At 45.7% G+C, this 142,244-nt stretch overlaps 2 protein-coding genes and 3 pseudogenes across 2 annotated transcripts; 3 read left to right on the forward strand and 2 right to left on the reverse strand.

Moving 5' to 3' along the window:
* The first annotated feature begins 693 nt into the window (after positions 1 to 693).
* On the forward strand, positions 694 to 2,890 carry LOC147989969 (uncharacterized). Its single transcript, XM_087536735.1, is given in 4 exon segments — positions 694 to 1,111; positions 1,114 to 1,524; positions 1,896 to 1,902; positions 2,305 to 2,890. Coding segments are annotated over 4 exon segments (1,422 nt in total).
* A 26,271-nt stretch (positions 2,891 to 29,161) lies between these two features.
* Positions 29,162 to 45,406, reverse strand: LOC147989970 (uncharacterized). The gene is made up of 7 exons (XM_087536738.1): positions 45,323 to 45,406; positions 44,308 to 44,370; positions 44,152 to 44,214; positions 43,996 to 44,058; positions 43,502 to 43,759; positions 43,262 to 43,371; positions 29,162 to 29,363 (listed from the first exon to the last, which is right to left on the reverse strand). The coding sequence occupies exons 1-7, from the start codon at positions 45,404 to 45,406 to the stop codon at positions 29,162 to 29,164; spliced, it is 843 nt and encodes a 280-aa protein (XP_087392864.1).
* LOC147989971 (uncharacterized) lies at positions 30,276 to 34,651 on the forward strand (annotated as a pseudogene).
* Positions 45,407 to 56,836: 11,430 nt separating the features above from the next.
* LOC147989972 (uncharacterized) lies at positions 56,837 to 100,426 on the reverse strand (annotated as a pseudogene).
* On the forward strand, positions 57,953 to 60,148 carry LOC147989973 (uncharacterized; annotated as a pseudogene).
* Positions 100,427 to 142,244: the final 41,818 nt, after the last annotated feature.

The following is a 142,244-nucleotide window of genomic DNA, read 5'->3' on the forward strand; positions in this document are numbered from 1 at the left end:
AGAGGTTGGAGTGTATTTCTTCACACCTCCCTTTATGAGGACATCACAACGGTTTTTCTGGCGCCTAGCAAAGAAGATAGCAGCAACCTGTTGAGCATTTTGCAATCTTCGATGAGGTTATCAGTCATGTTTCTAGTGTGCTGCAAAAGCTCTTAGTGCCTACTACCCTTGTTCGTCCATCGAACTCGACAGCATCCTTCTTGATTGTTGGGATGTTTGCACTCAATTCCAACTGCCACACTTAGGTCTTCCTCTGTCAGCGAATCGTTTGAAAAGCATGTACAAGATCACGTGCAAGCATATTAATTAACTTGCATGGCATGGCAAAGAAAAACACATCGGTTATCAGTCCTTAATTCACAAACTATGATGTTGGTCATGGCTTTCATGGAAGACCCGGATAGGGCATACCGTTGGGACCCCCTTGTGACGCCATTGATATGGACCTCTTCTGTGATGTCACCACGATGACTATTGTGTTAAACCCGGTCATTGCATGTACGTAGTCTTCTGTATATTGTTGTAACTACTTCCTAGCTTTGAGGATCACAACCACTCTCCACGTTGGCCCTGCGTGCCGTGTATCATGGGAGAAGTTGGATGACCGCGGCTATTTGTACCTCTATAACTCTTGCCATAATCAATACGATAGAACTGTGAGCACTCTCTCCCTTTAGTTTGGTATCAGTCGCCATGGTCTTCGAGGACATCTTCGGCGAGCCCCCATCTCCGGCCATCCCCTCGTCCTCCCCCGAGACCTCTCCTTCCCTTTCCCAGAGCACCACCGCTGCCCTCTCCTCCGACCTCGCCCCAGTCCTCCTGTCTGCACCCGCTCCCCGTGTCGTACCACCGGCCAACTCCGTCCTCATCTCCTTACACAATGATCATATCTCCAACCACATAAAATTCAAACTAGATCCGGCCGAGAACAACTACATCAAGTGGCGAACTTTCTTCTACTGCGTTCTCATGCAGTATCGCGTGCAAGATCACGTGGATCGCCCGCCTCCTCCCAACCCTTGTGTGGCCTGGCTCGCGGTCGATCATCGCCTCACCCTTTGGATCTACTTCACCCTCGCCGACTCCATTCTCGAGCTCGTCATGGGCGGCACCGTATCTGAGACTACTTCCTGGCGAACGAAGGCGCCCAGTTCCTCGACCTGACGCACCAGTTCCGGAACCTGAAACAAGGAGACCTCTCCGTCTCTAACTATGCTTGCCGTCTCAAGGCCCTCGCGGACGGCCTCGCGGATACCGGTCACGCGGTCAAGGATCACGACCTCACCATGCAGCTCCTCCATGGCTTGGATGCCCGCTTCGACACCATCCGCACCATCCTCGGTGATACGGTGCCTCTGCCGCCATTCCACATCGCTCGCTCCCGCCTGTATCTTGCCGAGTACAACATCAACCTCTGTGCGGCGGAGGCCGGATCTGCTGCCCTCACCATCTCCGGCGGCCTCAACTCCAACAACGATCACGGTGACCGCGGCGATCGCGCCGACCGCAATGCTCGCGCCCCCCGTCGGGCCGTGGCTCTAGTGGCAACACTAGTAGAAAAGGGGGCAAAGGTCCAGGCCGGGTCAGCCCATTAGTCCCGGTTCAGTCACGAACCGGGACTAATGTGAGCATTTTTCCCGGTTCATGCGGCTAAGGCATTAGTCTCGGTTCACCTGAGCCCTTTAGTCCCGGTTTGTGTCTCAAACCGGGACTAAAGGTCCCATTTTCAAACTCTACCCCCCCCAGGTGGATTGCCTTTTTTGTTTCGAAAAAATCAAAAGAAAATGATAAAAACTTCAAAAAATAAAATCCTTCGAGAGGTAGTTATATTACTACATCTACTAGTTAGGAAAATTTAAAAACTTAAATTTGGACATGTTTTGCAAAAAATATAGGGAAAATGTAAAAAGGCTAAACTGTTCAGGATGGCACCGCAGAAATTATATATATCCTGATAATTCAAAAAACATGAGCACAGTTTTTTTGAATTTTGGTCAACTATGGTCAAACTATGGTCAAATTGTGGTCAAACAATGGTCAAACTACTTATTCAAGAAATATTAGTGTTACGAAATAATTATTTCAGTTTTTTGAATTTTGGTCAAACTATGGTCAAACTGTGGTCAAATTGTGGTCAAATTGTGGTCAAACTGTGGTCAAACTACTTATTCAAGAAATATTAGTGTTACTAAATAATTATTGATTTTTAGAACAATAGTTTCAAACTCAAACAGTGAAATGTGTGACTTCATGCTCAAGCTAAATTCCTGGGAGTTAATAGGATTGACATCTTATTATTGTGAGGAAAACAACAAGTGGCGATGACCGCATGCATGGACGCGGCCGCACTGGCGGTCGTGGGCGCGGCCGATCCGACTCGGGTGGTACCGGGTCTGCTCCGCCTCAGCCATCCCCTTGGACCGGGTACTTCGCTCCGTACGGCATGGCCCTCCCCGCCCCTCGCTCCGGGTGGGTTCCTCCCAAGGCTGCCGGTGTGCTCGGCCCTTGTCCCGGCATTCACTCTCAAGTGTATCCACTGATGCTGTCCGGGCCGTCGCCGCCGCCTCTGTCTACACCACCGTTCCAGACCGGTCCGCATTCCTGGGATCACGTCGCCCTATTCCAGCACGCCTACAGCCAGCAGAGTCTTCCTCACCACAGAGCTTACGGGATCCTCGACTCTGGCGCGGCCACACATGTCACCGGCAACTCTGGTAACCTCTCTACGTTTTGTTCTTTTCCAAAGCATAATTCATCTAGCATTACCGTCGGTAATGGTGATCGTCTCCCTATCATTGGCATGGGTTCTACCACCCTTCCTCCTTCTAACCTTTCCCTCGCCAATGTTCTTGTCTGCCCTCATATTGTCAAAGATCTTATCTTTGTTTGAAAGTTATCTACTGACAATAATGTTTCCGTTGAATTTAATCCTTCTGGTTTCTCTGTGAAGGAACTTCCAACCCGGAATGCTCTTCTGAAGTCCAGTAGCGCTGGTCCTCTCTACCCGTTCTATGGCAATAAGTCTGTCGATGGCGCTGCTTTCTTCACCACTCCAGGCGACTTGTGGCACCAGCACCTCAACCATCCGGGCAAACCTTCACTTGCCTCTATCTCCAAGGATTTTTTTCCAGATTGTAATAACACTGCCCGCTCTCCTTGTATGGCATGTCAATTAGGACGGCAGCCCTGTTTATCTTTTTCATCTTCCCACAATTGTACTAGTGCACCTTTTCAACTTATTCATTGTGATTTGTGGACCTCCCCGGTTGTAAGTTTCTTTGGTTATCAATACTATCTCATAATTCTCGATGATTACTCCCATTACTCTTGGTCCTTCCCCTTGCGCCACAAGTCCAACACCTCTTCTACCTTACAACGCTTCTTCACCTATATCCTCACCCAATTTCATACTCTCATCAAATGTATGCAGTGTGACAATGGCGGGGAGTTTATCAACACTTCTCTCCGCGACTTCTTCTCGACCAACGGTATCGTATATCGTCTCTCTTGCCCTCACACTTCTCCACAAAACGGCAAGGCTGAGCGCATGCTTCCCACCACCAACGACATCATACGCACCCTTCTCATTCACGCAAACTTACCACCTCCCTTTTGGGTCGAGGCCCTACACACCTGCTCAATCGCCGCCCCTCCAACAAGACCACCCCGTACACCCCATTTTTCCTCCTCATCGGCGTGCATCCTCGTTATGACCACCTCCGTGTGTTTGTTTGTTTGTGTTTCCCCTATCTCTATGCCACCAGCCCTCACAAATTAGCCCCTCGCTCTATGCGTTGTGTTTTCCTTGGCTACCCATTAGATCACAAAGGGTACCGCTTCTTCGATCTACACTCCCGTCGCGTTATCGTTTCTCGACACATTATTTTTAACGAGACTGTTTTTCCGTACACACCCCCGGTCACAGACGCAACTACCGCACCAGATCCCGCCCCTCCCACTCACCTACACACGATCCCCTCCGGAATCCACGCCCACCCACCAACATCAGACGCCAGCGGCCCCACGCGATCCGCCTCGCAATCTGCTCCGCCGCCCGCCTCTTCCCACACGTCTGCCTGCCTCCCCACCGAGCTGACCGGGCCAGCCCACCCACCTCCCACATGCCACGCGCCATCCCCGGGTTCACCCTCGCCAGATTCGCCTGACCCACCTAATCCTGCTCCCCTAGGGTCACCCACGACTGCTCCCCTCGAATCGCCCGCGCCTGCTCACCTCGGATCTGCCGCCCACCCCGCCCAGCGACCCACCAAATCTTCCTCGCCCTCCGTGCCAGCCACGCCTAGTCCTCCACATTGTCCTGTAGTCCATGTTGCTCCACCTGTTAATTCACATAAAATGACAACCCGAGCCAAGCGGGGCTTCGCTCAACCAAGCCATTTATTTTCCCTCGTGGCCACCCCTGCCATTTCTCCTCTTCCCCCCTCTTACAAAACTGCTCTCAAAGATCACCACTTGCATGATGCAATGCTTGACGAATTTAATGCTTTGCTAACGAACGATACTTGGATTTTGGTTCCTCGTCCTGCATGTGTTAATGTGGTCACCGGGAAGTGGATTTTTGGTCACAAATTTCACTCTGAACTGCAGCCTTTTGAAATGCAACTTGGGTTGGGGTCCGCGAAAGAAAAGACATTGCACTATCCATTTTAAAATTTTCTATGCATAGGAACCTAACCATGGAGAGAAAATTATTTTAGTATGATTGATGGATCAACAACATTAAGATAAATTTTGGTCTCTTTGTGGAACAAATCATTGATTATTTTTTCTGCTTTGGGTCAATTTGCAAGACACTCAAGCGATGACAACAAGAATTAAACTGTTTGGAACCTTACTGCTTCGGTAGAGTAGTCGACATCATTGGAATATTCCGCTCGACTCGACTCCGCAAAGTGTTTAGTTAATGAAGCCAGCTTTTTGGAAAATAGATTGTCGTCTAAGAGAAAGAAACATTCTTGGCTTATCTTGCAAGAAAGGGTGTGGATAGCTAATAGATTACAATTTTTCAAAAGGGCCCCAGAAATTTTAGGTTCATGAGGCAGATTTACAATGTGATAAAAGTGTTGTTTGGGCTTATTGATGTTAACACCGGTGAATGGGGTTACTTCAACTCAGCAAAAGATTGGTGATATTATGTGATCAAGATCAACGGAAACACGAGGAGGTGGGTCTATTCCCTCCTCCGTACTATCAGATTCGGCTTGTAAAGAGTTGCACCAGATACCATTTCCAAGAGCCAAACTAGTGTCAGTGTCTCTTACTTAATCTCTCATCAATTTCCACAAACTCTCTAAATTCCCACACATAGTTCGCTGTAGATACAAGATACCAAACAGAGCACTAGGAAATAAAATGACACAACATTTTCTATTACCCTAACCCCCTCGTCTAAACTCACATCCCCTTCGCCAAAGTTGCCAACACACTATGAAAAAAATACATGCCATTATGGACCACTTGGGGAGTGCAGTTTGGTCACAACTTAATGCTTTTACCTTTTCATACCAAATTATATGAAAGCTTTACTTTTCCAAATTTACTATTAATTATGCATCACATACGTTATGCGTAAACTGTTCAATGTTCCCGCATCGCACCATCCGAGGCGACATGGTAGGTGACCATTCGGGCCCACCAAACACTTTTCACTACAACTCTCTGATCCTCGCTGAGTGGCAGCCAGAGAGCTCACGAAGCTCGAGGTGGTGTCATCGAGACGCTCTTCATGTGCACCTCATTTCAATAGCGAGTGGCGCACCTACATTTGACACGATAATGTGGCAATTAACTTTGAAAGTTTGGATGGAGCACCATCTCCCTCCTCTCTGCTACTAGCTAGTAGTGTGTGTAAGTATGCACCCAACGTCGATGTTGAATTTTGGAGCTTTGGACCAGGATGGTAGTCTAGATCTAAGACGGTCTTTGTAGCAAACTAGTGGTCCACACTTGGAGATCTACTGGTCGACATTGGGTCTCATGGTTGCGAACGTATAGTTGCTTCCTTATTTTGTTGTGAAGGCATGGGGTTTGAAAGCCGGGTGACAGCCCTGGATGATGGTCACTGTAGTGTTCTGACAGTGAATCTTGCAATGTGGAGTGCTAGTTGGCTGCTAAGGCAATATAGTGGTCTTCTTGACGATTGGTCGTTGTTTGTGGGCCGCCTATGATGCCTAGATTTGGGTGTCATGTTGACCAGCAGTTCCCTTCTCTCCTTTCCAGGGTGTAGCGATAGGCCTTTAGATGGATGGGTGTCGCGGTGCCATGAAGATAGCTTTCCTTGACAGTGGTAAGTGACGATAACAACGATGTTCTTGGACATCAATGTCTTCCCCCGATGCCTCATTGAGGTTACATGCTCATCTTCCTCAATTTTTGGGTGAAAATCATTAACCCGGATTGTCGGAGCAGCTCTACAGCCTCGTTACATATGAAAGAGATTTCGTCCGAAGTTTTTGTGGTGGGGCCTACACGGACTCGATCGTACAGTACCATCATGTACAAGGCAGTGCACATGATATACGAAGCGTCCCCGAGTCGGCATAGCCAAGGACTCTTTAAGACACAACGAGACCACTGTAAAACTGACCGTGAATAGGCGGACCACTAGACGTCGAACCCCAATTTCATATCATATATCCGTCGGAAAGATATCCTAAGAGCTACCTGAATTCCCACCTATGAAACTCCCGAACCTTTCCGGTTATGCAATCAGGTGTTGAGGATACAGGGGAAGCATAATATCTCACCCAAATCTAGCAAATCCTACATCCAGCTGTATCCATCCTTCAACACATAACCAAGAAACCTTCGGAAACCATCTACCTCAACCTTCGAAAAGCATCCGTTATACGAGTTATGGCAATACTCCCGAACTCCCGCCCCAGTACTGGGTGGCGTCGAGGTTATCTCACCAACGAACTGCATAAAAGATATTTTCGATGTCGGCGTACTAAACTCAGGTATTCCAGAACTGCAACGATAAAATTATGATGACAACACCTCGGAGCTTAACTCCCCGGGACACTTCCACAAAACCCCTGACAGGAGGCACCAAGACAATGTTCTCATCATAAAACCATCGGAACGATTCCAAGATACCCGCGTGATCCTAAATTTTTTTTAGTGAAATTTGAGAAGAGAAGAGTCAAAACTCTACGTCAGGATGCCTTACCAGAGCGATGAGGAGACTGGGAAGTAAAAAGAATTCCTAAACTCTCCGATATATAATTCTAATGACTCAAAACATTTTTGTAGACATGACTCGGCCGCTAAAAACGATTAAGCAATGGGGCTCCTAAGGTCGGGGAAGGTTCTGATACCAACTTATAACGCCCTCGATGCGGCTATATCTCCCACGTGTCGAAGAACGACTTAGAGGCATAACCACATTGAAAGCAATGTCGCAAATGAGGTAATCTTCACACAACCCATGTAATACAATAGGGGAAAAAGATACATAGTTGGCTTACAATCGCCACTTCACACAATTACATGAATAAAACATTACATCATCCCAAAACAAACAAGGTCCGACTACGGAACCAAAATAAAAGAAGAACCCCAAATGCGACAAAGTCCCCGATCGACCCCAACTGGGCTCCACTACTGATCAACTAGAACAAAACAACACAAAGGACAAGATCTTCATCGAGCTCCTCCCGAGCTTGGTTGCGTCATATGCACGGACTCATCGGCACCTGCAAACTGGTTTTGGAAGTATCTGTGAGACACAGGGACTCAGCAATCTCGCACCCTCGCGATCAAGACTATTTAAACTTATGGGTAAGGTAAAGGTATGAGGTGGAGCTGCAGCAAGCGACTAGCATATATGGTGGCTAACATACGCAAATGAGAGCGAGAAGAGAAGGCAAAGCACGGTCGATAAAAGTATGATCAAGAAGTGATCCTAGAACAACCTACGTCAAGCATAACTCCAACACCGTGTTCACTTCCCGGACTCCACCGGAAAGAGACCATCACGGTTACACACGCGGTTGATGTATTTTAATTAGGATTAACTTCAGGTTTTCTACAACCGGACGTTAACAAATTCCCATCTGCCCATAACCGCGGGCACGGCTTTCGAAAGTTAAAATCCCTGCAGGGGTGTCCCAACTTAGCCCATCACAAGCTCTCACGGTCAACGAAGGAATAGACCTCCTCCCGAGACATTCCGATCAGACTCGGTATCCCGGTTCTTCAAGACATCCTCGACAATGGTAAAACAAATCCGTTATACGAGTTATGGCAATACTCCCGAACTCCCGCCCCAGTACTGGGTGGCGTCGAGGTTATCTCACCAACGAACTGCATAAAAGAGATTTTCGATGTCGGCGTACTAAACTTAGGTATTCCAGAACTTCAACGATAAAATTATGACGACAACACCTCGGAGCTCAACTCCCCAGGACACTTCCACAAAACCCCTGACAGGAGGCACCAAGACAATGTTCTCGCATTAAACCATCGGAACGATTCCAAGATACCCGCATGATCCTCAAAAAAAATTTAGTGAAATTTGAGAAGAGAAGAGTCAAAACTCTACGTCAGGATGCCTTACCAGAGCGATGAGGAGACTGGGAAGTAAAAAGAATTCCTAAGCACTCCGATATATAATTCCTAATGACTCAAAACATTTTTCTAGACACGACTCGGCCGCTAAAAACGATCAAGCAATGGGGCTCCTAAGGTCGGGGAAGGCTCTGATACCAACTTATAAGGCCCTCGATGCGGCTATATCTCCCACGTGTCGAAGCACGACTTAGAGGCATAACCGCATTGAAAGCAATGTCGCAAATGAGGTAATCTTCACACAACCCATGTAATACAATAGGGGGAAAAGATACATAGTTGGCTTACAATCGCCACTTCACACAATTACATGAATAAAACATTACATCATCCCAAAACAAACAAGGTCCAACTACGGAACCAAAATAAAATAAGAACCCCAAATGCGACAAAGTCCCCGATCGACCCCAACTGGGCTCCACTACTGATCAACTAGAACAAAACAACACAAAGGACAAGATCTTCATCGAGCTCCTCCTGAGCTTGGTTGCGTCATCTGCACGGACTCATCGGCACCTGCAAACTGGTTTTGGAAGTATCAGTGAGCCACAGGGACTCAGCAATCTCGCACCCTCGCGATCAAGACTATTTAAGCTTATGGGTAAGGTAAAGGTATGAGGTGGAGCTGCAGCAAGCGACTAGCATATATGGTGGCTAACATACGCAAATGAGAGCGAGAAGAGAAGGCAAAGCACGGTCGATAAAAAGTATGATCAAGAAGTGATCCTAGAACAACCTACGTCAAGCATAACTCCAACACCGTGTTCACTTCCCGGACTCCACCGGAAAGAGACCATCACGGTTACACACGCGGTTGATGTATTTTAATTAGGATTAACTTCAGGTTTTCTACAACCGGACGTTAACAAATTCCCATCTGCCCATAACCACGGGCACGGCTTTCGAAAGTTCAAATCCCTGCAGGGGTGTCCCAACTTAGCCCATCACAAGCTCTCACTGTCAATGAAGGAATAGACCTCCTCCCGAGACATTCCGATCAGACTCGGTATCCCGGTTCTTCAAGACATCCTCGACAATGGTAAAACAAATCCAGCAAAGCCGCCCGATGCGCCGAAATACTGATGGGAGCTGCACATATCTCGTTCTCAGGGCAACACCGGGTAGGTCAAACTACGAGTAAAACCAGCCCTCAAGTTTCCCTGAGGTGGCCCCGCAGGCTGCCCATTTCGGACCAACACTTAGACAAGCACTGGCCCGGGGGGTTAAAATAAGATGACCCTCGGGATGCGCGACTCCCAAGGGAAAAAGGCTAGGTGGCAAATGGTAAAAACAAGGTTGGGCCTTGCTGGAGAAGTTTTATTCAAAGAAAATTGTCAAGGGGTTCCTATTATAACCCAACCGCGTAAGGAACGCAAAATCCGGGAACATAACACGGATATGACGAAAACTAGGACGGCAAGAGTGGAACAAAACACCAGGCATAAGGCCGAGCCTTCCACCCTTTACCAAGTATATAGATGCATTAATTAAATAAGATATAATGCGATATCCCAACAAGTAAACATGTTCCAACAAGGAACAACATCTCCATGTTCCAACCAGGAACAAACTTCAATCTTCACCTGCAACTAACAACGCTATAAGAGGGGCTGAGCAAAGCGGTAACATAACCAAACAACGGTTTGCTAGGACAAGGTGGGTTAGAGGCTTGGTTCAACAATATAGGAGGCAAGATAAGCAAGTGATAGGTATCGCAGCATAGGCATAGCAAAAGAGCGAGCAACTAAGCAAGCAAAGATAGAAGTGATTTCGAGGGTATGGTCATCTTGCCTGAATCCCCGCAAGGAAGAAGAACGAGTCCATAAAGAAGACAAACGGACGTAGTCAAACGGGTCCTCACAACACGATGTTACCGGAACCAAACCCGACGAAGCAAACACCGGAAAGAAGCACACAACATAGTAAACAACCAACACATGAACATGATAAGATATGCGGGATGCGGTATGCGATGCATATGCATGATTTGACAAAGAATGCATGAACATGGCCTCAACTTGGAAATCCAAGTGTGCCACTGGAAAGATGAGGTGAAATCGCTTGAAATCGCTTGAAAATCCAAGTGTGCCAATCAGAGTTACGGTTTGGAAATGGCAAGCAATTCAAATACGGCACCGGTCTGCGATTTTAGCAAGTAGCCAGCTAAATGCAATGAGATGAACATGCTACAGCACTCAAACATGACAATAAAATACATGGCAGGGATGCATTCATGATGCTTAACAAAAGACTAGCACTGAGATACGGCTAAGTCATCCATTAACAGGTTCAAACAAGCATGGAAAAAATGCATATGGTAAACAGATCTCAGACTTAGTGAAATCAACACTTGTCTGGAATTTCAGATCAGATAGCACTCTTCGGAGCAACAAAACTACATGCTACAGGACCTGAACATGGCAAAATAAAGCATGGCATGGAGCAACACAAAGAGCTTAACAGAATTCCCTTAGTGACCTTGAGCCAAAAGGGATCAGAAAATACAATTGCAAGCATGTGAACATGGCAAAAACATAATCAGATCACAGACTTAGTGAAAAACTGGAACATGCTGAAACATAACTCAAGTAGGCATGTTTACGAGCTCGATGCACTCACTACGGGGCCAGTCATGATAAGCTAAGCATACATCCATCAAGAACACACAAAATGCAAGCTAGACATGGCAAGAACAATAGCATCGCATGCACGGATCAACTACAACATCATCGGCAAAATTGCAAAGAAGTTGACAATCTGCCTAGATTCACAAAGTAGCAAAAGTAGAGCTCGATTGACTCAAGCCAGGGTGCTCCATAATTGCAAATAAAGACATGGATGGATAGAGCACTACAATATTAACAAAACATCCTTACTGATCATCCTCAAAAGAGGCACGGATCACTAGGAAACAACATGAACATATGGCAATATGAGATAAACAGCTCAAGGACTTAGTGGAATTGCTAAGCCTCTGAAAACAGCATTCCAAGTGCCTCACTTGGCAAGCTTATGCTAGTAGCCACACACATCACAAAAATACATGGGTTGCACCTCTGGAAAGATGGCAAAACCCTTAACAAAACATATGTAGAGCATCAGGGCATATCATGCCCACATTAAACATGGCAAAAATGACAAAAAGCTAAACGGAGTAGCAGATATGACAATTATCTCAAGTAGCCTTATTCTAACAGCATTTCGGGCATCAAGATGAACTCAAATGAAAATGATGCAATGGAATGAAATGATGTACTCTCTGAGATGAACATTTTGATATGCTATATGCATGAATCGGAGGTACGGATGCAAAGTTACGATGCGATGAACAAGGGCACATGGATCTGGGAATTCCGAGGACTTCGTAGAAACTTATACCCTGTGCAAAAAGTCAACGGGACGAGGATATCCCGGGACGGAGTGATCCGGGTCGAGATGACGGTGTTTGGATCGGGGGACGGGTGGGTCTCATCCACCCGTCCGGATCTGACCAGAGAGGATTCCGGCGAGATGGCGCGAACTCCGGCGATGGACGGCAGAGGCGAGGCGGCGCCGGCGGGGGTGGCGACGTCTGGGCGGCGGCGGCGTGGGATCTGGGGCGAACGCCTCGGGTGCGGCGTGGTCCGGCGACCGGATCCAGGGCGGCGCGGAGGCGGAGGTCGGTGAGGCGCGGGCCGGGCGGCGACGGAGATGCGCGGCGGCGGCGGCGAAGGTCCGGTGAGCGCGCGGAACTCCGGCGATGCACGGGATCCGGCGGGCGCGCGAGTGCAGTGGCGGGCGGCTCCGGGCCCGGGCGGACCTGCCTCGGGCCCCGCGGGCCGCGGCGGCGCGCTGAGGAGAGAGAGGGAGGCAGGGCTGAGGTGGCGCGAGGGGAGTGGTCGAGCGGTGCGGTGGAGCTGAGGTGGCGGGCTCCTATTGGTGGGAGTGAGGTGGCCGGCGAGATGGACACGTCCGGCGCGGCGTGGACGCGTCCGGCGGCGCGAGAGGAGGAGTTTTTAGGGTTCATCCGCGAAAATTTCGGGGATGGCCACATATATATAGGTAGAGGGAGCTAGGAGAGTCCAAATGAAGCGCGGTTTTCGGCCACGCGATCGTGATCGAACGCTCTAGATGATGGAGAAGGGTTAGGTGGGTTTTGGGCCAAATATGAGAGGTGTTGGCTGCAACACACACGAGGCCTTTTCGGTCCCTCAGTTAACCGTTGGAGTATCAAACGAAGTCCAAATGATACGAAACTTGACAGGCGGTCTACCGGTAGTAAACCAAGGCCGCTTGGCAAGTCTCGGTCCAATCCGGAAATGTTTAATCCCCACACATGAAAGAAAGGTAGAAATGACCACCGGAGGAGAACGAAGCACCGGAATGCAAAACGAACAACGGTGAAAATGTTCGGATGCATGAGACGAACACGTATGCAAATGAAATGCACATGATGACATGATATGCAATGCATGACACGCAGCAATGGCAAGGCAACAACAGCGAATAACTGCACGATACCTGGCACATCGGTCTCGGGGCGTCACAACACTCCACCACTACAAGAGGATCTCGTCCCGAGATCTAGAATGGCACCGGAGGAACAAACGGAATAGAAAAGAGGAGAGGTAAAACTAAGTTGCTTCTTTGACAAACGAGTGAAACCAAGAACCTTGAGAGGTTAAGCCATTCCGGGAGAATAATACAATGGAGATGAACGAAGTTGAAAACACTCCGTTAGAAAAGAGGGACAAAGAACATTGCGAAAACCTTGAGGTTGAAGGGAAGATATATATAGAAAACACTCCGGTTAAGGAAGGGGATCAAGGAAGAGCAAATTCGGGAAGCACTCCGGCTGAAAAGAGAGGAATTGAATAAGAACTTGATAAGGTGATATAACTTGAAAAGAGGGCACAACACTCCGATTAAATGGATAAGCACGATCAAAACATGGCCCTGACAAAGCGAGAAGATGGGTTGAGGATAGCAACATCACAATGCCTCCGGAAAAGAATGCTAGAACGGAGTTGTTGGAAAACCAACAATGAACGGAGAAGCTTGATATAGACTTATAGAAGACATCTCAAAATTATGAGGTGACAACTCGTCACTAACGGGAACAAGATTGGATAAGAACAAAGAGAGGAGAAACTATTTCACCGGGAGGATAAAGAAGAACTTGGGTCCTTTATAAGCACCATAATTAGCAACAATCCTTAGGGAAGGCTTTAGGTGAAAAATAACCCAAGATAACTCCAAAGGAGGGATTGATGGATTTAAAATACCTCATTCCTAACAACATGTGAATCATGAAACACGAACCCGAATTATCAAGAATGACATAATACCATCTCCAACAATATGGTAGAAAGAATTGCACTCCGGATTGCACGAAGAAGAATACTTGAGCTCCTTAGAAAAGAATGTTGATGAACACTTCGAGAGGGAAATTGAATCCTTGATGAGCCATCATGTAGAACCTTCATGAGAACTCCGGTAATAAAAGAATGATCCAAAATAACTGAATGATGAAAAGAATAAGATTTAAGCCTCGCAATGGTTTAGATAGAGAACTCCGTGATAATTAATTGAAAGAGGTTGGAACTCTGGGCAAAAAGAGAAGATGCACAATTGAAATCAGGAATTTGATGAGCCTCCGGAATAGGGAATTGAGTTCAGTCCACGAAACAAGAATAAGAATTACCTTATGCTTATCCTTCACCAATTAACTTGATGATAATCAACGGATTTGACATATCACTTATTCTCGTAAAAGATCAAGAGAGATATGACATAAAATTGAGAACGTCTTCGACAAATCCACCGGTAGGATTGAAAACAATGAATGAATTGATATGATAACAAGGTAAGAAGAATCTTGAGCGACCCACCGTAAGGATTGAAAATGAACGAAGAAGAAAAATAAAGAAGCACCGGGAAGAATTAGAAAACAAATGAAGATACTTGAGGGGAATTTACATAAAAGAGAACGAAGAGATCACGAGCCGATTAAAGATCACTTGAGCGAAACACCGGTAAAATTGGAGAATGATAGCTGAAAGCTGAGAATGAATAATCCCGAAATGATGGCCTCCGGATAATCAAACTTAGCAGAATCTTGAATTGCTCCGGATAGGTGAAAAGAATTCTCACGATCAAGACAATTACGAAGGGATGGCAACAAGCTAGAATCACGAATCTTGAAGAGAAAACAGCAAGATTACAGAGAAATTCTTCTTCGGTCTTCAACATCCCAGAATGACTACGAGTACACCACCAAGAATTATTGAGGCACACCGGAATGAAGAATGGAAAAGTTGAGCCAACATTGAAAAGAATTAGAAAGATCTTGGACAAGGGCATTTGACTGATGATAAATCATTCTTACGTCAAACTTCAAAAGAATTTAGGGTAGCTCCGGGAAAAATTAGAAGAGTCAGGTAAGATCCTGGGAATAGACCTGTGGGTTAGGGCCCACTCAAAAGAAACACCGTTGAAATGATTACTTGAAAAGAAGATTGCACCAGTTTAGTTAAACGGCTTGAATGAGATAACAACCTCGAAAGAGCTTGAACGAATGTAGAGTGGGAAACACGAATCTTCGAGATATCTTGAGCACTCCGAAACAATTGAATAGCGAGAAATGACTGAATATGAGGTGTACCGGTAAGAGAAGGTATTTGAAACGAGGAAATGATATGGTCAACAAGGCTTGAATTGGTTCCACCGGAGAAGAAAAGAATGGAGAATATTGAACTAGTAGAGCATCTTCAAGAGAACCACCGGGTAAGAACATTGACGGAAAGGAATGGAGAGACTTCACAAGAATAAAAGGATACTTGATTAAGACATCTGAGTCCTTAAAGAAACAAAGGGAGGGAGGGTGGGAAAAACAAAGGCAACTTGGACATGGATGAAACAAACAACGTTGAGAAGAAACTGATACTTGATCTTGCGGATGTTGAAATGATCGGACCCACTTGAAGAGAAGCACACCGGTTAAAAAGGATTGGCAAAAACAATCTTGATGAACAAGAAGGATTGGTATTCACATCGGAGTATGAGAACACCGTTTCGGAAAGGTATGGAATCAGCACTTGACGTTGAAGCAACTCGAATACCACAACTGAAAACAAAACAAAGGATTGGATTGCAAAATAAGCCAAAACAAACATATGATAGAGATTTCGTCCGAAGTTTTCGTGGTGGGGCCTACACGGGCTCGATCGTACAGCACCATCATGTACAAGGCAGTGCACATGATATACGAAGCGTCCCCGAGTCAGCATAGCCAAGGACTCTTTAAGACACAACGAGACCACTGTAAAACCGACCGTGAATAGGCGGACCACTAGACGTCGAACCCCAATTTCATATCATATATCCGTCGGAAAGATATCCTAAGAGCTACTTGAATTCCCACCTATGAAACTCCCGAACCTTTCCGGTTATGCAATCAGGTGTTGAGGATACAGGGGAGGCATAATATCTCACCCAAATCTAGCAAATCCTACATCCAGCTGTATCCATCCTTCAACACATAACCAAGAAACCTTCGGAAACCATCTACCTCAACCTTCGAAAAGCATCCGTTATACGAGTTATGGCAATACTCCCGAACTCCCGCCCCAGTACTGGGTGGCGTCGAGGTTATCTCACCAACGAACTGCATAAAAGAGATTTTCGATGTCGGCGTACTAAACTCAGGTATTCCAGAACTGCAACGATAAAATTATGACGACAACACCTCGGAGCTCAACTCCCCGGGACACTTCCACAAAACCCCTGACAGGAGGCACCAAGACAATGTTCTCGTCATAAAACCATCGGAACGATTCCAAGATACCCGCATGATCCTAAAAAAAAATTTAGTGAAATTTGAGAAGAGAAGAGTCAAAACTCTACGTCAGGATGCCTTACCAGAGCGATGAGGAGACTGGGAAGTAAAAAGAATTCCTAAGCACTCCGATATATAATTCCTAATGACTCAAAACATTTTTCTAGACACGACTCGGCCGCTAAAAACGATCAAGCAATGGGGCTCCTAAGGTCGGGGAAGGCTCTGATACCAACTTATAAGGCCCTCGATGCGGCTATATCTCCCACGTGTCGAAGCACGACTTAGAGGCATAACCGCATTGAAAGCAATGTCGCAAATGAGGTAATCTTCACACAACCCATGTAATACAATAGGGGGAAAAGATACATAGTTGGCTTACAATCGCCACTTCACACAATTACATGAATAAAACATTACATCATCCCAAAACAAACAAGGTCCAACTACGGAACCAAAATAAAAGAAGAACCCCAAATGCGACAAAGTCCCCGATCGACCCCAACTGGGCTCCACTACTGATCAACTAGAACAAAACAACACAAAGGACAAGATCTTCATCGAGCTCCTCCTGAGCTTGGTTGCGTCATCTGCACGGACTCATCGGCACCTGCAAACTAGTTTTGGAAGTATCAGTGAGCCACAGGGACTCAGCAATCTCGCACCCTCGCGATCAAGACTATTTAAGCTTATGGGTAAGGTAAAGGTATGAGGTGGAGCTGCAGCAAGCGACTAGCATATATGGTGGCTAACATATGCAAATGAGAGCGAGAAGAGAAGGCAAAGCATGGTCGATAAAAGTATGATCAAGAAGTGATCCTAGAACAACCTACGTCAAGCATAACTCCAACACCGTGTTCACTTCCCGGACTCCACCGGAAAGAGACCATCACGGTTACACACGCGGTTGATGTATTTTAATTAGGATTAACTTCAGGTTTTCTACAACCGGACGTTAACAAATTCCCATCTGCCCATAACCGCGGGCACGGCTTTCGAAAGTTCAAATCCCTGCAGGGGTGTCCCAACTTAGCCCATCACAAGCTCTCACGGTCAACGAAGGAATAGACCTCCTCCCGAGACATTCCGATCAGACTCGGTATCCCGGTTCTTCAAGACATCCTCAACAATGGTAAAACAAATCCAGCAAAGCCGCCCGATGCGCCGAAATACTGATGGGAGCTGCACATATCTCGTTCTCAAGGCAACACCGGGTAGGTCAAACTACGAGTAAAACCAGCCCTCAAGTTTCCCTGAGGTGGCCCCGCAGGCTGCCCATTTCGGACCAACACTTAGACAAGCACTGGCCCGGGGGGTTAAAATAAGATGACCCTCGGGATGCGCGACTCCCAAGGGAAAAAGGCTAGGTGGCAAATGGTAAAACCAAGGTTGGGCCTTGCTGGAGGAGTTTTATTCAAAGCGAACTGTCAAGGGGTTCCCATTATAACCCAACCGCGTAAGGAACGCAAAATCCAGGAACATAACACCGATATGACGAAAACTAGGACGGCAAGAGTGGAACAAAACACCAGGCATAAGGCCGAGCCTTCCACCCTTTACCAAGTATATAGATGCATTAATTAAATAAGATATGCGATATCCCAACAAGTAAACATGTTCCAACAAGGAACAACATCTCCATGTTCCAACCAGGAACAAACTTCAATCTTCACCTGCAACTAACAACGCTATAAGAGGGGCTGAGCAAAGCGGTAACATAGCCAAACAATGGTTTGCTAGGACAAGGTGGGTTAGAGGCTTGGTTCAACAATATAGGAGGCAAGATAAGCAAGTGATAGGTATCGCAGCATAGGCATAGCAAAAGAGCGAGCAACTAAGCAAGCAAAGATAGAAGTGATTTCGAGGGTATGGTCATCTTGCCTGAATCCCCGCAAGGAAGAAGAACGAGTCCATGCAGAAGACAAACGGACGTAGTCAAACGGGTCCTCACAACACGATGTTACCGGAACCAAACCCGACGAAGCAAACACCGGAAAGAAGCACACAACATAGTAAACAACCAACACATGAACATGATAAGATATGCGGGATGCGGTATGTGATGCATATGCATGATTTGACAAAGAATGCATGAACCTGGCCTCAACATGGAAATCCAAGTGTTCCATAGAAAAGATGAGGTGAAATCACTTGAAAACGATATAAAGAACACCGGAATCAGAGTTACGGTTTGGAAATGGCAAGCAATTCAAATACGGCACCGGTCTGCGATTTCAGCAAGTAGCCAGCTAAATGCAATGAGATGAACATGCTACAGCACTCAAAAATCACAATAAAATACATGGCAGGGATGCATTCATGATGCTTAACAAAAGACTAGCACTGAGATACGGCTAAATCATCCATCAACAGGTTCAAACAAGCATGGCAAAAATGCATATGGTAAACAGATCTCAGACTTAGTGAAATCAACACTTGTTTGGAATTTCAGATCAGATAGCACTTTTCGGAGCAACAAAACTACATGCTACAGGACCTGAACATGGCAAAATAAAGCATGGCATGGAGCTACACAAAGATCTTAACAAAATTCCCTTAGTGACCTTGAGCCAAAAGGGATCAGAAAATACAATTGCAAGCATGTGAACATGGCAAAAACATAATCAGATCACAGACTTAGTGAAAAACTGGAACGTGCTGAAACATAACTCAAGTAAGCATGTTTACGAGCTCGATGCACTCACTACGGGGCAAGTCATGATAAGCTAAGCATACATCCATTAAGAACACACAAAATGCAATCTAGACATGGCAAAAACAATAGCATCGCATGCACGGATCAACTACAACATCATCGGCAAAATTGCAAACAAGTTGACAATCTGCCCAGATTCACAAAGTAGCAAAAGTAGAGCTCGATTGACTCAAGCTAGGGTGCTCCATAATTGCAAACAAAGACATGGATGGATAGAGCACTACAAGATTAACAAAACATCCTTACTGATCATCCTCAAAAGAGGCACGGACCAATAGGAAACAACATGAACATATGGCAATATGAGATAAACAGCTCAAGGACTTAGTGGAATTGCTAAGCCTCTGAAAACAGCATTACCAAGTGCCTCACTTGGCAAGCTTGTGCTACTCGCCACACACATCACAAAAATACATGGGTTGCACCTCTGGAAAGATGGCAAAACCCTTAACAAAACATATGTAGATCATCAGGGCATATCATGCCCACATTAAACATGGCAAAAATGACAAAAAGCTAAATGGACTAGCAGATCTGACAATTATCTCAAGTAGCCTTCTTCTAACAGCATTTCGGGCATCAATATGAACTCAAATGAAAATGATGCAATGGAATGAAATGATGTACTCTCTGAGATGAACATTTTGATATGCTATATGCATATATCGGAGCTACGGATGCAAAGTTACGATGCGATGAACAAGGGCACATGGATCTGGGAATTCCGAGGACTTCGTAGAAATTTATACCCTGTGCAAAAAGTCAACGGGACGAGGATATCCCAGGACGGAGGGATCCGGGTCGAGATGACGGCGTTTGGATCGGGGGACGGGTGGATCTCATCCACCCGCCCGGATCTGACCGGAGCGGATTCCGGCGAGATGGCGCGAACTCCGGCGATGGACGGCAGAGGCGAGGCGGCGGCGGCGGGGGTGGCGACGTCCGGGCGGCAGCGGCGCGGGATCTGGGGCGAACGCCTCGGGCGAGGCGCGGTCCGGCGACCGGAGCCAGGGCGGCGCGGAGGCGGAGGCCGGTGAGGCGCGGGCCGGGCGGCGACGGAGATGCGCGGCGGCGGCGGCGAAGGTCCGGTGAGCGCGCGGAACTCCGTCAATGCACGGGATCCGGCGGGCGCGCGAGTGCGGCGGCGGGCGGCTCCGGGCCCGGGCGGGCCTGCCTCAGGCCCCGCGGGCCGCGGCGGCGCGCTGAGGAGAGAGAGGGACGCGGGGCTGAGGTGGCGCGAGGGGAGTGGTCGAGCGGGCTCCTATTGGTGGGAGTGAGGTGGCCGGCGAGATGGACACGTCCGGCGCGGCATGGACGCGTCCGGCGGCGCGAGAGTTTTTAGGGTTCATCCGCGAAAATTTTAGGGATGGCCACATATATATAGGTAGAGGGAGCTAGGAGAGTCCAAATGAAGCGCGGTTTTCGGCCACGCGATCGTGATCGAACGCTCTAGATGATGGAGAATGGTTAGGTGGGTTTTGGGCCAAATTGGAGAGGTGTTGGCTGCAACACACACACGAGGCCTTTTCGGTCCCTCGGTTAACCGTTGGAGTATCAAACGAAGTCCAAATGATACGAAACTTGACAGGCGGTCTACCGGTAGTAAACCAAGGCCGCTTGGCAAGTCTCGGTCCAATCCGGAAATGTTTAATCCCCACACATGAAAGAAATGTAGAAATGACCACCGGAGGAGAACGAAGCGCCAAAATGCAAAACGAACAACGGGGAAAATGTTTGGATGCATGAGACGAACACGTATGCAAATGAAATGCACATGATGACATGATATGCAATGCATGACACGCAGCAATGACAAGGAAACAACAGCGAATAACTGCACGACACCTGGCACATCGGTCTCGGGCCGTCACATACACACACACGCACACCAAGTTCTTGAGAGTGATTTTTTCAAGGTTGAGCTCCATAGTACCTTCTATCTATCTCGTTCGTACCAGATTCCCTTCCCTCGAGATCTCAACCATGACCTGCGATCCATTGTGATTAGCAGCAGTACCTCTGTCACATATGTTGTCTCCCTGCATTCTCTCTCTCCCCCTCTCTTAAGAAACTTTAATATTGTCTCTTATTCCTTCCCTTTTCTCTCTCTAGTCTTCTCCTCTACCTCTCCTTCCCATTTCTCATCTATCTCTTTTTTTAGAGAAAATGCAATTTCCCGACTTTATAGATAAAGCCAAAGGAGATTCACAACACCGATTACAACCATTAAAGAAGTCTCACAAGTTGTCGAACAACCAACAACGAACAAATCCCACATGAACAATTCAAAAATGACACATAGGCCAACAACCAGGTACCAAAAGAAAACTAGCAAATGATGATCGGATGTCCACTAAGCTAGAGCCTGCACCCTTGGTGATAGCGAGTTCGATGTAGCCCTGTAGCGAGAGCTGAGTAGGTCCGTGGCGTCGATGCCGTAGCTCTTAACCAGGGGCCTCCACTACTGCATTAGTGTAATGGATTGGAAAATAACATTAGCTGGTTTCGACGGGAACACATGCTCGATGGTAAACTTATTACGAGTAGTCCAAAGAGCCCAACTGAGAGCAGCAAACCCAAACTAGAATTTGCATCTCAATGGGTCAGATAATGCACTAAAAAGCGGTAGTAATTGAGCAAAAACCGGTCGGAGCCCAGCTAACCCAGCGACGACCGAGTACAACTTCACAGGAGAATACCAAAGTCACATGAAAACATAATATGGTCAGAATCTTCTTGCCTAGAGCATAAATAACAAGTAGAATCAGCTTGAGCATTATGCTTCCTAATTTGATCAACAACACCAAGCTTCCCATGGATGTCTTGCCAAAGAAAGTTCTTAATTTTCAGTGGAACACGAGCCCTCCGGACACCCATGAACTTAGAAGAACAGGACCTAGCAACAAGACTATGGTAAAGCGATTTGACCAAAAAAATCCCGAGGGGGAATGAGGCTAGACCACTGAGTCCAGAATCTCCGAGAGTGTGAGGAAAGTGGCATCAAGCTTATGCCATTGTTCCAACTCTACAGGAGATAGGGAGCAGCTAAAGGTCAAATTCCAACCAGAATTAGTAAGATCAAAGATAGTAATATCAAGATTACCAGAAAAAGAGAAAATGACCAGGAAAGAAGAGCAAAGATGGTGGCCCGTGCCACCAATCAGGCCAAAAGTGACTGGATTTCCCATCTTTAATAATAAACTTCACATAAGATCGGCAAACATCTTTGACCTTATTGAAAGCTGCCAAAATTGAGATCCATTATCAGGTGAAGCCAGCAGATCACTAGTGGAAGGAAATATTGTGCTTTAAGAATATCAAACCAAAAGGTCCTAGCGGAAGCAAGAAGAATGCACCACCACCATTTGACAATTAAGGAATAATTCATAATTGACGTGTTAATAATGCCCAGGCCATCGTGGCTTTTAGGCTGGCAAATGATTTTCCACTTGACTAACTGATCCTTCTTTTTATTGTCAGCCGAATTCTAGCAGAATCTGCTATGATGCTTATAAAGACCAGTGTGGGTACCCTTAGGTAGCCTATAAAAACCCATAAATAACATAGGGAGAGAGGGAAGAGAAGAGTTGGTGATGAGAACTTCTCCAGCAACTATATTATATCTACCACAACACGACATAACCCTGTTGCCCACCTTAAGAACAATGGGGGCAATGTATTTTGTACACACTTTAGAAGACGAGGGGGAGCGTGAGCAGAAACCTGGCCCTTATCTCAAACATTGATCTGAAAGGCTTTACTTTTGGGGTATACCTCGGTGAAACCACGCGGACCCAATCTGGCGCACTACACCAATTCCTCGTATGAACTAGGCTAATCTAGCCAAAGAATTTTCATCCACATAAATAGGTTTTCCAATGAGCTCACCAAATACCATCAAACACGCCTTGATACGCATGATCGAAGGAACATCATTTAACAAAACACAGTTATCCACGAAGTTGCCAAAGCATTGATCATCGTCCCAACCTTTTTGACAAAAAATACAAGCTGGTTCATTGGAAGCGTAAAACTAGTGCCCTTAGATAACATGTTTAAACTTTCCTGAGACTGGGAAAGCAATCCTAAATTCTGATTGTGAAATCTACTATAACTACCGGTCCTAACCATCCGGACCCCATTCGCTTAGCTCATCCGCAATCGTTTGCAGGGTCACATAGCAGATTGGACCGAGATGATAGCAACGTAGGATGTTTGAGGCGCAACCACAACCATGTCCAAGCCACCATCCAAACCAAAAACGCACAACCTGGCATGCCTAGTCTATATTGCTTAATTGAAGGAAGTTTGGAGCGATTAGTACAACCCACTGTGAGGTGGCCTTCGACACAGTAAATCAGGCAGAAAAAGAGAAAACATACAACGGGATTCAGAGTGACCCGGCCTATGACATGCAAAGCATGTGAGAGAAGGACGACCCGAGCTATTACCAGAGCCACCCACCGGTGGAGCAGATCCAGAGATTGGTAGGGGTGGGTGAGGATTCCATCACTAGAGCCATCAGAATTGTCATTCGACCAAAAATTACTGAACTTCTTTGGCGGATTGTTAGGAGGCGTTGTGGAAGCCACCAAGGCTAATGGAGCTCCAGGATACCGTTAACTAGTGAAGAGTTCATCACAAGTTGCTCATTATTTTATGGGCGATCTGATCGGCCAGGTGTAAAGCAATCCTCCAATCAAATTTTCAATTGCCGTGTAATAATTATGGGGTTTGCTAATGGACTTATCGATGAGCTCAAGTTTCTATCAAAAAAGAACATAGTTTTAAATAGCCGGCTATAGCAAAGCTATAGCCCGCTATAGCCTTTTTAGCAAGGTGCCGCTAAAAGGCCGTTTTCATAAATAACCTGCTTTATCCCGTTATAGCTGATTTAGAGGCCCATCATTATTTTTCATGGCCCGCTATTTAAAACATTGAAGAAGAATGTAAAGGTAGGTAATTCGCCAGTGAAATCAAAACCGCCCAGCAGGTGGCATCTGCAAACTTAATGTTGATGGAGCAATGACGAATTCATCAAACAGGAGATCAGCTAGTGCAATTTGCAGAGCAGAGGTTGACTTAGCATCCACACTACCGGAATCGGCCTGTTTGCCGAGTGCATGCTCGTTCGCCGAGTGTCTTTTTTTCAGGCACTCGGCAAGCAAACCCTTTGCCTAGTTCTTGGGAAAATACACTCGGTCAGCTCATGGTTTGCCTAGTGTTACACTTGGCAAACAAAAAACACCGACAAAACAATTCGTTTTTTATGTTTTTATTATATTTATTTATTTAACTTTGTTTTTTGTATTTTCATTCTATTATTTCTTTCCTTCTCTATATTTTCATTCTTTAAATTATTTCTTATTTTATTCTCTTTTATTGTCTTTTCTTTTTTCCTTTGCATAACATTAAAAAAGTTGGGGAAATTGTATTCAAAAATATTATTTACATTAATGAGTCTACGTTTAAATATTATATCCAAGAAAAAAAGAGGAATTCCAAATATCAGGGTGCCAAGACTCGACCCAAAACATGAAACTTGTCGGTTTTTTTATTCTAAAAAATGCAAGCGAATTCTGAAAACATAAACATGGTGTCATTATATGATCCCTAGAGGTTGTGGTAAAAAAATTTAGAAGGTTCCGTAAATTTAATGATGTACGCTACTTAGAAACTGAAGCATGTTCAAGTAAGAATCGTGGTTTTGAGAAGGAACAGGTTAGGTTTGATTGTGAAGTGTCGGTTGCTTCATTGTTTGACCTTGAAACTTTTTCTACCATCAATATATACCATCACATGTTCCATGTCAAAATTCGCCTACGTACGGGTCCTGAATGGACGACGCCATCGTAAAAAGCGAGCGAGTGCGTCGGTGCTGGTTGCGGAGGTCCAGCAATGCCTGTCTGCCGGCCAGAGAGGTAGAGCAGCGGCGGAGGAGGAGAAGGGTGCGGATGCAAAGCAAGGGGGAGAAGGGGCGGATTGGAAGAAAATGGGACCGGGAGAGGGTTTTGGGTGGGCCAGGGGTGGTGTCGGAGTCCTATAGGTGGCTAATGTCCGGACTCCGGCAAAGCCACCCCCAACTTTGTTGTCGTTTGGCATGAGTAAGTGCATCCGGACCGCTCGGCGGAACGATACAGGCCCAGGTTAGATGGCATAACACGTGAGGACAACGTGGTCCAGACATATGCAGGCATTTTGAGGGTCGGTGTTGGAGATGATCTTAGAACATCTATAACCGAGCTCTCTCCATAACCGACCAAAATGTCCGGACTAACCGGCACTCGCCATATCCAGTCCAAATCTAGGGCGAATATGCCGACGCTGAGATGCGCCAGCCACGTCAGACTAGCCGGTAGCGCCAATTCACCCATATATGTCCCCCTCTATTACCTGACCAGCCCTCTCCCTCTTCTCTATTTGTCCTCGTCCGCACAGTCGCCACCGGCTCGTATGGGCGGCAGCTCCAAACTGAAGCTTGGCATAAAATGTCTTACGTGAAAGAAGACGTTAGCTGTTTGTTTGATCTGCGCGTATTGCACAGACTCCATTGACGAAGAGGTGGCAGTGGCATGTTGGGCTCCACGGGTGTTCGTGAGGTTGTCAGGGTCACGCCGACCGGCTATGCAGGAGTGGTTCTAGAGCGTTGGGGGGGGGGACATAGCTTTTGGGGTGGGTTTACTGTTGAGGACAAAGATTTTTAAGTGACTTGAGATAGATCATCTTTGATGGTTGACATGTGGGAAAGCAAGTTGCGAGTCCTAAATGTCCGTCAGCCCAAAGTCATATCCCTTGAGTGAGAGGATCCGAAAATGCTGAGTGGTGGAGTTTGTGTGTCGGACGAAAGGAAGGATTCCTCACATGCCATTGACTTATGTTCTAATAAGTTTTTGCTCACTTATTGAAATAAACTCAATTCTTTTTTTTTGCGTGAAATAAACTCAATTTTGAAATATACAGATGCGAAATGAAGAGTTAAAATCACAGAAACAATATATACATGTACACATATACAATTGTAGATCATGCGCATGGAATGGATAAAATATTCAATTATTTTGGGGAAAGTCAAAGTGAGTTTTTATGTGTGTTTAGCAAAAAAAAATTGTAATTGCTTTTACTAAAACTTGTTGTGAAGTACTAATACTGGTACATGAGTTGTTCATATACATTTGGGAAAAATAAACAAAAATTTAAATACAAGGTTGTCCACAAAATGGACTCTCTCAAATATTGTTTCATAACATTCACAACACATCTGCAACTTTATACTACATAAACAAATTTCAATGACCAGTTGAGCTCTTTTTTACTTCAAAACTCTCTACCTCTTGGTTTAACATTTGTAATAATGAATGTGAATCATAATCACCATTTTTATGTAATAATATTTATTTAGATTCTTCTCTAGCTATTTTAGAGGAAATGAAAATGAAACAATATCTTAAAGTTGTCAAAAATATAAAAAAGAATTTGGCAGCAAATCACAATATTGGTTCTATAGCTTATGATAAAACTCCTAGAATAATGAAAGTAAGATAAACATTGATTGTTCACCTAGTGTACTATCTCTCATAGCATCCCATGCATGCAAATATCCACATAAACCAATTGGCCCTTTTCCACCTCAAAATTTGACTACATCTTGACTGAAGATTTGTAATAAGGAATGTGGATTAAAATCTTCATTTTTATGTAACAATCTTTATTTCAGCATTTTTCTAGCTTTTATAGGGGGAAATTAAACAATATCTAAATATTTTTAAATATATTACAATTTGCAAGGAGTCCTAATGTTGCTTTAGTAGTTTGTGATAAAATTACGGGAATAATGCAAATAAGAAAAATACTAATTGTTCACCGAGTGGGCTATCTTCCAGAACATCTCGTGCAAATATCTATTTAACCCAATTTCGGTGCCCATTTGAGCTATTTTCGATTTCTTGAATACACCTTGATTTAATATTTGTAATAAACATTGTTGTGCAGTTTGCTTAATGTTCAATAAATTGTGCTATTGGTTCGGTTTTACTAGCTTCAGTTGAGAAGAGATAAACATTATTGTTGTGCAGTTTGCTTACAGTTCAATAAATTGTCCTCCTTCGTTGGGAGTACATGCTCTTAGTTACCAATTAGATGTCTGATCGAAATTAGAAATTTAACACCACAAATTCTGGGTACATTTTCCATTCTTTTTCACTAATGGAACTGCAAATGTGGAAATATTTAGAAAAGGGAAATCAATATTGCTCAACAAATTATACATTTTTAAAATGAATGTCTTGCTGATGGAAAGGCTCGGTGGCCTATATTTTCCACCAACCCAAATTAGTTCACATAATGTGTTTCAGTTGAAAACTTAATGATGCATCCATTTGTGATCGTTTCTTCTGGGTACTGGATTATTGGTATGATGCCTCCATGCATTCTATCAAATTCAGTAGGAATAGAGATGCTAATTAGTTGCAACTCTTCTTAGACATTGTACTGTACCCCTTCTCATAAACTTGACATGTTGATAGCCAAAAAATTATTTTATCATCAAGGCAGCTAGCAAATTAAAATTCATAAGGTTGATAATAATTGAGGAATTTAGAATACATAAGATTGGTAATAAATTGAGGAATTCACTCAAATTATATTATTTAATATGGATAAACGGGAAACTGTAATATGATATTGTAGTCATAACATTGAAAACTTAGTAAGTACGTTCTTGTGCTAGCCGGTGCAGAAGTACAGGTTGATGACTAGTTGATCTAAACAGCAGGAGGGACGCTACAACATCTCCAAGTCACGGCCCAATCTCAAACTCCACCGGCAACACGAAGAAATCACGGTCGCATCTTGGTGGTTAGCACAGAGAAGCTGAGCGCACTTAGTGTAGAAGCTTTGGAGGTTGCGCCGGCAAAGGAAAGGACGCCGTAGAAAAGCCGACCGCCGATGTCTAAACTCTAAATGCAGCGTCACGATCCGGGGAGGGAGCGCACTGTCATTGCGAAACGAGCGATCGAGAGAGAGATGCGAGCGAGAACGATGAACACGAACTGGAGAGAGAGTGGTTTTTCCTTTGCGCAAACCTCGCAGCTTTTCTGTTATCTTTCTCTTTCTCTTTTCTTAGTTACATTGAGTGAGAGAGAGTGGTTTTTCCTCTGCGCAAACCTCGCAGCTTTTCTGTTATCTTTCTCTTTCTCTTATCTTAGTTACATTGAGTGAAAACAACTACTAGCTAACCTCCCGGCCTGCTCGCTGTGATCCGGTCAAGTCGCGCCATCCCACGACTCCTCCACACGGTGATATGTGCTGACCGGGAGAGAAACAATGAGAAAGGAGTGCGTGCACTGTGCACGTCTCCACTACGTGCGTGCATGCGGCTGTCGCATCAGGCCCATGCACACCTTATTACAACAGAAAAATATAGCATCCTACGCTGCGTGACGATGAGCTTATAGCAGGCTAACACGCACTCGGAGACTCTGAAGGGGCATACGTCGCCGTCGCCACGGAAGCGATCAATGACGGTCGTGGTCGTGCTCGTGCAGTCGTTGTTACTGGGTGAAGGGCAGCGGCCCATGTGGGTAAGGAGCTCAGCTCAGCTTAAAAAAGAAAATAAAAGACTCAAGAGGTAGTACCATCCTTTCCAAAGAAAATACAAAACTGGAGCTTAACATTTGACTAGGGTCGCACAATGACTACCATAGAGTACAATAGCATTCCAGGATTCCCGCAAAATAATAATTAGCATTCCAGTTCCAGGAACGAATTTAAAGATTAACATCATTGTGTTCGTTCCAACAATATGGATTTATAATACTCAACAAGTACAAATTTGAGTCCTCGCGGTGTCATGCGTCTGAAGATCAGAACTATGTCCATAAATCTGTGATACAAATGTGTAATAAGGAGCAGAAGGCACAAGAATTAGATTTACACAAGAATAATCTATTAATCTTACAAGTGCAGATTCTATTCAAGTATGCTTCCAGAATGCTTGGCATAAAATGTTCTTGAATGGATATGAAATCAGGCTTAGGTCATCAGACATCAGTTTTCTTCTTCTTCTTTGGCACAAACTGTCGAGCCCATAGATGTTTTCCCCTGGTCATGAACTTGACTCTCATATTCCCGTCTAGAACACGGAAGAGTGTCCTCTGTGAGTAAAATGGAACGTGCGCGTACAGTGGTGGCCTACTTTCGATTGGCTCCTCTACACTTATTTCTTCAATATCTCCATAGTGCCTGTGACATGGAAGAAATTTTTGAAACAAAATTAGAAACTGCATATATAGGCAAAACTAATGAAATGAATTAAATCTACTGAATTTTCTCCTGAAATTCATTTTGTGTTCTATGATATCCTTTCATGTCTTTTATGTCAATTATATGTATTATCAAATTTATCACTTTAACTAGTAGATTTCCGATTTTGCGACATCTATTGATCGCCTTCACAGATTGAGAGGTTGGAGTGTATTTCTTCACACCTCCCTTTATGAGGACATCACAACGGTTTTTCTGGCGCCTAGCGAAGAAGATAGCAGCAACCTGTTGAGCATTTTGCAATCTTCGATGAGGTTATCAGTCATGTTTCCAGTGTGCTGCAAAAGCTCTTAGTGCCTACTACCCTTGTTCGTCCATCGATCTCAACAGCATCCTTCTTGATTGTTGGGATGTTTGCACTCAATTCCAACTGCCACACTTAGGTCTTCCTCTGTCAGCGAATCGTTTGAAAAGCGTGTACAAGATCACGTGCAAGCGTATTAATTAACTTGCATGGCATGGCAAAGAAAAACACATCAGTTATCAGTCCTTAATTCACAAACTATGATATTGGTCATGGCTTTCATGGAAGACCCGGATAGGGCATACCGTTGGGAACCCCTTGTGACGCCATTGATATGGACCTCTTCTGTGATGTCACCACGATGACTACTGTGTTAAACCCGGTCATTGCATGTACGTAGTCTTCTGTATATTGTTGTAACTACTTCCTAGCTTTGAGGATCACAACCACTCTCCACGTTGGCCCCGCGTGCCGTGTATCATGGGAGACGTTGGGTGACCGCGGCTATTTGTACCTCTGTAACTCTTGCCATAATCAATACAATAGAACTGTGAGCACTCTCTCCCTTTAGTTTGGTATCAGTCGCCATGGCCTTCGAGGACATCTTCGGCGAGCCCCCATCTCCGGCCATCCCCTCGTCCTCCCCCGGGACCTCTCCTTCCCTTTCCCAGAGCACCACCGGTGACCTCTCCTCCGACCTCGCCCCAGTCCTCCTGTCTGCACCCGCTCTCCCTATCGTACCACCGGCCAACTCCCTCCTCATCTCCTTCCACAATGATCATATCTCCAACCACATAAAATTCAAACTAGATCGGGCCGAGAACAACTACATCAAGTGGCGAACTTTCTTCTACTGCGTTCTCATGCAGTATCGCATGCAAGATCATGTGGATCGCCCCGCCTCCTCCCAACCCTGGTGCGGCCTGGCTCGCGGTCGATCATCGCCTCACCCTTTGGATCTACTTCACCCTGGCCGACTACATTCTCGAGCTCGTCATGGGTGGCGCTGTATCCGAGACTACTTCCTGGCGAACGAAGGCGCCCAGTACCTCGACCTGACGCGCCAGTTCCGGAACCTGAAACAAGGAGTCCTCTCCGTCTCTAACTATGCTTGCCGTCTCAAGGCCCTCGCGGACGGCCTCGCGGATACCGGTCACGCGGTCAAGGATCACGACCTCACCATGCAGCTTCTCCATGGCTTTGATGCCCTCTTCGACACCATCCGCACCATCCTCGGCGATACGGTGCCTCTGCCGCCGTTCCACATCGCTCGCTCCCGCCTGTATCTTGCTGAGTACAACATCAACCTCCGGGCGGCGGAGGCCGGATCTGCTGCTCTCACCATCTCCGGCGGCCTCAACTCCAACAACCACCACGGTGACCGCGGTGATCGCGCCGACCGCAACGCTCGCGCCCCCCGTCGGGCCGTGGCTCTAGTGGCAACACTAGTAGAAAACAGGGCTTTGGTCCAGGCCGGGTCAGCCCATTAGTCCCGGTTCAGTCCAGAACCGGGACCAATGGGGGCATTGGTCCCGGTTCGTGAGCCCAGGGGGGCAGCCGGGCCACGTGGGCTATTGGTCACGGTTCATCTGGACCTTTTGGTCCCGGTTGGTGGGATGAACCGGGACCAATGGGCCTCGCTCCTGGCCCATAACCATTGGTCCCGGTTCGTGCCTCAAACCGGGACTAAAGATTAGACCTTTAGTCCCGGTTTGAGGCACGAACCGGGACTAATGGGGTTGAGACCTTTAGACCCGGTTCGTGCCACGAACCGGTACTAAAGGTCCCATTTTCAAACTCTACCCCCCGTTGTGGATCGCCTTTTCAATTTTAAAAAAATAAAAAGAAAATGATGGAAATGTCAAAAAAATAAAAGAAAATATGTTTCCCATGTGATATGTGGTCTAGTTGTTGGGAAAATTTGCAAATGTGAATTTTGACTTTATTTGCAAAATCTCTCTGAAATTTGTAAAAATGGGCATAACTTTTGCATACTAACTCGGATGAAAAAGTTTTTTATATGAAAAATCATCTACTCGAAAAGTTACATCCGAATTTAACCGGGGAACCACGTTAAACATTTTCAAAATCCTCAAAAACCTAATAGAAAAAAGTTACGGGGCTTTTAAGATCTAGAGTGAAAAAATCAAAAAAAATTGAAACAGTGGGCAAACTGTGGTCAAACAATGGTCAAACTAATTATTCTAGAATATTAGTGTTACTAAATAATTATTTCTGTTATTTCAATTTTGGTCAAATCTGGTCAAACTGTGGTCAAACTGTGGTCAAACAATGGTCAAACTAATTATTCAAGAAATATTAGTGTTACTAAATAATTATTGTTTTTTAAAACAATAGTTTCAAAATAAAACTATGAAATGTGTCACTTCATGCTCAAGCAAAATTCCTGAAGGTTAATAGGATTGACATCTTAGTATTGTCAGGAAAACAACAAGTGCAGACTTGGAGCGAGGGAGAATAGAACCCGGAAGTTAAGCGTGGTCAGGCTGGGGAGTGGGAGGATGGGTGACCGTTCGGGAAGTTAGATGATTTGAAATGATGAGGGGTGATTAGAGGATAAATTGAGAAGTGATGAGGGGTGGTGATTACAGACTAGAGGTTAAAATAATTCAGAAATTTGAAAATCAAAAAACAAATTCATAAAAAAATTCAAAAAGAAAATTTCAAAAAAAAAATTTCATAAAATTTCCTTTAGTCCCGGTTGGTGTTACCAACCGGGACTAAAGGTGGAGCTCCACGTGGCCGCGCCCTTTAGTCCCGATTTTGGATTGAACCGGGACTAAAGGGATAGGCATTAGTACCGACCCTTTAGTCCCGGGACTGAACAAGGTATTGGTATACCGACGATCGAGTCTCGGGCAAGTAACATAACGATTGACAAAGGGAATTGTATACGGGGTTGTTTAATCCTCGACATCGTGGTTCAACCGATGAGATCATCGTGGAGCATGTGTGAGCCAACATGGGTATCCAGATCCCGCTGTTGGTTATTGACCGGAGAGTCATCCCGGTCATGTCTGCATGTCTCCCGAACCCGTAGGGTCTGCACACTTAAGGTTCGGTGACGCTAGGGTTGTGAAGATATGTATATGCAGTAACCCGAATGTTGTTCGGAGTCCCGGATGAGATCCCGGACGTCACGAGGAGTTCCGGAATGGTCCGGAGGTAAAGAATTATATATAGGAAGTGCTGTTTCGGCCATCGGGACAAGTTTCGGGGTTATCGGTATTGTACCGGGACCACCGGAGGGGTCCCGGGGGCCCACCGGGTGGGGCCACCTGTCCCGGGGGGCCACATGGGCTGTAGGGGGTGCGCCTTGGCCTAGATGGGCCAAGGGCACCAGCCCCAAAAGCCCATGCGCCTAGGGTTCCACTTAAGGGAAGAGTCCCAATGGTGGAAGGCACCTCTAGGTGCCTTGGGGGGGAGGGAAACCTCCCCTTGGCTGCCGCACCTAGGAGATTGGATCTCCTAGGCTGGCGCACCACCCCCCTTGCCCTCCTATATATAGTGGGGGAGAGGAGGGACTTGACAGACCAGCCCCTGGCGCCTCCCTCTCTCCCCGTTACGTCTCTCTCTCTCGTAGTATAGGCGAAGCCCTGCTACTGTGACGCCCTGCATCCACCACCATGCCGTCGTGCTGCTGGATCTTCATCAACCTCTCCTTCCCCCTTGCTGGATCAAGAAAGGAGGAGACGTCATCCGTTCCGTACGTGTGTTGAACGCGGAGGCACCGTCCGTTCGGTGCTAGGATCTCCGGAGATTTGATTCACGTCGTGTTCGACTACATCATCCCCATTCTTTGAACGCTTCCGCTCGCGATCTACAAAGGTATGTAGATGCATCCGATCACTCGTTGCTAGATGAACTCATAGATGGATCTTGGTGAAACCGTAGGAAATTTTTTGTTTTCTGCAACGTTCCCCAACAACGGCCACGTGGAGGGCCTTTAGTCCCGGTTCCAGTAGGAACCGGGACTAAAGGGGGAGGCTTTAGTACCGACCTTTTAGTCCCTGTTCCAGAACCAGGACTAAAGGCCCTTACGAACCAGGACTAAAGGCCCTTTTTCTACTAGTGCAACTGTGGCGGCGATGACCGCAGGCATGGACGCGGCCGCACTGGCGGCCGTGGGCGCGGCCGATCCAACTCGGGTGGTAGCGGGTCTGCTCCGCCTCAGCCGTCCCCTTGGACCGGGTACTTCGCTCCATACGGCATGGCTCTCCCCGCCCCTCGCTCCGGGTGGGTTCCTCCCAACAGTGCCGGTGTGCTCGGCCCTTGTCCCGGCATTCACTCTCAAGCATATCCACTGATGCTGTCCGGGCCGTCGCCGCTGCCTTTGTCTACACCACCATTCCAGACCGGCCCGCATTCCTGGGATCACGTCGCCCTATTCCAACACGCCTACAGCCAGCAGAGTCTTCCTCACCACAGAGCTGACGGGATCCTCGACTTTGGCGCGGCCACACACGTCACCGGCAACCCTGGTAACCTCTCTACGTTTCGTTCTTTTCCAAAGCATAATTCGTCTAGCATTACCGTGGGTAATGGTGATCGTCTCCCTATCATTGGCATGGGTTCTACCACCCTTCCTCCTTCTAACCTTTCCCTCGCCAATGTTCTTGTCTGCCCTCATATTGTCAAAGATCTTATCTTTGTTCGAAAGTTATCTACTGACAATAATGTTTCCGTTGAATTTAATCCTTCTGGTTTCTCTGTGAAGGAACTTCCAACCCGGAATGCTCTTCTGAAGTCCAGTAGCGCTGGTCCTCTCTACCCGTTCTATGGCAATAAGTCTGTCGATGGCGCTGCTTTCTTCACCACTCCAGGCGACTTGTGGCACCAGCACCTCAACCATCCGGGCAAACCTTCAATTGCTTCTATCTCCAAGGATTTTTTCCAGATTGTAATAACACTGCCCGCTCTCCTTGTATGGCATGTCAATTAGGATGGCAGCAGCCAGTTAAAAAAAATTAGGATGGCAGCCCTGTTTATCTTTTTCATCTTCCCACAATTGTACTAGTGCACCTTTTCAACTTATTCATTGTGATTTGTGGACCTCCCCGGTTGTAAGTTTCTCTGGTTATCAATACTATCTCATAATTCTCGCTGATTACTCCCATTACTATTGGTCCTTCCCCTTGCGCCACAAGTCCGACACCTCTTCTACCTTACAACGCTTCTTCACCTATATCCTCACCCAATTTCATACTCTCATCAAATGTATGCAGTGTGACAATGGCGAGGAGTTTATCAACACTTCTCTCCACGACTTCTTCTCGACCAACGGTATCGTATATCGTCTCTCTTGCCCTCACACTTCTCCGCAAAACGGCAAGGCTGAGCGCATGCTTCCCACCACCAACTACATCATACTCACCCTTCTCATTCTCGCAAACTTACCACCTCCCTTTTGGGTCGAGGCCCTACACACTGCCACACACCTGCTCAATCGCCGCCCCTCCAACAAGACCACCCCGTACACCCCATTTTTCCTCCTCATCGGCGTGCATCCTCGTTATAACCACCTCTGTGTGTTTGGTTGTTTGTGTTTCCCCTATCTCTATGCCACCAGCCCTCACAAATTAGCCCCTCGCTCTATGCGTTTTGTTTTCCTTGGCTACCCATTAGATCACAAAGGGTACCCCTACTTCGATCTACACTCCCGTCGCGTTATCGTTTCTCGACACATTATTTTTGACGAGACTGTTTTTCCATACACACCCCCGGTCACAGAGGCAACTACCGCACCAGATCCGCCTCGCAATCTGCTCCGCCACCCGCCTCTTCCCACACGTCCGCCTGTCTCCCCACCGAGCCGACCGGGCCGGCCCACCCACCTCCCACATGCCACGCACCATCCCCAGGTTCACCCTCGCCAGATTCGCTTGACCCACCTGATCCTGCTCCCCTAGGGTCGCCCACGAGTGCTCCCCTCGAATCGCCCGCGCCTGCTCACCTCGGATCTGCCGCCCACACGGCCCAGCGACCCACCAAATCTTCCTCTCCCTCCGTGCCAGCCACGCCTAGTCCTCCACATTGTCCTGTAGTCCATGTTGCTCCACCTGTTAATTCACATAAAATGACAACCCGAGCCAGGCGGGGCTTCGCTCAACCACGCCATTTATTTTCCCTCGTGGCCACCCCTGCCATTTCTCCTCTTCCCTCCTCTTACAAAACTGCTCTCAAAGATCACCACTGGCATGACGCAATGCTTGACGAATTTAATGCTTTGCTAACGAACGATACTTGGATTTTGGTTCCTCGTCCTACATGTGTTAATGTGGTCACCGGGAAGTGGATTTTCGGTCACAAATTTCACTCCGAACTGCAGCCTTTTTAAATGCAACTTGGCTTGGGGTCCGCAAAAGAAACGACATTGCACTATCCATTTAAAAAATTTCTATGCATAGGAACCTAACCATGGAGAGAGAATTATTTTAGTACGATTAATGGATCAACAACATTAAGATAAATTTTGGTCTCTTTGTGGAACACATCATTGATTATTTTTTCTTCTTTGGGTCATTTTGCAAGACACTCAAGCAATGACAACAAGAATTAAACTATTTGGAACCTTACTGCTTCGGTAGAGTAGTCGACATCATTGGAATATTCCACTCGACTCGACTCCGCAAAGTGTTTATTTAATGAAGCCAGCTTTTTGGAAAATAGATTGTCGTCTAAGAGAAAGAAACATTCTTGGCTTATCTTGCAAGAAAGGGTGTGGATAGCTAATAGATTACAATTTTGCAAAAGGGCCCCAGAAATTTTAGGTTCATGAGGTAGATTTACAATGCGATAAAAGTGTTGTTTGGGCTTATTGATGTTAACACCGGTGAATGGGGTTACTTCAACTCAGCAAAAGATTGGTGATATTATGTGATCAAGATCAATGGAAACACGAGGAGGTGGGTCTATTCCCTCCTCCGTACTATTAGATTCGGCTTGTAAAGAGTTGCACCGGATACCATTTCCAAGAGCCAAACTAGTGTCAGCGTCTCTTACTTAATCTCTCATCAATTTCCACAAACTCTCTAAATTCCTACACATAGTTCGTTGTAGATACAAGATAGCAAACAGAGCACTAGGAAATAAAATGACACAACATTTTCTATTACCCTAACCCCCTTGTCTAAACTCACATCCCCTTCGCCAAAGTTGCCAACACACTATGAAAAAAATACATGCCATTATGGACCACATGGGGAGTGGAGTTTGGTCACAACTTAATGCTTTTACCTTTTCATACCAAATTATATGAAAGCTCTACTTTTCCAAATTTACTATTAATTATGCATCACATACCTTATGCGTAAACTGTTCAATGTTCCCGCATCGCACCATCTGAGGCGACATGGTAGGTGACCATTCGGGCCCACCAAACACTTTTCACTACAACTCTCTGATCCTCGCTGAGTGGCAGCCAAAGAGCTCACGAAGCTCGAGGTGGTGTCATCGAGACGCTCTTCATGTGCACCTCATTTCAATAGCGAGTGGCGCACCTACATTTGACACGATAATGTGGCAATTCACTTTGAAAGTTTGGATGGAGCACCATCTCCCTCCTCTCTGCTGCTAGCTAGTAGTGTGTGTAAGTATGCACCCAACGTCGATGTTGAATTTTGGAGCTTTGGACCAGGATGGTAGTCTAGATCTAAGACGGTTTTTGTAGCAAACTAGTGGTCCGCACTTGGAGATCTACTGGTCGACATTGGGTCTCATGGTTGCGAACGTATAGTTGCTTCCTTATTTTGTTGTGAAGGCGTGGGGTTTGAAAGCCGGGTGACAGCCCTGGATGATGGTCACTGTAGTGTTCTGACCGTGAATCTTGCAATGTGGAGTGCTAGTTGGCTGCTAAGGCAATATAGTGGTCTTCTTGACGATTGGTCGTTGTTTGTGGGCCGCCTATGATGCCTAGATTTGGGTGTCATGTTGACCAGCAGTTCCCTTCTCTCATTTTCAGGGTGTAGCGATAGGCCTTTAGATGGATGGGTGTTGCAGTGCCATGAAGATAGCTTTGCTTGACAGTGGTAAGTGACGATAACAACGATGTTCTTGGACATCAATGTCTTCCCCCGATGCCTCATTGAGGTTACATGCTCATCTTCCTCAATTTTCGGGTGAAAATCATTAACCCGGATTGTCGGAGCAGCTCTACAGCCTCGTTACATTGTTGGAGGCGTCGACCTTCGAACTTTTGCTCCTAATCTATGGGTCTATGCATGGTTGGGAGGTAGTCAGTGGTAGTTGTGATCACAATGTGGACTTTGCTTTGGTGTTTAAAACAACCATTGTTTTTCTTCTCCTTTATATTTTGTCACCATTCCTCACCGTATGCTCTGGGAGAGATTCCTTACACGCCGATGGTATGACACCCATAGAGCCAAGGCGAGAGTGCAGGGGCTCCTCTTCGACGATGGGGACGAATGGTATGCAGTGTGATTTAGCCTTCTTTGAAATAGAGGTGGGCCTATATTGCTTTCCTACACACACACGCACACCAAGTTCTTGAGAGTTATTTTTTCAAGGTTGAGCTCCATAGTACCTTCTATCTATCTCGTTCGTACCAGATTCCCTTCCCTCGAGATCTCAAGCATGACCTGCGATCCATTGTGATTAGCAGCAGTACCTCTGTCACATATGTTGTCTCCCTGCATTCTCTCTCTCCCCCTCTCTTAAGAAACTTTAATATTGTCTCTTATTCCTTCCCTTTTCTCTCTCTAGTCTTCTCCTCTATCTCTCCTTCCCATTTCTCATCTATCTCTTTTTTTTAGAGAAAATGCAATTTCCCAACTTTATAGATAAAGCCAAAGGAGATTCACAACACCGATTACAACCATTAAAGAAGTCTCACAAGTTGTCGAACAACCAACAACCAACAAATCCCACATGAACAATTCAAAAACGACACATAGGCCAACAACCAGGTACCAAAAGAAAACTAGTAAATGATGATCGGATGTCCACTAAGCTAGAGCCTGCACCCTTGGTGATAGCGAGTTCGATGTATCCCTGTAGCGAGAGCTGAGTAGGTCCGTGGCGTCGATGCCGTAGCTCTTAACCAGGGGCCTCCACTACTGCATTAGTGTAATGGATTGGAAAATAACATTAGCTGGTTTCGACGGGAACACATGCTCGATGGTAAACTTATTACGAGTAGTCCAAAGAGCCCAACTGACAGCAGCAAACCCAAACTAGAATTTGCATCTCAATGGGTCAGATAATGCACTAAAAAGCGGTAGTAATTGAGAAAAAACCGGTCGGAGCTCAGCAAACCCAGCCACGACCGAGTACAACTTCACAGGAGAATGCCAAAGTCACATGAAAACATAATATGGTCAGAATCTTCTTGCCTAGAGCATAAATAACAAGTAGAATCAGCTTCAGCATTATGCTTCCTAATTTGATCAACAACACGAAGCTTCCCATGGATGTCTTGCCCAAGAAAGTTCTTAATTTTCAGTGGAACACGAGCCCTCCGGACACCCATGAACTTAGAAGAACAGGACCTAGCAGCAAGACTATGGTAAAGCGATTTGACCAAAAAAATCCCAAGGGGGAATGAGGCTAGACCACTGAGTCCAGAATCTCCGAGAGTGTGAGGAAAGTGGCATCAACCTTATGCCATTGTTCCAACTCTACAGGAGATAGGGAGCAGCTAAAGGCCAAATTCCAACCAGAATTAGTAAGATCAAAGATAGTAATATCAAGATTACCACAAAAAGAGAAAATGACCAGGAAAGAATAGCAAAGATGGTGGCCCGTGCCACCAATCAGGCCAAAAGTGACTGGATTTCCCATCTTTAATAATAAACTTCACATAAGTTCGGCAAACATCCTTGACCTTATTCAAAGCTGCCAAAATTGAGATCCATTATCAGGTGAAGCCAGCAGATCACTAGTGGAAGGAAATATTGTGCTTTAAGAATATCAAACCAAAAGGTCCTAGCAGAAGCAAGAAGAATGCACCACCACCATTTGACAATTAAGGAATAATTCATAATCGACGTGTTAATAATGCCCAGACCATCGTGGCTTTTAGGCTGGCAAATGATTTTCCACTTGACTAACTGATCCTTCTTTTTCTTGTCAGCCGAATTCCAGGAGAATCTGCTATGATGCTTATAAAGACCAGTGTCGGTACCCTTAGGTAGCCTATAAAAACCCATAAAGAACATAGGGATAGAGGGAAGAGAAGAGTTGGTGATGAGAACTTCTCCAGCAACTGTATTATATCTACCACAACACGACATAACCATGTTGCCCACCTTAAGAACAATGGGGGCAATGTATTTTGTACACACTTTAGAAGACGAGGGGGAGCGTGAGCAGAAACCTGGCCCTCATCTCAAACATTGATCTGAAAGGCTTTACTTTTGGGGTATACCTCGGTGAAACCACGCAGACCCGATCTGGCGCACTACACCAATTCCTCGTATGAACTAGGCTAATCTAGCCAAAGAATCTTCATCCACATAAATAGGTTTTCCAATGAGCTCACCAAATACCATCAAACACGCCTTGTTACGCATGATCGAAGGAACATCATTTAACAAAACATAGTAGTCCAGGAAGTTGCCAAAGCATCGATCATCGTCCCAACCTTTTTGACAAAAAATACAAGCTGGTTCATTGGAAGCGTAAAACTAGTGCCCTTAGATAACATGTTTAAACTTTCCTGAGACTGTGAAAGCAATTCTAAGTTATTATTGTGAAATCTACTATAACTACCAGTCCTAACCATCCGGACCCCATTCTCTTAGCTCATCCGCAATCGTTTGCAGGGTCACATAGCAGATTGGACCGAGATGATAGCAACGTAGGATGTTTGAGGCGCAACCACAACCATGTCCAAACCACCATCCAAACCAAAAACGCACAACCTGGCATGCCTAGTCTATATTGCTTAATTGAAGGAGGTTTGGAGCGATTAGTAAAACCCACTGTGAGGTGGCCTTCGACACAGTAAATCAGGCAGAAAAAGAGGAAACATACAACGGGATTCAGAGTGACCCGGCCTATGACATGCAAAGCATGTGAGAGAAGGACGACCCGAGCTATTACCAGAGCCACCCACCGGTGCAGCAGATCCAGAGATTGGTAGGGGCGGGTGAGGATTCCATCACTAGAGCCATCAGAATTGTCATTCGACAAAAAATTACTGAACTTCTTTGGCGGATTGTTAGGAGGCGTTGTGGAAGCCACCAAGGCGGGGTTTGGGACGGAACTGCCCTTGGAACCCATAAACACTGGAAGGAGGAGCAAGCAGAGCAGCATTCGCAGTCGACCAAGGAGCATCGGCATGGGGGAGGGGGGCACGGCGCCCGATGTTGCCGCCTCCCAGTTATCTAGGGCAGACGAATCTGAGCCCGCCCATTGAGATGGGATGGGGGAAGTAGAGGAGCGAGTTGCTGCCATCTTTTCCTCCTAATGTGCCCACTACTCCTTGTACCACTCTTATTCCCGAAACCAAACCGGCGGTGTGCCCCACGCCTCCCGCTCCTTGGTAGCACGCGCGCGCGCCTCCTGCCCATGCTGCAACTTAGCCCTCAACTCAGCCTCAGGCGCCACGGAGTCCACAAGTGGCCTCACCAAATCCATCAAGTTCCATCATGCTGTTGGTGTTGCGGTCCCCCAACTAGCCCATCTTCAGCACCTCGGTGAAGGAGCGGGTCAGAGGTGGGGGTGGAACGATTCAGATGGAGCGAGGAAGGAGGTGACCAGATCTAATCTTGCAAATCTTAGTGCAGGAAACGGAAAACCCTAGGATTAGGACGACACAACCTCGACGGGGCCACATATACCCACAACATGGGCCAACAAGATTAGGTGGGCCAACTGGCTGCTCTGGGCCACTCACGGGAGAAATGAGTCAAAGCCCAAAAGGGAGAGGGGGGAAAGAATAGCCGAAGCGGTATCCAACCCTTGGACAGGGCCACCACCCAGCACAGAGCCCACCAAGCTCATAGACGAGCCCACCATCTCACAAGCCGATGACCGGATTAGGGTTCCGTCCCATAAGTAGAAGAAGCAGAGACGGGCGCAAAAGGCGTCGCTGGCCCCCTATCCCGCATCGACATTGCCAACAAGGTGATACCCACACTAGGATCCAACGAGACGAAGCACACATGTGAAACCGGGTTAGAGCCAAGCAAACCAGGGGAAGGAGTAGGATGAAGTAACCTACGAGCGCGGCGAGATCTGGGCGTCACAACCACCCAACCTTGCCCCCCCCCGAGACGAAGAGCTACGAGCACTGAGTGGCCACCAGGTACGAACTTGCAGAGTCAGACCCCAGCGTCCCCAAGTCACGCAGTGTCGTCACACTGTCACCATGGGAGAAGGCGAGGGGGAGCTACCAGCACTCAAAACATCGTCGACATCCAGATCTAGTGCCCAGAAGTGATTGGTGAGAAACCGCATTAGAGAACAGAGAGCGAGGGAGGCGGCAGGGAAGGCGGAAGGAACCGGTGAAGAAGGGGAGGAGGACGAGCCACATGGAGATCCTGGAGCGGGGAGGCAGCGCAAACAAGAGAAGGGGAGGGGGCAGGTCACCGAAGAAGGGAAAGAGAGGGGTGTCGGGCGAGGGGGAGCAAGAGAGGGAGCCCTTATCACATACCACAACTCCACGCTTGACCTCTGTCCTCTATCTCTCACTTCTTCTTCTTCTTCTTCTTCTCTCTCCCCCATTTCTGGTCTCTCACAACCTCTATCTCTACTACTCACATGCTGAGAGGGGATGGCGCATTCTCTCTCCTTCCATTTCACCTATGTTCTTTCTCACACACACAACCTAGTCCCATTTCACCTTTGTTCTCCCTTCCTCACACACACACACACACATCGTAGTCCCATTTCATCTCCTCTCTCTCTCTCTCTCATTTTCTTGTACTTCTTCACTTTCTCTCTCTCCTCCCCATGGCTGCTCTCTCACAGCCTCTCTCTCTCTGTTGCACACACGCCATGAAGCAGGAATCTTGCATGGAGCATCTACTTGTGTTGTGTGGGGCAGCTCATCACGTGAGAACGGTGACAGAAGATGCCAAATAGGGGCTTGGTCAACGCCTGGTAATGGCGCAAGAGCGGTCAGACGTGGGCTCGCGGTGCTCCCAGCTGCAACGATCATGATGTCAAATATATGGTCATGATAGCAGGTACCTTGGAGCTTGACCTACAATTGAACTTTCCACAAGTTCCTCCTTCATCTTCACTTTGGTGAGTACTTCGACATCTCCAAGCTCCGCATTTTCTGTTTTACATTTGTTAGCTTGGTCTTATTTGCTGCCCTATAAGTTGTTTCCTCGGCACTTTGTATCTTTACTATAGCCGTTTGGAAAATTAGTAATTTAAAGTCGGACTCAACGAGCCTATTGTCTGAAAATTATTTGTATGCATCACATCAAATTCTCGGGGTGAATATATGAATGAGTGCATATGTTAGAAATTTGGTTCACTAATTTCCCGTTGACTCCTATATTACACTACTTATTACCCGCAATCAATAACCATACCACTCCCCTAACAAATAATGGTGAATTTACATATGTAATAAAACCTGAAATGATAGGCATACCTCAGTTCATCCTTGGTCAGTGGATAGACATTAGAAAATGTCACGAACAAAGGTCTCTCATCAGGTGGAACATCAGATAGGCGTTGCATGATCTGCAGAGAAATATATTATTATTTTCTCTTCAAGATATGAACTGCACTAGATATTTTGATGAAACCCATCAAGTCTTATTGGAATATAAACGAATGAACATGCAAAGAATGATCAGGGACGATGAGTTACTGCATCATTATGGTTCTCTCTTAAGCTCAACTTATCCAGCAATGTGACCAAATGGGAGGTTGGCTGATAATCATATACTTCGTCCTCTGTATCATGGTGGAGCATACGACCTGTTTGAGGATGAACATTTCTTGAACTTGAGCCTTCTCCAAGACACATTTTACTTGTTTGAACACGGATATTTCTAGAACTTGTGCCTTCTCCATGATGCTTCGGATTGTTAGCATACAAAGCCTTGATCTTGGTAAGAAGGTGTTTCTGCATATAGATGATTTTGGTGAATCAGAAGGAGTAGAAAATACTTCACAAATTATTAACAGATCTTTCATTACTCTCACCGAGCTATTAGGAATCTATTCATGCGATGATTCTCCATTGGCCTCTTGGTATAGATCTGTCATCTGCATAGATGATAAAGAAAATCACAAAAGGTTAAAACCTTGTACTAGTAACAGATCTGATCTTGAATAACTAAATATGAACGCTAGTCTTACTGAGATATTAGGAATCTGTTCATGCAATGATTCTCCATACGCCTCTTGGTATAGATCTTTCATCTGCATAGATGATAAAGCAAATCACAAAAGGGTAAAACCTTGTACTAGTAACAGATCTGATCTTGAATAACTAAATATGAACACTGGTCTTACTGAGATATTAGGAATCTGTTCATGCGATGATTCTCCATAGGCCTCTTGGTATAGATCTGTCATCTGCATAGATGATAAAGCAAATCACAAAAGGGTACAACCTTGTACTAGTAACAGATCTGATCTTGAATAACTAAATATGAACACTTGTCTTACTGAGATATTAGGAATTTGTTCATGCGATGATTCTCCATAGGCCTCTTGGTATAGATCTGTCATCTGCATTGATGATAAAGCAAATCACAAAAGGGTAAAATCTTCTACTACTAATAGATCAGATCTTGGATAACTAAATATTAACCCCAGTCTTACCAAGCTTGCAGCAGGAACCCGACCGAGAAGCTACTTGGGAGCGCGAGGATCACCTCCGTTCTGAATATCCGGAGTTCTTTCAGTCCTAGATCTCAGGTCGAGATCCTCTTGTAGTGGTGGAGAGTTGTAACGTCCCGGATGTAACATTCCATAATTGTAACTCCAACTCTTGCCATTTCCGGCAATGTTATATGTTATATCATCTGTGGTTGGGTTTTGTCCTCGTTTTGCATTTTGTTCATGTCAAGCATTTCATCTCATGTCATCATGTGCATCTCATTTTCATTCGTGTTCGTCTCATGCATCCGGTCATTTTCCCTGTTGGCCGTTTCAGACTCCGACACTCACACATGCACCCGTTGCACCTCTCAGATCTCGTTTTGTGAGCAGGAGAAAAACCTTCTCGGAATGGGCCAAGATTTGTCGAGTGGCCTTGGTACATCACCGGTAGGCCGCCTGTCAAATTTCATTCCATTTGGAGGTCCTTTGATGCCCCAACGGTTAACCATGTAACCGACAAAACCCCTCTCTCATTGCAGCCCAGCACCCCTCCACAACAGCCCACTAACCCATCTAAACCCCCTCCATGCTATCCTTCGTTGGTTCACGACCGTATGGGCGAAAACCGCACCTCATTTGGACTCTCCTGGCTCCCTCTACCTATAAAAAGCCCCCCCCTCTGAAATTCAGGCGAAACCCTAGCCTTCCACTTCCTCCGCTCGTCGGACACGCCCACCGCCGTCCCCTCGGCGAATCAGGAGCCGCAACGTCACCGCGCCGCCGCCCACTGCCACGTGGGCCCGCAAGCCTGAGGCCGTCCCTACCGGCCCACGCCTCGCCCGCCGCTGCTCGGTCACGCCTCGCGCCGCACGCCGCCGCCCGCCGCCCACTGCTCCGCCCGCTCGCTGCCGCCTTCCGCGCTCGCCGCCGTCGCTGCCCGCATGCCACCGTGCCACCACCACGCGCCGCGGCCACCCTGTCACCACCCGGCCCTCCTCCGGCCAGATCCAAGCGGGCGCCGCCCGGATCCGCCGAGCCCCAGCCTCCCCGGCGCCTTTCCAACCCCACCGAACCTCCGCGCCGCCATCTCCGGCGAGTTCGACCTCGCCTCGGTTCGCATGCCGACAAACCGTAGATCCGGAGGTCGAAATTCTCTCCAAGCCCCCGAATATTTCATCTCATGTGACCATCTTTGTCATGTCATAACTTCATGCTCGTAGCTCCGATTTGCGCATATGATATGTCAAAGTGTTCATCTCATGATGCTCTACATGCTAGTGTCATTTACATGTATGTTACTATCCATATTGATGCCCTAATCTTCATTGCAGAAGTGCTAAATGATGTTATCTGTAGGAAACAATCATAACTTGTTGTTTTGTCTTTTTCATAGCATTTTGTGTGTATGTCCTTTGAGCAACATGCCTACATGTGTTAGGAGCATCTTCATTCCATCATTACAGTGGTGCATGCCTTGTATTTTTATGTGCCCTGTGGTGACTAGCACAAGCATGCCAATTAGGCCACTTGATGTTGCTGATTTCAGCCACTTAGTTTTTCTGCTAAGTCTTTTCCTGTTACAATAGGTTGCTATGTTGAATTGTTGCCACAAGTAAATCCATGCATATTTTGATGAAGTTCAGTAAGGATGTTTTGAAGATATCGTTATGCCCTATCCATTCATTCTTCTGTTTATAATTATTGGATACTGTAGCTTATCATTATAATGCTCTTCTTTTGCTAAATATTGTTGTTGTCAGTCTGTTAACAGGAAGTGCAATTTTTCCATGTGTTTTGCTAGTGATCCATGTACCCTATGACCATGCTATTGCCATGTTTAGCTTAATAAATGTGTATTCTTACTGTTAGTTGCTTTGTTATGGCATGAAATGCTTTGTGGTGAGTGTCACAAGCTTGCAAAGTTGCTATCATGAATCTGTTCCTGCCATGTATGATTTTACTCTTAAGTCTGAAACCTCTTCATATCACTTGCCATGTTTGCATTGATGCTACCATCTTTTTTGTGCATCTTTGGCTCAAGTTCAGTAAGGGAGTTTTGTTCTTTGCGTTCAGTACTAGTATGCCATGCCTTTGTTTGTCATGATATGTTCATGTAGCATGTAGTTTACTAGCTCTAAGCATTGCTACCTGATGCTGTTTCTGTCATGATCAGTGAAAAACTGCAAAGTCTGTAAACTGTTATCATTTGCATTTTTACCATGCTGTTTTAGACTTGTTCTAGTGAGTTATAGCAGGAGCTCAGTGTTCATGATTTGCAGAGCTTCACCTGTACTTCACGGCCATGTGTTTTGTTTTTATGTTGAAGTGTTGTAGCATATTTTCATGATGCATCTTAAGTGCTATGATGCTGTTGAGCACAGTTTGGCAATGTTCTTGTTTTGCTCGTCGTTTGCAAACCGTGCATCCGTTTCTGGTGATCTTTATATCGATTTCGACCGAAATATCCTAATCTATCTAGTGGCATGCTTGGTTTGTCAAGTTGATGCCATGATCATCTTTTCCCTTCTGGAGTACGCATATGCATTGCACATCATATCTTACACCCTTGCCATGTCTTGCATCATGTTGCTTGTGCATTGCACCGTGATTTATTGTTGTTCCGTTGCTTGTGTTCTTGCTTTGGGTAGAGTCAGGAGACGAGTTCGTGAACGAGGATCCTGTCGAGTACGTTTACGAGGAGCAAGCTTTCGACAACCCCGAGAACTTTGCAGGAAAGATGATCATTACCCCCGATATCACTTCTATATTTGCTTGCTAGTTGTTCATTCTATCGCTATGTCATGCTACCTACCACTTGTTTATCATGCCTCCCATATTGCCATGTCAAACCCCTAACCCACCTTCCTAGCAAACCGTTGTTTGGCTATGTTACCACTTTTGCTCAGCCCCTCTCATAGCGTTGCTAGTTGCAGGTGCCTTACAGGTTGTTCCATGTTGGAACATGGATATGTTGGGATATCACAATATCTCTTATTTAATTAATGCACATATATACTTGGTAAAGGGTGGAAGGCTTAGCCTTTTTCTTGGTGTTTTGTTCCACTCTTGCCACCCTAGTTTCCGTCATATCGGTGTTATGTTTCTTGATTTTTGCGTCCCTAACATGGTGAGGGTTTATGGGCCCCTCTTGATAGTTCACCTTGAATTAAACTCCTCCAGCAAGGCCCAACATTGATTTTACCACTTGCCTAATGACAACTAAAACTTGCATAGGGAATTTCCGGACCCTGTGGACTTAATCAACCCCCGAGCAGTGCTCCTCACGAGTGTTGATCCAAACCTATCAACCGCCGGTGGCTGCTAGGGGCAACTCTAGATTGGCCTACCAAAAGTTTGGACAATCCGATTGTGGCCTGAGACGAGATACGCGCGGCTACTATCAGGATGTCGGCACATCGGGAGGTTTTGTTGGACTAGTTTTACCATTGTCGAAATATCTTGTGCTCCGGGATTTTGAGTCTGATCGGAGGTTCCCGCGACGGAGGATTGTCTCCGCGGATCCCGAGCTTGTCATGGGCTAAGTTGGGACACCCATGCAGGATTTAAACTTTCGAGACTCGTGCCCGCGGTTATGTGGATGTGAATTTGTTAATATCCGGTTGTAGAGAACTTGACACTTGACTTAATTAAAATACACCAATCGCGTGTGTAACCGTGATGGTCTCTTTTCGACGAGGTTTGGGAAGAGAACACGGTGGGGTTATGTTCGAACGTAAGTAGTTCATGATCACTTATTGATCACTTCTAATTTACGACCGTTGCGTAGTTTCTCACCTTACTATTGTACTCGTATGTTAGCCACCATATTTGCTTAGCGCTTGCTGCAGCTCCACCTCATAATCACATCCTACCTTTAAGCTTAAATAGTCTTGATCTCGCGGGTTTTTGAGATTGCTGAGTCCTCGTGACTCATAGATACTACCAAAACAGTTACAGGTGCCGATGATACCAGTGCAGGTGATGCCACCGAGCTCAAGTGGGAGTTTGACGAAGACCTTGGCCGTTACTATGTTTCCTTTTCGGATGATCAGTAGTGGTTCCCAGTAGGGATGCGATCGGGATTTAGCATTTGGGGTTATCTTCTTTTCTTTTGGATTCATCTCTAGTCGGACCTTGTGTGTACTCTGTTTAATGTATGAATTGTCTGTTCATTGTGTGGCGTGGCGATTGTAAGCCAACTATTTACTTCCTTGTTCTTGTACATGGGATTGTGTGAATATGACCCTTCTCGCGACAATACCAAAATGCGGTTATTCCTCTAAGTCATGCCTCGACACATGAGAGATATAGCCGCATCTTGGGTGTTACAGTCGGTGATGCACTACTAGGAATAGGCCTACTAATGGCGCACCAGTTTTGCATACTAATGGCGCACTACTGGTGCGCCATTAGTATCACGCCACTAGTATTTGTTTACTAATGGCGCACCACTGGTTGATATATCCAACCCCAGCACCACCTCACTTCACATGCACTTCTTGATATATCAATCATATCAATCCTATTAAACCTTGCTGATGTCTAGGACTTTGTTCATGTTCATGAGTATGATGAAATTCTGAAAAATTATTTCAAACTTCCCGGTCATATTACGTATCATATTTTGAAAAATAATTCAAACTTTTTTTTCGAAACCAACTTTTTTTCTGTTACTAGTGGCGCACCTAGCATACCATGCGCCACTAGTAAGTTTGAAATTTTTTGAATTTTTTCCCTCCGGATCTTAAAAGCCCCGTAACTTTTTTTCTGTTCAGTTTTTGGGGATTTTGAAAATGTTTAACGGGGTTCCCCGTTAAATTTGGATGTAACTTTTCGAGTAGATGATTTTTCATATAAAAAACTTTTTAATCCGGGTTCGGATGCAAAGGTTGGCCCATTTTACAAATTCAAGAGAGATTTTGCAAATAAAGTCAAAATTCATATTTGTAAATTTTCCCAACAACTAGACCACATGTCACATAGGAAAATTATTTTCTTTTATTTTTTTGGCATTTCCATCATTTTCTTTTATTCTTTTTAAACTGAAAAGTTGGTCCAAGGGGGGTGCATTCGGTACGTTTTGGGCCAAGTTAGTAATGGCGCACCATGGGGGTGGTGCGCCATTACTAGTTAAACTAGTAATGGTGCACCACACCCACGGTGCGCCATTACTAGTTTTGAAAAAACAATAAAACAAATTCTGAATCTTTTTTTTAAAAAAACTTAGTAATGGCGCACCAGTGGACAGTGTGCCATTAAAACTAGTAATGGCGCACTGTCCACTGGTGCGCCATTACTAGTTTTGAAAAAAAATTAAAAAAAATTTGGAAAATTTTTTTTGAAAATAATTTACTAGTGGAGCACCGTCGATGTGGTGCGCCATTACTAGTTTAACTAGTAATGGCGTACCACTCCCACAGTGCGCCATTACTAGTTTTGAAAAAAAAATGAAACAAAAAAAATTTGTTGCTAATGGCGCACCGTGGATGTGGTGCGCCATTAGTATTTGGACACTAATGGCGCACCAACACATGGTGCGCCATTAGTGTCATTTCCATCTATAGCCCTTTTCCTAGTAGTGATGGGAATGACAACAGGGATGATGGAGGGGCTCCTTGATTTCTGCAAAAACAAAAACCCTATAAGCTATCAACTAATCAAATGCATACGCCTTGCATAGTGCTCCCCAATTTGAGCATTCAAAACATTAGTAGTTCTCCAATTTGAGCATTCAATAAGCAAAACTAAATCATAAAATAAATTAGTATTCAAATTAGCATGCATTCAATAAGCAATCCTAAATCGTCTCTTGCGTCCATGCATCGTCGAATATTATCACTAATACATCTCGAATAGTATCATACATATGACATCACTAATACAGCTAAAACCCTAGTGAACGACGGGTATCGGCGCGAGCGCTGGAAACCCAAAGAGAAGGAATCATCATAGGATCATAGCTCCAGTGAGATCCCTGAAGAACCTGTCCGGTATTGTTGAACCTGACCTCCAACGCAACCATGTAGCGACAGACGTACTCGTCCTCCTCGCTGACACGGTGACGTACCACCTCCGCGGTGTCCGAAAGCCTCCGCACCGTCACTGGCCCACGCGACCTCCACCAAAGAAGCTTCGGGTCAAAGACGGGTTGGCTCCTCACCAAGCTGCGCCCCCGGAAGGTAGCACCTCCCAGTACCAGCACGGCGGAGCCCAGTCCCGGACATGGCCCCTCTGATCAGGCAGGCCACCTCCCCGAGTCGGCAACGAGGATGCGGGATAGACATCATCGACGTCGATGCGGGAATAATTGCTTTAACTAAAAAAATAACAACAAATGTGACATGTTCAAAATATGGCATGTCCACTTCAATATGAATCAACCTAGAATTCTGTTAAATACAGCTAAAAATAAACTAGTTCTATTAGTTTTCTTACTAAAAATAAACTAGTTCTATTAATTCAACTAGTTCAACTAAGCAGTTACTATAAATAAAAATAAACTAGTTCTTACAAAAAATAAACTAGTTCAACTAGTTCTATTAATTTTCTTACTAATTCTATTAAACACTTACTAAAAACAGTAAAAATTACATTATACAATAGTAAAAACTAAAATAAAAAATAGAAAAAATAGAGATGGAAGGAGGAGGGGGTGGGAGGAGGGGGGAGGGCGCGGTGGGAGGAGGAGGGATGGGAGGAGGGAGGAGGGAGGAGGAGGGATGGAAGGACTACCTCAGTTCCGGAGGACCAGGACGACGGGCGCTACGGCGGGCGACGACGGTGGTTGGGGAACGGCGGCAGCGGCGTATGACGGGGGTTGCGGGGGTGAGTGAGTGAGAGGGTCGGCCGCGCGGGGATGATAAGGTAGGGTTAGTAGCAGCATGGGTTAGAGAAAAGTGCTACTACCATGGAGCATAGCAGTAGTGCTGGATAAGTATACGCGCTCCTGCTAAGTGGTTCTAGCCATGTGCGCCCATTTCAAACATAGCAGCATCGTGTTTTTCTAAAACGCGCTACTGCTAACAGTATAGCAGCAGCGCCTTTTACTTCCATGCGCTACTACTAAATAGTAGTAGCGCTTCATTTTATCCAACCCTACTGCTAAGTTTCTGTGTATATAGTTTTCCCTAATAGTGTATGTTTGTCCTCACCCGCACAGCCGCAAAACGGTCAAGGTCACCACCAATGGATGTTGCCCCGTGCCATTACTTTTACGTCATTGATGGTTTCATTGTGGAATGATGGCCATTGGGAACCATATGCAGATGGATTCTCATATACAATAAAAGTTTCAAAAAGTAAAAAAAAAGAAAGGGTAAGTAGGAAAATGATTTAACTTAAAAACTCTCTCTCAATGTGAGTAGATTCATCAATCCACCCTCTGTGAAGGGGTTAAACTATGGTCAGACACAACAAATGATTGTCCATCTGCTTCACAAAGAGAGCATTGATGGTTGAGAAAGATGCTTAGCACTTTTGGAGTACGCGATTATTTAAGCCGGTTGTGTGGCTGCTCGCGCGATGAGGTGGGACTAAACACCCAACGTGCCATACATTTTTGTTTTAAAAAAAGGCACGTATATGCCGAGTTTCGCTATCTAGGAACTCGGTAAACACAGCGGGACCAGCAATGACGTGGTTGTGAGAAGTCTAGGGGTCATAGCTTTGCCGAGTTCCCGATAGAATGAACTTGGCAAACATATAACCCTTCGCAGCCGCAACCTGCCAAGCAAGGCTATAGTAGTGGTTTAATCCCACCTCTCACGTGAGGAGCGACTCGACCAGCTTAAATAGCCGTGTCATCCAAAAAGGTATAAGCTTTGGTCATCATTGCACACTTTGTGATGGATATTGACAGTTATTATGTATCTTGATCTCTTCTCTTATATGAAAAGATTCATCTTCTTTGTGTATATACATACGTGGAGAAGCTTCACAATGATAGTCCATATTCCTATGATGGCTGCTCGTCTTTTTTTGAATCATGAATGTAGATGGTCTAGGAGCATGTGTAAAAACTAAAGATGATAGTGAGTGTGAGATAAAAGAGAGAAGAAACGATGAGACAATATATATATGGATAGCATTCTAATTTTGTATAGAAGATATAAGTTCGGTACTAGCTATACTAGTCATAAGTTAAGGGTATGGTTGGACATGTGGATACCCTAGTGTTCCTGCCTACGTACGGGTCCTGAGTGGACGACGCCATCGTAAAAAGCGAGCGAGTGCGTCGGTGCTGGTTGCGGAGGTCCAGCAATGCCTGTCTGCCGGCCAGAGAGGTAGAGCAGCGGCGGAGGAGGAGAAGGGTGCGGATGCAAAGCAAGGGGGAGAAGGGGCGGATTGGAAGAAAATGGGACCGGGAGAGGGTTTTGGGTGGGCCAGGGGTGGTGTCGGAGTCCTATACGTGGCTGATGTCCGGACTCCGGCAAAGCCCACCCCCAACTTTGTTGTCGTTTGGCATGAGTAAGCGCATCCGGACCGCTCGGCGGAACGATACAGGCCCAGGTTAGATGGCATAACACGTGAGGACAACTTGGTCCAGACATATGCAGGCATTTTGAGGGTCAGCGTTGGAAATGATCTTAGAACATCTATAACCGAGCTCTCTCCATAACCGACTAAAATGCCCGGACTAACCGGCACTCGCCATATGCAGTCCAAATCTGGGGCGGATATGCCGACGCTAAGATGCGCCAGCCACGTCAGACTAGCCGGTAGCGCCAATTCGCCCATATATGTCCCCCTCTATTACCTGACCAGCCCTCTCCCTCTTCTTTGTTTGTCCTCGTCCGCACAGTCGCCACCGGCTCGTATGGGCGGCAGCTCCAAACTGAAGCTTGGCATAAAATGTCTTACGTGAAAGAAGACGTTAGCTGTTTGTTTGATCTGCGCGTATTGCACAGACTCCATTGACGAAGAGGTGGCAGGGGCATGTTGGGCTCCACGGGTGTTCGTGAGGTTGTCGGGGTCACGCCGACCGGCTATGCAGGAGTGGTTCTAGAGCGTTGGGGGGGGGGGGGACATAGCTTTTGGGGTGGGTTTACTGTTGAGGACAAAGATTTTTAAGTGACTTGAGATAGATCATCTTTGATGGTTGACATGTGGGAAAGCAAGTTGCGAGTCCTAAATGTCCGTCAGCCCAAAGTCATATCCCTTGAGTGAGAGGATCCGAAAATGCTGAGTGGTGGAGTTTGTGTGTAGGACGAAAGGAAGGATTCCTCACATGCCATTGACTTATGTTTTAATAAGTTTTTGCTCACTTATTGAAATAAACTCAATTCTTTTTTGTGCGTGAAATAAACTCAATTTTGAAATATACATATGCGAAATGAAGAGTTAAAATCACAGAAACAATATATACATGTACACATATACAATTGTAGATCATGCGCATGGAATGGATAAAATATTCAATTATTTTGGGGAAAGTCAAAGTGAGTTTTTATGTGTGTTTAGCAAAAAAATTGTAATTGCTTTTACTAAAACTTGTTGTGAAGTACTAATACCGGTACATGAGTTGTTCATATACATTTGGGAAAAATAAACAAAAATTTAAATACAAGGTTGTCCACAAAATGGACTCTCTCAAATATTGTTTCATAACATTCACAACACATCTCCAACTTTATACTACATAAACAAATTTCAATGACCAGTTGAGCTCTTTTTTACTTCAAAACTCTCTACCTCTTGGTTTAACATTTGTAATAATGAATGTGAATCAAAATCACCATTTTTATGTAATAATATTTATTTAGATTCTTCTCTAGCTATTTTAGAGGAAATGAAAATGAAACAATATCTTAATGTTGTCAAAAATATAAAAAAGAATTTGGCAACAAATCACAATATTGGTTCTATAGCTTATGATAAAACTCCTAGAATAATGAAAGTAAGATAAACATTGATTGTTCACCAAGTGTACTATCTCTCATAGCATCCCATGCATGCAAATATCCACATAAACCAATTGGCCCTTTTCCACCTCAAAATTTGACTACATCTTGACTGAAGATTTGTAATAAGGAAAGTGAATTAAAATCTTCATTTTTATTTAACAACTTTATTTCAGCATTTTTCTAGCTTTTATAGGGGGGAATTAAACTATATCTAAATATTTTTAAAAATACTACAATTTGCAAGGAGTCCTAATGTTGCTTTAGTAGTTTGTGATAAAATTACGGGAATAATGCAAATAAGAAAAATACTAATTGTTCACCGAGTGGGCTATCTTCCAGAACATCTCGTGCAAATATCAATTTAACCCAATTTCGGTGCCCATTTGAGCTATTTTCGATTTCTTGAATACACCTTGATTTAATATTTGTAATAAACATTGTTGTGCAGTTTGCTTAATGTTCAATAAATTGTGCTATTGGTTCGGTTTTACTAGCTTCAGTTGAGAAGAGATAAACATTATTGTTGTGCAGTTTGCTTACAGTTCAATAAATTGTCCTCCTTCGTTGGGAGTACATGCTTTTAGTTACCAATTAGATGTCTGACCGAAATTAGAAATTTAACACTCTTTTTCACTAATGGAACTGCAAATGTGGAAATATTTAGAAAAGGGAAATCAATATTGCTCAATAAATTATACATTTTTAAAATGAATGTCTTGCTGATGGAAAGGCTCGGTGGCCTATATTTTCCACCAACCCAAATTAGTTCACATAATGTGTTTCAGTTGAAAAGTTAATGATGCATCCATTTGTGATCGTTTCTTCTGGGTACTGGATTATTGGTATGATGCCTCCATGCATTCTATCAAATTCAGTAGGAATAGAGATGCTAATTAGTTGCGGCTCTTCTTAGACATTGTACTGTACCCCTTCTCATAAACTTGACATGTTGATAGCCAAAAAATTATTTTATCATCAAGGCAGCTAGCAAATTAGAATTCATAAGGTTGATAATAATTGAGGAATTTAGAATACATAAGATTGGTAATAAATTGAGGAATTCACTCAAATTATATTATTTAATATGGATAAACGGGAAACTGTAATATGATATTGTAGTCATAACATTGAAAACTTAGTAAGTACGTTCTTATGCTAGCCGGTGCAGAAGTACAGGTTGATGACTAGTTGATCTAAACAGCAGCAGGGACGCTACAACATCTCCAACTCACGGCCCAGTCTCAAACTCCACCGGCAACACGGAGAAATCACGGTCGCATCTTGGTGGTTGGCACAGAGAAGCTGAGCGTTCTTAGTGTAGAAGCTTTGGAGGTTGCGCCGGCAAAGGAAAGGACGTCGTAGAAAAGCCGACTGCCGATGTCTAAACTCTAAATGCAGCGTCACGATCCGGGGAGGGAGCGCACTGTCGTTGCGAAACAAGCGATCGAGAGAGAGATGCGAGCGAGAACGATGAACACGAACTGGAGAGAGAGTGGTTTTTCCTCTGCGCAAACCTCGCAGCTTTTCTGTTATCTTTCTCTTTCTCTTATCTTAGTTACATTGAGTGAGAGAGAGTGGTTTTTCCTCTGCGCAAACCTCGCAGCTTTTCTGTTATCTTTCTCTTTCTCTTATCTTAGTTACATCGAGTGAAAACAACTACTAACTACCCTCCCGGCCTGCTCGCTGTGATCCGGTCAAGTCGCGCCATCCCACGACTCCTCCACACGGTGATATGTGCTGACCGGGAGAGAAACAATGAGAAAGGAGTGCGTGCACTGTGCACGTCTCCACTACGTGCGTGCATGCGGCTGTCGCATCAGGCCCATGCACACCTTATTACAACAGAAAAATATAGCATCCTACGCTGCGTGACGATGAGCCTATAGCAGGCTAACACGCACTCGGAGACTCTGAAGGGGCATACGTCGCCGTCGCCACGGAAGCGATCAATGACGGTTGTGGTCGTGCTCGTGCAGTGGTTGTTAATGGGTGAAGGGCAGTTGCCCATGTGGGTAAGGAGCTCAGCTCAGCTTAAAAAAGAAAATAAAAGACTCGAGAGGTAGTACCATCCTTTTCAAAGAAAATACAAAACCGGAGCTTAACATTTCACTAGGGTCGCACAATGACTACCATAGAGTACAATAGCATTCCAGGATTCCCGCAAAATAATGATTAGCATTCCAGTTCCAGGAACGAATTTAAAGATTAACATCATTGTGTTCGTACCAACAATATGGATTTATAATACTCAACAAGTACAAATTTGAGTCCTCGCGGTGTCATGCGTCTGAAGATCAGAACTATGTCCATAAATCTGTGATACAAATGTGTAATAAGGAGCAGAAGGCACAAGAATTAGATTTGCACAAGAATAATCTATTAATCTTACAAGTGCAGATTCTATTCAAGTATGCTTCCAGAATGCTTGGCATAAAATGTTCTTGAATGGATATGAAATCAGGCTTAGGTCATCAGACATCAGTTTTCTTCTTCTTCTTTGGCACAAACTGTCGAGCCCATAGATGTTTTCCCCTGGTCATGGACTTGACTCTCATATTCCTGTCTAGAACATGGAAGAGTGTCATCTGTGAGTAAAATGTAACGTGCGCGTACAGTGGTGGCCTACTTTCGATTGGCTCCTCTACATTTATTTCTTCAATATCTCCATAGTGCCTGTGACATGGAAGAAATTTTTGAAACAAAATTAGAAACTGCATATATAGGCAAAACTAATGAAATGAATTAAATCTACTGAATTTTCTCCTGAAATTCATTTTGTGTTCCTTATGATATCCTTTCATGTCTTTTATGTCAATTATATGTATTATCAAATTTATCACTTTAACTAGTAGATTTCAGATTTTGTGACATCTATTGATCGCCTTCACAGATTGAGAGGTTGGAGTGTATTTCTTCACACCTCCCTTTATGAGGACATCACAACGGTTTTTCTGGCGCCTAGCAAAGAAGATAGCAGCAACCTGTTGAGCATTTTGCAATCTTCGATGAGGTTATCAGTCATGTTTCTAGTGTGCTGCAAAAGCTCTTAGTGCCTACTACCCTTGTTCGTCCATCGAACTCAACAGCATCCTTCTTGATTGTTGGGATGTTTGCACTCAATTCCAACTGCCACACTTAGGTCTTCCTCTGTCAGCGAATCGTTTGAAAAGCGTGTACAAGATCACGTGCAAGCATATTAATTAACTTGCATGGCATGGCAAAGAAAAACACATCGGTTATCAGTCCTTAATTCACAAACTATGATGTTGGTCATGGCTTTCATGGAAGACCCGGATAGGGCATACCGTTGGGACCCCCTTGTGACGCCATTGATATGGACCTCTTCTGTGATGTCACCACGATGACTATTGTGTTAAACCCGGTCATTGCATGTACGTAGTCTTCTGTATATTGTTGTAACTACTTCCTAGCTTTGAGGATCACAACCACTCTCCACGTTGGCCCTGCGTGCCGTGTATCATGGGAGACGTTGGATGACCGCGGCTATTTGTACCTCTGTAACTCTTGCCATAATCAATACGATAGAACTGTGAGCACTCTCTCCCTTTAGTTTGGTATCAGTCGCCATGGTCTTCGAGGACATCTTCGGCGAGCCCCCATCTCCGGCCATCCCCTCGTCCTCCCCCGGGACCTCTCCTTCCCTTTCCCAGAGCACCACCGCTGCCCTCTCCTCCGACCTCGCCCCAGTCCTCCTGTCTGCACCCGCTCCCCGTGTCGTACCACTGGCCAACTCCCTCCTCATCTCCTTACACAATGATCATATCTCCAACCACATAAAATTCAAACTAGATCCGGCCGAGAACAACTACATCAAGTGGTGAACTTTCTTCTACTGCGTTCTCATGCAGTATCGCGTGCAAGATCACGTGGATCGCCCGCCTCCTCCCAACCCTTGTGTGGCCTGGCTCGCGGTCGATCATCGCCTCACCCTTTGGATCTACTTCACCCTCGCCGACTCCATTCTCGAGCTCGTCATGGGCGGCACCGTATCTGAGACTACTTCCTGGCGAACGAAGGCGCCCAGTTCCTCGACCTGACGCACCAGTTCCGGAACCTGAAACAAGGAGACCTCTCCGTCTCTAACTATGCTTGCCGTCTCAAGGCCCTCGCGGACGGCCTCGCGGATACCGGTCACGCGGTCAAGGATCACGACCTCACCATGCAGCTCCTCCATGGCTTGGATGCCCGCTTCGACACCATCCGCACCATCCTCGGTGATACGGTGCCTCTGCCGCCATTCCACATCGCTCGCTCCCGCTTGTATCTTGCCGAGTACAACATCAACCTCCATGCGGCGGAGGCCGGATCTGCTGCCCTCACCATCTCCGGCGGCCTCAACTCCAACAACGATCACGGTGACCGCGGCGATCGCGCCGACCGCAATGCTCGCGCCCCCCGTCGGGCCGTGGCTCTAGTGGCAACACTAGTAGAAAAGGGGGCAAAGGTCCAGGCCGGGTCAGCCCATTAGTCCCGGTTCAGTCACGAACCGGGACTAATGTGAGCATTTTTCCCGGTTCATGCGGCTAAGGCATTAGTCTCGGTTCACCTGAGCCCTTTAGTCCCGGTTTGTGTCTCAAACCGGGACTAAAGGTCCCATTTTCAAACTCTACCCCCCAGGTGGATCGCCTTTTTTGTTTCGAAAAAATCAAAAGAAAATGATAAAAACTTCAAAAAAATAAAATCCTTCGAGAGGTAGTTATATTACTACATCTACTAGTTAGGAAAATTTAAAAACTTAAATTTGGACATGTTTTGCAAAAAATGTAGGGAAAATGTAAAAAGGCTAAACTGTTCAGGATGGCACCGCCAAAATTATATATATCCTGATAATTCAAAAAACATGAGCACAGTTTTTTTGAATTTTGGTCAACTATGGTCAAACTATGGTCAAATTGTGGTCAAACAATGGTCAAACTACTTATTCAAGAAATATTAGTGTTATGAAATAATTATTTCAGTTTTTCGAATTTTGGTCAAACTATGGTCAAACTGTGGTCAAATTGTGGTCAAATTGTGGTCAAACTGTGGTCAAACTACTTATTCAAGAAATATTAGTGTTACTAAATAATTATTGATTTTTAGAACAATAGTTTCAAACTCAAACAGTGAAATGTGTGACTTCATGCTCAAGCTAAATTCCTGGGAGTTAATAGGATTGACATCTTATTATTGTGAGGAAAACAACAAGTGGCGATGACCGCATGCATGGACGCGGCCGCACTGGCGGTCGTGGGCGCGGCCGATCCGACTCGGGTGGTACCGGGTCTGCTCCGCCTCAGCCGTCCCCTTGGACCGGGTACTTCGCTCCGTACGGCATGGCCCTCCCCGCCCCTCGCTCCGGGTGGGTTCCTCCCAAGGCTGCCGGTGTGCTCGGCCCTTGTCCCGGCATTCACTCTCAAGTGTATCCACTGATGTTGTCCGGGCCGTCGCCGCCGCCTCTGTCTACACCACCGTTCCAGACCGGTCCGCATTCCTGGGATCACGTCGCCCTATTCCAGCACGCCTACAGCCAGCAGAGTCTTCCTCACCACAGAGCTTACGGGATCCTCGACTCTGGCGCGGCCACACATGTCACCGGCAACTCTGGTAACCTCTCTACGTTTTGTTCTTTTCCAAAGCATAATTCATCTAGCATTACCGTCGGTAATGGTGATCGTCTCCCTATCATTGGCATGGGTTCTACCACCCTTCCTCCTTCTAACCTTTCCCTCGCCAATGTTCTTGTCTGCCCTCATATTGTCAAAGATCTTATCTTTGTTTGAAAGTTATCTACTGACAATAATGTTTCCGTTGAATTTAATCCTTCTGGTTTCTCTGTGAAGGAACTTCCAACCCGGAATGCTCTTCTGAAGTCCAGTAGCGCTGGTCCTCTCTACCCGTTCTATGGCAATAAGTCTGTCGATGGCGCTGCTTTCTTCACCACTCCAGGCGACTTGTGGCACCAGCACCTCAACCATCCGGGCAAACCTTCACTTGCCTCTATCTCCAAGGATTTTTTTCCAGATTGTAATAACACTGCCCGCTCTCCTTGTATGGCATGTCAATTAGGACGGCAGCCCTGTTTATCTTTTTCATCTTCCCACAATTGTACTAGTGCACCTTTTCAACTTATTCATTGTGATTTGTGGACCTCCCCGGTTGTAAGTTTCTTTGGTTATCAATACTATCTCATAATTCTCGATGATTACTCCCATTACTCTTGGTCCTTCCCCTTGCGCCACAAGTCCAACACCTCTTCTACCTTACAACGCTTCTTCACCTATATCCTCACCCAATTTCATACTCTCATCAAATGTATGCAGTGTGACAATGGAGGGGAGTTTATCAACACTTCTCTCCGCGACTTCTTCTCGACCAACGGTATCGTATATCGTCTCTCTTGCCCTCACACTTCTCCACAAAACGGCAAGGCTGAGCGCATGCTTCCCACCACCAACGACATCATACGCACCCTTCTCATTCACGCAAACTTACCACCTCCCTTTTGGGTCGAGGCCCTACACACCTGCTCAATCGCCGCCCCTCCAACAAGACCACCCCGTACACCCCATTTTTCCTCCTCATCGGCGTGCATCCTCGTTATGACCACCTCCGTGTGTTTGTTTGTTTGTGTTTCCCCTATCTCTATGCCACCAGCCCTCACAAATTAGCCCCTCGCTCTATGCGTTGTGTTTTCCTTGGCTACCCATTAGATCACAAAGGGTACCGCTTCTTCGATCTACACTCCCGTCGCGTTATCGTTTCTTGACACATTATTTTTAACGAGACTGTTTTTCCGTACACACCCCCGGTCACAGACGCAACTACCGCACCAGATCCCGCCCCTCCCACTCACCTACACACGATCCCCTCCGGAATCCACGCCCACCCACCAACATCAGACGCCAGCGGCCCCACGCGATCCGCCTCGCAATCTGCTCCGCCGCCCGCCTCTTCCCACACGTCTGCCTGTCTCCCCACCGAGCTGACCGGGCCAGCCCACCCACCTCCCACATGCCACGCGCCATCCCCGGGTTCACCCTCGCCAGATTCGCCTGACCCACCTAATCCTGCTCTCCTAGGGTCACCCACGACTGCTCCCCTCGAATCGCCCGCGCCTGCTCACCTCGGATCTGCCGCCCACCCCGCCCAGCGACCCACCAAATCTTCCTCGCCCTCCGTGCCAGCCACGCCTAGTCCTCCACATTGTCCTGTAGTCCATGTTGCTCCACCTGTTAATTCACATAAAATGACAACCCGAGCCAAGCGGGGCTTCGCTCAACCAAGCCATTTATTTTCCCTCGTGGCCACCCCTGCCATTTCTCCTCTTCCCCCCTCTTACAAAACTGCTCTCAAAGATCACCACTTGCATGATGCAATGCTTGACGAATTTAATGCTTTGCTAACGAACGATACTTGGATTTTGGTTCCTCGTCCTGCATGTGTTAATGTGGTCACCGGGAAGTGGATTTTTGGTCACAAATTTCACTCTGAACTGCAGCCTTTTGAAATGCAACTTGGGTTGGGGTCCGCGAAAGAAAAGACATTGCACTATCCATTTTAAAATTTTCTATGCATAGGAACCTAACCATGGAGAGAAAATTATTTTAGTATGATTGATGGATCAACAACATTAAGATAAATTTTGGTCTCTTTGTGGAACAAATCATTGATTATTTTTTCTGCTTTGGGTCAATTTGCAAGACACTCAAGCGATGACAACAAGAATTAAACTGTTTGGAACCTTACTGCTTCGGTAGAGTAGTCGACATCATTGGAATATTCCGCTCGACTCGACTCCGCAAAGTGTTTAGTTAATGAAGCCAGCTTTTTGGAAAATAGATTGTCGTCTAAGAGAAAGAAACATTCTTGGCTTATCTTGCAAGAAAGGGTGTGGATAGCTAATAGATTACAATTTTTCAAAAGGGCCCCAGAAATTTTAGGTTCATGAGGCAGATTTACAATGTGATAAAAGTGTTGTTTGGGCTTATTGATGTTAACACCGGTGAATGGGGTTACTTCAACTCAGCAAAAGATTGGTGATATTATGTGATCAAGATCAACGGAAACATGAGGAGGTGGGTCTATTCCCTCCTCCGTACTATCAGATTCGGCTTGTAAAGAGTTGCACCAGATACCATTTCCAAGAGCCAAACTAGTGTCACTGTCTCTTACTTAATCTCTCATCAATTTCCACAAACTCTCTAAATTCCCACACATAGTTCGCTGTAGATACAAGATACCAAACAGAGCACTAGGAAATAAAATGACACAACATTTTCTATTACCCTAACCCCCTCGTCTAAACTCACATCCCCTTCGCCAAAGTTGCCAACACACTATGAAAAAAATACATGCCATTATGGACCACTTGGGGAGTGCAGTTTGGTCACAACTTAATGCTTTTACCTTTTCATACCAAATTATATGAAATCTTTACTTTTCCAAATTTACTATTAATTATGCATCACATACCTTATGCGTAAACTGTTCAATGTTCCCGCATCGCACCATCCGAGGCGACATGGTAGGTGACCATTCGGGGCCACCAAACACTTTTCACTACAACTCTCTGATCCTCGCTGAGTGGCAGCCAGAGAGCTCACGAAGCTCGAGGTGGTGTCATCGAGACGCTCTTCATGTGCACCTCATTTCAATAGCGAGTGGCGCACCTACATTTGACACGATAATGTGGCAATTAACTTTGAAAGTTTGGATGGAGCACCATCTCCCTCCTCTCTGCTACTAGCTAGTAGTGTGTGTAAGTATGCACCCAACGTCGATGTTGAATTTTGGAGCTTTGGAACAGGATGGTAGTCTAGATCTAAGACGGTCTTTGTAGCAAACTAGTGGTCCGCACTTGGAGATCTACTGGTCGACATTGGGTCTCATGGTTGCGAACGTATAGTTGCTTCCTTATTTTGTTGTGAAGGCATGGGGTTTGAAAGCCGGGTGACAGCCCTGGATGATGGTCACTGTAGTGTTCTGACAGTGAATCTTGCAATGTGGAGTGCTAGTTGGCTGCTAAGGCAATATAGTGGTCTTCTTGACGATTGGTCGTTGTTTGTGGGCCGCCTATGATGCCTAGATTTGGGTGTCATGTTGACCAGCAGTTCCCTTCTCTCCTTTCCAGGGTGTAGCGATAGGCCTTTAGATGGATGGGTGTCGTGGTGCCATGAAGATAGCTTTGCTTGACAGTGGTAAGTGACGATAACAACGATGTTCTTGGACATCAATGTCTTCCCCCGATGCCTCATTGAGGTTACATGCTCATCTTCCTCAATTTTTGGGTGAAAATCATTAACCCGGATTGTCGGAGCAGCTCTACAGCCTCGTTACATATGAAAGAGATTTCGTCCGAAGTTTTCGTGGTGGGGCCTACACGGACTCGATCGTACAGCACCATCATGTACAAGGCAGTGCACATGATATACGAAGCGTCCCCGAGTCGGCATAGCCAAGGACTCTTTAAGACACAACGAGACCACTGTAAAACTGACCGTGAATAGGCGGACCACTAGACGTCGAACCCCAATTTCATATCATATATCCGTCGGAAAGATATCCTAAGAGCTACTTGAATTCCCACCTATGAAACTCCCGAACCTTTCCGGTTATGCAATCAGGTGTTGAGGATACAGGGGAAGCATAATATCTCACCCAAATCTAGCAAATCCTACATCCAGCTGTATCCATCCTTCAACACATAACCAAGAAACCTTCGGAAACCATCTACCTCAACCTTCGAAAAGCATCCGTTATACGAGTTATGGCAATACTCCCGAACTCCCGCCCCAGTACTGGGTGGCGTCGAGGTTATCTCACCAACGAACTGCATAAAAGAGATTTTCGATGTCGGCGTACTAAACTCAGGTATTCCAGAACTGCAACGATAAAATTATGATGACAACACCTCGGAGCTTAACTCCCCGGGACACGTCCACAAAACCCCTGACAGGAGGCACCAAGACAATGTTCTCATCATAAAACCATCGGAACGATTCCAAGATACCCGCGTGATCCTCAAATTTTTTTTAGTGAAATTTGAGAAGAGAAGAGTCAAAACTCTACGTCAGGATGCCTTACCAGAGCGATGAGGAGACTGGGAAGTAAAAAGAATTCCTAAACTCTCCGATATATAATTCCTAATGACTCAAAACATTTTTCTAGACACGACTCGGCCGCTAAAAACGATCAAGCAATGGGGCTCCTAAGGTCGGGGAAGGTTCTGATACCAACTTATAACGCCCTCGATGCGGCTATATCTCCCACGTGTCGAAGCACGACTTAGAGGCATAACCACATTGAAAGCAATGTCGCAAATGAGGTAATCTTCACACAACCCATGTAATACAATAGGGGAAAAAGATACATAGTTGGCTTACAATCGCCACTTCACACAATTACATGAATAAAACATTACATCATCCCAAAACAAACAAGGTCCGACTACGGAACCAAAATAAAAGAAGAACCCCAAATGCGACAAAGTCCCCGATCGACCCCAACTAGGCTCCACTACTGATCAACTAGAACAAAACAACACAAAGGACAAGATCTTCATCGAGCTCCTCCTGAGCTTCGTTGCATCATATGCACGGACTCATCGGCACCTGCAAACTGGTTTTGGAAGTATCTGTGAGACACAGGGACTCAGCAATCTCGCACCCTCGCGATCAAGACTATTTAAACTTATGGGTAAGGTAAAGGTATGAGGTGGAGCTGCAGCAAGCGACTAGCATATATGGTGGCTAACATACGCAAATGAGAGCGAGAAGAGAAGGCAAAGCACATTCGATAAAAGTATGATCAAGAAGTGATCCTAGAACAACCTACGTCAAGCATAACTCCAACACCGTGTTCACTTCCCGGACTCCACCGGAAAGAGACCATCACGGTTACACACGCGGTTGATGTATTTTAATTAGGATTAACTTCAGGTTTTCTACAACCGGACGTTAACAAATTCCCATCTGCCCATAACCGCGGGCACGGCTTTCGAAAGTTCAAATCCCTGCAGGGGTGTCCCAACTTAGCCCATCACAAGCTCTCACGGTCAACGAAGGAATAGACCTCCTCCCGAGACATTCCGATCAGACTCGGTATCCCGGTTCTTCAAGACATCCTCGACAATGGTAAAACAAATCCAGCAAAGTCGCCCGATGCGCCGAAATACTGATGGGAGCTGCACATATCTCGTTCTCAGGGCAACACCGGGTAGATCAAACTACGAGTAAAACCAGCCCTCAAGTTTCCCTGAGGTGGCCCCGCAGGCTGCCCATTTCGGACCAACACTTAGACAAGCACTGGCCCGGGGGGTTAAAATAAGATGACCCTCGGGATGCGCGACTCCCAAGGGAAAAAGGCTAGGTGGCAAATGGTAAAACCAAGGTTGGGCCTTGCTGGAGGAGTTTTATTCAAAGCAAATTGTCAAGGGGTTACCATTATAACCCAACCGCGTAAGGAACGCAAAATCCGGGAACATAACACGGATATGACGAAAACTAGGACGGCAAGAGTGGAACAAAACACCAGGCATAAGGCCGAGCCTTCCACCCTTTACCAAGTATATAGATGCATTAATTAAATAAGATATAATGCGATATCCCAACAAGTAAACATGTTCCAACAAGGAACAACATCTCCATGTTCCAACCAGGAACAAACTTCAATCTTCACCTGCAACTAACAACGCTATAAGAGGGGCTGAGCAAAGCGGTAACATAGCCAAACAACGGTTTGCTAGGACAAGGTGGGTTAGAGGCTTGGTTCAACAATATAGGAGGCAAGATAAGCAAGTGATAGGTATCGCAGCATAGGCATAGCAAAAGAGCGAGCAACTAAGCAAGCAAAGATAGAAGTGATTTCGAGGGTATGGTCATCTTGCCTGAATCCCCGCAAGGAAGAAGAACGAGTCCATGAAGAAGACAAACGGACGTAGTCAAACGGGTCCTCACAACACGATGTAACCGGAACCAAACCCGACGAAGCAAACACCGGAAAGAAGCACACAACATAGTAAACAACCAACACATGAACATGATAAGATATGCGGGATGCGGTATGCGATGCATATGCATGATTTGACAAAGAATGCATGAACATGGCCTCAACTTGGAAATCCAAGTGTGCCACTGGAAAGATGAGGTGAAATTGCTTGAAAACGGTATAAAGAACACCGGAATCGGAGTTACGGTTTGGAAATGGCAAGCAATTCAAATACGGCACCGGTCTGCGATTTTAGCAAGTAGCCAGCTAAATGCAATGAGATGAACATGCTACAGCACTCAAACATGACAATAAAATACATGGCAGGGATGCATTCATGATGCTTAACAAAAGACTAGCACTGAGATACGGCTAAGTCATCCATTAACAGGTTCAAACAAGCATGGCAAAAATGCATATGGTAAACAGATCTCAGACTTAGTGAAATCAACACTTGTCTGGAATTTCAGATCAGATAGCACTCTTCGGAGCAACAAAACTACATGCTACAGGACCTGAACATGGCAAAATAAAGCATGGCATGGAGCAACACAAAGAGCTTAACAAAATTCCCTTAGTGACCTTGAGCCAAAAGGGATCAGAAAATACAATTGCAAGCATGTGAACATGGCAAAAACATAATCAGATCACAGACTTAGTGAAAAACTGGAACATGCTGAAACATAACTCAAGTAGGCATGTTTACGAGCTCGATGCACTCACTACGGGGCAAGTCATGATAAGCTAAGCATACATCCATCAAGAACACACAAAATGCAAGCTAGACATGGCAAGAACAATAGCATAGCATGCACGGATCAACTACAACATCATCGGCAAAATTGCAAAGAAGTTGACAATCTGCCCAGATTCACAAAGTAGCAAAAGTAGAGCTCGATTGACTCAAGCTAGGGTGCTCCATAATTGCAAATAAAGACATGGATGGATAGAGCACAACAATATTAACAAAACATCCTTACTGATCATCCTCAAAAGAGGCACAGATCACTAGGAAACAACATGAACATATGGCAATATGAGATAAACAGCTCAAGGACTTAGTGGAATTGCTAAGCCTCTGAAAACAGCATTCCAAGTGCCTCACTTGGCAAGCTTGTGCTAGTATCCACACACATCACAAAAATACATGGGTTGCACCTCTGGAAAGATGGCAAAACCCTTAACAAAACATATGTAGAGCATCAGGGCATATCATGCCAACATTAAACACGGCAAAAATGACAAAAAGCTAAACGGAGTAGCAGATATGACAATTATCTCAAGTAGCCTTCTTCTAACAGCATTTCGGGCATCAAGATGAACTCAAATGAAAATGATGCAATGGAATGAAATGATGTACTCTCTGAGATGAACATTTTGATATGCTATATGCATGAATCGGAGGTACGGATGCAAAGTTACGACGCGATGAACAAGGGCACATGGATCTGGGAATTCCGAGGACTTCGTAGAAACTTATACCCTGTGCAAAAAGTCAACGGGACGAGGATATCCCGGGACGGAGGGATCCGGGTCGAGATGACGGTGTTTGGATCGGGGGACGGGTGGGTCTCATCCACCCGTCCGGATCTGACCAGAGAGGATTCCGGCGAGATGGCGCGAACTCCGGCGATGGACGGCAGAGGCGAGGCGGCGCCGGCGGGGGTGGCGACGTCTGGGCGGCGGCGGCGCGGGATCTGGGGCGAACGCCTCGGGTGCGGCGTGGTCCGGCGACCGGATCCAGGGCGGCGCGGAGGCGGAGGTCGGTGAGGCGCGGGCCGGGCGGCGACGGAGATGCGCGGCGGCGGCGGCGAAGGTCCGGTGAGCGCGCGGAACTCCGGCGATGCACGGGATCCGGCGGGCGCGCGAGTGCAGTGGAGGGCGGCTCCGGGCCCGGGCGGACCTGCCTCGGGCCCCGCGGGCCGCGGCGGCGCGCTGAGGAGAGAGAGGGAGGCAGGGCTGAGGTGGCGCGAGGGGAGTGGTCGAGCGGTGCGGTGGAGCTGAGGTGGCGGGCTCCTATTGGTGGGAGTGAGGTGGCCAGCGAGATGGACACGTCCGGCGCGGCGTGGACGCGTCCGGCGGCGCGAGAGGAGGAGTTTTTAGGGTTCATCCGCGAAAATTTCGGGGATGGCCACATATATATAGGTAGAGGGAGCTAGGAGAGTCCAAATGAAGCGCGGTTTTCGGCCACGCGATCGTGATCGAACGCTCTAGATGATGGAGAAGGGTTAGGTGGGTTTTGGGCCAAATATGAGAGGTGTTGGCTGCAACACACACGAGGCCTTTTCGGTCCCTCAGTTAACCGTTGGAGTATCAAACGAAGTCCAAATGATACGAAACTTGACAGGCGGTCTACCGGTAGTAAACCAAGGCCGCTTGGCAAGTCTCGGTCCAATCCGGAAATGTTTAATCCCCACACATGAAAGAAAGGTAGAAATGACCACCGGAGGAGAACGAAGCACCGGAATGCAAAACGAACAACGGTGAAAATGTTCGGATGCATGAGACGAACACGTATGCAAATGAAATGCACATGATGACATGATATGCAATGCATGACGCGCAGCAATGGCAAGGCAACAACAGCGAATAACTGCACGATACCTGGCACATCGGTCTCGGGGCGTCACAACACTCCACCACTACAAGAGGATCTCGTCCCGAGATCTAGAATGGCACCGGAGGAACAAACGGAATAGAAAAGAGGAGAGGTAAAACTAAGTTGCTTCTTTGACAAACGAGTGAAACCAAGAACCTTGAGAGGTTAAGCCATTCCGGGAGAATAATACAATGGAGATGAACGAAGTTGAAAACACTCCGTTAGAAAAGAGGGAGAAAGAACATTGCGAAAACCTTGAGGTTGAAGGGAAGATATATATAGAAAACACTCCGGTTAAGGAAGGGGATCAAGGAAGAGCAAATTCGGGCAGCACTCCGGCTGAAAAGAGAGGAATTGAATAAGAACTTGATAAGGTGATATAACTTGAAAAGAGGGCACGACACTCCGATTAAATGGATAAGCACGATCAAAACATGGCCCTGACAAAGCGAGAAGATGGGTTGAGGATAGCAACATCACAATGCCTCCGGAAAAGAATGCTAGAATGGAGTTGTTGGAAAACCAACAATGAACGGAGAAGCTTGATATAGACTTATAGAAGACATCTCAAAATTATGAGGTGACAACTCGTCACTAACGGGAACAAGATTGGATAAGAACAAAGAGAGGAGAAACTATTTCACCGGGAGGATAAAGAAGAACTTGGGTCCTTTATAAGCACCATAATTAGCAACAATCCTTAGGGAAGGCTTTAGGTGAAAAATAACCCAAGATAACTCCAAAGGAGGGATTGATGGATTTAAAATACCTCATTCCTAACAACATGTGAATCATGAAACACGAACCTGAATTATCAAGAATGACATAATACCATCTCCAACAATATGGTAGAAAGAATTGCACTCCGGATTGCACGAAGAAGAATACTTGAGCTCCTTAGAAAAGAATGTTGATGAACACTTCGAGAGGGAAATTGAATCCTTGATGAGCCATCATGTAGAACCTTCATGAGAACTCCGGTAATAAAAGAATGATCCAAAATAACTGAATGATGAAAAGAATAAGATTTAAGCCTCGCAATGGTTTAGATAGAGAACTCCGTGATAATTAATTGAAAGAGGTTGGAACTCTGGGCAAAAAGAGAAGATGCACAGTTGAAATCAGGAATTTGATGAGCCTCCGGAATAGGGAATTGAGTTCAGTCGACGAAACAAGAATAAGAATTACCTTATGCTTATCCTTCACCAATTAACTTGATGATAATCAACGGATTTGACATATCACTTATTCTCGTAAAAGATCAAGAGAGATATGACATAAACTTGAGAACGTCTTCGACAAATCCACCAGTAGGATTGAAAACAATGAATGAATTGATATGATAACAAGGTAAGAAGAATCTTGAGCGACCCACCGTAAGGGTTGAAAATGAACGAAGAAGAAAAATAAAGAAGCACCGGGAAGAATTAGAAAACAAATGAAGATACTTGAGGGGAATTTACATAAAAGAGAACGAAGAGATCACGAGCCGATTAAAGATCACTTGAGCGAAACACCGGTAAAATTGGAGAATGATAGCTGAAAGCTGAGAATGAATAATCCCGAAATGATGGCCTCCGGATAATCAAACTTAGCAGAATCTTGAATTGCTCCGGATAGGTGAAAAGAATTCTCACGATCAAGACAATTACGAAGGGATGGCAACAAGCTAGAATCACGAATCTTGAAGAGAAAACAGCAAGATTACAGAGAAATTCTTCTTCGGTCTTCAACATCCCAGAATGACTACGAGTACACCACCAAGAATTATTGAGGCACACCGGAATGAAGAATGGAAAAGTTGAGCCAACATTGAAAAGAATTAGAAAGATCTTGGACAAGGGCATTTGACTGATGATAAATCATTCTTACGTCAAACTTCAAAAGAATTTAGGGTAGCTCCGGGAAAAATTAGAAGAGTCAGGTAAGATCCTGGGAATAGACCTGTGGGTTAGGGCCCACTCAAAAGAAACACCGTTGAAATGATTACTTGAAAAGAAGATTGCACCAGTTTAGTTAAACGGCTTGAATGAGATAACAACCTCGAAAGAGCTTGAACGAATGTAGAGTGGGAAACACGAATCTTCGAGATATCTTGAGCACTCCGAAACAATTGAATAGCGAGAAATGACTGAATATGAGGTGTACCGGTAAGAGAAGGTATTTGAAACGAGGAAATGATATGGTCAACAAGGCTTGAATTGGTTCCACCGGAGAAGAAAAGAATGGAGAATATTGAACTAGTAGAGCATCTTCAAGAGAACCACCGGGTAAGAACATTGACGGAAAGGAATGGAGAGACTTCACAAGAATAAAAGGATACTTGATTAAGACATCTGAGTCCTTAAAGAAACAAAGGGAGGGAGGGTGGGAAAAACAAAGGCAACTTGGACATGGATGAAACAAACAACGTTGAGAAGAAACTGATACTTGATCTTGCGGATGTTGAAATGATCGGACCCACTTGAAGAGAAGCACACCGGTTAAAAAGGATTGGCAAAAACAATCTTGATGAACAAGAAGGATTGGTATTCACATCGGAGTATGAGAACACCGTTTCGGAAAGGTATGGAATCAGCACTTGACTTTGAAGCAACTCGAATACCACAACTGAAAACAAAACAAAGGATTGGATTGCAAAATAAGCCAAAACAAACATATGATAGAGATTTCGTCCGAAGTTTTCGTGGTGGGGCCTACACGGGCTCGATCGTACAACACCATCATGTACAAGGCAGTGCACATGATATACGAAGCGTCCCCGAGTCAGCATAGCCAAGGACTCTTTAAGACACAACGAGACCACTGTAAAACCGACCGTGAATAGGCGGACCACTAGACGTCGAACCCCAATTTCATATCATATATCCGTCGGAAAGATATCCTAAGAGCTACTTGAATTCCCACCTATGAAACTCCCGAACCTTTCCGGTTATGCAATCAGGTGTTGAGGATACAGGGGAGGCATAATATCTCACCCAAATCTAGCAAATCCTACATCCAGCTGTATCCATCCTTCAACACATAACCAAGAAACCTTCGGAAACCATCTACCTCAACCTTCGAAAAGCATCCGTTATACGAGTTATGGCAATACTCCCGAACTCCCGCCCCAGTACTGGGTGGCGTCGAGGTTATCTCACCAACGAACTGCATAAAAGAGATTTTCGATGTCGGCGTACTAAACTCAGGTATTCCAGAACTGCAACGATAAAATTATGACGACAACACCTCGGAGCTCAACTCCCCAGGACACTTCCACAAAACCCCTGACAGGAGGCACCAAGACAATGTTCTCGTCATAAAACCATCGGAACGATTCCAAGATACCCGCATGATCCTAAAAAAAATTTAGTGAAATTTGAGAAGAGAAGAGTCAAAACTCTACGTCAGGATGCCTTACCAGAGCGATGAGGAGACTGGGAAGTAAAAAGAATTCCTAAGCACTCCGATATATAATTCCTAATGACTCAAAACATTTTTCTAGACACGACTCGGCCGCTAAAAACGATCAAGCAATGGGGCTCCTAAGGTCGGGGAAGGCTCTGATACCAACTTATAAGGCCCTCGATGCGGCTATATCTCCCACGTGTCGAAGCACGACTTAGAGGCATAACCGCATTGAAAGCAATGTCGCAAATGAGGTAATCTTCACACAACCCATGTAATACAATAGGGGGAAAAGATACATAGTTGGCTTACAATCGCCACTTCACACAATTACATGAATAAAACATTACATCATCCCAAAACAAACAAGGTCCAACTACGGAACCAAAATAAAAGAAGAACCCCAAATGCGACAAAGTCCCCGATCGACCCCAACTGGGCTCCACTACTGATCAACTAGAACAAAACAACACAAAGGACAAGATCTTCATCGAGCTCCTCCTGAGCTTGGTTGCGTCATCTGCACGGACTCATCGGCACCTGCAAACTGGTTTTGGAAGTATCTGTGAGCCACAGGGACTCAGCAATCTCGCACCCTCGCGATCAAGACTATTTAAGCTTATGGGTAAGGTAAAGGTATGAGGTGGAGCTGCAGCAATGACTAGCATATATGGTGGCTAACATACGCAAATGAGAGCGAGAAGAGAAGGCAAAGCACGGTCGATAAAAGTATGATCAAGAAGTGATCCTAGAACAACCTACGTCAAGCATAACTCCAACACCGTGTTCACTTCCCGGACTCCACCGGAAAGAGACCATCACGGTTACACACGCGGTTGATGTATTTTAATTAGGATTAACTTCAGGTTTTCTACAACCGGACGTTAACAAATTCCCATCTGCCCATAACCGCGGGCACGGCTTTCGAAAGTTCAAATCCCTGCAGGGGTGTCCCAACTTAGCCCATCACAAGCTCTCACGGTCAACGAAGGAATAGACCTCCTCCCGAGACATTCCGATCAGACTCGGTATCCCGGTTCTTCAAGACATCCTCGACAATGGTAAAACAAATCCAGCAAAGCCGCCCGATGCGCCGAAATACTGATGGGAGCTGCACATATCTCGTTCTCAAGGCAACACCGGGTAGGTCAAACTACGAGTAAAACCAGCCCTCAAGTTTCCCTGAGGTGGCCCCGCAGGCTGCCCATTTCGAACCAACACTTAGACAAGCACTGGCCCGGGGGGTTAAAATAAGATGACCCTCGGGATGCGCGACTCCCAAGGGAAAAAGGCTAGGTGGCAAATGGTAAAACCAAGGTTGGGCCTTACGATAAAAGTATGATCAAAGCGAACTGCAAGGGGTTCCCATTATAACCCAACCGCGTAAGGAACGCAAAATCCGGGAACATAACACCGATATGACGAAAACTAGGACGGCAAGAGTGGAACAAAACACCAGGCATAAGGCCAAGCCTTCCACCCTTTACCAAGTATATAGATGCATTAATTAAATAAGATATGCGATATCCCAACAAGTAAACATGTTCCAACAAGGAACAACATCTCCATGTTCCAACCAGGAACAAACTTCAATCTTCACCTGCAACTAACAACGCTATAAGAGGGGCTGAGCAAAGCGGTAACATAGCCAAACAACGGTTTGCTAGGACAAGGTGGGTTAGAGGCTTGGTTCAACAATATAGGAGGCAAGATAAGCAAGTGATAGGTATCGCAGCATAGGCATAGCAAAAGAGCGAGCAACTAAGCAAGCAAAGATAGAAGTGATTTCGAGGGTATGGTCATCTTGCCTGAATCCCCGCAAGGAAGAAGAACGAGTCCATGCAGAAGACAAACGGACGTAGTCAAACGGGTCCTCACAACACGATGTTACCGGAACCAAACCCGACGAAGCAAACACCGGAAAGAAGCACACAACATAGTAAACAACCAACACATGAACATGATAAGATATGCGGGATGCGGTATGTGATGCATATGCATGATTTGACAAAGAATGCATGAACCTGGCCTCAACATGGAAATTCAAGTGTGCCATAGGAAAGATGAGGTGAAATCACTTGAAAACGATATAAAGAACACCGGAATCGGAGTTACGGTTTGGAAATGGCAAGCAATTCAAATACGGCACCGGTCTGCGATTTCAGCAAGTAGCCAGCTAAATGCAATGAGATGAACATGCTACAGCACTCAAACATGACAATAAAATACATGGCAGGGATGCATTCATGATGCTTAACAAAAGACTAGCACTGAGATACGGCTAAATCATCCATCAACAGGTTCAAACAAGCATGGCAAAAATGCATATGGTAAATAGATCTCAGACTTAGTGAAATCAACACTTGTTTGGAATTTCAAATCAGATAGCACTTTTCGGAGCAACAAAACTACATGCTACAGGACCTGAACATGGCAAAATAAAGCATGGCATGGAGCTACACAAAGATCTTAACAAAATTCCCTTAGTGACCTTGAGCCAAAAGGGATCAGAAAATACAATTGCAAGCATGTGAACATGGCAAAAATATAATCAGATCACAGACTTAGTGAAAAACTGGAACATGCTGAAACATAACTCAAGTAGGCATGTTTACGAGCTCGATGCACTCACTACGGGGAAAGTCATGATAAGCTAAGAATACATCCATTAAGAACACACAAAATGCAATCTAGACATGGCAAAAACAATAGCATCGCATGCACGGATCAACTACAACATCATCGGCAAAATTGCAAACAAGTTGACAATCTGCCCAGATTCACAAAGTAGCAAAAGTAGAGCTCGATTGACTCAAGCTAGGGTGCTCCATAATTGCAAACAAAGACATGGATGGATAGAGCACTACAAGATTAACAAAACATCCTTACTGATCATCCTCAAAAGAGGCACGGACCAATAGGAAACAACATGAACATATGGCAATATGAGATAAACAGCTCAAGGACTTAGTGGAATTGCTAAGCCTCTGAAAACAGCATTACCAAGTGCCTCACATGGCAAGCTTGTGCTACTCGCCACACACATCACAAAAATACATGGGTTTCACCTCTGGAAAGATGGCAAAACCCTTAACAAAACATATGTAGATCATCAGGGCATATCATGCCCACATTAAACATGGCAAAAATGACAAAAAGCTAAATGGAGTAGCAAATCTGACAATTATCTCAAGTAGCCTTCTTCTAACAGCATTTCGGGCATCAATATGAACTCAAATGAAAATGATGCAATGGAATGAAATGATGTACTCTCTGAGATGAACATTTTGATATGCTATATGCATATATCGGAGCTACGGATGCAAAGTTACGATGCGATGAACAAGGGCACATGGATCTGGGAATTCCGAGGACTTCGTAGAAATTTATACCCTGTGCAAAAAGTCAACGGGATGAGGATATCCCGGGACGGAGGGATCCGGGTCGAGATGACGGCGTTTGGATCGGGGGACGGGTGGATCTCATCCACCCGCCCGGATCTGACCGGAGCGGATTCCGGCGAGATGGCGCGAACTCCGGCGATGGACGGCAGAGGCGAGGCGGCGGCGGCGGGGGTGGCGACGTCCGGGCGGCAGCGGCGCGGGATCTGGGGCGAACGCCTCGGGCGCGGCGCGGTCCGGCGACCGGAGCTAGGGCGGCACGGAGGCGGAGGCCGGTGAGGCGCGGGCCGGGCGGCGACGGAGATGCGCGGCGGCGGCGGCGAAGGTCCGGTGAGCGCACGGAACTCCGTCGATGCACGGGATCCGGCGGGCGCGCGAGTGCGGCGGCGGGCGGCTCCGGGCCCGGGCGGGCCTGCCTCAGGCCCCGCGGGCCACGGCGGCGCGCTGAGGAGAGAGAGGGACGCGGGGCTGAGGTGGCGCGAGGGGAGTGGTTGAGCGGTGCGGTGGAGCTGAGGTGGCGGGCTCCTATTGGTGGGAGTGAGGTGGCCGGTGAGATGGACACGTCCGGCGCGGCGTGGACGCGTCCGGCGGCGCGAGAGGAGTTTTTAGGGTTCATCCGCAAAATTTTTAGGGATGGCCACATATATATAGGTAGAGGGAGCTAGGAGAGTCCAAATGAAGCGCGGTTTTCGGCCACGCGATCGTGATCGAACGCTCTAGATGATGGAGAATGGTTAGGTGGGTTTTGGGCCAAATTGGAGAGGTGTTGGCTGCAACACACACCCGAGGCCTTTTCGGTCCCTCGGTTAACCGTTGGAGTATCAAACGAAGTCCAAATGATACGAAACTTGACAGGCGGTCTACCGGTAGTAAACCAAGGCCGCTTGGCAAGTCTCGGTCCAATCCGGAAATGTTTAATCCCCACACATGAAAGAAATGTAGAAATGACCACCGGAGGAGAACGAAGCGCCAGAATGCAAAACGAACAACGGGGAAAATGTTCGGATGCATGAGACGAACACGTATGCAAATGAAATGCACATGATGACATGATATGCAATGCATGACACGCAGCAATGACAAGGAAACAACAGCGAATAACTGCACGACACCTGGCACATCGGTCTCGGGCCGTCACATACACACACACGCACACCAAGTTCTTGAGAGTGATTTTTTCAAGGTTGAGCTCCATAGTACCTTCTATCTATCTCGTTCGTACCAGATTCCCTTCCCTCGAGATCTCAACCATGACCTGCGGTCCATTGTGATTAGCAGCAGTACCTCTGTCACATATGTTGTCTCCCTGCATTCTCTCTCTCCCCCTCTCTTAAGAAACTTTAATATTGTCTCTTATTCCTTCCCTTTTCTCTCTCTAGTCTTCTCCTCTACCTCTCCTTCCCATTTCTCATCTATCTCTTTTTTTAGAGAAAATGCAATTTCCCGACTTTATAGATAAAGCCAAAGGAGATTCACAACACCGATTACAACCATTAAAGAAGTCTCACAAGTTGTCGAACAACCAACAACGAACAAATCCCACATGAACAATTCAAAAATGACACATAGGCCAACAACCAGGTACCAAAAGAAAACTAGCAAATGATGATCGGATGTCCACTAAGCTAGAGCCTGCACCCTTGGTGATAGCGAGTTCGATGTAGCCCTGTAGCGAGAGCTGAGTAGGTCCGTGGCGTCGATGCCGTAGCTCTTAACCAGGGGCCTCCACTACTGCATTAGTGTAATGGATTGGAAAATAACATTAGCTGGTTTCGACGGGAACACATGCTCGATGGTAAACTTATTACGAGTAGTCCAAAGAGCCCAACTGACAGCAGCAAACCCAAACTAGAATTTGCATCTCAATGGGTCAGATAATGCACTAAAAAGCGGTAGTAATTGAGCAAAAACCGGTCGGAGCCCAGCTAACCCAGCGACGACCGAGTACAACTTCACAGGAGAATACCAAAGTCACATGAAAACATAATATGGTCAGAATCTTCTTGCCTAGAGCATAAATAACAAGTAGAATCAGCTTGAGCATTATGCTTCCTAATTTGATCAACAACACCAAGCTTCCCATGGATGTCTTGCCAAAGAAAGTTCTTAATTTTCAGTGGAACACGAGCCCTCCGGACACCCATGAACTTAGAAGAACAGGACCTAGCAACAAGACTATGGTAAAGCGATTTGACCAAAAAAATCCCGAGGGGGAATGAGGCTAGACCACTGAGTCCAGAATCTCCGAGAGTGTGAGGAAAGTGGCATCAAGCTTATGCCATTGTTCCAACTCTACAGGAGATAGGGAGCAGCTAAAGGTCAAATTCCAACCAGAATTAGTAAGATCAAAGATAGTAATATCAAGATTACCAGAAAAAGAGAAAATGACCAGGAAAGAAGAGCAAAGATGGTGGCCCGTGCCACCAATCAGGCCAAAAGTGACTGGATTTCCCATCTTTAATAATAAACTTCACATAAGATCGGCAAACATCTTTGACCTTATTGAAAGCTGCCAAAATTGAGATCCATTATCAGGTGAAGCCAGCAGATCACTAGTGGAAGGAAATATTGTGCTTTAAGAATATCAAACCAAAAGGTCCTAGCGGAAGCAAGAAGAATGCACCACCACCATTTGACAATTAAGGAATAATTCATAATTGACGTGTTAATAATGCCCAGGCCATCGTGGCTTTTAGGCTGGCAAATGATTTTCCACTTGACTAACTGATCCTTCTTTTTATTGTCAGCCGAATTCTAGCAGAATCTGCTATGATGCTTATAAAGACCAGTGTGGGTACCCTTAGGTAGCCTATAAAAACCCATAAATAACATAGGGAGAGAGGGAAGAGAAGAGTTGGTGATGAGAACTTCTCCAGCAACTATATTATATCTACCACAACACGACATAACCCTGTTGCCCACCTTAAGAACAATGGGAGCAATGTATTTTGTACACACTTTAGAAGACGAGGGGGAGCGTGAGCAGAAACCTGGCCCTTATCTCAAACATTGATCTGAAAGGCTTTACTTTTGGGGTATACCTCGGTGAAACCACGCGGACCTAATCTGGCGCACTACACCAATTCCTCGTATGAACTAGGCTAATCTAGCCAAAGAATTTTCATCCACATAAATAGGTTTTCCAATGAGCTCACCAAATACCATCAAACACGCCTTGATACGCATGATCGCAGGAACATCATTTAACAAAACACAGTTATCCACGAAGTTGCCAAAGCATTGATCATCGTCCCAACCTTTTTGACAAAAAATACAAGCTGGTTCATTGGAAGCGTAAAACTAGTGCCCTTAGATAACATGTTTAAACTTTCCTGAGACTGGGAAAGCAATCCTAAATTCTGATTGTGAAATCTACTATAACTACCAGTCCTAACCATCCGGACCCCATTCGCTTAGCTCATCCGCAATCGTTTGCAGGGTCACATAGCAGATTGGACCGAGATGAAAGCAACGTAGGATGTTTGAGGCGCAACCACAACCATGTCCAAGCCACCATCCAAACCAAAAACGCACAACCTGGCATGCCTAGTCTATATTGCTTAATTGAAGGAAGTTTGGAGCGATTAGTACAACCCACTGTGAGGTGGCCTTCGACACAGTAAATCAGGCAGAAAAAGAGAAAACATACAACGGGATTCAGAGTGACCCGGCCTATGACATGCAAAGCATGTGAGAGAAGGACGACCCGAGCTATTATCAGAGCCACCCACCGGTGGAGCAGATCCAGAGATTGGTAGGGGTGGGTGAGGATTCCATCACTAGAGCCATCAGAATTGTCATTCGACCAAAAATTACTAAACTTCTTTGGCGGATTGTTAGGAGGCGTTGTGGAAGCCACCAAGGCTAATGGAGCTCCAGGATACCGTTAACTAGTGAAGAGTTCATCACAAGTTGCTCATTATTTTATGGGCGATCTGATCGGCCAGGTGTAAAGCAATCCTCCAATCAAATTTTCAATTGCCGTGTAATAATTATGGGGTTTGCTAATGGACTTATCGATGAGCTCAAGTTTCTATCAAAAAAGAACATAGTTTTAAATAGCCGGCTATAGCAAAGCTATAGCCCGCTATAGCCTTTTTAGCAAGGTGCCGCTAAAAGGCCGTTTTCATAAATAACCTGCTTTATCCCGTTATAGCTGATTTAGAGGCCCATCATTATTTTTCATGGCCCGCTATTTAAAACATTGAAGAAGAATGTAAAGGTAGGTAATTCGCCAGTGAAAACAAAACCGCCCAGCAGGTGGCATCTGCAAACTTAATGTTGATGGAGCAATGACGAATTCATCAAACAGGAGATCAGCTAGTGCAATTTGCAGAGCAGAGGTTGACTTAGCATCCAGACTACCGGAATCGGCCTGTTTGCCGAGTGCATGCTCGTTCGCCGAGTGTCTTTTTTTCAGGCACTCGGCAAGCAAACCCTTTGCCTAGTTCTTGGGAAAATACACTCGGTCAGCTCATGGTTTGCCTAGTGTTACACTTGGCAAACAAAAAACACCGACAAAACAATTCGTTTTTTATGTTTTTATTATATTTATTTATTTAACTTTGTTTTTTGTATTTTCATTCTATTATTTCTTTCCTTCTCTATATTTTCATTCTTTAAATTATTTCTTATTTTATTCTCTTTTATTGTCTTTTCTTTTTTCCTTTGCATAACATTAAAAAAGTTGGGGAAATTGTATTCAAAAATATTATTTACATTAATGAGTCTATGTTTAAATATTATATCCAAGAAAAAAAGAGGAATTCCAAATATCAGGGTGCCAAGACTCGACCCAAAACATGAAACTTGTCGGTTTTTTTATTCTAAAAAATGCAAGCGAATTCTGAAAACATAAACATGGTGTCATTATATGATCCCTAGGGGTTGTGGTAAAAAAATTTAGAAGGTTCCGTAAATTTAATGATGTACGCTACTTAGAAACTGAAGCATGTTCAAGTAAGAATCGTGGTTTTGAGAAGGAACAGGTTAGGTTTGATTGTGAAGTGTCGGTTGCTTCATTGTTTGACCTTGAAACTTTTTCTACCATCAATATACACCATCACATGTTCCATGTCAAAATTAAGAATCGTGGTTTTGAGAAGGAACAGGTTAGGTTTGATTGTGAAGTGTCGGTTGCTTCATTGTTTGACCTTGAAACTTTTTCTACCATCAATATACACCATCACATGTTCCATGTCAAAATTCGCCTTTCCTGTTCTTGTTTGCTATATTTAAGTCATTACATGCATTTCTAGTCATTTAATTTGATAGATATAACTCAAATTCAGACTGCAAGTGTGTGAAAAAGTTATAAAAAATTGGTTAAAAATTATATTTGTGTTAATGAACTTATGTTTAGGCCTTATCAAAGAAAACGGCGGGAATTCCAAACATCCGGGGAAGCCAACTCGATCTCAAACCAGGATCTTGTTGGTTTTTAATTTCAAATAATGCAAATGAAGTGTGAGAAACATGAAACTTGGCATGGTGTTATTACCTGACACTTGGAGGCTGTGGTAAATATGTTAGAAGGTTTCGCCAAATTTCATATCTTTGAGAAAGAATCGTTATTCGGGAGAGAATATGTAAAGTTTTTGAAGGTAATGATCATTTCTTTATTGTTTGACCTAGAGTTTTTTTCCTATGCTCAACATACACCATTACATGCTAAAATTTGGCCTTTTTTTGGGTTCATTTGCTATATTTAATACATTAAGCGCATCTCTAGGAATTTAATATATTGAGTGCATTTCTAGGCCCTTTTCTTGCTGGTATTTTCCGAAGGGGCCGAACCCCTTGCTTGGCAGAGTATATGCTAGTTTGTTTTGCCGAGTACCTGTTTTTTGACACTCGGCAAAGGCTTCGCCGAGTGCGCTATGGAAAGAACTCGGCAAAGAGCACTTTGTTGGCGGGGTGTCTACTGAGTGCGGTTTGCCGACAGTAACACTCGGCGTAGACTTTGTCGGGTGTACTTATCACTAGGAAAATCACTCGATTGACAATAGACCGTATCGTTGAGGTGATGGCCTGCCGAGAGGACTAGGTCTTGCACTTGACCTGAACGTACGTGCACCTTCTTCAGGTCCCTTCAGATTATCTATTGGTGGCAGAAGATATAAATAAAGGAAGCAAATGCGTATATAGAGCTAGCCTCTGGGAACACTCTTCACGCCGAGCTTTCTTTGAAAATTTTTTGTTTAAATTTGAGAGTAGAAATTCAAATAAGGTGTAAGATAGGCTAGCAAAACTTGCAATCTCTATGTTGTTACCGAAATACATGGCTCTTGGAGCCACCTGATGATGCATCTTCCTTTCCAATAAATAGGAAAAAATAGAGGTTAACATTTAACTGACTTCACACAATAACTACCACAGATGAAAATAGGTTTCAAGGACCGAATGTTAATGTTGATATGACCATTATACATACCAACAATACGAATTTGTAATCCTTAACAAGTAGAAATTTTAGTCCTCACAGTGGCATACATCGGAAGTTCAGAACAATACCAATAAATATAGGTCACAAATGGGTAATTAAGGTGCAGTAGGCACAAGAGTAATCTTAGAAGTGCAGATTATATTCGAGTACGCCTCCAGAATGCTTGGCATACATAGAATATTCTTGAATGTTTATGCAAGGAGTAGGTCATCACACTTCAGTTTATTTCTTCTTCTTGGGGACGAACTGTCGAGCCGGTATATGTTTTCCGCTGCTGGTCATGAACTTGACTCTAATGTTCCCATCTAGAACACGGAAGAGTGTCAACTGCGAGTAAAATGTAACGTGTGCGTATAAAGGTAGCCTGTCTTCGATTGGCACCTCTATTCTTATTTCTTCAATATCTCCATAGTGGCTGTGACATGGAAGGAATTAATGCAACATAATTAGCAACTGCATATATAGGGAAAACTAATGCAATGAATTCTCCTCATATCAATTTCTTCTTCCTTATGATAGTTTTCCTGTTTTTATGTCATAATATCTAACTGTCAAATTTACCACTTTCTTTTTTGTGGAAGTTAAATTAATCGCTTAATTAACTAGTTATATATCTACATATTTTTGCTTATCACTTGCCAAGGCATCATACAAACCTACTAATCTGTCTGGCAATGTTGAGCAATATCTTGTTAATTACCTCTAAAAGTTACCTCACTGGTCATATTCAATCGAAACAGTCATCTCAACATTGTTTCACCGATCAGACTATATATCCTTTCAAGAAAATCCGACTATATATGTACGAGTAACATATATATAGTCTTCGTTATATGTAACATGTTCCCAGTATACATTAGTAAATTGGTATAATTACAACAATATATGTTAGCCATTTTCAGGGTTCAGTGATATACAAAATAATCAACTTCAACATGTTGATTCTTCTAGTGGCCTTTCATCTATATAAATAAATTAGGGATGCAGAAGCTTACACAATGCATACTAAAAAACCTATAACATTTATTTCTCGTCACTTTTCCGCTTACACACTCCCAATCCAAACCTATATCCTCTATATCTAAGTAGTTGATCATCACTACTTCTATTGATCTCAACATGCATACATGAAACCTCATGAAAGGCCTACCTCAACATGTCTAGGAAAAGTTTTCCATTATTACTTGATCCCCATTACTTCTATTTATCTCAAAATGCACATATATATTCTAACCACACATGTCACCTTATCAAAGATCAACGACAACATACATGTGATTTTTTTCATTTATTATGCTATTACATTCAATAAATATTTTCATAGCTATATTTGTAGTCAAATATAATATATATTATGTGTTTTCAGTTTTATTTCATATATTATTAATCCAAATATTCATGTTTCATGCAACAATTTTCATTAAAATATATTGCAGCTAATTCTCGCAGAAATGCATGGGGGATCATCTTGTTAATGCAAATAACAAACAAACCGTCTCTGCTTCTCAAGTTGGACATAAAAAAGCCTTTTCACTCTATGCAACAAGAATATTTATTGGACCTTTTGCGGAAAAGAGAGTTCCCTTCGAGGTTTTGTGGCTAGTTGATCGATCTGTTGCGCATGTCATCCTCTGATTTTCTTCTTAATAACATCTAGGGTAGCCTACACAATACCGGAGATGCCATCGTTAGGGGAAGCCATTTTCCCTATTCTTGTTTGTCATCACTATTAAGCCGTTGTGGTAGGTTTTGGATTTGGCGATGGCTAATGGTTGCCTTCCATAGATTCAGAGGTCGGGTTGCATGTCTTCACACCTCCCTTTATGCAGACCACACTTCGGTTTTTGTGGTCGTTATCAAAGAAGATGTCAGTAACATGTCAAGCGTTTTGCAAAGCATTGGTAAGGTTACCGGTTTCGTTACCAGTGTGAAAAAATCTATGTGTCCCCTTATGCATCGATCTCAATGACATTCTTCTTAATTTCCTTCATCAGCGCGTTGCTTGCGAAGTGTGTAGAAGATCACATGCAAGTCATTGACAAGTATGGAATGGTGAGGAGAAACACGTTGATTTAATCGGTCCTTAATTCACAAGCCAACTACCCCTTACTCCCCTTGTCCTTAAGCAATCATGAATACTAAAGTTAAGTTACAGTGTGCTTTTTCGGATCGGGTCCGAGAAGTAGTCCAGAGGGAAGTGTAAAATCAAGTGGGAACTTGTCTGTTGGCTGCCATCAATGGGTGGGTTGGCATCCTTCATCTAGAGAAATTCTAGAGAGGCTACTCTGTTGGCCATGGCTTGCATGAAAAGACCTGGATAATGGGTAGGGTTTGACACGTATTTGGTGCCATCAACATGGACGTCTTCTATGATGTGACCACAACCACTATTGGACATGGTAAAATTGCTACCTTTTGGCATGCACCTTGGCATGGGGGGCACAAGTCAAAACACATTGATCAATCCACTTCCGCAATCTCCAAGTGCAAGAACTTAATGCTTGAGAGAGCTTTGAAGCATGACCAATGGATCACAAACATTAAGATAAATTTAGGTCTCTCTATGCAACACATAATTGATTATTGTTTTTGAGATTTGGGTCAGTTTGCATGACACAAGCGATGACAACCAGGGTGAAATTGTTTGGAACCTTTCAGTAGAGTACTCGGCATCATCAACATATTCCGCTCAACATGACTCCAGTAACTTTTAGTTCGTGAAGCCGCCTTTTTGAACTATTGGTTGTTTCCTAGCGACAATTTTTTGCATGGCTTATCTTCGAAGACTAGGCGTGGGCAGTTGAGAAACTACACCATAGAGCACGGTTTATGTCAATCATGCGGAAGGGAGCCAGAGTCGGTTGTTATTGAAGTGTAGATTCACGAGGTGTGTTTGGAATGAGAATAAAGTGTTTCTTGGGCTTATTGATGTTATAACACCGACGATTGGAGCTACTTCAACATGGGCAAAGATTATTCGTACTCTATGATCAACAACAATATAAAAATGATGAGGGGGTCACTTCCCTCCTTATTATTAATTCGTGGGAAATTTGGAATGAGTTGAGTGCGAGTATTTTTATGAACCTTTCAGCCATGTCTAGTATCATCATCGCAAGGTAAAAATGGAGGCCACACTTTGGGAGTGGCAAGTGCAGAAGATTTGAGATTGATCATGCTACGGGAGTAGGTTAGATGTTTATGTGCCATACTTTGGCTAACTTCTAATTGTTGTAGAACTCTTCTTAACTAATGAATGAGGCAATTGCATCCATTTCAAAAGAGGAAAAGCGTGTCATTATGGATATCACCAAGTTCTTCAAATGCATATTTTACCACAAACTATTATATGATGTTCGTGGAGCACAAGAAGATAAAATATTATGAACTACATTTTGCACAAATTTAAGTATATGAATTTTACTTATCTAGTTAAAGTAGCTAAAGTTTGACTACACCTAGTAGTTTGGTTGGAAGGGAATGGGAATTTGGGGTATTTAGATACAAACTAACTTGTTTGCCGGAATGAATGAGATTTTTAGTAGAGACTAAACATAGGAATTTAGAGTTCACCTCCCACCATTTTAATAATAGAAAAAGGGGTGGGAATTGGGAACGGGTTGCTTTAAAAAGAGCATCTTGAGGCATCATCGTAACTTATGTAATCATCTCTTACTTTTCTTTGAGGGATCGTCACCATGGTTCACTTCATTGATAACCAACCAATAGTTACATCGTCCGCATGAGAGTTCAAAATAATGGAGGATCACCGACCCATATTTACAACTGATACATTGGACAAAATAATTGTGTTGCCACATTCGCTTCCTGGTGACAATGCATAAAGTCCACCATGCCAATATCATAGTACAAATTAGAAACATGGCATAGATAGGCAACAAGTTTATTCCACCATGTTTCCTCCCGGGAATGCTTTAGTAACCTCCATATTATAGGATTCGACTTGCAAAGAGCCAGACCATTGTTATCATCTCTTACTTAAGCTCTCATTTAATTCCCACAAACTCTCTCAAATTTTGACACATAATTCATTGTAGATACCAAAACAATGGTCTCAGGAATAATGTGACTCGTCATTTCTCTTTCACATAAGCCCCTGCATCTTAACTTCCATTCCCCTTCGCAAAAATTGCCAAACACACTGGGATAAAAAAGACAAGTATTTTTGAACTGCGTGGAGAATGGAGTTTTGTCACAACTTAATATTGTTACCTTTAATACCAAATTATACGAAAGCTCTACCTTTTCCATTTTCAACAATTTAGGCCCCACAATACCTTGTTGGGAAACGTCTCACTTCCATGTGTCACTCCATCCAGACTGATATCATAGGCGACCAAGCAGAGCCCTCAAACACTTTTCCTTCCCACTTACAGATCATGGCCAAGTGGCAGCTAGCAAGCTCGCGAAGCTCGAGGATGACAATAGCGAGCCACTCTCTATGTGCAACTCATTTAGTAATGGGTGGTGCAACCATGTTTGACGTTGGGTTAGTCGGGGGTCCTCGATCCTGACAACCAAGAGCCAACGACGCATTTTGCATCTTCCTAAACTGCTGACACTTTGTGGATCTGGACCTAATGCCTCTCGCGGTGTGGAAGGGGTGGATGGTGAGGGAGCTCTAGTGATACAATGGCATGGCAGCTCTAGGAGTTTGCAAGGAGCAAACTCTTCATCCTCTCCGCTGCCAGCTACGTGCACGCGAGCTTGTGTGTGTGTGTGTGTGTGTGTGTGTGTGGGAGAGAGAGAGAGAGTATACAAAATTGTGTGAGTTGTATTTGGTTATTGGACAAGTCTGAGCGGTTTTTCATTGCATTCTGGTGGTCCACACATGGAGATATACTAGTTAGTGTTGGGCCTCTCAGATGAGAAGGTATCTTCCTTGTTCCTTCGTGGAGGCGTGGGAGGTTTGGAAGCCGAGGAGAGCCTTGGATGGTGATCATGATGGTCTCCTGACTAAGAATTGTGACATGGAGGGCTAGTTTTCTTTCTTGTTTGCTAGGCATCAGAGTGGTCTACTGGTGATCGGTCATGGTTCACGACACGTTTGTTATGCCCGCCCCCGTCCCCTTCCAGATCTGGGTGGCATCTTCTTGACCTCCAATGCCCTGTCTTGGTACCCATGTCATACCTTTGTGTGATGGTGGTCCACGTAGCCAATGATGACGTTCTTGGATGTCGCTTTCCTCCTTGGACGCATCATTGAGGGTCCACACTCATCTTTCTTGAGTTCTGAGTGAAAATCCTTTGCCCGGATTATCAATTCGGGAAGTACTACAATGTCATTACCAATAAAAAGGCTTCGGCCATGGAACCTTGGGCCCTGATCCGCATATTGATATGTTGTTGTGAGGCAGTCAACAGTAGTTGTGATCTATGACATGGCCATTTGTCTTTCTTCTCCTTGGCAGGTTTCTCATCATTCCTAACGCTATGCTTTAGGTGAGATTCTCTACTCGTCAACCGCACGACACCCATCGAACTAGAGCGAGAGTGTAGGGTTCTCTTCGTCGATGCATACAAATGAGTGTGCGACATGTTCTAGCCTGCTTTCAAATGGACGAGGGTGTTTCCACCGTTGCTTGCCTACTTGCACACCAAGTTCCTGCTTCACCATCACTCTCGCGAGTGCTTCATCGAATCCAAGGTCCACTTTTCTGCTTTACTTTTGTTAGTTAATTCATGTCTTCTGCCCTATAAGTTGTTTCCTCGGCACTTTGTATCTCTACTACAACCGTTTGGAGCTTTATTAATTTAAAGGAGGCTCATCGAGCCTACTGTCTAAAAAAAGATATGCATCACATTAGATTTTGGGGGTGAATAGATGAATATGTGCTTACATTTGAAATTTGGTTCACTAATTTCCCACGACTCTAATATTGGAATGTTTATTACCAAGCCATTCTCCAGGCACATAATTGTGTTGTTACGTACACTTTAGCTATATGTAAATCACCTAAAAGTTAATTTTGAGTTAATTGATTTTTTGACCATTGATTTCTGCTTTGAGATACCTGCCTTTTCCTGTGGGCTATCATGTGAGCTGGTTTGCGGTGTGTCTTGTTTTTTATTGACTCGCCACATATTTGGGTCAGTCGATTGGCTAGTGGGTTGAAACCCATTACCTATGCCACCCTGCCCTCCCTTCTCTCCCTTTGTTTCTTTTTTGCCTTTTCTATTTTGATATGTTTCTTCTTTTGTTTTTTGTTTTTCTTTATTAATAAATTGTTTCTTTGTAAGTATTTTTGGGATGTTGGGTGAGTGTAAATGTATACACATAAATACTATGCAATAGTACAAAAATTACACTATTATATGATTGTCGTTTGCATGCAATAAAAAGTTCAATTTTAGTGCAAAGTTGTGTGCAAGTTTTCTTTGAAAAATCATTATCTATTTTCTTCAAGATTTATACCAATGTCGCTAATTCATTATTTCTTATTAAATTTTATTAATTTGATTTAGTGATCATTTCATTTTATTTCCTCCTTAAGGTTAATATCAATGTCACTAATTCATTCCTTGTTAGGAAACATTTTTTTGATCAATTCACACTATTATATGATTATTCTTTCATATTAAAAAATAAAAATTATGTATATTGTATGCAAATTTTGTCATTGTGTGTTTTAGCTTTTTTATTTTCTTTCTTCTTAAAGGGTAATACCAATGGAATTAATTCACTCTTCCTTAGAAATCCCATAATTTTTAATTCTTTATTTATTTTCTCTATTCTTAAAGGGTGATACTAAAGTCACTAATTCATTCTTTTGTAGAATCCATTATTTCGATTTTGTCTTAGTTTTTATTTCACTTTCTTTATTCTTTTATGATACTACCAATGCCACTAATTCATTCCTTCTTACTTCTATATTTTGTAGAAATTACAATATTATATGTTTATTCTTGCATATTTTAAAAAGTGCAATTTTTGTGTAAATTGTAAGCAAATTTCGTCATGTTTTGTTTATTATTTTTCAGTTTTTCCACTTGAAGGGTAATATGAATGCCACTGATTCATTCATTTCAGAAAACCTAATCTGTATGATTTTCTGGTTATTATTTAATTTTATTTCTTATTTAAAAGAAATACCAGTGCCACTAATTCATTCCTTCTTAGGGATTTTTTTTAAATTCTTCTATAATTTGCTTATTCTTGCATATTTTAAAAAAGTGTAATTTTTGCGTAAACTGTGTACATTTTTTTCATTATTTCATTTCTTTTTTGTTTTCTTTCTTATTAAATGTTAAAAGTAATACAATAATTCATTCTTCATCACAAAACTTCATCATTTTGATTTTGTTTTAGTTTTTATTTCTTCTTTAACGGTAATGCCAATGCAACTAAGTCCACTATAATAAGTTTATTTATTCTTGCACATTGTAACAAAGCACAATTTCTGTGTAAATTGTGCGCAAATTTTGTCATCATATTTTTTGTTTTTATTTTATTCTTTTTGGGTAATATGGATGCCACTAATTCAATCCTTCTGAGAAAACTTATTTTAGCAAAATTTCCTCTATTATATATTTATACTTGCATGCTATAAAAAATATTTTTTTATTATTTTTTACTTTAGTTTTCATTTTCTTTATTTTTAAAGGGTAATACAAATGGCACTAATTCGATTTTTCTTAGAAAATACTTTGTTTTTTTGTTCATTTTTTGTCTTGTGTCTTACCAAGTATTGGGACAGCTTTTTTAGACAAACAGGGAGGAGCTCCCGAACCCGATTATATTAATTAAACCAAAATGGCACTGGATACAAGCACCAAACGCTGTTCATAAAAGCATCGAAATAGCAAAACGACCAGACCTCCTACGACAGGAGCCAGCTGCTGTTAGTAAGAAAGAACTAGTTGTGAAGCTCCACTCGGGGGCAGGAAACTAAACTTATGTTCAAAACCAAGCCCAAGTATCTAGTGGGCTTCTGCTTTACGGTTGCATAGGGCCGACTGCTCCTCTCAAAAATCAGCTGAGAACAAATTTGGCGCATGTCAATTTTTATTTTGATGCGCTTTCATTTGTCCATTGGATGGTGCAAAATCGGATTTACCACAAGTATTAGAATTTCATACGACTGGCCCTTTTCTTCTTTTGATTATTATCTGGTTAATGCTTTGTATTTTGCTTTCGATGCACTCTTTGCCTTTCTTCTTTAATATATAATATGCACACTCGTGGATATTAGAGAAAAAAACCGGTTTTCTATTTGTGCACAATTTTGTGTTACGAACTTAAATGGAATTTATATGTTAATCGTGTTTGCTATTCTTCTGTCACATGAAATCTTTTTTAGTTAGTCAATCTTTTCGTCTGTTTTGAAGCAGCCCAGCTGTTGGGGAACGTAGTAATTTCAAAAATTTCCTACGCACACGCAAGATCATGATGATGCATAGCAACGAGAGGGGAGAGTGTTGTCTATGTACCCTCGTAGACCGGAAGCGGAAGCGTTAGCACAACGCGGTTGATGTAGTCGTACGTCTTCACGGCCCGACCGATCAAGTAACGAAACTACGGCACCTCCGAGTTCTAGCACACGTTCAGCTCGATGACGATCCCCGGACTCCGATCCAGCAATGTGTCGGGGAAGAGTTCCGTCAGCACGACGGCGTGGTGACGATCTTGACGTTCTACCATCGCAGGGCTTCGCCTAAGCACTGCTACAATATTATCGAGGATTATGGTGGAGGGGGGCACCGCACACGGCTAAGAGAACGATCACGAAGATCAACTTGTATGTCTTTGGGTGCCCCCTGCCCCCGTATATAAAGGAGCAAGGGGGGAGGAGGCCGGCCCTAGGAGGGGCGCGCCAGGGGAGTAGGATTCCTACTCCTAGTTGGAGTAGGTTTCCTCCTTTCCTAGTCCAACTAGGAGAAGGGGGGAAAGGGGGGAAGAGGGGAAGGAAGGGAGAGAGGGGCCGCGCCCCAAACCCCTTGTCCAATTCGGACTGGGCTTGGGAGGGGCACGCGCCACCTCCTGGTCCTTCCCACTAAGGCCCATTAAGGCCCATTGCTTCTTCCTCGTATTCCCGTAACTACCCGGTACCTCCGAAAATACCCGAAGCACTCGGAACCTTTCCGATGTCCGAATATAGTCGTCCAATATATCGATATTTATGTCTCGACCATTTCGAGACTCCTCGCTATGTCCCCGATCTCATCCGGGACTCCGAACTCCTTTGGTACATCAAATCATATAAACTCATAATGAAACTGTCATCAAAACCTTAAGCGTGCGGACCCTACGGGTTCGAGAACAATGTAGACATGACCGAGACACGTTTCCGGTCAATAACCAATAGCGGAACCTGGATGCTCATATTGGCTCCCACATATTCTACGAAGATCTTTATCGGTCAGACCGCATAACAACATACTTTGTTCCCTTTTTCATCGGTATGTTACTTGCCCGAGATTCGATCGTCGGTATCTCAATACCTAGTTCAATCTCGTTACCGGCAAGTCTCTTTACTCGTTCCGTATCATCTCACAACTAACTCATTAGTTGCAATGCTTGCAAGGCTTATGTGATGTGCATTACCGAGAGGGCCCAGAAATACCTCTCCGACAATCGGAGTGACAAATCCTAATCTTGAAATACGCCAACCCAACATGTACCTTTGGAGACACCTGTAGAGCTCCTTTATAATCACCCAGTTACGTTGTGAAGTTTGATAGCACACAAAGTGTTCCTCCGGTAAACGGGAGTTGCATAATCTCATAGTTATAGGAACATGTATAAGTCATGAAGAAAGCAATAGCAACATACTAAACGATCAAGTGCTAAGCTAACGGAATGGGTCAAGTCAATCACATCATTCTCCTAATGATGTGATCCCGTTAATCAAATAACAACTCATGTCTATGGTTAGGAAACATAACCATCTTTGATCAACAAGCTAGTCAAGTAGAGGCATACTAGTGACACTCTGTTTGTCTATGTATTCACACATGTATTATGTTTCCGGTTAATACAATTCTAGCATGAATAATAAACATTTATCATGATATAAGGAAATAAATAATAACTTTATTATTGCCTCTAGGGCATATTTCCTTCAGTCTCCCACTTGCACTAGAGTCAATAATCTAGTTCACATTGCCATGTGATTTAACACCAATAGTTCACATCATTATGTGACCAACACTCAAAGGGTTTGCTAGAGTCAATAATCTAGTTCACATCGCTATGTGATTAACACCCAAAGAGTACTAAGGTGTGATCATGTTTTGCCTGTGAGAGAAGTTTGGTCAACGGGTCTGCCATATTTAGATCCGTAAGTATTTTGCAAATTTCTATGTCAACAATGCTCTGCACGGAGCTACTCTAGCTAATCGCTCCCACTTTCAATATGCATCAAGATGAAGATTTAGAGTCATCCGGATCAGTGCCAAAACTTGTATCGACGTAACCTTTTACGACGAACCTTTTGTCACCTCCATAATCGAGAAACATATCCTTATTCCACTAAGGATAATTTTGACCGCTGTCCAGTGATCTACTCCTAGATCACTATTGTACTCCCTTGCCAAAAACAGTGTAGGGTATAAATAGGTCTAGTACACAACATGGCATACTTTATAGAACCTATGGCCAAGGCATAGGAAATGACTTTCATTCTCTTTCTATCTTCTGCCGGGGTCAGGCTTTGAGTCTTACTCAATTTCACACCTTGTAACACAGGCAAGAACTCTTGCTTTGATTGTTCCATTTTGAACTACTTCAAAATCTTGTCAAGATATGTACTCATTGAAAAACTTATCAAGCGTCTTGATCTATCTCTATAGAGCTTGATGCTCAATATGTAAGCAACTTCACCGAGGTCTTTCTTTGAAAAACTCCTTTCAAACACTCCTTTATGCTTTGCAGAATAATTCTACATTATCTCCGATCAACAATATGTCATTCACATATACTTATCAGAAATGATGTAGTGCTCCCACTCACTTTCTTGTAAATATAGGCTTCACCGCAAGTCTGTATAAAACTATATGCTTTGATCAACTTATCAAAGCGTATATTCCAACTCCGAGATGCTTGCACCAGTCCATAGATGGATCGCTGGAGCTTGCATATTTTGTTAGCACCTTTAGGATTGACAAAACCTTCTGGTTGCATCATATACACCATTTCTTTAATAAATCCATTAAGGAATACAGTTTTGTTTATCCATTTGCCAGATTTCATAAAATGCGGCAATTGCTAACATGATTCAGAAAGACTTTAAGCATCGATACGAGTGAGAAAATCTCATCGTAGTCAATACCTTTGAACTTTGTCAAAAACCTTTTTTCGACAAGTCTAGTTTTGTAGATAGTAACACTACTATCAGCGTCCGTCTTCCTCTTGAAAATCCATTTATTTTCTATGGCTTGCCGATCATCGGGCAAATCCATCAAAGTCCATACTTTGTTCTCATACATGGATCATATCTCAGATTTCATGGCCTCAAACCATTTCGCGGAATCTGGGCTCATCATCGCTTCCTCATAGTTCGCAAGTTCGTCATGGTCTAGTAACATGACTTCCAGAACAGGATTACCGTACCACTGTGGTGCGGATCTCACTCTGGTTTACCTACGAGATTCGGTAGTAACTTGATCTGAAGTTTCATGATCATCATCATTAGCTTCCTCACTAATTGGTGTAGTAGTCACAAGAACAGATTTATGTGATGAACTACTTTCCAATAAGGGAGAAGGTACAATTACCTTATCAAGTTTTCTACTTTCCTCCCACTCACTTCTTTCGAGAGAAACTCCTTCTCTAGAAAGGATCCATTCTTAGCAATGAATGTCTTGCCTTCGGATCTATGATAGAAGGTGTACCCAACAGTCTCCTTTGGGTATCCTATGAAGACATATTTTTCTGATTTGGGTTTGAGCTTATCAGGATGAAACTTTTTCACATAAGCATCACAACCCAAAACTTTAAGAAACGACAACTTTGGTTTCTTGCCAAACCATAGTTCAGATTGTGTCGTCTCAGCGGATTTAGATGGTGCCCTTTTTAACGTGAATGCAACTGTCTCTAATGCATAACCCCAAAATGATAGTGGTAGATCGGTAAGAGACATCATAGATTGCACTATATCCAATAAAGTACGGTTATGACGATCGGACACACCATTATGCTGTGGTGTTCTAGGTGGCATGAGTTTGTGAAACTATTCCACATTGTTTTAATTGAAGACCAAACTCGTAACTCAAATATTTGTCTCCGCGATCAGATCGTAGAAACCTTATTTTCTTGTCACGATGATTTTCCACTTCACCCTGAAATTATTTGAACTTTTCAAATGTTTCAGACTTATGTTTCATCAAGTAGATATACCCATATCTGCTCAAATCATCTGTGAAGGTCAGAAAATAACGATACCCGCCGCGAGCTTCAACATTTATCGGACCACATACATCTGTATGTATGATCTCCAACAAATCTTTTGCTCTCTCCATAGTACCAGAGAACGGCGTTTTAGTCATCTTGCCCATGAGGCACGGCTCGCAAGTACCAAGTGATTCATAATCAAGTGGTTCCAAAAGTCCATCAGTATGGAGTTTCTTCATGCACTTTACACCGATATGACCTAAACGGCAGTGCCACAAATAAGTTGCACTATCATTATTAACTTTGCATCTTTTGGCTTCAATATTATGAATATGTGTAACACTACGATCGAGATCCAACGAACTATTTTCATTGGGTGTATGACCATAGAAGGTTTTATTCATGTAAACAGAACAACAATTTATTCTCTTGCTTAAATGAATAACCGTATTGCAATAAACATGATCAAATAATATTCATGCTCAACGCAAACACCAAATAACACTTATTTAGGTTCAACACTAATCCCGAAAGTATAGGGAGTGTGCGATGATGATCATATAAATCTTGGAAATACTTCCAACACACATCGTCACCTCACCCTTTACTAGTTTCTGTTTATTCTGCAACTCCCGTTTTGAGTTACTACTCTTAGCAACTGAACCAGTATCAAATACCGAGGGGTTGCTATAAACACTAGTAAATTACACATCAAAAACATGTATATCCAATATACCTTTGTTTACCTTGCCATCCTTCTTATCCGTCAAATACTTGGGGCAGTTCCACTTCCAGTGACTAGTCCCTTTGTAGTAGAAGCACTTAGTCTCAGGCTTAGGATCAGACTTGGGCTTCTTCACTTGAGCAGCAACTTGCTTGCCGTTCTTCTTGAAGTTCCCCTTCTTCCCTTTGTCCTTTTCTTGAAACTAGTGGTCTTGTCAACCATCAATACTTGATGTTTTTCTTGATTTCTACCTTCGTTGATTTCAGCATCACGAAGAGCTTGGGAGTTGTTTCCGTTATCCCTTGCATATTATAGTTCATCACGAAGTTCTACTAACTTGGTGATGGTGACTAGAGAATTCTGTCAATCACTATCTTATCTGAAAGATTAACTCCCACTTGATTCAAGCGATTGTAGTACCCAGACAATCTGAGCACATGCTCACTAGTTGAGCGACTCTCCTCCAACTTTTAGCTATAGAACTTGTTGGAGACTTCATATCTCTCAACTCGGGTATTTGCTTGAAATATTAACTTCAACTCCTGGAACATCTCATATGTTTCATGACGTTCAAAAACGTCTTTGAAGTCCCTATTCCAAGTCGTTAAGCATGGTGCACTAAACTATCAAGTAGTCATCATATTGAGCTAGCCAAACGTTCATAACATCTGCATCTGCTCCTGCAATAGGTCTGTCACCTAGCGGTGCATCCAGGACATAATTCTTCTGTGCTGCAATGAGGATAAACCTCAGATCACGGATCCAATCCGCATCATTGCTACTAAAATCTTTCAACACAATTTTCTCTAGGAACATATCAAAATAAACATATGAAAGCAACAACGTGAGCTATTGATCTACAACATAGATATGCTAATACTACCAGGACTAAGTTCATGATAAATTAAAGTTCAATTAATCATATTACTTAAGAACACCCACTTAGATAGACATCCCTCTAATCCTCTAAGTGATCACGTGATCCAAATCAACTAAACCATGTCCGATCATCACGTGAGATGGAGTAGTTTTCAATGGTGAACATCACTATGTTGATCATATCTACCATATGATCCACGCTCGACCTTTCGGTCTCCGTGTCCCGAGGCCATATCTGTATATGCTTGGCTCGTCAAGTATAACCTGAGTATTCCCCGTGTGCAACTGTTTTGCACCCGTTGTATTTGAATGTAGAGCCTATCACACCCGATCATCACGTGGTGTCTCAGCACGAAGAACTTTCGCAACGGTGCATACTCAGGGAGAACACTTCTTGATAATTAGTGAGAGATCATCTTAAATTGCTACCGTCAATCAAAGCAAGATAAGATGCATAAAAGATAAACATCATATGCAATCAAAATATGTGACATGATATGGCCATGATCATCTTGCGCCTTTGATCTCCATCTCCAAAGTACTGTCATGATCTCTATCGTCACCGGCATGACACCATGATCTCCATCATCTTGATCTATATCAATGTGTCGTTACATGGTCGTCTCGCCAACAATTGCTCTTGCAACTATTGCTATCGCATAGCGATAAAGTAAAGCAATTATTTGGCGCTTGCATCTTATGCAATAGAGAAACAACCATAAGGATTTTTCCAGTTGTCGATAACTTCAACAAAACATGATCATCTCATACAACAACTTATATCTCATCACGTCTTGGCCATATCACATCACAACATGCCCTGCAAAAACAAGTTTGACGTCCTCTACTTTGTTGTTGCAAGTTTTACGTGGCTGCTACGGGCTTAGCAAGAACCAATCTTACCTATGCATCAAAACCACAACGATAGTTCGTCAAGTTGGTGCTGTTTTAACCTTCGCAAGGACCGGGCGTAGCCACACTCGGTCCAACTAAAGTTGGAGAAACTGACACCCGCCAGCCACCTGTGTGCAAAGCACGTCGGTAGAACCAGTCTCGCGTAAGCGTACGCGTAATGTCGGTCCGGGCCGCTTCATCCAACAATACCGCCGAACCAAAGTATGATATGCTGGTAAGCAGTATGACTTATATCGCCCACAACTCACTTGTGTTTTACTCATGCATATAACATCAACACATAAAACCTAGGCTCGGATGCCACTGTTGGGGAACATAGTAATTTCAAAAATTTCCTACGCACAAGCAAGATCATGGTGATGCCTAGCAACGAGAGGGGAGAGTGTTGTCTACGTACCCTCGTAGACTGGAAGCGAAAGCGTTAGCACAACGTGGTTGATGTAGTCGTACGTCTTCACGGCCCGACCGATCAAGCACGGAAACTACGGCACCTCCGAGTTCTAGCATACGTTCAGCTCGATGACGATCCCCGAACTCCGATCCAGCAAAGTGTCAGGGGAGAGTTCCGTCAGCACGACGGCGTGGTGACGATCTTGATGTTCTACCGTCGCAGGGCTTCGCCTAAGCACTGCTACAATATTATCGAGGATTATGGTGGAGGGGGGCACCGCACACGGCTAAGAGAACGATCACGAAGATCAACTTGTGTGTCTTTGGGTGCCCCCTGCCCCCGTATATAAAGGAGCAAGGGGGAGGAGGCCGGCCCTAGGAGGGGCGCGCCAGGGGAGTAGGATTCCTACTCCTAGTTGGAGTAGGTTTCCTCCTTTCCTAGTCCAACTAGGAGAAGGGGGGGAAAGGGGGAAAGAGGGGAAGGAAGGGATAGAGGGTCCGCGCCCCAAACCCCTTGTCCAATTCGGACTGGGCTTGGGAGGGGCGTGCGCCACCTCCTGGTCCTTCCCACTAAGGCCCATTAAGGCCCATTGCTTCTTCCTCCTATTCCCGTAACTCCCCGGTACCTCCGAAAATACCCGAATCACTCAGAACCTTTCCGATGTCTGAATATAGTCGTCCAATATATCGATCTTTACGTCTCGACCATTTCGAGACTCCTTCGGTACATCAAAACATATAAACTCATAATGAAACTGTCATCGAAACCTTAAGCGTGCGGACCCTACGGGTTCGAGAAAAATGTAGACATGACCGAGACACGTCTCCGGTCAATAACCAATAGCGGAACCTGGATGCTCATATTGGCTCCCACATATTCTACGAAGATCTTTATCGGTCAGACCGCATAACAATATACGTTGTTCCCTTTGTCATCGGTATGTTACTTGCCCGAGATTCGATCGTCGGTATCTCAATACCTAGTTCAATCTCGTTACCGGCAAGTCTCTTTACTCATTCTGTAATACATCATCTCACAACTAACTCATTAGTTGCAATGCTTACAAGGCTTATGTGATGTGCATTACCGAGAGGGCCCAGAGATACCTCTCCGACAATCGGAGTGACAAATCCTAATCTCGAAATACGCCAATCCAACATATACCTTTGGACACACCTGTAGTGCTCCTTTATAATCACCCAGTTACGTTGTGACGTTTGGTACCACACAAAGTGTTCCTCCGGTAAACGGGAGTTGCATAATCTCATAGTTATAGGAACATGTATAAGTCATGAAGAAAGCAATAGCAACATACTAAACGATCGAGTGCTAAGCTAACGGAATGGGTCAAGTCAATCACATCATTCTCCTAATGATGTGATCCCGTTAATCAAGTAATAACTCATGTCTATGGTTAGGAAACATAACCATCTTTGATCAACGAGCTAGTCAAGTAGAGGCATACTAGTGACACTCTGTTTGTCTATGTATTCACACATGTATTATGTTTCCGGTTGATACAATTCTAGCATGAATAATAAACATTTATCATCATATAAGGAAATAAATAATAACTTTATTATTGCCTCTAAGGTATATTTCCTTCACCAGCTACATAGGATTGTATCATATGTGTGATTCAAGTATACATAAAAATGACCGATCTCTCGCTGACCTACGCCTGAAAGAACTAGCGGCCCTATGCATGTTTGCTACAGCTGGATGATGAAAGCATCTCTTTCTTTTTCAATTTTTTTTGCGAGGGGATGAAAGCATCTCTGCTAGTACGTAGGAACACACATGCAAATATAAAAATCAACTAGTGATAAAGCAGCTACAGCTGGGTGATGAAGTAAGCAGCTACTAGTACGTGTACTGCTAAGAAGCTGGGTGATGAAAGATATGGAGCAAATCGACAAACAGAATTTTTAGATCAGTCGACTGACCAAAATAGAAAAATCATTCAACTTGCATGTAGGCTGTCCCTATTACGTATGTAATGAACTGAAATGAAAGGCATATATATGTAAAAAAATCATACAGTTCATCTTTGGTCAGTGGGTAACCATTGGAAAATGTCATGAACAAAGTTCTCTCATCAGGTGGAACATCAGATAGTTGTTGCATGATCTGCAAAGAAATATATTATTATTTTCTCTTCAAGCTAGGAACTGCACTAAGTATTGGGAAGAAAGCTATAAAGTCTTATTGGAAAATAAACAAATGAACATGCAAAGAATGATCAGTGATGATGGCTTTCTTACCGCATCGTTATGGTTTTCTCTTAAGCTCCACTTATCCAGCAATGCTGCCAAACGGGAGGTTGATTGATAATCATGGCGGAACATATGACTTGTTTGAGCATGCATATTTCTTGAACTTGAGCCTTCTCCATGATGCATTTGACTTGTTTGAACATGGATATTTCTAGAACTTGTGCCTTCTCCGGGATGCTTTGGAGTGTTAGCATACAAAGTCTTGATCTTGGTAAGAAGGTGATTATGCATAGATGACTTGGTGAATCAAAAAAAGTAGAAAATACTTCACAAACTATTAACAAATATTTCATTATTGCAGATTTGAACTACTCTCACCGAGCTTTTAGGAACATCAGATGATTGTTGCATGATCTGCAAAGTATTGGATGAAAGCTATCAAGTCTCATCAGAAAATAAAAGAATCAACATGCAAATAATTATTAGTGACATATAATCACGATGGATAGAATTTATGGCATTCTTACTGCATCATTATGCTTCTCTCTTAAGCTCAAGCTATCCAATGATGTCACCAAACGGGAAGTTGAATGATAATCGTGTACTTCGTCATTTATATGACTTGTTTGAACATGGATATTTCTAGAACTTGTGTCTTATCCATCATGATTTGGAGTGTTGACATACAAAGCTTTGATCTCTCCAAGGTGCAGCTGCTGCCTGGGGGTGCTGTCGTCCGAGCAGCGGGCCGCCGTCGTCATCATTGGGACCCGTCGCTGGCCTCCTCCAGGCGTCGTAGCTCCAGGACCGTTCCAAGGAGCCCCGACAAGCGCATCTCTCCTGTGGCAAAGCTGGCTTGGCGCATTAAGAGGGCGGCCACGGCATGCCTGGGCGGCCAATCCTCGGCGGTGGTCACCCCATCCTCGTCCGCAGCCGGGGCGCCTTGTTTCTCACCTCCGAGGACAACGTCTGCTGCTCCCACGGTGCCCCGGGTGCGTCTGCTGGCACGCACGGGTGGGCTGCGGGGTGGAGCTAGGTGCGCTGCGGCGCTGGAGGCCGCGGCATGCTCCCCTGTGACGCCTCTACACCAGGCTGCGCTGATGGTCCATTCCACAAGCTCTCCTACGCCCTTCCTGGCGGATGAACCTTCAGAGACGACGCCAATCCTCGCCACCCCGCTCACGACGCCGAGTGGTGCTGATGAAGCCCTACCCATGCCGCTGTTTGTGCCACGGGAGGCCCCCTTGCTCCCGACGCCGCAGTCCACCAAGAGGAGGCTGCCTGCTGCACGCCGTAAGACCCTGGAGCCGGGTTTTTCACTGAGCCGACGCAGTGCACGGCTGAAAGCAAAGAACAGAAGCACCCCGGTGGCCCAGATGGCCGAGAAGATCTTGTGTCACCGCATGGGGATTGTGCACGAAGGGAATCAAGTCACCAAGGAGGCCATCAGCAAGTTCGCTGAGCTGTTCCAGGGGCAACTGTCGCCCATTGCCATTGGAGCGCTTGGAGCGCTCTTTCGTCTTGACTGTGATCTCACAACAGCCGTGGAAGATGCACTATTGGAGCATGGTGGAGCAGATGGGCTAGACCATGAGGGGTTTGACCAGGTGGAAGGCACAGCCGTGGTTCATCATTAGTCTGCTCATCTTCGTCGCTGTTAGCTGTTAGTGGAGTCCTTTGTTTTCCAATGTTAGTCTAGTTCATGTACTCGGCCGTAGGCATGGCTGATCTAAGTTGGATGGCTACTGTGTACCAGTGTAGGTGTAGGTGTTGGCAGCCTGCCGCTTGCCGCCGCTTCTTGTTCAATATCAGACCTCTTGAAATTATGTGGTTGCTTGCTCTTGCTCCTGTTGATGTCCAAGCACCTAAATAATAGAACACAACCTTTGTATCATTAGTTGGAATGTACGTGGGCTCAACTGCCCGGATCATAGAACTACCGTGCATGAGGCCGTCGCCGCCTCCCGCTGCAACCTGTTGTGTATTCAGGAGTCCAAGTTGGCTGCTTTGGACGCCGAAACTGCTTCTTATATCGGAGGCCACCGACTGAGAAGCTTCGTCACCTTGCCGTCCATGGGCACCAGAGGGGGAATCATCCTGCTCTGCAACAAGGACATCATTTGTGCCTCTGACATTTCCACGAGGGAATTCACTCTATCAGCCACAATCACAATTTTGGAATCCAATACCTCCTTCAAGTTGACCACGGTCTACGGTCCAACCAACAGCAGCAAAAAGGACGACTTCTTCGCGGAACTTCTCGCACAGAAGCCGGCGGCCGGCACCTTGTGGCTCGCAAATGGGGACTTCAATCAAATATATAGGGCCAGAGACAAGAACAAAGGAATGCTAACATCTCGCGTATAAATCGTTTTCGGAACACCTTGCATGCCTGTGAGTTAAAGGAAATCCATCTAGAAAATCGAAAATTCACTTGGAGCAACGAAAGACTTGATCCTACCCTTTGCAAACTTGATAGCTTTTTCTGTAACTCTGACTGGGACATCCAATTTGGTTCTCACGTCCTCTCTGCCATGGCGACATCCCTTTCTAACCACTGTCCACTAATCCTGGCTAGCGATCGCGGTCCCAAAAGGCCTCGGAAATTCAAGTTTGAGAACTTTTGGATCAAGCTACCGGGATTTGGTAGGGTCGTGGCTGACGAGTGGGCCAAGCCAACCATGCACACCGAACCTTGTCGTATACTAGCTGAGAAGCTGCGCCGCCTTGGCGTTGTGCTGAGACGTTGGAGCAATAGTTTCTTCTCCACTGCCAAGCTACAACTCACAATGGCCTTGGAGGTTATCCTCAGGTTGGACATGGCCATGGATTTGCGACCTCTGTCCTTGGAGGAGCGAGACTTGACGGCGAGGCTTAAGAGGAGAGTGAGTGGTTTTGCAGTTCTAGAAAGGGCAAGAAAGAGACAGGCCTCGAGGATAGCAAACCTGAAAGAGGGCGACGCCAACACAAGATTTTTTTCACATAAAAATAAATTCAAGAAGGAGAAAGAACTTCATCCATAGGCTCAAGATGGGGTCTGATTGGGCAAGCTTACACGAAGAGAAGGAGAAGGTGACCCATGAGCACTTCTCTGGCATGTTGCGAAAAAAGCCTCGGCCACAAAGAGATTTTAACTGGGATAGCATGCAGTTCAGCCATTGTGATCTATCTACCTTGGATGATCCCTTTAGTGAGAAGGAGGTGCTTGACGCCATTGGAGACATGCCTAAGGATAAGGCGCCGGGCCCGGATGGTTTCACTGGAGCCTTCTTCAAGACATGTTGTGAGGTCATCAAAGCGGACATCATGGCTGTGGTCAACAGCTTCTCCGACCTCCGATCAGAGCACTTCCATTGGGTGAACACCGCCAACATTGTGCTCATCCCTAAGAAAGATGGCGCTGAGAGCATCACCGACTTTAGGCCTATCAGTCTTATTTATGCGGTGGTCAAGATTGTGGCAAAGATGATGGCAACCCGTTTAGCACCTTTTATGCACACTCTGATATCCCGGTCCCAGAGTGCCTTCATCAAATCCAGGAGCATCCATGACAACTTTATGTTTGTGCGAAACTTTGCTCGGCGGATGCACCGGTTAAAGAAGCCTACCCTTCTCCTCAAGCTGGACATCAAGAAGGCTTTTGACTCCGTTAGATGGGATTACCTGCTGAGCCTTCTAGCCCACTGCGGGTTCCCGGCCCGGTTCAGAGACATGCTCTCCGCCCTGCTCCGTTCGTCATCATCCCGAGTGCTTCTTAATGGGTTTCCGGGCGAGCCTATCTGGCATGGCGTGGGCCTCCGGCGGGGAGATCTGCTCTCTCCTCTGCTATTTATCCTGGCGATTGATCCTATTCAGAGCATCTTGGAGACCTCCACTAGACAGGGCAAGCTTCACCGCATTGGAGGCAGGGCCACGTGCATGCGTTCCTCCTTATATGCCGACGACGCCGCAATTTTCGTGGCGCCTTTCAAGGAGGACATTCAGCAGCTAACCTCGATACTGGCGGAGTTCGGCGACGTCACGGGCCTAGTCACAAACCTTGAGAAGAGCTCTGTCACACCTATTAGCTGCAAGGGGATAGACCTTGATGACATTCTTGAGTACCTTCCAGCGACTCGTGCAAACTTCCCCATGCGCTACCTTGGCCTACCTCTGATAGTTCACCGGCTAAAGAAAATTGATCTACAATACCTGGTGGATAAAGCCGCGGGGAAGCTGGTACCCTGGTTGGGCCGTTTCATTACTGTGGCTGGGCGCACCGAGCTGGTCAAATCGGTGAGCACCGCCCAGGCAACCTTCCATGCTACGGCAATTAGGCTTCCGGAGAGCACATTGTGTGCCCTCAACAAGATTGAGAGGGCATTCCTTTGGGCTGGAGCGGACAAGGTCTCCGGTGGGCGGTGCAAGGTTAATTGGAAGACAGTTTGCAAACCAAAGAGGCTAGGCGGATTGGGTGTTCTAGACCTTCACATGTATGCGAGAGCTTTGCGACTGAGATGGCTGTGGTATGAATGGAAGGAGCCTAGTAGAGCATGGGTGGGCATGGGAAACCCATGTGATTCCATAGACAGAGAGCTTTTCGAAGCTGCTATGACTATCACCATGGGAGACGGGCGAACGACGCGCTTGTGGCACTCCCCATGGCTCAAGGGAAAAAAACCACAAGGATGTTGCGCCCACCGTCTTTGCGATATCTTCAAATAGGAGCAAGTCCGTGCAAGAGGCCATGCTAGATCACAGATGGATACAATGGATTAACATGGAGGCTGGACTATCGGTCCAGCATATTCGAGAATTTTGCCAACTCTGGGAGAAGATAAGTAGGGTACACCTTCAGGTTGATCGGCCTGATGACATCAAATGGAACCTCACGGCAAATGGCAAATACTCATCCGCCTCGGCTTACAAGGCGCAGTTTGCCGGAGCAGTGGCAACCAACATGACAAAGGTGGTTTGGGGGAACTGGGCGCCTCCAAAGTGTAAGTTCTTTGCGTGGCTTGTTATCAAGGATAGAGTGTGGACGGCTGACCGTTTGCAGCGACGAGGATGGCCGAATTGCAATTTATGCCAACTATGCAAGAGGGAGCCTGAGACGGCGGCACATTTACTGTTCAAGTGCAGATACTCCACCCGCATATGGAACGCGGTGAGATGCTAGCTGGATGCGCCTGAGCTGGACACTATCGCTTGGGCAGGGATCCCAACGGTCTAGGAGTGGTGGGCTACGACTGTGCTCGAGCATGGGCACCGGAGAAAGGCCATATCCTCACTTATATCGCTTGTGTCCTGGCAGGTTTGGAAAGAGAGAAATGCGAGGGTGTTCCAGAAGAAATCTTGTATGCCAACAACCGTGTTCGCGGGCATCAAAGTAGAGACCCAAAATTGGGTCTTGGCCGGGGCTAAACACTTGGGATCATTGATGCCGCGAGAGTAGCTCTATTTTCTTTCATTTGTGGAGGAGTAATGACCCTCTTGCGACCTGGTTACTCTCTTCTTCTTTATTAATAAGATGAGGCAAAGCTTTTGCCTCCGTTAAAAAAAAAAACAAAACTTTGATCTTGCTGAGAAGGTGCTCCTGCATAGATGACTTGGTAAATCAGAAAAAGGCAGAAAATACTTCACAAACTCTAACAGATCTTACTACTCCGCATGAGCAGTTAACTATCTTATTAAAACCAACAATCAAAAACTAAAATACTACTGACGTTTGTTGGAATTAACCACGCTGTTGTAGTCCGGCTAGGACAAGAATCAATCACCGTATAGGATTAGGAGAGTATATATAGCTAGCTATGGCTGCATTATATATACCTATAACCTACCCCTGTAACACAAGATCAAAGCAATAAACTACAAGAGTGACACGCTCGTCGTGTGCGTGTGTCCCGGCGAGATCAATCGATCTACACCTAGCATCAGCGTACAGGGACCAAGGCCAACAATTTCATTATTTATAGGTATAGATCAGTCATCTACATGGATGATAAGGTAAATCACAAAAAGGTAAAACCTTCAACTAGTAACAGATCCAATCCTCGGTAAATAATTTTTTTTCTAGAATATCGGTAACTAAATAATAACCCTAGCTAGTCTTACCGAGCCTACAGGAACCCGATCAGTCATGGACTGTCCATAGGCAACATGGCGCAGATATGTCCTCTGATTATGGATAAAATCCATCTCTATTCTTTCTCAAAGATCTTCCAAGGCCTCGTAACAGATAGCATTGAGGTAGAAAGAAATTCCTTCAACAGCTTCCTTCTTAAAGTCACTTCTTGGTATAGATCTGCTCGCTAAATCATCAAATCCAAAATGGAGAAGTTCCAGAAAACGTTTTGCAGAAGAAACAAGGGCACAAAAATGGTTGTCACCAAAAGAGTATATGCGCCGAAGAAAATCAACTTGGCCATTCCCTTGGAGCCACAACCAAAAGGCAATTATCTCCATGGAAAGGGAAGACTCAACTTGAAGACCAAAGACCAAACGGAAGAACAACTTTCGAAGAAGCATATAGTAAGAATTTGAAGCATTCACTAGATCGGGTGCCATGGAAGGTGTGGAAGGCATACAGCAGGATGAGTTGCTTCTTCTTTTTTTAGGGGAGGATAGAAGAGTAGCTAGTTTTGAATCAATAGATTCATATGAGGAAGTGTTGGAAATATGAGCAAATTACTACGAGATTTAATCCGAATAAACAGAAGATAAATCATGACCACAACAGTAGAGATTAAACTAATCATGCGAACTAGCATAGCAGATGAACATATCACATCTAGGGCACATACTAGAAGCATGAATTCTACCACGATCTCGAACAGGAAGGGTAGAATCACATACGGTGCAGCGGGTGCAGCACCGCCGGCGTTGACGTTGTCGCCCATGTCGTCGAGGACGAGGTTGCCGAGGTCGGGGAAGAAGTCGTCGCTGCCAGCAGTCGCGCGAGTGCGCTCCCCAAAAACCTGATCGCCCCTCTCCCGTACAGGATCACGAGTGGCGGGGTTCCGGAGGCTTCCTGTCCCTTCTCGCGGTGCACGCCGGAAGGAGGGATGGAGAAGACTTGCTTGGCGGCGCAATGATCTGGAACGGTGGTGAGAAACCATACGAAGCGGCCGCGGCTAGGTTAGACATCTGCCTGACTATATAGTGAGGGCCGGGTAGGTCGTGGGAGTAAACCCCACGTCCGAGTCGTCACGATCCAAAAGAATCAGAAACGGTTCAGTAATTAACGCGTCCGTTAATTATTAATTAATGACTCATTAATTTTCCCATGCAGCAAAAATATAGACAACGTGCATAGCTCTGTCCTCGGCTCGGCTCAATCACGAAACCCGCAGCGCGTCGTGACGAGGCGTGGCGTGGCGAGGCGAGCGAGGAGGAGGAGCGCGCGTGTAGGTCTCCTCTTCTCATGCTCATACAAGTGGTAGAAGAGCTCACCTTATAAATAGGTGCAACTCTCTCTCTCTCAACTTCCGGGGTGGGACTAAACTTTAGCCTCACTCACTACACTCACATGTGTGCATGAATAGGCCAAGAGAATTTTAGAATTTTAGTTGGGCTTTGGGCCAAAGGCCTACTAGCAAAATTCCAACAATCCCCCACAAAGTCTCATTGGCACATCTCATCATTTAGTTCCAAAACATTGTTTTATATATCGGTGCTTAGTGGAGACTGTGAAGTTGAACTTCCAGTTAGAAATTTATGCTACACTAGATCACAACTTGAATAGTGGACTATGCCTTGAACTACAAGTTTTTTGTGAAACTAGTTTCACACAAATTCTTGACCGATACTGGGCTGCCGCAAGGCTTCCCCGCGGGTGGAGCGTATACGTCATACTCCAGGGCCTTTCATGAATTTACTAGAGAACACCCAATTCAAACAGACTGCGACGTTAACAGTCAAATTCATATAGGTGTGTTCCTCAGAAGATGTTCTGCAGGACAACATCTCTGCTTACCCGAATAAGCCACTTGGAACACATTAAGATAAGTATCAACCTGCCATGCAGATTAGGAGAGTATTGCATCTTCACGGAATGGGATAATTAATATAGAGATACTCTCCTCCCAGCTGACCAACAGCTTGTCTCCCACTTCTACTTCACGGGATCTCCGATCACATAGTGGGTTACCACTATGGACAACTCATGCGGTGGGTCTCAAACCCATCTCCATCGATGCATTATCTATCACATTACGTGATAGACCCTTTGTGACTTTTGGATATAATCCAACGTAATAACTCCAGAGTTCCTCAGTTTTCTGACAGATTTTAGTCTCCTCTTCACATGCCTTGAGGACTTCATATTGTCCTTAGAACTGTTTATCTTGACGATCACAGTTTGATTATCACAGTTCATCAGGATAGGGGGTATTGGTTTTTCAACCATAGGTAAGTCCATCAAGAGTTCACGAAGCCACTCTGCTTCAATAGTGGCAGTGTCTAATGCTGTGAGTTCTGCTTCCATAGTTGACCTCGTTAAGATGGTCTGCTTGCAAGACTTCCAGGAAACAGCGCCACCACCAAGTGTAAAAACATAACCACTTGTGGCCTTAATCTCATCAGCATCAAATATCCAGTTTGAGTCACTATAACCCTCTAGTACCCTTGGATACCCGGTGTAGTGAATCCCATAGCTCGCGGTGCCTTTCAAATAGCGCATAACTCTCTCAAGCGCATGCCAAATATCATCTCCCGGTTTTGACACAAACCGACTCAGGTTGCTCACAGCAAAAGAGATGTCAGGCCTCGTGGCACTCGCCAAATACATAAGCGAGCCAATAATCTGAGAATACCTCAGTTGATCTCTAGCAATCCATCGATTCTTTCGAAGCAACACACTAGCATCATATGGAGTTGGAGAAGGCGTGCAGTCGCTATACCCAAAACGATTCAAGACCTTTTCCACATAATGAGACTGAAGCAGTGTGATCCCACCATTCTCATCTCTCAACAGCTTGATGTTTAAGATAACATCAGCTACTCCTAGATCCTTCATCTCAAAATAGCGAGATAAGAAATCCTTAACCTCCTTGATTAAATCAAGTTTGGTTCCAAAGATCAATATGTCGTCGACATACAGACAAAGAACAACTCCTTCGCCCCCACCATAGTGATAGTACACGCACTTGTCACCATCGTTTACTACAAAGCCGGGAGAAGTTAATGTTCTTTCGAACTTCTCATGCGTGTCCTTAGGAGCTTGTTTAAGGCCATATAAAGACTTTAATAACTTTCACACCTTTCCTTCCTGACCAGGTACTACAAAACCATCTGGCTGATCCATGTAAATTTCCTCCTTCAACTCTCCATTGAGGAAAGCCGTCTTAACGTCCATTTGATGAACGAGAAGACCATGTGAGGCAGCCAATGATAGTAGCACCCGAATTGTGGTTAGTCTAGCCACGGGTGAGTAAGTATCAAAGAAGTCTTCACCTTCTTTCTGGGTATAACCCTTGGCCACAAGCCGTGCCTTGTACTTTTCAATCGTACCATCAGGTCTAAGCTTCTTCTTTAACACCCACTTACATCCTATAGGTTTGCACCCATAAGGACGGTCAGTTATCTCCCAGGTACCGTTAGCTAAGATGGAATCCATCTCGCTACATACAGCTTCCTTCCAGTAGTCAGCATCAGGAGATGCATAGGCTTCTGAAATAGTCTTGGGTGTGTCATCCACGAGGTACACAATGAAATCATCACCAAAAGACTTTGCAGTCCTCTGTCTCTTACTCCTCACAGGAGTTCCATTGTTACCCTCAACAGGATTCTCAACATGTTCCATCGCAATGGTGGGTTCAGGAATTACAGTGAATTCCTCACTAGATGGAGTAGGTATCTCCTGATTTGATGAACTCGACATATCCTTCATAGGAAATATGTCCTCAAAGAAAGTTGCATCATTTGATTCCATCATCATACCAACATGCATGTCGGATACCTCGGATTTTATTATCAAAAATCTATAGCCGATGCTATGAAAAGCATAGCCCAGAAGAACACAATCCACGGTTTTTGGTCCAAGCTTGTGCTTCTTGGGAATTGGTATATTGACTTTCGCCAAACAACCCCAAGTACGTAGGTAAGGGAGTTTCAACATTTTCCTTTCCCATTCCTCAAATGGAGTCATGGTCTTATGCCTTGTGGGAACTCGGTTTAGGACATGACACGCAGTCATTAGCGCCTCCCCCACCATTCCTTGGATAGACCCGAAGTGTCTAACATGGTGTTAACCATATCAGTTAGAGTTCGGTTCTTTCTTTCGGCTAACCCATTTGACTGGGGTGAGTAGGGAGGCGTCCTCTCATGGTTTATACCATGTTCCGCACAAAATAGATCAAATTCATTGGAAACATACTCTCCACCACGATCGGACCTAAGCCATTTGATTTTTCGATCAAGTTGGTTCTCTGCCTCAGCTTTATAGTTTTTAAAGAAAGTCAAAGCCTCATCTTTTGATTTCAGAAGATACACATAACAATATCTAGTAGAGTCATCAATCAACGTCATGAAGTATCTCTTTCCACCTTTTGTCAACACGCCATTAATCTCCAAAGATCAGAATGTATAAGCTCTAGTAGCGCCAAGTCTCTTGCCTCTGCAGTCTTATGTGACTTGCGAGGTTGCTTAGCTTGCACACATACTTGGCACTTGGAGCCTTTGACAGTGGAGATTTTTGGAATTAAATTCATATTGGCTAAACGCATCATGCAACCATAGTTAATATGACAGAGTCGTGAATGCCAAATATCAGACTCATTATTGTGGCAAACCTTATTAATAACTTTAGTGCAAATATCTGACAAAGATAGGCGGAACAAGCCTCCGCACTCATAGAATTTTCCAAAAAATTGTCCACACTTAGAAATTACAACTTTATTGGATTCGAAAACCAACTTAAAACCATCTCGACATAAACGGGGACCGCTAACGAGATTTTTATTGATGGACGGCACATGATGAACGTTCTTCAGACGCACGGTCTTCCCCGAAGTAAACTTCAGATCGACCGTACCAACACCTCGAACGATGGCATGTGACCCGTTCCCCATCAGCACGGGTGAAGTCCCTATTGCCTGGTAAGAAGAAAACATGGAGGCATCAGCACAAACATGTAAATTGGCACCAGTGTCAATTAACCAATCAAGGGATTGAAATACTGAAAGGATGGTAGGAAAAATACCGTACCCTCATTCCTTCATATCAGTATCACGAATGACAACATTAGCGGACTTGCTGCTCTTCTCATGTTCGCGCTCCTCAAAGCGGTTAGGACACTTCGGAGCCCAGTGATTAGGATCACCGCAGACATGGCAAAGTCGCTTCCCCTTCTTATGAGAATTCTTCTTAAAGTTGGTAGAATGTGATGGCTTGTTCTTTGTATCAAACTTGCCTTTACCCTGAGTTTTTTTCTTATTGTTTTTGAACTTGTTGGGCTGGGAGTTCTTCTTCTGTACCATGTGGGCACTAGAACCTCCCTCAGCAACTCGAGCACGTGTGTCCTTTGCTCTCGCCTTCTCTTCAACATCAAGAGTACCAATGAGATCCGCAACGAAAAACTCCTGTTTCTTGTGTTTCAGGGAAGTAGCAAAATTGTTCCATGAAGGTGGAAGCTTGGCAATGATGCCTCCGGCAACACACACTTGAAGTACTCAAGTTCTTTTGCGAGCGACTGTATCTCATGAGCCTGCTGTACAACAGGGCGCTCATCAGTCATCTTGTAGTCATAGAATTGCTCCATGACGTACAACTCGCTGCCGGCGTCTGAGGCACGAAACTTGGCCTCGAGCGCAGCCCACATGTCCTTGCCGTTGTCAAACGACATATATGAATCCACATTGGAGTCATCAAGAACACTCAGAAGAGCGCCTTTAAAGAGGGTATCGATCTTCTCAAAAGCTTCCAGCTGTGCTGGATTAAGATCGCCCTCAGGCTTGCCCTAGGTGGCATCATAGCAGCCCATGGTCTGAAACCAGTAGACTGCTCTCGTGCGCCACCTCTTATATTGCGCCCCCTTAAAGGTAGGCGGCTTCAGATGCGCAGCAAAACCACTCGGAGTAAATTGCCTATAATCAGGTTTTTGGATTGTTGGAAATATGAGCAAATTACTACAAGATTTAATACGAATAAACAGAAGATAAATCATGACCACAGCAGCAGAGATTAAACTAATCATGCGAACTAGCATAACAGATGAACATATCACATCTAGGGCACATACTAGAAGCATGAATTCTACCACGATCTCGAACAGGAAGGGTAGAATCACATACGATGCAGCGGGTGCAGCACCGCCGGCGTTGACGTTGTCGCCCATGTCGTCGAGGACGAGGTTGCCGAGGTCGGGGAAGAAGTCGTCGTTCGCGAAGTCGTCGCTGCCAGCAGTTGCGCGAGTGTGCTCCCCAAAAACCTGATCGCCCCTCTCCTGTACAGGATCACGAGAGGCGGGGTTCCGGAGGCTTGCTGTCCCTTCTCGCGGTGCACGCCGGAAGGAGGGATGGAGAAGACTTGCTTGGCGGCGCAATGATCTGGAACGGTGGTGAGAAACCATACAAAGCGGCCGTGGCTACGGTAGACGTCTGCCTGACTATATAGTGCGGGCCGGGTAGGTCGTGGGAGTAAACCCCACGTCCGAGTCGTCACGATCCAAAAGAATCGGAAACGGTTCAGTAATTAACGCGTCCGTTAATTATTAATTAATGACTCATTAATTTTCCCATGCAGCCAAAATATAGACAACATGCATAGCTCTGTCCTCGGCTCGGCTCAATCCCACAACCCGCGACGCATCATGACGAGGCGTGGCGTGGCGAGGCGAGCGAGGAGGAGGAGCGCGCGTATAGGTCCCCTCTTCTCATGCTCATACAAGTGGTAGAAGAGCTCACCTTATAAAGAGGTGCAACTCTCTCTCAACTTCCGGGGTGGGACTAAACTTTAGCCTCACTCACTCCACTCACATGTGTGCATGAATGGGCCAAGAGAATTTCAGAATTTTAGTTGGGCTTTGGGCCAAAGGCCTACTAGCAAAATTCCAACAATCCCCCACAAAGTCTCATTGGCACATCTCATCATTTAGTTCCAAAACATTGTTTTATATATCGGTGCTTAGTGGAGACTGTGAAGTTGAACTTCCACTTAGAAATTTATGCTACACTAGATCACAACTTGAATAGTGGACTATGCCTTGAACTACAAGTTTTCTGTGAAACTAGTTTCACATAAATTCTTGACTGATACTGGGCTGCCGCAAGGCTTCCCCGCGGGTGGAGCGTATACGTCATACTCCAGGGACTTTTATGAATTTATTAGAGAACACCCAATTCTCACAGACTGCGACGTTAACAGCCAAATTCATATAGGTGTGTTCCTCAGAAGATGTTCTGCAGGACAACATCTCTGCTTACCCGAATAAGCCACTTGGAACACATTAAGATAAGTATCAACCTGCCTTTCAGATCAGGAGAGTATTGCATCTTCACGGAATGGGATAATTAATATAGAGATACTCTCCTCCCAGCTGACCAACAGCTTGTCTCCCACTTCTACTTCACGGAATCTCCGATCACATAGAGTGGGTTACCACTATGGACAACTCATGCGGTAGACCCTTTGTTAAGGGACCAGCCAAGTTTTTCGACGTTTGGATATAATCCAACGTAATAACTCCGGAGTTCCTCAGTTTTCTGACAGATTTTAGTCTCCTCTTCACATGCCTTGAGGACTTCATATTGTCCTTAGAACTGTTTATCTTGACGATCACAGTTTGATTATCACAGTTCATCAGGATAGGGGGTATTGGTTTTTCAACCATAGGTAAGTCCATCAAGAGTTCACGAAGCTACTCTGCTTCAATAGTGGCAGTGTCTAATGCTGTGAGTTCTGCTTCCATAGTTGACCTCGTTAAGATGGTCTGCTTGCAAGACTTCCAGGAAACAGCGCCACCACCAAGTGTAAAAACATAACCACTTGTGGCCTTAATCTCATCAGCATCAGATATCCAGTTTGAGTCACTATAACCCTCCAGTACCCTTGGATACCCGGTGTAGTGAATCCCATAGCTCGCGGTGCCTTTCAAATAGCGCATAACTCTCTCAAGCGCATGCCAAATATCATCTCCCGGTTTTGACACAAACCGACTCAGCTTGCTCACAGCAAAAGAGATGTCAGGCCTCGTGGCACTCGCCAAATACATAAGCGAGCCAATAATCTGAGAATACCTCAGTTGATCTCTATCAATCCGTCGATTCTTTCGTAGCAACACACTAGCATCATATGGAGTTGGAGAAGGCGTGCAGTCGCTATACCCAAAACGACTCAAGACCTTTTCCACATAATGAGACTGAAGCAGTGTGATCCCACCATTCTCATCTCTCAACATCTTGATGTTTAAGATAACATCAGCTACTCCTAGATCCTTCATCTCAAAACAGCAAGATAAGAAATCCTTAACCTCCTTGATTAAATCAAGTTTGTTTCCAAAGATCAATATGTCGTCGACATACAGACAAAGAATAACTCCTTCGCCCCCACCATAGCGATAGTAGACGCACTTGTCACCATCGTTTACTACAAAGCCGGCAGCAGTTAATGTTCTTTCGAACTTCTCATGCCACTCCTTAGGAGCTTGTTTAAGGCCATATAAAGATTTTAATAACTTGCACACCTTTCCTTCCTGACCAGGTACTACAAAACCATCTGGCTGATCCATGTAAATTTCCTCCTTCAACTCTCCATTGAGGAAAGCCGTCTTAACGTCCATTTGATGAACGAGAAGACCATGTGAGGCAGCCAGTGATAGTAGCACCCGAATTGTGGTCAGTCTAGCCACGGGTGAGTAAGTATCAAAGAAGTCTTCACCTTCTTTCTGGGTATAACCCTTGGCCACAAGCCGTGCCTTGTACTTTTCAATCGTACCATCAGGTCTAAGCTTCTTCTTGAACACCCACTTAGATCCTACAGGTTTGCACCCATAAGGACGGTCAGTGATCTCCCAGGTACCGTTAGCTAAGATGGAATCCATCTCGCTACATACAACTTCCTTCCAGTAGTCAGCATCAGGAGATGCATAGGCTTCTGAAATAGTCCTGGGTGTGTCATCCACGAGGTACACAATGAAATCATCACCAAAAGACTTTGCAGTCCTCTGTCACTTACTCCTCACAGGAGTTCCATTGTTACCCTCAACAGGATTCTCAACGTGTTCCATCGCAATGGTGGGTTCAGGAATTACAGTGAATTCCTCACTAGATGGAGTAGGTATCTCCTGATTTGATGAACTCGACATATCCTTCATAGGAAATATGTCCTCAAAGAAAGTTGCATCATTTGATTCCATAATCGTACCAACATGCATGTCGGATACCTCAGATTTTATTATCAAAAATCTATAGCCGATGCTATGAAAAGCATAGCCCAGAAGAACACAATCCACGGTTTTTGGTCCAAGCTTGCGCTTCTTGGGAATTGGTATATTGACTTTCGCCAAACAACCCCGAGTACGTAGGTAAGGGAGTTTCAACATTTTCCTTTCCCATTCCTCAAATGGAGTCATGGTCTTATGCTTTGTGGGAACTCGGTTTAGGACATGACACGCAGTCATTAGCGCCTCCCCCCACCATTCCTTGGATAGACCCGAAGTGTCTAACATGGTGTTAACCATATCAGTTAGAGTTCGGTTCTTTCTTTCGGCTACCCCATTTGACTGGGGTGAGTAGGAAGGCGTCCTCTCATGGATTATACCATGTTCCGCACAAAACAGATCAAATTCATTGGAAAAATCCTCTCCACCATGATTGGACCTAAGCCGTTTGATTTTTCGATCAAGTTGGTTCTCTGCCTTAGCTTTATAGTTTTTAAAGAAAGTCAAAGCCTCATCTTTTGATTTCAGAAGATACACATAACAATATCTAGTGGAGTCATCAATCAACGTCATGAAGTATCTCTTTCCACCTTTTGTCAACACGTCATTCATCTCACAAAGATCAGAATGTATAAGCTCTAGTGGCGCCAAGTCTCTTGCCTCTGAAGTCTTATGTGACTTGCGAGGTTGCTTAGCTTGCACACATACTTGGCACTTGGAGCCTTTGACAGTAGAGATTTTCGGAATTAAATTCATATTGGCTAACCGCGTCATGCAACCAAAGTTAATATGACAGAGTCGTGAATGCCAAATATCAGACTCATTATTGTGGAAAACATTATTAATAACTTTAGTGCAAATATCTGACAAAGATAGGCGGAACAAGCCTCCGCACTCATAGCCTTTTCCAACAAATTGTCCACACTTAGAAATTACAACTTTATTGGATTCGAAAACCAACTTAAAACCATCTCGACATAAACGGGAACCGCTAACGAGATTTTTATTGATGGACGGCACATGATGAACGTTCTTCAGACGCACAGTCTTCCCCAACGTAAACTTCAGATCGACCATACCAACACCTCGAACGATGGCATGTGACCCGTTCCCCATCAGTACGGGTGAAGTCCCTGTTGCCTGGTAAGAAGAAAACATGGAGGCGTCAGCACAAACATGTACATTGGCACCGGTGTTAATTAACCAATCAGGGGATTGAAATACTGAAAGGATGGTAGGAGAAATACCGTACCCTCATTCCTTCATATCTGTATCACCGATGACAACATTAGCGGACTTGTCGCTTGAGGGAGTCCTGGATTGGGGGGTGTTTGGGTAGCCGGACTATACCTTCAGCCGGACTCCAGGACTATGAAGATACAAGATTGAAGACTTCGTCCCGTGTCCGGATGGGACTTTCCTTGGCGTGGAAGGCAAGCTTGGCGATGCGTATATTCAAGATCTCCTACCATTGTAACCGACTCTATGTAACCCTAACCCTATCCGGTGTCTATATAAACCGGAGGGTTGTAGTCCATAGGCAATCAACTCCATATACAACAATCATACTGTAGGCTAGCTTCTAGGGTTTAGCCTCCTTGATCTCGTGGTAGATCTACTCCTGTACTACCCATATCATCAATATTAATCAAGCAGGACGTAGGGTTTTACCTCCATCAAGAGGGCCCAAACCTGGGTAAAATATCGTGTTCCCTGCCTCCTGTTACCATCCGGCCTAGACGCACAATTCGGGACCCCCTACCCGAGATCCGCCGATTTTGACACCGACATTGGTGCTTTCATTGAGAGTTCCTCTGTGCCGTCACAATCAGGAAGGATGCCTCCTCCCGTCTTTAAAGGCGGCGCCGTTGCTAAGGGAGCCATGGCTGTCGGCCAAACCCTCCGGCTAGGTGGTTTCCTCATGACCGCATGTTCGGCTGTTGCGCCGATGGTGACCTCTCGGGTCATCAAAAGCAACCTACACGTCAGCTCGGAGCTCGTCGAGCAGCTAGATCCAATGGAGCTCTCTTTCGTAAACAAGCTCTTGGATCGCATCGCCGCCCTCGGGGTCGCTACGGATTACGTCCAGGTTGGGCTTAAACCCGATCTAAGAGAAATTAACTCTCCCCAAGTCACCCACCACGTTGCCATGGTAGAGACGCAGTGCGGCGACCCTTCATCTATTTTAAGGACTAGCTACGTCCGAATTCCCGACCCCTCCAAGCCGGATACCCGCGGAGGGGGAGATGTAACTCAAGACCTGAGCTTAGGATTAGGCAATGGGCCAGATTCACTGGACAACATCCAAGAATCCGAACTTCAGAGTTCGGAAACTCTTCGGCCTCTGAATCTTGGATGGGGTGAGGTTTCAGATTCAACGACACCCACCCACCCGATCATAAGCGATCTCTCCCAAATTAGGCAGAGGCCCGAGGAAACAGTACATCATTACTGGGCCAGATTCCTCCTGGTTATGAACAGGATAAAGGATTGCCGCGAGGAAGACGCAATCTCAATTTTCTGCAGTAATTACACGGACAAGGGAATCCTTAACGCCGTAAGTCCTCGTGATATCACACGCTTCGCTGACTTGGCGTCCATAATACAAAAATACTGTGTGATGGAAAGCGCCTGGAAAACCGAAATAAAATTTTGGGATAATCCGGCCTTGAATAGTAATCCCGTCCGAACTAAGAGGGTGCATTATCACAGGACACCCGGGATAAACACCAAAAAGCCAAAACCCTCTACAGGGCATGGAACCGTACTGGAAAGATGGCTTGATGGACCTTGTAGAATTCATAGTATAGAGGACGCCAGACCAACTCGCAGCCTTAGAGCATGTTGGATACTCCGGCAGGTGGCCAAAATCGGCGAGGACCTCTTAATTCCGGAGGCCGCAGAAAGCCAGCCCAAGGACACCAGTACTGTTCTCACAGTCTTTGAGACTTTCGCATCAAACAATGTGCAAAAAAGAACACTCTGCAGCCTCGCCGAAGTCTATCAAGTTGCAACAATAAATCCATGGAGCGACACTGCCATTACCTTCAACGCAAGTGATGAACCTAGATTCCGAACAGCCCGAGCACCAGCCGCATTGGTCCTCAGTCCCATAGTGGACGGCTTTCGCCTCACCAAGGTGCTCATGGATGGAGGCAGCGGACTGAGCCTCATTTATGAGGAAACCCTTCAAAAAATGGAAATAGACTGGAACCGCGTCGAGCGAAGCAGCACAACCTTTAGAGGAATAATCCCCAGTCGGGAAGCGCGCTGCACAGGAAAAATCACACTAGATGTGGTGTTCGGCACGCCAGATAATTACAGGTCCGAAGAAGTCATGTTTCAGGTGGCCCCATTCAAAAGCAGATATCACGCTTTACTAGGGCGGGAAGCATTCACAATCTTCCAAGCAATACCCCATTACGGGTACATGAAGATTAAGATGCCCGGGCCGAACGGAATTATCACTCTAGCTAGTGATCCGTACATAGCACTCCGCGCCGAAAACAAGACAGCCGCATTAGCCCTTGAGGCACTATCCGAAGCCTTAGCGGCCGAGGAACTGACTGCGCTGCGCTCCACGGTTAACAGGGATGATGTGATACTCGACAAGAGATCCAAATCCACATCCTTCAAGCCAGCTGACGAAATAGTCAAATTCCAGGTCCATCCAACGGACCCCAATAAAACAGCTTCCATCGGGGCACGACTGAACCCTGATGTAGATGCCGCACTGCGAGAGTTCCTACGAGAGAACTGGGACATTTTCGCCTGGCACCCTTCAGACATGCCAGGGATCCCACGCAGGCTGGCCGAACACAGCTTAAATATCCTAAAAGGATTCAAACCTGTCAAACAAGCCCTTCGGCGTTTTTCCGAACCCAAGAGACAGGCTATGGGAGAGGAGCTAGCCAAGCTATTGGAGGCCGGATTCATTAGAGACATAAAACATCCGGACTGGCTAGCAAACCTGGTGATGGTACCAAAGAAGGACAAATCCTGGCGCCTGTGTGTCGATTTTAAAGACCTTAACAAGGCTTGCCCAAAGGATCCCTTCCCCCTCCCCCGTATCGATCGAATTATCGATGCCACCGCAGGACACGACTCGTTGTGTTTCCTCGATGCATACTCCAGTTACCATCAAATCAGGATGGCAGAATCAGACCAAGCCACAACAGCATTCATCACACCATACGGCCCATTCTGCTTCAACACAATGCCCTTCGGGCTAAAAAACGCCGGCGCAACATATCAGCGCATGATCCAGACATGTCTGGCAAACTAGATCGGCAAAACAGTGGAGGCGTATGTGGATGATGTGGTCGTCAAATCAAGACATGTCGAATCCCTAGTAGACGACTTGAGGCTTGCATTCGATAACCTCCGAAAATATAACATCAAGCTCAACCCAGAAAAATGCGTCTTCGGCGTTCCAGCCGGAAAGCTCTTGGGCTTCATTGTATCCGGTAGAGGAATTGAAGCAAATCCAGCCAAGATCCGAGCTTTGTCACAATTGGATATCCCAAAGGACCTCAAACAAATACAAAAATTAACCGGATGCGTGGCAGCTTTAAGCCGCTTCATCTCCCGCTTGGGAGAAAAGGCACTACCCCTCTATCGCCTCCTTCGGCGCATCGAACACTTCGAGTGGATGGATGCCGCCACGGCCGGACTTGATGAAATAAAAGCCATATTGGCAATAAACCCAGTACTGGCCGCGACAAACACCGGCGAACCTATGTTATTGTACATTGCAGCAACACATCAAGTTGTCAGCGCAGTGCTTGTTGTCGAGCGGGAAACGGATGGACACAAATTCCCCCTTCAAAGGCCGGTCTACTACATATCCACTGTCCTCACTCCATGCAAATCACGGTACCCGCATTATCAAAAGATTGCATACGCGGTATTCATGGCATCCCGGAAGCTACGACACTACTTTCAAGAGTGTTCCATAACAATAGCCTCGGAAGTACCACTCAACGATATTATCAACAACCGCGATGCAACGGGCCAGATTGCAAAATGGGCCATCGAGCTTCTCCCGTTCAATATAACCTATAAGCCACGGCGAGCTATTAAATCGCAAGTTTTGGCCGACTTCGTCGCAGAATGGACGGAGGCCGAGCTCCCTAAAGAGTACGGCAGATATTCAAACTGGATTATGCATTTCGACGGCTCCAAAATGTTGGCCGGACTGGGGGCTGGCGTCGTCCTGACGTCCCCCACAGGAGACACAGTCCAATATGTGCTCCAGATCATGTACACGGATTCCAACAATGCAGCCAAATATGAGGCCCTCCTACATGGTCTCCGGATAGCAGTATCCATGGGTATCCAGCGCCTAGAGGTACGCGGCGATTCAAACCTCGCGATATCCAAAATAAATGGAGACTTTGATGCCAAAGACCCAAAAATGGCAGCTTACCGCAATGCCGTCCTAAAAATGTCAGCTCGGTTCGAAGGGCTGGAGTTTCACCATATAGCCCGAGAAAACAATCAAGCAGCGGACGTCCTGGCATGCATCGGAGCAAAACGCGATGCAGTCCCCCCAACATCTTTTTGGAAAGATTGTTCAAGCCATCCGTAGCATGGGAGGGGGAACCCGCAAATAACAGCCCGGACCCAGCCGCACCACTCGATGCCGAACAATCTACCACAATTGGAGGCTCTGCCAATGAAATTACACCTTCAGCCCACGTAATAATGGCGGTTATCGCCCCGTGGACAGAACCATTCCTAGCCTACCTTACTAGGCAGGAACTCCCGGAGGACCAAAACGAGGCCCGTTGCATAGTGCGGCGATCTAAAGCCTATAGAGTCCATGAGGGAGAGCTTTATAAGAAAAGCACTACCGGAGTCCTTCAAAGGTGCATCTCCGAAGAGGAAGGGCGGAACCTTCTGGCTGAAATTCATGCCGGACTCAGTGGTCACCACCCCGCTGCTCGGTCCCTTGTTAGCAAGGCTTTTCGTACAGGCTTTTATTGGCCGACGGCCCGGGCAGACGCTCAGGACCTAGTCCAATGATGCGCTGGTTGCCAACTTTTTGCCAACCAAAGCCATATGCCACCCACCGCACTCCAAACTATACCCATCACTTGGCCTTTTGCGGTCTGGGGGGTTGACATGGTCGTACCTCTTAAAGGTGGGACTGATAGGAAAAAATACTTACTGGTCATGGTGGACAAATTCACCAAATGGATAGAAGCCAAGCCTGTTAAAACGGCCGAATCCGGACCTGTGATAGACTTCATATCCAGGGTTGTACACCGTTATGGCGTCCCCCACAGCATCATAACCGATAATGGTACAAACTTTACCGCCGACGAGGTAAAACTCTGGTGCAAAAACATGGGCATCAAGCTCGATTATGCTTCCGTCTATCACCCACAAACCAACGGCCAGGTCGAACGTGCAAATGGTCTTATCATGAGCGGCATTAAACCCAGACTGGTGCTGTCCCTCAAGGAATCTAACACGCACTGGGTAGAGGAGCTCGACTCCGTGCTATGGGGGCTGCGGACCACGCCAAATCGCACCACCGGATACACACCATTTTTTATGGTGTACGGCGCAGAGGCAGTTCTGCCCTGCGACATAATTCATGACTCACCTAGAGTGCGCATGTACGAAGAAAGAGAAGCCGAGCTCGATCGGCAGGACAACTTGGACGCCTTGGAGGAGGAGCGTGACGTGGCAAAAGCCCGTTCCGCATTTTATCAACAGCAGGCCCGAAGATATCAAAGCAGAGAAGTATGGGCCAAAAATTACAATGTTGGTTAACTAGTTCTACACCTGCCGGATAAGAAAAAGAACAAACTCAAGCCCAAGTGGGAAGGTCCATTCATAATCGACCAAGTCCTGACTGGTGGGGCGTACCGCCTGCGAGATGCATCGGATAACCGACTCGAGCCGAACCCGTGGAACACCACCCGTCTCCGAAGATTCTATGCCTAGCGCCAGACTTTGTGTTCGTCTCCTTCCTCTGTCCATTTTTTGCATTTTTCTGTCTTACATTTCTCTCCTTCCCCTCTTTTCTTTTATACCCCTTAAAGGCTCATCTAGTGACGCGCCACTCGCGCTCATTAAACCTGGGAGCTTCTTTAACAGAAGCTTATTTATACGGGCTTCACGCCCAACACATGCGTCAAACTTCCGCATGTACCTTTTTCTTCACCATTATATGCATCGATATGACTTAAGTTTTGGCCAAGCTGGGTTGCCTGGCTCCTGTGCTTACCCCTACGTTCCCAATTGTTCAGCTAGGCGGTAAAGGGAGCACCTCTGCGATTGTTACTGCCGGGTTAGCCGGATGTGTACCTCAGACTGAGTGAAGCCGAAAGCTAGCGTTCTTAAGGGAATATTCGGTCGGTGAAATAAAAGATGATCTTTTTACTCATTTTATGCGCCCCTAGATGCTTTTTTTTCTGCGTCTTTTCACGCAGTCCGGACATGCACTTTAGGGCATGCCTCCCAGCGAAAGGAACCCTAACGGAACTATTCTCTCTGGAAGATGTTTCTTACTAACCATGTAATATAACACAACTAGTTGGGCACTTGTCTGATAAAGCACTAATGACCCCTACGCCTGGTCTCCACGCATACCCCGGTTCTTATATAACCGCTATGGTATTCGGACACACTCCATACCGTCAGGTCCCGAGGTTGAAGCGAAAAGGTCGGCAACGACAAACGATCTACAATCCGGCTAGAAGGCATTACACATGTCAGTTCAAAATTACATAGTCATTCTGACTGATTGTATTCCTCTTCTATACCATCTAACAGGCTGTCTAATTTACAGTCCTGCTGGGAATACTTCGCGGCCAACTCTACTTGGCCGTATACTAAGCTCACAGGGATCTCCTTCCCGTCAGGCCCCACTGGTCCGACCTCGGCCATGTGGTTTGGGTCAGACTTCGTAAAACGGGTCTTCACCATGGCCCAGGCCTCCCTAGCGCCTTGTCGGCAGGCCGATATCTTCCACAACCGGAAGCGCCGCCGAGCTCCCTTCAGCTTCTCCGCAAGCTCTCCAAGGCCCTCGGGCATGGAGTGGGCAGGCCATAAGGCTTGGGCAATACCCCGCATCGCCTGCCGAATTCGCTCGTGCGGTTGCAAGAGTTCGGGAAGAAGGTCACCCGTAGAACTGGGCATCTCCTCTGCAGGACGACGTGTGAGCATACCTACAGACATTACTCTGTTAGTCAACTTCCTCGCCGAACTTTTTTTTCGAAGTTTGTTCAAGCACTTACTAAAAATGCCGCGTCGAAGCCGCTGATTCTCCTTCGTGGAGTCCGACAGTTGGCCACGAACATCTTTAAGTTCGACGTCCAGCTTGGTGTTGGCATCCTGAAGATCATTCTTCTCTCGCCTCACCTTTGTCAACGTACTCCCACCGGCCTTTAGCCGGCGTAAGAGTTGTTGCTTGTCCGGATCGAGTCCGGCACCATCTGCAATATGATTTGTCAGATTTGCACCCACACCGCACAATACTAATCTTTCGAAGTGTATCTTACCTGAGGGGGTCTCTTTGGGCTCCCCTGCTGCGGCTAGTGCGGCCTCTAGTTGGGCCTTGCACTTTTCCAGCTCCTGGGATAGTACGGTATTCTTCTCTGTAAGAACCTGCATATTAAATGATCCTTAAATCAGTTGCTCTAACTGCTTCAAGTCTCGGGGGCTACTGGCATATATATGTTTAACCAAAATTTTCTTACCCGTATGTCTTTTACATACTGCTCCGTGGCTCTGGCTAAACCATTTTGAGCGGCACGGAGGTACGCATCTCCCGAATTAAAGGCATCTAAAGCCTCTTGGGAGAAACAAGCGTTGAGTAGAACTGTCCGGCGACGCCTGTGGTTCATGGCACTCTCCATTTCAGAATTTGTGGCAGACAGCCTGTCCGCATCCTTTGTCGGAGGAGCGTTCGGTGCGCGCCTTGTGCTCGCCTCCGCTTCCTGGCCAGACGTTGGAGCCTAGCTGGTGGAGGCGCGATTGGCAACCTCTCCGGATGTAGTCCGGCGAGGTCTCTTCGTTCTGAAGATAGCACGAACGTTAATATGCCCTGACAGAATAACACCAGGAAAACAGAGGGTGCGCTATACCTTTGCGCCGGCATCTCAGTCCGGACGGCATTCCTTTTTGTCCCACGGGGCCCTGCGGCCCCTCGTTGGCTAGCCGCCGCAGGTTCGGCCTCCTGCCTCGGAAATCTCCCCTGCAAAACACGGTTGTCGTCAGAAACACCGGAATAGGTGAGAGTGGAATCTCTCTCAAGGGAATGAGACTCCGGTTTCTGTCACCTGGGAGGCCGGGATTAACCCTGGATAATCAGCCGTGATGGCTACCAAGGTATTGTCCTTGCTTAGCTGATAGAACACCCCGTCGATAAGCTCCACCAATATGTCCAGATCCTCTTCGGAGTCCGGATCGAGGGACCGTTCTGGGTCCTCGGGCTGTGGAGGGCGGCTGTTTATATCCTTTACCTCCTGTCGCAGTTCCTGCACTGAAGTCGTTAGACTACATATCTAACCGTGGGAGTATAAAACAAACGGGCAAGCGCAATTGTTCACTTACCCAACTTGGAGGATGTACATAGTAAATCCGGCCTGTGGGTTGACGCGGAGGAATTCCTCCTTTTCTCCCTTGTACAAAGAGGATAAGATCTTTACTAGAGCGGCACCTGAGGCCGGACCCTTACGATCGTAACGGGTGGCGTCATCCTCCCCGTTGAAATCCCACATTGGGTGGCCTCTATATTTAAGCAGCTGCACCCCCCGCATAATGCATGTGGCCATGACTCCAATCATGGTTAGTCCGGAATGAGCCAACAATCTTATCCGGCCCATCAGGTAAAGGACATCTCTGTTGCTTTCTCTCTGAGGGCTCCGCGGACACCAGCTCAAGCGTTTCTTCAATGGAGCACTGTTGAACTCAGGGAGACCGACCCGGATAGGGTCCGGCAGCGGGACATCATCTATGTAAAACCATTCCGAAGGTCAATCCTCGGACGCCTTCTTTGGGGTTCCGGATAGGTATCCGGTCCCTGCAATGCGCCATACTTCGGCTCCGCCCACTTGGTATATAGACCCCTCTTGAGAACGGGGCACCAGGCATAATAACCTCTTCCACAACGCGAAATGAGCCTCAATGCCTAAAAATAGCTCGCAAAGGGCGACGAAACCCACAATATGCAATACGGATGCGGGCATGAGATTGTGCAGCTGGAGGCCGTAGAACTCCAGAAGCCCGCGGAGAAATGGATGAATTGGAAATCCCAGTCCCCTTATTAGATAGGGGACGAGGCACACCCGCTCTCCTTTAGAAGGATTGGGGGTGCTCTCTGCTTGTTTTCCGCAATTGTAGGTGGCGAGACCAGCTCGGACCGGGACCATGTATGCCTGAGGGAGAAATCCCTTGGCCTGAAGAGACACTAACTCGCTATGCGGGATGGTGCAACTCTCCTAGTCCCCGGGTTTGGGACCGGAGGGGCGAGGGGAGGAGCTGCGACGGCTGGTCATGTTGGAATGGACCTTTGCTGGAAGCGCTCTGATGATAACTCGCGGAGAGGAGAAGATGTGGTTTGGACCTAAACCCCCATCCCGTTAAATAGGCGGCTCGTTTATACGGCTAGGGGTGTGGATGTAAAAACGCCTTGGCTTTTCGCATTCGTTTGACACATGGAAGACGGCCATTATTGGGCGTGGAAGCCGAGGAGCACTACATTACAAAAATCGGACATTATTCCTACAGGTACACAAGATTTGGAGAAGAACCCGCCTTGCAATGCCGAACAATCTGCGCACCGGACTCGTCGTCATTGAAGCCTGGTTTGGGGGCTACTGAGGGAGTCCTGGATTAGGGGGTGTTCGGGTAGCTGGACTATACCTTCAGCCGGACTCCAGGACTATGAAGATACAAGATTGAAGACTTCGTCCCGTGTCCGGATGGGACTTTCCTTGGCGTGGAAGGCAAGCTTGGCGATGCGGATATTCAAGATCTCCTACCATTGTAACCAACTCTATGTAACCCTAACCCTATCCGGTGTCAATATAAACTGGAGGGTTGTAGTCCGTAGGCAATCAACTCCATATGCAACAATCATACCGTAGGCTAGCTTCTATGGTTTAGCCTCCTTGATCTCGTGGTAGATCTACTCTTGTACTACCCATATCATCAATATTAATCAAGCAAGACGTAGGGTTTTACCTCCATCAAGAGGGCCCGAACCTGGGTAAAACATCGTGTTCCCTGCCTCCTGTTACCATCCGGCCTAGACGCACAGTTCGGAACCCCCTACCCGAGATCCGCCGGTTTTGACACCGACACCGCTCTTCTCATGTTCGCACTCCTCAAAGCGGTTAGGACACTTCGGAGCCCAGTGATTAGGATCACCGCAGACATGGCAAAGTCCCTTCCCCTTCTTATGAGAATTCTTCTTGAAGATGGTAGAATGTGATGGCTTGTTCTTTGTATGAAACTTGCCTTTGCCCTGAGTTTTGTTCTTATTGTTTTTGAACTTGTTGGGCTGGGAGTTCTTCTTCTGTACCATGTGGGCACTAGAACCTCCCTCAGCAACTCGAGCACGTGTGTCCTTTGCTCTCGCCTTCTCTTCAACATCAAGAGTACCAATGAGATCCGCAACGGAAAACTCCTGTCTCTTGTGTTTCAGGGAAGCAGCAAAATTGTTCCACGAAGGTAGAAGCTTGGCAATGATGCCTCCGGCAACACACACTTGAAGTCCTCAAGTTCTTTTGCAAGCCACTGTATCTCATGAGTCTACTGTACAATAGGGCGCTCATCAGTCATCTTGTAGTCATAGAATTGCTCCATGACGTACAACTCGCTGCCGGCGTCCGAGGCACCAAACTTGGCCTCGAGCGCAGCCCACATGTCCTTGCCGTTGTCAAACGACATATACGAATCCACAATGGAGTCATCAAGAACACTTAGAAGAGCGCCTTTAAAGAGGGTATCGATCTTCTCAAAAGCTTCCAGCTGTGCTGGATTAAGATCGGCCTCAGGCTTGCCCTTGGTGGCATCATAGCAGCCCATGGTCTGCAACCAGTAGACTGCTCTCGTGCGCCAACTCTTATATTGCGCCCCCTTAAAGGCAGGCGGCTTCAGATGCGCAGCAAAACCACTCGGAGTAAATTGCCTATAATCAGGTTTTTGGATTGTTGGAAATATGAGCAAATTACTACGAGATTTAATCCGAATAAACAAAAGATAAATCATGATTATATCACATCTAGGGCACATACTAGAAGCATGAATTCTACCACGATCTCGAACAGGAAGGGTAGAATCACATACGGTGCAGCGGGTGCAGCACCGCCGGCGTTGATGTTGTCGCCCATGTCATCGAGGACGAGGTTGCCGAGGTCGGGGAAGAAGTCGTCGTTCGTGAAGTCGTCGCTGCCAGCAGTCGCGCGAGTGCTCTCACCAAAAACCTGATCGCCCCTCTCCCGTACAGGATCACGAGAGGCGGGGTTCCAGAGGCCTGCTGTCCCTTCTCGCGGTGCACGCCAGAAGGAGGGATGGAGAAGACTTGTTTGGCGGCGCAACGATCTGGAACGGTGGTGAGAAACCATACAAAGCAGCCGCGGCTAGGGTAGACGTCTGCCTGACTATATAGTGCGGGCCCGGTAGGTCGTGGGAGTAAACCCCACGTCAGAGTCGTCACGATCCAAAAGAATCGGAAACGGTTCAGTAATTAACGCGTCCGTTAATTATTAATTAATGACTCATTAATTTTCCCATGCAGCAAAAATATAGACAACGTGCATAGCTCTGTCCTCGGCTCGGCTCAATCCCTCAACCCGCGGTGCGTCGTGACGAGGCGTGGCGTGGCGAGGTGAGCGAGGAGGAGGAGCGCGCGTGTAGGTCTCCCCTTCTCATGCTCATACAAGTTGTAGAAGAGCTCACCTTATAAAGAGGTGCAACTCTCTCTCAACTTCCGGGTTGGGACTAAACTTTAGTCCCACTCACTCCACTCACATGTATGCATGAATGGGCCAAGAGAATTTCAGAATTTTAGTTGTGCTTTGGGCCAAAGGCCTACTAGCAAAATTCCAACAATCCCCCACAAAGTCTCATTGGCACATCTCATCATTTAGTTCCAAAACATTGTTTTATATATCGGTGCTTAGTGGAGACTGTGAAGTTACTTCCACTTAGGAATTTATGCTACACTAGATCACAACTTGAATAGTGGACTATGCCTTGAACTACAAGTTTTCTGTGAAACTAGTTTCACACAAATTCTTGACCGATACTGGGCTGCCGCAAGGCTTCCCCGCGGGTGGAGCGTATACGTCATACTCCAGGGCCTTTCATGAATTTATTAGAGAACACCCAATTCTCACAGACTGTGACGTTAACAGTCAAATTCATATAGGTGTGTTCCTCAGAAGATGTTCTGCAGGACAACATCTCGGCTTACCCGAATAAGCCACTTGGAACACATTAAGATAAGTATCAACCTGCCATGCAGATCAGGAGAGTATTTCATCTTCACGGAGTGGGATAATTAATATAGAGATATTCTCCTCCCAGCTGACCAACAGCTTGTCTCCCACTTCTACTTCACGGGATCTCCGATCACATAGAGTGGGTTACCACTATGGACAACTCATGCGGTGGGTCTCAAACCCATCTCCATCGATGCATTATCTATCACATTACGTGATAGACCCTTTGTGAAGGGATCTGCCAAGTTTTTCGACGTTTGGATATAATCCAACATAATAACTCCGGAGTTCCTCAGTTTTCTGACAGATTTTAGTCTCCTCTTCACATGCCTTGAGGACTTCATATTGTCCTTAGAACTGTTTATCTTGACGATCACAGTTTCATTATCACAGTTCAGCAGGATAGGGGGTAGTGGTTTTTCAATCATAGGTAAGTCCATCAAGAGTTCACGAAGCCACTCTGCTTCAACAGTGGCAGTGTCTAATGTTGTGAGTTCTGCTTCCATAGTTGACCTCGTTAAGATGGTCTGCTTGCAAGACTTCCAGGAAACAGCGCCACCACCAAGTGTAAAAACATAACCACTTGTGTCCTTAATCTCATCAGCATCAGATATCCAGTTTGAGTCACTATAACCCTCCAGTACCCTTGGATACCCGATGTAGTGAATCTCATAGCTTGCGGTGCCTTTCAAATAGCGCATAACTCTCTCAAGCGCATGCCAATGATCATCTCCCGGTTTTGACACAAACCGACTTAGCTTGCTCACAGCAAAAGAGATGTCAGGCCCCGTGGCACTCGCCAAATACATAAGCGAGCCAATAATCTGAGAATACCTCACTTGATCTCTAGCAATCCGTCGATTCTTTCGAAGCAACACACTAGCATCATATGGAGTTGGAGAAGGCGTGCAGTCGCTATACCCAAAACGACTCAAGACCTTTTCCACATAGTGAGACTGAAGCAGTGTGATCCCACCATTCTCATCTCTCAACAGCTTGATGTTTAAGATAACATCAGCTACTCCTAGATCCTTCATCTCAAAACAGCAAGATAAGAAATCCTTAACCTCCTTGATTAAATCAAGTTTGGTTCCAAAGATCAATATGTCGTCGACATACAGACAAAGAATAACTCCTTCGCCCCCACCATAGCGATAGTACACGCACTTGTCACCATCGTTTACTACAAAGCCGACAGCAGTTAATGTTCTTTCGAACTTCTCATGCCACTCCTTAGGAGCTTGTTTAAGTCCATATAAAGACTTTAATAACTTGCACACCTTTCCTTCCTGACCAGGTACTACAAAACCATCTGGCTGATCCATGTAAATTTCCTCCTTCAACTCTCCATTGAGGAAAGCCGTCTTAACGTCCATTTGATGAACGAGAAGACCATGTGAGGCAGCTAGTGATAGTAGCACCCGAATTGTGGTCAGTCTAGCCACGGGTGAGTAAGTATCGAAGAAGTCTTCTCCTTCTTTTTGGGTATAACCCTTGGCCACAAGCCGTGCCTTGTACTTTTCAATCGTACCATCAGGTCTAAGATTCTTCTTGAACACCCACTTACATCCTACAGGTTTGCACCCATAAGGACGGTCAGTGATCTCCCAGGTACCGTTAGCTAAGATGGAATCCATCTCGCTACGTACAACTTCCTTCCAGTAGTCAGCATCAGGAGATGCATAGGCTTCTGAAATAGTCCTGGGTGTGTCATCCACGAGGTACACAATGAAATCATCACGAAAAGACTTTGCAGTCCTCTGTCTCTTACTCCTCACAGGAGTTCCATTGTTACCCTCAACAAGATTCTCAACGTGTTCCATCGCAATGGTGGGTTCAGGAATTACAGTGAATTTCTCACTAGATGGAGTAGGTATCTCCTGATTTGATTCCATAATCGTACTAACATGCATGTCGGATTCCTCGGATTTTATTATCAAAAGAATCGGAAACGGTTCAGTAATTAACGCGTCCGTTAATTATTAATTAATGACTCATTAATTTTCCCATGCAGCAAAAATATAGACAACGTGCATAGCTCTGTCCTCGGCTCGGCTCAATCCCGCGGCGCGGCGTGGCGAGGCGAGCGAGGAGGAGGAGGAGCGCGCGTGTAGGTCTCCTCTTCTCATGCTCATACAAGTGGTAGAAGAGCTCACCTTATAAAGAGGTGCAACTCTCTCTCAACTTCCGGGGTGGGACTAAAGTTTAGCCTCACTCACTCTACTCACATGTGTGCATGAATGGGCCAAGAGAATTTCAGAATTTAAGTTAGGCTTTGGGCCAAAGGCCTACTAGTAAAATTCCAACAGGAAGGAGAAAGCAGGAAGAAGAAGGTATGTCGGGTATGCTTATCATTTAAGCAAATGAATAAAGGTTCAAACAAAGATGCTAAGAGTTTAATACCTCCCAAAAAGTATGAGTGGAGGATAGGCAGACGTGACAAATAGAGCAAACTGTGGACAGCCTATACTCATTAATGACGGTCCCATTATAGGCATACTTGCCAAATAACTGCTGAAATATTTGCATGCGCCATGCGCCACCTTTATGGTAATATCATATTACTATACAAAACCAAGCGTATCTGGAAACACATATAGAATAGAATTTAAAAAATTGTATAGAAAATATTTATTATTAAATGCTATTTAAAGGGTACCTTATAAAAAATCTTCCCACTTTATGTTGGCAAATAATATATTTTCATTAGTTGTTTTTTCGGAAAGGAGCCAGAACGACCGTCAAATTTCACCAAAAGTAGAAAGAAACTCAAACATAATAAAACTTACATCGACGTCCTTAGACCACTGAATGACCACTGTGCTGCTAGAACGAGTCACCGATGCACCGCTCCCCTCCCGGAGTTGACCTGAACTTGTCGATGAGGGTCGGGAAGTATTCATGCATATGTCCCTAAGGACCGGTGTCCTAGAGCCACAATTGTCATGGTTGAACCTTGGATCAATCTGAAGTGCCCCACACCAGATCTCTCGCCATCAAGCACGACCACAAGTAATCCTAACCTTGTGGTTCCAATGAGACGATCGGAATCTAGATGGGAGTTCCATCAAGTCCACCCGAGGACAAACTTGAGGAGGATCGAAGCCCGGAAGACCAGTTCAAAGATGAAGTGTCGCCATCCAACCAAGTGCCGCCAATGCGAGGACTGAAAACACCTAACCTAAACTATAGTTGGAGCCGAGGCACCGAGATTCCCCTCCCAGCCACTGGTCACCGGGGCGACAGATGGAGAGGAGGTGAATCCACGGGCTCGCTTGCAGAGCCTGGAGGGGATGAGTTCTTCGCCCTAGGCACCACTTACGCAAGAGGGGAAGGAAAAGACGTAGCCTCATTAGTTCATATAACTTTTTTTAGCTAATGCCTCATAGTTAGAATTGGTTGTTCCAGAATTCCTTCTTCACAATCACAACCATCGATCCCATCTAATTGCCTAGATATAAATTTTAAATTTTCTCCTTAAATTTCTACAATTGTCATATGTAGTTCTCAGTTCACATATGTGTTGTTATATATTTCATACAACAAAATTTTAGAAGTTCGTAAAAAATTGAAACACATGTGTGAACCCAGGGGATAGAAACTATTTGTGCATATTCAACACGTGCATGATATATAACACCACGCCCTTGTCATCTGCCCTCACGCAGCGGTGCTCTGGGAGGATATGCGAGGGCACTGGGCATTACCGAGCCCTGCTGACCTGCGTGATGCTGAGCCAGAGTGGCTGTTCCGCCTGCTTGATAAATTGCCGGAAGGGCAGAAGCTTGCTTCATTGATGATCATGTGGAGGATTTGCTATGCAAGAAATGAGATCACACATTATAAACCCCGATCTCGATTGAGGCCTCGCGCCATTTCCTTTCGAGTTATATCACTTCCCTAATCGCAATACGGCAGTATCCCGAAGCGGGCGTTACGAAGGGCAAGCAGGTGATCGATTACCTCGGAAGCACGTCAAAGAACACACATGAAACAACAGTAACGCCGCAATGGAAGGCCCCTGATGTGAACTATGCTTAGTTGACTATATATAGTTGGTGCTTTTTTGAAGAGGATGGTACAGCCAGGGCTGGGATCATCCTGCGGGATCATGAAGTAGCGGTCATCTTCGCTGCGACACGGGTGTTCTTTAATTGTGGTGATCCTCTGAAAGCGGAGATGGCGGCCATGGATGAAGGGCTTCGACTTGCACTCCACTGGTCCAATTTGTCGTTGGTTGTGGAGACTGTTGGAACCAGGGACGTCTACAAGCTCTAGATCACGGCAACAATGGCGAGAGGAGGACGATGACTCAGGTGGTTTTGTGCTGCGTACTACGTTGCAGCTTTTTCCGTTTTCATTCCTCTTATTTGTACTGAGATTACAAAGGAAAAGATCAACTCCACACGTGAGCAGACCGGCCGTGCCATCCCACGACGCTCGACGTGAGAGTGATGCGCGCGTGCCGCGAGCTACGCTGCATGCCATCCCATGCAACACTAACGGCCACGCCGAGCTAGCAAACTACTAACTGAAACTAGGATTGGCCTCATCGTGTACATGCACACGTGACTTGGCCGTTTATTTGCTAACTGAAAGAAACTAAGCTAGCTACTGAACCGGGCTAGGAAATACAGGTTCAACATTTCATCCCCTAATTCCGACGCCCGGTGCTCACCACTCCGACGCCAACCTTCTGCCTCATTTCAACAAACTTGATTCGGCCGAGCGCCTTGGTGAGGAAATCAGCAAGCTGTCCGTCAGTGCCGACGTGGTCTACGTCCACCTTGCCGTCTTCGATGCACTCACGAATGAAATGATATATATCAAATGTCAATGTGCTTACTTCTGTCGTGGTGCACCGGATTCTTGCTCAAAGCAATCGCCGACTTGTTGTCGACGCACAGCTTCGCCCTCGTCGGAGTGTTGCCGGTGAGCTCGCCGAGGAGCCTACACAGCCACACGCCTTGGCAGGCTGCGGTTGCCGCCGCCATGTACTCAGCCTCGCAAGACGAGACGGCGACGACCTTTTGCTTGTGAGATGTCCATGTGATCGGGCTGGAGTTGAGGAAGAAGACCACTCCCGTTGTGCTCCGCCGATCGTCAACGTCGCCGGCGTGATCGCTGTCGCTGTAGCCGATCACTTCCGGCACTGCTGCACCACCTTGCTTGTAGCAGCAGCCATGATTCAGTGTGCCACTCACGTAGCGCAGTATTTGCTTGACAGCAGCCCAGTGCGCCTTCGCCGGCGCCTCCAAGTACCTGCTTATCATGCCAACAGAGAACGAGATGTCTGGCCTCGTGTTACAGAGGTACCGCAGGCTCCCGACGATGCTTCTGTACCGTGTGGCATCCACGGGCTCGCCAGCGCCGGTCTTGCCAAGTTTTAGCCGATTCTGCATCGGCGTGTCTGCAGGGTTGCACCCCCTCATCCCTGCTGCATCCAAGATCTTGGCTGCATACGCGCCCTGGCAGAGGGTGATCGCGCCGGCCTGCTGTTGAACTTCTATGCCAAGGTAGTAGCACAGAAGCCCAAGATCGCTCATGTCAAACAGATTCTTCATCTGCTCCTTGAACGTTGTAATTTCTCCATCGCCGGCGCCGGTGATGATCAAGTCGTCGACGTAGACGCTGACAAGCAGAGTCGACGCGCCCGCACCCCTCCTATACACCGCGTGCTCAAGAGGGCTGCGCTCGAAGCCGAGCGACACGAGCGACGCGTCGAGCTTGGCATTCCAAGCCCGTGGCGCTTGCTTCAGGCTGTACAGCGCCTTCCGGAGGCGCAACACCTTTCCCGCATCGCCGCCGATGACGAAACCCGGCGGCTGGTGCACGTACACTTCTTCAAGGAGATCTCCATTCAGGAATGCGGACTTAATGTCCATGTGATGGACTTGCCAGCCTCGATGCGCCGCGAGTGCTAACAGAAGCCGCAGAGTCTCCATGCGCGCCACCGGAGCGAACACCTCGTCGTAGTCCATGCCTTGCCGCTGCGCGTATCCCTTCGCCACCAGCCTCACCTTGTGCTTCACCGTGTTGCCGCCGGCGTCCCTCTTGATCTTGTATACCCACTTGAGCCCTATAGCTCTGTGGCTGGGTGGGAGCGTGGCGAGTTCCCACGTGCCGTTGTCGCGGATCGCCGCGAGCTCGGCGTCCATGGCGCGCTTCCAGCACGCCTCGTCAAGTGCCTCATCAACGCTGTCCGGCTCCTCCGCAGCCATGAGACATAGCCCGATGTGCTCCTCCCTCGCCGCCGCGTCCAGCTCCGCGAGTACGTGCTTCATCTTGCGGTAGCGGGTTGGAGTGTAGTCGAGGTCGTGGCGTTCGCTGTCGTCGTCCGGCAGCGTGGCCCAACCATCCTCCACGGACATGGGCGTGCTGCCTGCTAACGCCATGGGAGGCGACCCTGCCGCCCCGGAGGACGAAGATCTGGCGCTGATGGGTGTAGCGGAGGCCACCGGAGAGCCAGTGCGCGCCGGCGATGACAGCTCGTTGTGCTCTTCGTCACTGTAGGTGACCACAAGGTGTTCGACCGTGGGCGCGGCGTCTCCGTTGGCCGTGGTCGCCCAGTCCCACTTCCTCTACTCCTCAAAGGTGACGTCGCGGGTTATGATCACCCGCTTGCTCGACGGATCGTAGGCCCTGTAGGCCTTGGCACCCTCCTCGTACCCGGCAAAGATCGCCGGCGTGGAGCGGTCGGCCAACTTGTCGATGCCGGGGCCGAGCCGCTTCACATGCGCCACGCAACCAAAGACGCGAAGATGGTGCACCGCCAGCTTCCGTTTGTGCCAAGCCTCGTACGGCGTCAGTCCGTCGAGGCTGCGCATGGGCGCACGGTTCAAGAGGTAGACCGCAGTCTTCACCGCCTCTCCCCAGAATGTCGCCGGCACCGCCATGGCCTTCAGCAAACAGCGGGCCATCTCGACCACTGTCTGGTTGCGCCGCTCGACCACGCCGTTCTGTTGGGGCGTGTATGGCGCGGTGGTGCAGTGCTTGATGCCGCCGTCGTCGCAGTACTTGCGGAAGGCGATCGAGTTGAAGTCGCCGCCCCGATTCGAGCGGAACGCCAGGAGGTTGCAGTTCGACTCGGCCTCGGCCGTGCCTTGATTTTCTTGAAGCGATCGAATGCCTCATCTTTGGTTTGCAACAGCTCAAGCCACATGTATCGTGAGCAATCATCAACGATCAGGAGAAAATACCGGTTACCTCCCGCTGTGGCCGGCTTGATTGGGCCACAAAGGTCGCTGTGAACGAGCTCCAGAGCTCGCTCCGCGCGGTACGTCGTGGCCTGGGGAAACGACAGACGATGCTGCTTGCCCACGGCGCACCCGTCGCACACTGGGTCGACACGGTCGATGACGAGGATGCCATCCGCCATGCCCAAGCGCCCCAGATCCCGCAACACACGGAAGTTCAGGTGGCCATAGCGACCGTGCCACAACCACGCCTCGTCCGCTCTGCGTGACAACAGGCAGATCGGGCGCCCTGCCGTCAGGCGGAGCACGTACAGCCGTCCGCCGTTCCTCTGAACGCGCGCGATGAGGCGGCCTTCCTGATCGCGAAGCCGCAACAGCCCGTGGCGGATGTTGGTCTCACACCCAAGTTCGTCCATCTGACCCAAGCTGATGATGTTGCTGCGTAGATGAGGTATAAAGTACACCTCTGACAGAGTCAGGTGCTCACCGTTTCGGCACTCAAACAAGATGGTGCCCCTCCCCTCGATCTGCACGTCGTTGCCGTCGCCGAGCCGCACGGAGCCGCGCACGCTGACATCGAGCTCGGAGAAGATCTCCCGGCACCCGGACATGTGGTTGCTCGCCCCGGTGTCCAAGTACCAGGACATGTCGCAGTGGCCGTCGACAGGGGCAGCGCGCGCCTGGGAGCGCTCCTCATTGAGGAGAACGCGCTCGACCGGGTGCTCTGTGGTCTTCGAGAGCGCACTCACCATGGCTAGCAGGAGAGACGTCTCCGTGTCCTCGCCTTCACCACGCACCAGGTTTGCTTGCTCCTTGCGCTCGCGCCGTGGCTCGGTGCAGTGCTTGGAGAAGTGCCCAGGCTTGTTACAATTGTAACACTTGACCTGGGACATGTCGCGCTCTCCGTTCGGCGCGCCGTCGCGCCCGCCGCCGCCGCCTTGGCCGCCGCCACGACGGTTTTGTTGCTTGCCGCAGCGACGATATGAGCCGCCGCCCTGTTTGCCAGACCCGCCTTGTCCGCCGGACCCGCCTTGTCCGCCGCCCCGGCCGTTGTTCTGGCCTTGGGCGCGCTGGTTCTTGCGTGCGTGCCACTGCGCCTCCGTCATCAACAGCTGTGCCCCGCCGCCTCCACCTTGATCGTTGGTGAGGTAGCGCTCCTCCGCGGAGCGCAGGCGTCCGACGAGCTCCTCAACGGAGAGCGTGTTGAGATCGAGCATCGTCTCGATGGCGAGGGCAATCTGCATGTACCGAGACGGGACGACGCGGAGGAATTTCTGAACCACTCTCACCTCATCCATGGTGTCGCCGAGCGAGCGCAGGTTGTTGACGAGCGAGGTGATCCGCATGCCGAACGCGTCGAGCGTCTCGCCGTCGCGGAACGCTATCGCCTCAAACTCGGAGTGCAGCCGTTGCGCCGTGGCCTCGCGGACGCGCGCCGCGCCCATGCGCATGGTCTTGATCGTGTCCCAAGCCTCCTTCGCCGTCCTCTTCACCACGATCGCACCCACCATCTCCGGCGGTACGGATCGCAGGATGGCCGCTAGTGCCTCCTTGTCGTTGGGGACGCTCATCGGGTTTCCCTCAACCGCGTCCCACATCAGGTTGGCCTCCATGTTGATTTGCATCAGCATGGACCACTCAAAGTAGTTCGTCGGCGTGAGTATCGGCCACACCGTGTTGCCGCCTGGGACGAGACGCTCCTGGATCGTGCGCTCGTGCACGACAATCTCCTTGCCGTGCCTGCGGGTTCGACTCCGACCACGGCTGCGACCGCGGTCTGGAGTCGGCGAGCGCACGCCGTCGTCGCCGCTCTTGCCAGCTGCTGCACGGGCCATTGCCGCGGCGTGAACGGTCACCGGAGTGCCTCCCGGAGATGTCGAACCAGCCATGGTCGCCGAGGAACGACGCGGCTCTAATGCTACTTGTTTGAACCAGGGACGTCTACAAGCTCTAGATCACAGCAACAATGGCGAGAGGAGAACGATGACTCGGGTGGTTTTGTGTTGCGTACTGCGTTGCAGCTTTTCCCGTTTTCACTCCTCTTATTTGTACTGAGATTACAAAGGAAAAGATCAACTCCGCACGCGAGCAGACCGGCCGTGCCATCCCACGACGCTCGACGTGCGAGTGATGCGCGCGTGCCGCGAGCTACGCTGCATGCCATCCCATGCAACACTAACGGCCGCGCCGAGCTAGCTAACTACTAACTGAAACTAGGATCGGCCTCATCGCGTACATGCACACGTGACTTGGCCGTTTATTTGCTAACTGAAAGAAACTAAGCTAGCTACTGAACCGGGCTAGGAAATACAGGTTCAACAAAGACGGACTGCACTGAGTTGTTGACGATGGTGCAGTCTAAAGATATTGAGCGCTCGAGGTATGTGAACAGGATCAATGAGATCAGAAGGATTCTGGCTCATGAAAGGAAGATTAGTCTAGCAAAAATCAGCAGACATGCAAATGTAGCGCCTCACACCCTTGCTTGTACGGGGCACTCGCAATAGCACACAACCTGTTGGCTTCCGAACTCCCCTGTGGAAATAGCTAGCATTGTCATCTCTGAATGTAAACATAATGATTGATGAATGAAAAGTTCCTTTCCCGCAAAAAAAACACGTGCATGATATTCTCATAAGAGCATTGCCTGCAATGTGTATTGAGTGTGGATGACTGACATGAAAAATGTGCTTATGCATAGGCAGAACTTGGAACGTATTCATGTTAATCTAGAAAATAGAAAATTTGTTTCAACTGAATCAACAAATTGCCATTTTGTGCTAATACTTTAAACAAGTCCACAATTTAAAAAAAATGTTTAAACCAGCCCGTCTTGCAATTACTATAAGAATCCTTCGCGCAGATAAATACTTGCCTCAAATCTCAGTGGAAGGAGGGGAACCACCATGATTTTAAATAGTGTGCTATAGCTTCGAATATATGTTCTTACTAAATAAGATGTTCACAAATAATATGTTTGAATATATGTTCTTACTCCCTCCATTCCAAAATATAGTGCGCCCACGCTTCCTGAGGTCCAACTTTGACCATAAATTTAATCAACGAGACCAACTGCGGCGGAAGAAAAAAATATATAATTGAAAACTTCTTACGAATATGAATTCACTGATATAATTTTTGCTCCCGCCGCAATCGGTCTTGATAGTTAAATTTACAATCAAACTTAAAACACGAGGATAGAGTAAGCACTACATTGTGGAATGGAGGGAGTACTAAATAAGATACTTGCCTCAAATACTTGCCAACCATCTCCACAAGTTCTAAGATAAAAAATACTTCCTTCATTCAGTATTATAAGATGTTCTTACTAAATCTAATATATGTAGACATGTTGTAGTGTGTTTGTTCGCTCACTTTAGTCCGTATGTAGTTTATAATGAAATATCCAAAATATCTTATAATAGTGAGTGGAGGGATTAGTAAGCAACATGAAAAATGCACGTGAGTACACTAATGTCTTATATTATTGCAAAAAATGATAAACTGAACTTGAGTTTTATAACAAGTTATGGCAATATGACAAGCTCAAGTGACACATGTAGTATACTTCCACCCTATTATGAGCATCGGGCATTGACTGCAAGAAAATGTTCACTATTACAAGCTACAATGTTGTGTTGCATATGGAATTCCTTGTCCATGGTCCATTCTCCATTGGCAGCTTCAGTTTGTAGCTGGCTAGTGGAGATGGTTGGATTTTTTTTTCTTTTCTTTTTGAAGGAAGAAACATGAGTGAATTTTGCCATGCAACAACGTTTTGTTGATATAACATGTCATTAACTTGAACTATTGCCAAACAGGCCTAAACAGAACATGCACCTACAGCTGCTGCAGCAGCAACATTTGCAAATATCATCGGCGGGCAACCATGATTGGTCCCTGCCCAAGATGCGGTCGCCTGAGACCATGAAGGAGATGGCTGATCCTGATCGTCTTGGTAAAGATCCGACATCTTCCTCACAACGCTGGCTGGCTCGGTCAGTCCATGCCGATACAAGATGCTCGAGGACAAGGATCTCACCTGCCGCAGATACCTGCTAGCAATCCCAACAAGGTTCCATCACATAAATGAGAGCTCTTAAGTTCAGCAGAAATAAGCGACAATGATAAGTTCAAAAACAAAAGTCCATCGGTTATCCGGGACAAGGTTTAATACTACTTTGTTTTTTTAGCCGCCAATCATCTTTAGCTAAAAGGTCTACACTTAACAACATAAGCATCAATTTAGACAATAACCAAATGGCCATGTGTTGCAATGCATTAAAAAGCATATTGCTTTTGCATGACCTGCACACGCCATACTTGTTTCTATTGTGTATCAAACTAAGCTTTACCTCGACGCGCGCATTGTCGTAGACATAAAATTAGTCCAGCATCGCTATAATATCATATTTTTCCACTACACCATGACTATAAAAAATGGAATAAAGAAACATGATATTGTAGTGGAAAATATACATAACTTGACAAACATAGTGTTTTATTTTGGTTTCTTATAAGCTTTCTCACGGAAAAATAAATTGCAACACATGATATGGCATGAAGATGCAGAGGTCTCTCAGTTGGAGGGTGGAGTATAGCTATCGATGCATGCTAGATAGCGAGAGCAGCTATTCTGCACACAAGCTCATTTGCAGTCGGGCATGAACAGTAAATTTATTTAAAAAAACAATTCAAAAAATCTGAAAAATTTAGGCATCCAAGATACTCATGTGAGCAAGATGTGTGCAAAATTCGTGGTGTTTGGACATCCGAGGAGCTTGTGTAAAAAAAAATCAAATTTTGGGTGTCCGAGAAACTTTGAAAAAGAACACTATTTATAGCCAATTTTGGTTTTATTTTTGCACGAGCTCCTCATATGTCCAAACAATCTTAATTTTGCACGCACCTGGCGTACATGAGCATCTTGGATGCCTAAAAAATTCAGATTATTTTGAAGTTTTTACTATTTTTGAATTTACTATTCATCGAGTGTACATGAGCCTAGGCACCATTTTTAATTATCGGCTGGATAGCAGACTATAGATACATTGATGTACTGCCTATATGTCATGATGACATTTGTGATTTTACCATAAATATTGCAATGTTGTACACACACACAGACGCACACACAAACATGTTTATATTTAGGGAAAATTCGATCGGTGGCACTATCCAGAGCCGATATTCGTTGTTGCCACAAGATTTCCATGAGTTGTGGTTGTGCCACGAACACTAGTGAAGAAATTTTTCACAATCCATTTGCGCCATCTCCATGACTTGTCATTAGATGAGCCCTTGTTGTCATCTCCTTTGACATGTTTCCTTCTTTCTGGTAACCACCTCTTTGTCATATCATCAGTAACGGAGAGGAGATTCATTTGACTCTTTGGGATCTATCACTTTGCCATGTCATCAGCAACATAGAGGGGACTCATTTGACCATTTAGACCCAGGTATGTCAAAGGAAAATAACATGATTCATAGAAACAATAACTAGCCCACTTCATTGCATCTGGTATGCCACAACCGTCCAATCCACATGTTCCTTGCCGGTCTGTAACCTCCTTCCCTTGCCTTCTCCGGCAATTGAACCAGTCGAGCGGGAGAGGGATTTACAGGCTCGCGATGTGAGGCTCATGTTGTCGATGTGGACATGGACGCATCAAGATATGAGTGCCACCTTTTGTGAGGCTTGTGTTGTGGTTCATGCCAGAGATGCGTGAGTAGAGTGTTTGTTGGGTTTCAAAGAGGGTCATGCGAGGAGTACATTTTTGGGGCGGAATTATGTGAAGGAAATGTCAAAGGAGTGGTGCCTGCTTCCGCACCACCAAGGTTACCTGTGAGATTATCAAGTGGGCGATGACGTAATGACAAGTTGAAGTTTCCTCGTCGAGGAGAATCTGTGCGCCAATGAGTAACCAGTGCCATGGATTGTGATGAATTCTAGTTTCTAAAGTTCATGTTGCCTCTCACCTCGTCTACTACAACCTTTATGTGTGGAGATTGGGTCATTGGGGGGGGCGGGGGGTGTCAAAGAAGTGTAGAATCAATTGAATCTAGTCTCAACCTATAATAACTAGGATGCTTGTTGTCTAGATTTCATGGTGGTGATGCTAAGTTTTCACTTATTTTATTTTTAGTTTGTGATTTATCGGTCTTATTAGTTTGTTTATAAGTTTAGGGAAGGCAACAAATAGTTGATGTCATCAACAACGAAGAGGAGACTCGTTTGACCCACTTCAGCTTTGGGCCCCACCTACTAAGTGGTATCACACAAAAACGGAATCAATCTAAAAAATACCATCTTGTCCATTCCATTCTATCTCGTACGCAACGAGTCTGCCGCTACCATCCAGTCCATTACAATGTTTGTCCGCCACCGGTCCGCCGCTGCCTCCCAGTCCCGCCTCCACTGGCAATGGGACCAGCAGAGCAATAGACGACGAAACGGGCTCGCAAGGTGAGGATCATATTTCCGATGTGGTTATGGTTGTAGGTGGAGGTGAATGCCACCTTTTATGAGGCTTGTGATACAGTTTGCACTGGTGATGCC

Source organism: Triticum urartu, chromosome 1A, assembly GCF_056163025.1.
Source record: "Triticum urartu cultivar PI428250 chromosome 1A, HENAU_Tu73, whole genome shotgun sequence".
In the NCBI taxonomy this organism is placed as follows: Eukaryota; Viridiplantae; Streptophyta; class Magnoliopsida; order Poales; family Poaceae; genus Triticum; species Triticum urartu.

Bases quoted from the DNA above. Each gene is read 5' to 3' on its own strand.
- LOC147989970 (XM_087536738.1), bottom strand. From the start codon at position 45,406: ATGCGGGCAGCGACGGCGGCGAGCGCGGAAGGCGGCAGCGAGCGGGCG. The intron at 44,215-44,307 runs GTAAGACAAGTG...TCATCTATGCAG, and splicing joins AACAAATTCCTAATATCTCA to ATGACAGATCTATACCAAGA. The intron at 43,760-43,995 runs GTAAGACTAGCG...ATCTATATGCAG, and splicing joins AACAGATTCCTAATATCTCA to AAACACCTTCTTACCAAGAT.